The sequence below is a fragment of the Heloderma suspectum genome, chromosome 6 (assembly GCF_057233095.1).
Source record: "Heloderma suspectum isolate Gila_16-S chromosome 6, 16-S_ref, whole genome shotgun sequence".
NCBI lineage: Eukaryota > Metazoa > Chordata > Lepidosauria > Squamata > Helodermatidae > Heloderma > Heloderma suspectum.
The window spans coordinates 41,474,047-41,586,879 of record NC_139463.1 but is presented as its reverse complement, the minus strand read 5'-3'; the positions used below and the strand labels follow the sequence as shown (position 1 = coordinate 41,586,879).

The following is a 112,833-nucleotide window of genomic DNA, read 5'->3' as shown; positions in this document are numbered from 1 at the left end:
TCCCTTTCAACAACAAAGCCCTTTACACATTCTGCCATAGGCCTTCATGTATCTTTTAGGGTACCATCCTATACATGGTTAGACAACAACAGCAAAAGTCCCACAACTCCAGCATGCTGGGAGTTAGAGGGCATTTTTTTCAGTCTATGCATGCATACGATTACACCCTTATGGAGTATGCTGGGAGTTGTAGGACTTTTTCTGTCTAAATTTGCACAGGATTGCATCCTTAAGGATGGAGGATGCTGGGAGTTGTAGGACTCCTAGCATCCTATGCATGTCTAAAAATGTATAGGATTGTGTCATTAGTCACTTAACCCACTGTGCCTGTTAGGGCTGCCCTTTCCTACAAGTTTAAAATGTTTACACAAGAACTCATTCTGAGGTAGGAAAATATGTGAATATTTTATTCTTGCCTCCATTTCCATAGCCTGTTGCTCCTGTCTCCCTGGTGACAACACCTAGATTGTAAGCCTCTTGGGGCAGGCATCTGTCCTCTTTTTTTCTTTTTAGCAAACCGTCATGTACATGGATCAAAAATAACAAGAGGTGGAGCGCTGTAGTAGCTTAGGATGCAATGCTATGAAGGTTTAGACAGAGAAAAAGCCTACAACTCCCAGCATGCCCCAGCCAGCCCCTAGGCTGGGGCATGCTGGGAGTTGTAGGCCTTTGTCTAAACCTGCATAGGATTGCCCCCTAAAGACTTAATACATTTATTTTTGGCATAAGCTTCAGTGGACTAGAGTCCATTTTTGCTATATTAATAATGGTGCCAGTCATGTGTAATTATGTCTGTGTCAATATTGCTGCACGTTGCCTCTTCCTACCAGATGTACACGCAGCAAATTATTTTAAAACTGGGTTTTAAAATAAGGAAATTTGTGAAGCAGCCCTTAGCGACTTCTCTTTGCCAAAAGGTTCTGACCCCAAAGGTGAATTTCACCATATGCTATCGCTGCTGAAACACGTGCACCCTACAGCGAAGCCAATAGATGCCATTATCACCCTGTAACTGCAGAGCCCCCTTCATGGATCACTGCCTCGTTGTGGCGAAGGGGCTTGCGTAACTCAGTGAAGCCATAAGCTATGCCATGCAGGGCCACCCAAGATGGACAGGTCGCGGCAGAGAGTTCTGACAAAATGCAGTCCACTGGAGAAGGAAATGGCAACCCACTCCAGTATTCTTGCCAAGAAAACCCCATGGAACGTATCACAAGGCTAAAAGAGATGACGCCGGAAGATGAGCCCCTCAGGACGGAACTTGAGCACGGTCCGGGAGGCAGCGGAGGACAGGAAGGCCTGGCGTGCTATGGTCCATGGAGTCATGAAGAGTCGGGCACGACTGAACAACAACGAGTCTGCAGAGCTGAAGAGAGGCACACACTGACTCAACTCTGGGAGTTGGACTCAGTCTTCTAGGCCTCTTCCAACCCTACTATCCTATGATTCTATGACCCACACCAGCCTGAAGGTGGACCACTGGGTCCACCTTCCCGCCTCCCAAGAAGAACACTGTGGAAAGGAGAAGGCCAGTTTGGCCCTAGTTTGACATCCATCAGGGAAGCTGCACCCGCTTCAGTGCTCACATTCCTCTTCCTTTCCCATTCCTTTTTGTCCTTTTACACTGCGTCTATTAGACTGTAAGGCTCTTGTCAGGGATGGTCTTATCTTTTCATATCTGCACAACACTTAGAAAGTTTTACGCATTCTGTGTGTAATAGGAATCGTTCCAGTAGAGACTTTTAAGAAGAGCTTTGCCCGTCATACCAGGAAGCTATATGGGTTTTTCCCCTGCACTTTTCTTCGCAGAAAAACATTCACTTCTTAAATTTTTAATCAAGAAACATTTGACCCAGGGTGCTTCCAGACAAGGCTTTTTATTGTGCAGTCACCTTGCCTTGTTCACAGAATTTTACAGGTGGTCCAGACAATGATGTCTTTCATTTGTGACCGTCCTGTGTTTTCTCACTTCTCCGCCTTTTTTCTTACCACACAAAAACATCTGTTAACAACCACGCAAAACCTTTTGTTTGGTAGCGCTGGGAGCCATCTGTCTGGAAGTACCCGAAGAGGTCTTGTGGACTAAAGGCCACTTCTTTACCCTTCTGTGCTTCATGACCCTGGTGCACATTTTGACACACAGATCTCCTTTCCATTTTATACAGAGACAGACACACACGGAGAAACAAGAAGTCTTTCCTGAAATATGTGCCATAGGTATATTAATTGCTGAATGGTCATTTTGTGAAGGGAAGCCACCTGCATCGTCGTGTACTAAGGGAGTCTGTGGTGGTGGAAATAACGAAGCTGCTAGTGGTTGCCACTGTCTCCGGATGTTATTGACAGAAATGCTTTGACCCAAGAGAATGCCAGAGCAGGCAGAAGGGCTAGAAAAGCAAGGTTGGAAGAGGGTGTGTTCCAGAGGAAAAAGGTGAAGAGGAGAACAGGAAGAGTCATGTGAGAGGGGAAGGAAAACTTGGAGAACATGCCATGACAAGTGATGTGCATGGCCAGGAGCTGCAGGGAGTAGAGGGTATTCAAATAACCAACAGTACCCGCTGTAAGTCTGGAAACCAAAATAAAAAAGGAACAGCTACACCAATTGAATTCCCAACATGTTTCAACATGGGTCTTTTATCAAGGGAATTACAAACTCTTTGGGTGCAATCCTATGCATGTTTAGACAGAGAAAAGGCCTACAACTCCCAGCATGCCTCAGCCAGCATGGCTGGCTGGGGCATGCTGGGAATTGTAGGCCTTTTCCTCTGTCTAAACATTCACAGGATTGTATCCTTAGAGACTCTTTTGAAGGATTCCCTCTCCATTACTTCTTCCAAAGTCGTCTTTGGTTATTATTCAGATAACCAACCAAATCATTGGCTGTATGACTCTGGTTGGATTTGCAATAGACATAATCCACGTTACTGTTTTTCAAATATCTGGAAGACTACAATAATTCAAGTATTTTATTACTGCAAATGCAGACATATATTTATATATGAATATATACAAACACTGTTAAAGACTTCCTTATTTTTGGCAGGAATTATGGAAAAATTTACCAAACAAGTGAACAGCTACTGCCATGGGGGAATATGTCTTAGCATAATTTAATAATTGTTTCATTCTCCGAAGCTAGTATAGCAGACATGTCTTTATAACAGTTGTTACCCATTATGAATTAACAATATACTATCTAAGCATAGCACACCGGGATATCCCGCCACCTTGTCTAATACCAATCAATGACCCCAAGTCTAATAGAATCTTTTTTAGCAGATATAACTTTTAAAAATCTGGCTTAATCAGTGGTGCAAAGATTGATGCAATTCAATCCAACAAGATTTAGCCAATGTAAACATCCTGACTGACATGAAAAGCAACATTTTAAAGTGATGAAAGATATGTGTAGTGGATTCTTCAGCAGGCTGCTAGGATTTAAAGTGCTCATAACATTTTCAATGGGCGTTAAATAAAAGAATGGATTTTGCACCAAGACTGGTGCTATCACACTAAAGATGTTATGGCAAGTATGTAGAGTTGGAGAATGTGCATGCTGGCCATGACATTAATATGCACAATCAGCAGTTGTTGGAGTGACATTCCCAACATCACACACTTACCATTACTCTCTCCCAATCTATTTCTATATATATTTATAAAACTTCAGCAGCACTGATTAGCTCGGCGTGGGTGTCTGAAGGCCACGTGGCAGAGCTGCCACTAACTTCCATGGCATTAGCACTATTTGCATAGCATCTTTGTGACCCTTACAAATGCCAAATGGTAGTTTGGGGTTGGGGTACGACGACAAGTGACACCTCTGCAATATTCCCATCTGGATAATGATCCTCAAATATGAGAAGTCTCACTCAGCCCACAAACAAATCTTGATAGACAGACACCAGAGTTACAGGAATCAACATACAGTGAATTTGTGCTTTTAAAAAACGTTTTTCTTCATTTCCAGTCCTTGAGCACTGGTTGTCATCACATTTTCAAGCATCCCTCCGATTCTAACTTTTTTTTTAACACTGAAAGCTAAAATGCTTAGGACTCTAGCCAATCCAGGGCAGCTGAAGATACGTGTGGCTTATCTACAATTAGCAGCCAATTCCCCAGCCTTGACCAAAAATGTGACTTTCACATACCTTTATTTTGAATAACCATTAATGGTAAATTAGAAGAATTTGCTGTACTGCTATTCATTAACTAACATTTGTTAAGTTAAACTTACCTAACATCCTTTATTAACTACAGTTTAGTGTCAGCCAGCACACAGTTAAAATTGCCTTTGTTTTAACATGTGTTAATAATCATACAGACACACACTATTTCACACACCATTAAAACTTATGCACAACAACACATTTCATCTTCTTTTGAGAAGTAGGGTGCTTCCAGATGAAGCTTTTATTGTGCAATGGCCCTGCCTCATTCACAGAACCCTCCCATGATTTCCTATCACACAGAAAATCCGTTGACAGAAAGACAGAATAGCTGCACAATGTCTTTTGATTGGTAGTGCTAGGAGCCTCCTGTCTGGAAGCATCCATAGACTAAAACACCAATCCTATACCCACTTACCTGGAGGTAAGTATCATTGAATTCACGAGCAGACATGTACAGATTGCTTACTGTAATTTTAGAATGCTTACTTATGAGCAGACATGTATAGAATTGCACTGTAATTTTTCTTAGCCATGTGACTTTTAGCTGCGTGCATGCAAATAACCAACACCAGTCCACGCAAGACAATTTGAAGTTTTTGTTCTTGTTAATGTGTTGATCCAAACTGAATTGCAATTCTTAACGCTTGGCTTTATGTAACTATGCATGAAGACAGATTAAATATTAAAGACGAGAACTCAAAGCAGAGCCCTCGGCCACTGTCTCCTGGCTTTGCAATTGGAATGACTTATATACATACCAGCAAAGCAAAAGCCAGTTCCGCTGTCAGTTTTGACCCTCCTGCCATGTTTCAGGTGGTCCTTTTTATTTTATAAGTACCACTTATGCACGTATACGTGGCCACTGCTTGCCTCATTAATTTTTTTAAAGTTAATTTTAAAAAGTGTAAAATTGCTCCCAAAATTGCAAGGGACGGGGGAGACATGTCTTGGTGACATAAAGGACACCAGCCAATCGGTGCTATCCGTACCTCTCTACTGCAAACTTGCAGAACTGTATTTTTAAAAAATAATTACAGAGCATGACCCTTTTCAATAAGTTTGATTTGGATTAAACACAGTGAAGATTCCTAATCAGCCCCACTGCTTTCTCACAATGTTATGCCTGTCTTCACTCAATGTTCGATTCTCTATAAAAACAGGAGGGTAAGGGAGAAACCCATGTACTAAGTATTTTATGCTTAAAACTAATCATAAAAAGAGGGAAGACACAGTAACACTGAAAAAGTTGTTACATTTCAGACTGATCCACTTTTCCAGCAGTTCAGCCCAACTGCAGTTTGCACAGACAGTTTTCACAGGCTCGGTGGTTTCGGTTCCTGGAGCTTTGGTAGAGGTATTTGCTTGATAAGTTTACATTCCTTGGTTTTGCATTTCATTTCATTTTTGTTTTGTTTGTTTTTCCTTATTCAGTGCTGAGAGGAAAAGGAAGGGTTGCAAGGGCCACTTGACACAAGATCGATGCAGCTATGTCTCAGCAAATAGGGCAGATCGAGAAAGACAAACTGAAAGTTATATGGGAGGCAAAGGTGCCGGTCGAGAAGGGAAGAACTGTTCCTGAGTTTTTGTCATCTTCAGCGCTGGGGGAGGAGGTCTGCAACAAAGATGTGAGAGTCAACCCATTAGTCAACAAATCATTTGCCTTCTCACTTATTCATAAATTATTTTAAAATAAATGTGCCCAATACATTACTACTACTACTATGACTACTACTACTACTTATATAGTGGATGTAAGGGTGGAAACTGAGCCAATAGAGCCCCAGAGCAGTTCTGATTCTGAGGAGGAACAGCAATCCGTGGGAGAGGAGCTCGCTCATCTCTCACAACCACAGCAGCTGGCAGAGATTCCTCCTGCTGGCATTCCTGGGATAGATAGCGACCCTGGCAGTGAGAGAGCGCTGGAGGGGGGCTTGCTGGATGCTCGGCGCAGATTCAGGGAGCGACAACAGATGGAGGGCGCGGAAAGGAGGCGTAGCGCTCGTTTGGCGCACAAACAACGGTTGCATCTCGAGGACCCAAGGGAAAGAGGGAGGATCTCTCCCTAGCCCATAAGTTCAGGGTCTTCCCGTGATTCTCCTTCAAACGGGGACCAACTGCCTTACCTGGAGCTTAGGCTACTCTGCTATCTTTCCCCAGTGCTGTTCCTTGCTTTGGCGCTAGTGATTAGTATCTGAAAGTGTCATAAAGGAATAACGGAATAAAGTCTCGGAAAGAATCCTCGTTGTCTGTGTCCTGAGTTGGCTATTGGTGGGGACTGCAAGAGGCAGCTAGGGTGCTCCTGACAGTATCATCTGTGTACATGGCACTTTACCAAAAACAGGAATGACAGTGTCCCTACCCCAAGGGGGTTACAATCTAAAATAGGCAGAGGGAAAGAACAGAGGAAGGGGGAAAAGGAGGTATGGCTAAGCAGGGGGAAAATTACTTCAGGGACATGTACTTAAGGCAGGGGTCTCTGGTGGGGTGCCCATGGGCGCCAGCCAGTGTGCCCGCAGACAGGTGCTCTTGGCACCTGCCAGGCTCCCTGTCCCTCTGGATTTTTTAATATATCTTTTTTTTTTTTTTTTGCAAACATTGGGAGGCTGGCATGTTGCAAAGCCCTTGAACACCATCTTTATTTCCACATGGACTCCAGAGGCACTCTTGGAAAATAAAAATGGTGGCTGGCTGCAGCCCAGCACTTTGTTGTGTGTGGCGTCACTGGCGTGTGTCTTTCTCTACGCATCCTCAGTTTGCCTTCTTTGAAATGGGTTGTGCTTTGTGAGGGCAAGTATGTGATTTGGCATTTGAGGCACAGACCCCACCACTGCCTTGGGTTCCATTTCTTGGTCAAGTTATTTCTATAGGGGCCTCTTTAATTTGTCTTCTGTGAAATGGCTGTTGGAGCAGAAAACCGTGGGTCCAGAAGTGTGGTTTTATGTTTTGGAGCTCAGACCCCTTCTGTATCTTGTATGACTTTCTTGTCTAAGTTACTTTGCTTATACACTCACCTGTGACCCGACCATGCCCACCATGTTAGCCATTTTATGAATGGGCAACCACAATGTGGCAGCCATTTTGTGAGAGCACCCACAACACTCACATTCCAAATATGCCTGCTGACCCCTGCTATAAGGTATAGGGACTAGGGGAATGATCCAAAGGCTTCCCAGAAAATGTGAGTTTTGGGAAAGGACTTAAAGGAAATAAGGGAGGTGGTCACACAGGGGCATTCTAAGAGGCAGTTCCAGGCAAAAGGGGCAACAAGAGTTGGGCAGAGTTGTTTCAGGGAACAGGAGACCTTTGGAGGTTGAGAGTAGTGGAGCTGATGAAGCAAGGTCACAGGAAGGGATTTGTTGGAATATAAGCACAGAGAAATAAGGAGAGGCTTTGACTGTAAGGACAAGAAGTGCCAAGTATACCTATTTACCAAGAACAGTCCATATTTCCTGGTACCTCGAATCACAGAATAGTAGGGTTGGAAGGGGCCTACAAGGCCATTGAGTCCAACCCCCTGCTCAATGCAGGAATCCAAGTCAGAGCATCCCTGACAGATGGCTGTCCAGCCTTGTCTTGAATGCCTCCAGTGTAGGAGAGCCCACCACCTCCCTAGGTAAGGGGTACCTACCCCTTCTGTTCCTATACTGCCTTTGCAGGAGATAGTGGGTGCCTTTAAACGTTTTTCTCAGTCTGCATGCACGAGCACTACAATTCTGATTCTGTCCGCCTGAGTCCCAGCCTTTTCAGATGTCTGGCAGCTCCGATTCTGAGTCAGAGTTAGAACCGCTAGATCAAGGCCCGGGGGAGGGACCTTGCCTAGAGCGCCTAGGTGATGGGAGAGATTCCTCCAAAGGCCTTGACAAACAGATGGCCCAGCTGAGTCTCTGCCCCCTCCCTCCACTGTCAGAACTCAAGTTTCCGAGGAGGAAGAAGAGGAGGAAGAGGGGCGTGACTTGAGAGATGCTAGGGCACGTCGCAAAGCAAAGCAGGAAAAGTTAGGGGTGGGGCTCAGATCCTCAGCCAGGATAGCCACTCTTGGAAGCTAATGTAGGAGAGAGCCACCCTAAGGGAGAGGCATCACTGCGAAGCTAGCTGGGCCATGAGGTTTATACCCAAACTGTCGGCAACTTCTCTACCCTCTGGTTCATCTCCTCTGATTAGAGATTATTGATTAATTGTTGGAGCCTGGAGCATTCTCAGAGTTCCCTTGAATCTGCATTTGTAGAGAGGCTGATCACTAGCAAAACAAAGTTGTATTAGCCTGAAGCTGTGTCTATTGTGGTGTTGATGGGGAAGGGGAAGGGCAGTCCATTTCTGACAGATTCTTGGGATATCAGCCCCCTCCCCCAAGTTTCTAGGAGTTAAAATCTCTGAGTAGGATGCAAAGGGATCTTGAGCAGTGCACAAATTTTTAGATACATGTGCATGAGCACTAGCATGCTACTGAGTACACAGTCATTTCAGCCACTGCAACTGGGGAGACCCCTTTTGAATAGTAACATCTTATGTTCCGGTTCCGATTCAATTCTCCAAGCACTGTCACTTAGCCAAAACTGCAACAGCCATGCACAAGAGGGAGGTATCAGAAATCTCAGGGTGCAGAAGTGTGAAACATCTTTAGGGTTAAAAAAAAAAAACACCCCAAAGGGTGGGGAGTCCCTTCAAAACAGCCCAAAGAGGACTGAGCATGTTCAGTGGCCACAGTGGTCTTACTAGAACGAGATCATTACATCTAAACCAGCCCAGTGTCAATGTGTGAATATACATTATTATGACCTTTTTTTCTTTTTTGCATTGCATCCCTTCTCCAAGGAGCTATAGGCAGCATATATGGAATTGTCTCATTTTATCCTAATGACTCTGCAAGGTAGGTTGGGCTGAGAATTAACGGGCTGGCCCAGGGTCATACCATGAGCTTTGAAACTGATCTCTGGCTGGGGTCCAGCACTCAAACTGCTACTAGGTCTCCTGCACGGAAAACTACAAAAGCAGTAACAACAGGGAGTTCACACTAGAGCCACAGCTCACATCTTTCTCCATTGTGCCATTACCAACCTTGCTGGGACATATTGCTGTTCAATGGACGGCACCATCAATGTCGGAGAAGGAAGAGGAGACGTGTGATATGGTTCACCATACTGATTGACTCTGTATGACGGCACGGGGTTCCTATTTGTTGGCACACTCTGCAAGGAAACCATTCACCAAAGGTTATCATTAAAGTATAATGTCACAAAAGGAGGTTGCATTTGTGTCGTGGGTTGGTGGCATCCAGGAAGGGTATCACTAAGGGCACAATCTTATGCATGTTTAGACAGAAAAACGTCCTACAACTCCCAGCATGCCCCAGCCAGCCATGCTGGCTGGCAAATACTGGGGGCTGTAGGACTCTTTTTTGTCTAAACATACATAGGATTGCGCCCTAGGCCTCTCTCACACCCACCCACATCATTTCAGAGCCCATCAATGAAAAGTAGGAAGGACTTTTGCATGCCGAAGGTCCCAGGTTCGATCCCAGGCATCTCCAGGTAGCGCTAGGAAAGAATCTTGTCTGAAACTCGAGAGAGCTGGTACCAGTACTGGGCTAGATGGACCAAAGGTCTGACTCGGTATACGGCAGCTTCCTATGCGCCTAAATATTTTCCTGGTCAATCCCCCTGCCCCCTGTGCATTCTCACTCCCCAAGGCTATGTGCTGATCCTCTGCAGCGGTTTTCAAAAACTCTCTCCTTCCACAGCAAGCTCATCACAATCCTCTTCCCCTGCCTTAGGGTAAAACTATTTGCTTCCCCAGATACATGGCAGATGAGTGAAAAGTTGCTTCATACGTTTTGCCTGTATGACAGGGACAGGCAACCTGGTCCCCACCAGGCATTTTAGACTGCAACCTCCATAATCCCTGACCACTGGCCATGCTGGTTGGGGCTGATGGGAGTTGTAGTCCAAAGGTTCTAGAGGGTACCTGCTGGGTAAGGCTGTGATAAGGAGTGTTTTCTCCCATACCATCCTGCCCGTACTCTCAGATCATCCGCTGAGGCCCTCCCCTCCGTTCTCTCTGTTAGAGGGGAAGTCAATGACGACCAGGGAGGGGGCCATTTCAGCCATGATGCCCTGTTTACAGAACCGGCTCCCCAGGGAGGCTCACTTGGTGCCAGACTAAAACCTTTTTATTCTCCCAGGTCTTAAAAGTACTATAGGCATTTTAAAATCTGCCAATATCACTGTTTTTATCTGCCGGTTGTTTTAGTTTTGTAAACTGCCCAGGAACCAATTCTGCTAAAGGTTTATTATATAAATATTTTAAATAAATAAAAAAATATTTTAAGCAGTCATAAGTGGGTGGAAGGAACAGGCGCATGGTCATGTGTGGAAATCACACAAATGTTTAAATTTGTCACATGCACACGTTGGGAAGTCCCTGCATGGTATAACTTCAAAGTATACATACCGAACAAAATTAGATACTTGCAGGTATGTGCAAGTTCTCCACCCTCCGCCCTACACACTCCAACACCATTATAGGAAGAATGTCACATGTGAAGCTTCTCTTTCAGCTTCATCTCAGCCTAGAAAGTTCTTGCAGCCTAGAAAGTTCTTTTGTTTGACATACACAAATCTCTCTGCCCACAAAGAATTCCCCATTCATTGCAATGGAAGGAGAATGGGACAGCTCCATTTTTTTTTTTTTAAAGGATTAACACAGAACAGTTTCTTTCAATAAAGTGAATGGGGAATTGTATGTGCAAAGTTCTTTATGCATATCTGAAATGAAGATACATAGACCTCTACATTGTCTGTCAGTGTGAAAATAAATATAACTCCAACATAAAAAGCAACAGATTTTTCTATTGGCTATTCTACAACACAGACTTAAAACAATGTTAATTGTCATTCCCTCTTGTAGGGGATCCTGGGAACTGTGGGTCTGGGTGGGCAGGTGGGATTTCACAACAGAGGATTCTTAAAACCTTCACCAAACTACAGTTCCCAAAATTCGGGGCGGGGGGGGAGACTCCCCAGTTACTGATGTACATTTGTAGTGTTTCTGCTACTCCCATTCATTCTAACTGGGCTTCCACGTGTTCTCCCCCTTACTCTTAAAAACAGCACAACCCACAAAGATCAGATAATAATGGAAAAGCCCTTCTTTCCTACCAGCTGCGCTGAAGTATCCCTTGGATAATATGGAACACTCGGTGGGTACTCTGTGCGTACGGGCACTTCCATCCTTCTAGCTGGTGTGTTCCAACATCTAAACAAACAAACAAACAAACAGATGGATAAAATAATGAGCATGCCTGTCATCCCCTTTCACAGTTGAAAGCTCCTAGAATAAAATATTACAACCAAAGCTGTTTGCCATCTGCAGTTCTGCCTCTGGCAGAAATTCTATGCAGAATGTGGTATCTACAGTTTTCTGGAACATCACAGATTTTGATCCTTACGTAGGTTTCTAGCCCTCATGATTAGCAAGATAGGATTAACAAGAATCATCTGCCAAAGGCTTCCTTGTTTGAAAGGGTTAAGGGGGTGCATTCAGCCATGCATTTTAGATCTTCAGCAATGCTTTTCTATCACTTGCTTACATCTTTCTTCATCTCTCTATAAAAAAAAACTCTGCAAAAATTAGAATATCAGCTTTAGAGTCAAGCATGCAAATCAAGCAAATTTACACAAAACAAGCATAACTGCATCAAATTATTTCTGTGCATACCTGGGGTTGCCTAGAGGTACAAAGTGGTCCTGCTTATAAAAACAGTCTGTAAAACCCCCAAAATCTAAATTTCTACATTCAGAATAAATAATGCAAATTATATGCATTTCCACATATCTGCTTACTGTGCAGACATTTTATTCTGCTTCCAAATCAAGGGCTTTCTAAAATGTAACTTGCTGTTGTATTTTATTTTGGCACTAGCTAGCCAAACTCTGGTTACTAAGCCTTTGCCATGCAAACATCCTGATTGAGTGAAGGTGACTGCACAGGGGCAGACTTCCCCATGCATTTCCTTTCTGGATCATTCCATCTGGGCATAGGTCTGCCCAGGAAACAGGACAGCACACAGTTGTTGGAGATGGGAACAAAAACTCAGTTATACAGGCCAATGCATATTATTGTATTCATTTAAAATTACACAAGCCTTACACAATAAACCAATTAAGTCATAGACATAGAATCATAGGGTTGGAAGGGGCCTACAAGACCATCAAGTCCAACCCCCTGCTCAATGCAGGAAGCCTGATTCCCAGGCGGTCCCCTACCCAAGTACTAACCAGGGCTGACCCTGCTTAGCTTCCGAGATCAGACAAGATCAGGCACATCCAGCCCGGATTGACATAAGCTAAACAGAGTGACATTATTCTGCCCATGTCCGGAAACTATAAGAAATGGCAGGTGAAATTAGTGATTTTCCTATGCTAGCCTCAACAAAGGCAGCGGGGCTAGCCCTACCATTAAGCAAAGTGAGATGGTGTCATGAAAAAGCAGTAAATAGTTATTAATTTAGGGAGCAATCCTATAGCCACTGGACAGTGGCTAGATGGCCATAGGATATCTGGTTTTCCGGGAACTGACCTCAGAGCCCGCGTTCCAAAGTCGGTTCCCGGAGAACTGACCTCCCCACACTTCTGCGCTGCCTTGGAGGCAGCACGGAACTGCCCCGTCCCCCATGCTCGCAGGAGGAGTGTGGAGTGGCTGTAAAGGGGCGTTCCAGCCGGCGTTCTGGGGCGGGAAGGGCGGAAATGCCTATACGACACATCCAATGTGTTGTACAGCAGCCTCCTCCCCTGCTCAGCCCTTCCATGGCTAGACAGCTGCAATTGGCTGTCTAGCCGAAAATGTAGAGCGGGGGGAGCGCAGAGGGAACAACCCCCTCCGTGCTTCTCCTCCCCTGCATTGGATAGGCGGTCACCTCCGAGTTCGGAGGCGGATGCCTATCTGAATAGGATTGCGCCCTTAATTTATTATCATTGTATTTTTACTTCAAGGGATGGGGAGTGCTTGTGGGAGTTTCTGCCTCAGGTTCAAACTAATTTGACTGGTTTTGAGTGCTATGCACCTTCACTTGGGGAGGGGAATTGGGGGAGGCACCATTTGCTTCTCTGCCTTAGGCAGCAACATGTCTTGGGGCAGTCTCGTTATCATCAAATTCCTCGGACCTGCGTACGCTGACATTACAGGGAACACTTCATTGGCTCAGGCATGTCGAAACATTCCTTGGTCTTGCAATTGCCCTCTAAGGGGATGGAATGGAATGGATTTAAGAGGCCCGGATTTTATGCACAGCCCTTTCCAAAGATTCTGGGATTCAACCCAAAATTCCTTTATGGAAAGGCCGATGCATGCTTTGTATGCAAAAGGTCCCAGGTTCAATCCCCAGCGTGCCATCTCCAGGTACAACTGGGAAAGATCCCTGTCTGGAGCCCTGGGGAGCCACTGCCAGTCAATGCAGACAGCGGTGGTGCGTCTAGGTAATTTTAGACCCTGGACGTGATGGTCTTCTGCATGCGCACACGCATACACGTACACACACCCTTTAGAGAGCCATGCGTGCTACTTCATTTGTGAAGTACATAGACTCTTCCCCCCTCCAACTGCCATTCCATTGTTTAAAACTGCTTCTATATTCCTGGTTTGTTAGAACAACAACAACAAAACAGTTTGCCAACCCTGATTTTTAAAAACAAAACTCTTGAGCATGTGCAGTTTTGCATTTTCGACTCACTTAAAACATGACATCATTGTGACTACAAGAATAAAAGAGAGTTTGCTTCTGCTGCCCTGATGTCCCCTTCACCTGTTGCTCTCTTCGTGGTCATGGGGTGGGGGCAGACCTTTGCCCCAAGGTGCAGCTTTCGCCGTACCTCTGGTAGACAGTACTGAGCTAAATGGGCCAACGGTGCGGCTCAGTATCAGACAGCTTCCTATGATCTCCCAAAATGTCCAGAGCCCAAAACAAGGCCTGTCAAAGTGGTGGGGGGCTTTGTTAGCATTCTGCTGACATTTTTCAGACAACAATATCCTCCAGATTCTTCACAGTACAAAATGCTGATTACGAACAGTACAAAATGTATTGAATAAATTTTACAAAATGTTTACAAAAATGTTTTTAAAAAAATACAAAATGTACTGTGAATACAATTCAATACAAAATGCACTGAAAATGCTGAATACGAACAGTACAAAATGCTGAACACGAATGGTGCTGCAGACAGAGCATGCAATTTCTTTTAATGCCTTGTTTTTCTGCAAAGTTGTTTTTGGAACAAGAGGCAGATGCTGGATAGGAAATACTCACCGACCACAACAACTATCTGTCAGTGGCAATAAGGATGCGACCAGCTGATTTCTCAAAAGATAACAGAAGGTCACAAGCAAACAAAGGGGAAGAATCAGGCAGAAAAATGCCAGCAACCAATTTTTCGTTGTGTTATCTTCATCTGAAAGAACGAAAGAGAGACAGAGAGAGAATTAGCTTCAATAACAACTTTGGTTGCATTTCTTCCTTCCATAGGATTGAAAATACAAATTTCCCAACCCCTTATTTATTTATTTATTTAAAATATTTCTTGGCTGCCTTTCAGGGAAGCCCTCCTAAAGCGGCTTACAACAACCAGACATATTAGGGGGGAAAGAAATGGAGTAAGTTTGTTTAATCAATCAGTTTCTGATCAGTTTAATCAATCACTTGTCCATAAAAATTAACATCCAAAGCAGCTTACAAATGTATAATGCACATACTAAGATAAATGTCAATCAATATTAAATATCTTAAGGAGTGCGTCCAGCAACACCAGACAGGCCGTTTAACAAGATCAGCCTCGGATGGCCTTCTCTCTGTCCCATCAGCCAGGACAGCTAGACTGGTGGGGACAAGGGAGAGGGCCTTTTCTGTGGTGGCCCCCACTCTGTGGAACTCCCTCCCTAGGGAACTCTGCCATGCCCCCTCTTTAATGAGCTTCCGTCGTGCATTAAAAACGTGGTTGTTCAGGCAGGCATTTGGGGTGGGTTAGGGTATTTTAGAAAACGTTTTTATTGTAGAATTTTATTGTTTTAAACTATTTTATTATACGCTGTACATCGTCCAGAGTGGCTGGGTGACCAGCCAGATGGGCGATTAATAAATTTAATAATAAATAAATAAAATAAAATCACTGAAACAGTTAAAAACATTGGGTTGGATCCACTCTGAGGCTGCAAATTATACCCACTTACCCCAGAGTAAGCCTCACCAAACTCAATGGGACCCCTTTCCGAGTAGCCATGTATAGGATTGCACTGTAAATTAGGTGCATTTAGATCCCATTGAAATCCATGCAAAAAATGAGTCGTGACTTAAGTCCCATTGATTTCAATGGGAAGTAAATACAGCTAAGTTAACCTGGAACCAACTAATTATGAATACACACTTCAAACAAATATATTAGGAAATTACAGCAGCAGCACAGTAAAGACAGGTTGTAGTCTACGGAAAAAGCAAACCACTAAACATTACAAGCCTTCTTGAAGTAGTGAGTTTTTAGCACCTGTCTAAAACATGGGAAGACAGGGAGCCCAATGACTGCCCTGGAGAAGGGCACCGCCAACAAAAAGGCCCCATCTCTCATCCTCCACCCACTATATCTCTAATGATGGCGGGATACAAGCAGGGCTTCTGAAGCCAGGTTTAGGGCACAGGCAAATTCATAGAATAGTAGGGTTGGAAGGGGCCTATAAGACCATCGAGTCTAGCCCCCTGCTCAGTGCAGGAATTAAGTCAAAGCATTAAAGATTCATGAAGGAAGCAGCCATTCTCAAGGTGTCCTGGGCCTGGGCCATTAAGAGCCTTAAAGGATAATGAACTGAACTCACTAATGAACTCACTTTGAACTGAGCCTGGAAACAAAAAGTTTCCAGTGGAGAGATGGTAGAGAATTGGGGTTATGCGGCCCAGTCACCAGGCTCCAGTCAAATATCTGCCTACCACCTGCTGCACCCATTGCAGTCAAAGGCAGCCCCAAGTAGAGAGCATGAATGCAATCCAGGGGTGGATAACATGTACCCCGTGGACTGCGTGTGGCCCACTAGACTTTTTTGCAGTGACCACTCACCACTGCAACAGCAGCAGCAGCAAAAAGTTGTGATTTTGCTTGAAAACAAAGTGCACAGGAGGTGGGGGCGGGGTGCCGCCGCCATGCTAAATTTTGATGGCAAGTTCGACATCACGATGGTGGGCAGAGGCGCAGTCCCTGGGGAGGGAGCAGTGCAGCGCCCTGACTCCCAAACATTGCCTGCCCCTGCAGTCATCCCTCTTGGATGTAGCTCAGACATGAGTGACTGAGGCCAGGTCCGGCATCTTGGAGAGGAAATCTCCTGCTATGGATCAGCACCAGTTTAACATGAAGCAGCCATTGCCAGGAACCCCCGGATGCCAACGCTGGAACATGGCAGAGCACCTGTTTTGCATGCAGAAGAACCCAAGTTCGATCCCCGGCATGTGCAGGTAGGCTGGGAAAATTCCTAAAAAGGTGAGAAACGTCTCAGGATGCAAATATTTAATTTATGGAAAGCCCATAAATTTCCATAAATTCAGTCTTTGCGTCCCGAGACGTTTGTCTCCTTTTTCGGTCTCCTTTGGATGCTTACCTGTCTTTGCACCCTGGGAAAATTCCTGCCCGGAATCCCAGAGAGCCGCTGCCAGTCAGTGTCGACAATACTGGGCTAGATGGATAGCTGGTCTGACCCAGTATGAGGCAGCTTCCTGTGTTCCGAACTACGGTGGTAGCAGCTCAAGGACAGCTGCAATCATGGCCATGGCATGTGGGTGCCCCCGTTGACACAATGGTGCCTCCCAGGTGAGCAGGCTCACGCCAAAAGCCTTGTGGTGGCGCTGCAGGTACCAAAGCACATCCGGGGGGTTGGGCAGGGCTGCCAGCAAGTGTGAACCAACTCTGCAGCCACTGACAGCACACTCAAGCAAGCCACTGAGCTGAAGTAGCAGCCAGTGGGATCTGGTATAAGAGGCCTAGTACTGACACTAAGGGATGTTTCCCTTTGTGCTGATGCTTGGAACCAACCCCTGTTCAGCAGGTTTTCTCTACCCCCTCCCTCACCACCATAGCAGATTTTCTCTAACAACGTACTTTGCATGGTAGGGGGAAGGGGCGACGTCAGGGATGAGTCCCAGCCTTTTCAGATATCTGGTAGCTCAAAAAAAGGGCAAGCAAGAAAAAGACGCAACAGAACAAAGCAAAGCAAAGCAAAACAAAAACGGAACAAGAACCTCTCTCAGCACAACAGCACATACATGTTGTTAATGAACAAGCAAACAATTTTTTTAAAAACCATAAATCTGATCTCCATTGATTTAGGGCAGCACAACATTTTCTGGAAAAATTTTCCAAGTCAAACATTTTCCAGAAAACCAACATCACTGGTCAGGCCTACTATTCTGGAAGCCTTACACACAAATCCCAAATAGGCTGAGTTTACTCAGTGACAAAGGAGTCACTCTGCATGAACTCAAAGCTACTCTATGATTGTTTCTCATATTCCAGGACAGCTGGAGTTGAAGTTGAACTCTTGCAAAGCTTATGCTGTTCATGTTTTAAAAAAGCGTTTTTTTTGCACAGCCCCTTAATATAGTGGTTTAGTAGTGAAAAGTTAGTGAAAACATATCCCCTGTCACAACAGCTGTACAAATTTTGCAACTGTGCATCTATTCTGTTCAGAATGTAACGCAACATTGCTGGAAAAGCATCAGGCTTCGTAACCTGGAACATCTTGCAAGCTTTTGTACAATTAAGGGGGAAGGGCTGATAACCCCAGGGGGGAAGGGGAGACCCCAGTCCTCCACAGGCAGCATCCTCCCATAAGAATGTCCATGAATCGCAAGTTACCTGCTTCTGCTTTATTCTTAACTACCTTTTCAACTTTGCATTTGAGGCTGCAATCCTATACACACTTATCTGGGAGTAGACATATAGTACATAGGATTGCACTGTGAATTGGCCAAAACGTTGCTGCACCAGTAGGGCTCTCCATCTTCTTGTTAATAATATTCACAATCTCCCAAGACAATAAAAAAACCCACCAAACAGTTCAGTAGCACATCAATCTCATGTCTTCTCTAAGAGAGACTTAGCTTGCATAGCGTGACTAAACTTTAAAAAAAATACTAAAAATTGTCACCAACCTCTGTGTACATACAGGTCTTTCTGCAGTGTCTGTTGTGACTTGGATGATCTTCTGTAGCGTAAGTTCTTTGGGGGAGGACTTGCCTTTTTGTCTGAATTTAATGCAACATGCAGTGCCATGTCTGTGCTCAAATAATACATAAGTTAAATGGCAATGTTGCAACATTACCATAGGCCCTCCTTCACCGGTACTAAGTCACACCGCGGAGATATTACAGGTGCGTACAACAGGTAAGAGGCCCCTTGTTGTACATGCAATTTGTGGCTTTGGGCTTTGTTTTGTTTTTAAAAGATCCCATTTGCCAGTTGCCTTCATGTAAAAGAGCAGCAGCCAAAGAAGTAGCATGTAAAATCAAGATATAGAAGAGAGGTGTAAAGAAATATGGGACACTTTGTGGAAACATATGCTACATAAAAAGGCCTTACTGTGAATCATCTGACGTTTTCCCTTCTTTTTTCCCTCTCCATCTTTCCTTCTCTCTCTCTCTCATTTGAACTTCCTTGCTTATTTGATTGTCTCTGAGTCACGTGTATGAATGGCATCTGAATGTGTAAACAGCTCATTAAAAACGCGCGCGCGCGCGCACACACACATTTTTTTAAACACCGGAAGAAAGCTTTATGGAGGATCTGCAATTGCAAGGACTGTTTTGAAGGAAACGGGGAATAAGGAGGTTGGGGAATGAAAGGGGATAACAAAAACATTCTGTGTTAAGTTATTTTAGACTAATATTATTGGCTGGTACATCTATACCAACTTTAATGCGCGGAGCAATGCTGTGAAGGTCTGGGGGAAGAATCCATCCATGGGGGAGGAGCCCCCATCTCCCCAGGCTCACACTGGGCGGGGCAGAAGTTGGGATGGTGCAGGCTTTCCTACCTTTTCCCCTCTCTCTTCTACTGGCTGAAGCAGTATCTCAGATCTTTCGGAAATGATCCAAGACATTCAGCAAGGCATTTTGCACAGGGTTGTAAGTAGCTAATGTTAATAATGTTAAGGAGTAAGAATCTAAGCAACCAGACAGAGGAAGCCTTTTCTTCAGTGGAGGCTGGTGGCTCCAATGTCAGTGGGACTGGGCATTTGCTCAGGACCAGTCAGAACACTAAAGGAGCTATCCAAGGTGCTGAGCCGATTTGGGGGATTGGGTTCAGCACCTTGGACAGCTCCTTTAGAGTTCTGACTGAAACCCAGAGCAGATGCTGAGCCCCACTGACATCAGAACTGCCACCCTCCACTGCTTTTCTTCCCCCTTCCAAGACCTGACAGCCCTGCTTTTAATGCTCTAATGACATGGGGCTGCAGACTGGCACCGGCAATGCCGCTTCACAACTGTCCCAGCTGTGTAAACATCTAGATGGAATGCCACAACTGCAAACTCTGTCATAAAGAATAACCATAAGTATCTGTAACCGCAAGCAGGTGGGCTAATAAAAATGTTGCTTGGGGCTAGTCATCTTGTGAACTTGACTTGCAAGGCTGATTTTAGCAGCTGGCCTTAAATGCATTACTGTAGCTGTTTCTTCATATTTCTATGCATATGCATATGTTCTATATATATATATGGATATATTTAAAGCTTTTTGAAGTTTGTATAAGCCAGGCATAGGCAGACATCAAGCCTGCAGGACCTATGTTGGTTTTCTACTAGAACCCCATGATCCACCAGCTGAAACCTGGTACAAAAGACTTACACTTAAAATTAAAGAATTCTGAGCCCAAGTATTTGTTCCAGAACTCAAGAGACCTCACAGTCCTTCCATAGAACAATCCACTCGTGGTTACCCCAAGCTTTCTTCATTGCACCAAAATAATTTAGGACCAGGGGTGGGGGTTGTTAACTATCATCAAAAACTTGGGAGTCAGAAATCCTTGCCAATCACCCAGAGATCTACCTTCTCCCCCACTCTGGTACAAGTCAGTCAGAGCCTCAGGGAGAAAGTGGAATGCGCACATTTAAAAAAAACACAGGTGTAGATTTGCAGACCTTATGAATGGAAATACAACTGATAAAGGAACCCCAGCTTCACATGGCATCCTATGGAATGACCTATTGGGATAAATCAGTCCTCCCCCCCCCTTTTCCCTTTTGCTGTAATTGCAAGATGGGGGGGGATGTAACAGATGGAGTCCCATAAGTTTGAAATGTAATAGAGTAATATAAGCAGGAAAAGAAAGACAGAGGGGAGGGCATGACGAGAATTAATTTGTATATTCCTAGTTTTAAGTGTTTGTTTATAAAAGTATAAAGAAAAATGTACAAGGTTATACTATGCGGTGTTATGGTCTGCAAAGAGTTAATACAGGTTAATTGGGAGTTAATGTGGGTGTGCTCATCCTGCCCAGGTGTGCATTTAAGCAAAAGCTCTGAGGCAGAGAGCCGAAGTGTGGAGGAAGGCATTACTGCTGCTGCCAATTCTTGTTCAGAGGAGTTTTGAAAGAGGAAGAGCTTCATGGACAGAGCGTGGGAGGCTTTGATAAGGAAACTAGGAGTCCGTAGTATATTTTCTCTTTCTTCTCTAAGACGAAAGACACTGCTGTGCTGATCCTGCTGGGGCAAGAAGCTGCTTTGCAACAAGGAGCTGAGAGGGCGTTTTCCCTCAAGGAGTGAGAATTCAATCTTGCACACTGGAACTTGGTGGCTGCTACAGAGCTGGAGTCCAGCTGCCTCCTGAGCCAAGGCTGAGAGTGACTATATACTGTAACCTTTTGAAGCTGCTATGAAACTTTGGGTTTGTGATGTTTGGGAGTAACCCACCCATGGAGATATTAGTTGAGTTATGCCTCTCAGGTGTGATTGGTTATTCTGCCAAGGACTTATCAGGTTGGGCCTTGAGGTGTTGTTGGGGGATGTGGTATTTGTTTAATGTGTAATCATAAATCCTTTCTTATTTGACTTGCCCTGGTCCAGATGTGTGAGTACGGTGGACTGCCTAGTTTTAAGTAGTAAGATTCGGGTTACATATATTTCCTCTGTTTTATAATGTTCATTAGTATTTTATATAAACGTTACCATTTTAGACCTTTACTGGTATTTTGTCTATGCAGAAGAGCCATCTGTTGACCTGTTTATGTGTTTTTTTTTGTTGACTGTTAACGGGGAAAATTTTAAATACATGGTTAAAAAAAAAACAAGAAATGTACAAATTTGGAAGTTAATTCAATTTAGTTTGGATATGGCTGCTGTTGCAGAAATTTGACCCGGGGCAAACAGAAGCTCTTGAAGTTGCAAGATTCCCCCCACCAATCCAGAGGCCAGAAGTCTCCAAAGGCCGATGAACCAAAAGCCAAGTTCTTCCGGTTGCAAGCGAAACCTGATGGACAGCATCAGCCACCACCACGTCAGCCAACTGGGATGTAGCTGCTTGAGAGGAGATAGACCCTGCACCTCCTCCTCCTCCACTGACACCGCTGAGTAAAGGGAGGCAGGAGGCCCCACAACAGTTTATGCACCGGGTACTTGCCATTGTACGGAGGGCCACTGTCCACACTGCCGCCATATCCTTTGGAGTCACAGTAGGGAGGATCCCACCCTGGGTGACAGTGGCAGTTCTTATTGCTGTTGCACACCTGTTTAATAAAAAAATTTTTAAGAATATTTAGGGAGGGGCCACAGTTCAGTGGTAGAGCAAATGCTTTACAACCAAAAGGTCCCAGGTTCAAGCCCCAGTACCGCCAGTTAAAAAGGATCTGGTGATGGGAGAGACACCTGCCTAAGGCAATGTAGAGCCCCTGCAAGTCAGAGTTCGCAAATAGTCTGACTTAGGGTGCTTCCACATGAAGCGTTTATTGTGCAATTGCCCTGCTCCATTCACATAATTTTATTGGGGGGGGGGGGCTGTTTCCAAACGACAAGGTCTTCCATTGGAAGACAAGGTCTTCCAAGGTCCTCCTGTGTTTTCCCACTGCTTCTTCCATCTTTGTTCTTACCATAGAAAATCCATTAAAGTGGGAAAGACGGAATAGCTGCACACTGTCTTTTGAATGGTCAAGCTAGGAGCCGTCTGTCTGGAAGTGCCCCCAGTATACGGCTGCTTCCTACATCTCTAATATTGGTTGTGTTATTATTCTAATTCTACAAAGATTCTCATGGCACCTTAAAGAATAACAAACTATTATTTAGCCCACTTCATCAGATGCATTATGGAGAGTTTCAGGCTTAGATACAGTGTGTATGGGGGTGGGTGGGGAGAATTGTAAACAGTGAGGTCAGAAGGAAATCAAAAGCAGAAAGTGACAATCATGGTCATTCACTGTTAATAACATGAGTGTGACTGCTTGGAATCTGACCTTTGACCAAGGCCTGACATTCCTAGAACCTGAGAGGTTCTAGTCCTGGCCAAACTGACCTCTCTTTTCTTCAAAGAAATTTCCTGCGAACACTATGTTGCCAGTTTCATTCTTCTAGCACTTGGAAAGTTGGTGAACATTCCAAGATAGAACGAAATGTCACTCCCTGCCCCTCAAAAGTGAGGGAAGGAAGGGAAAGGGGGTTAGGGAAAAGAGAAGGGTTCTTCTGGCCTGTGAACTAGCTGATAGTTACTGGACAAAGTAAAATAAATGCCAATAAAGCAATTAGTACTAAAAGTCCCACTTAGAAATCATACATGGTTTTGTGTAACTCACCCCTCGCCCGTTGCATTTACTCTTTATGTCACAGTCATAACCCAGAACAGACACATCAACACATTGGTAGTGTTTACATATCTGAAACAAGAACACACACAGAACAAAACAATTAAGAACATAAGAAGAGCCATGCTGGATCAGACCAAGGGTCCATCCAGTCCAGCATTCTGTTCACACAATGGCCAACCAGCTGCCCATGGGAAACCCACAAACAGGACATGAGTGCAACAGCACCCTCCTGCCCATGTTCCCCAGCAACTGGTGTACATAGGCATACTGCCTCTGATAGTGGGGGTAGCATATAGCCAGCAGGACTAGTAGCCATTGATAGCCTTCTCCCCCAGGAATGTATCCTATTCCCTTTTAAAGCCATCCAAATGGGTGGCCATTACTACATCTTGTGGTAGCGAATTTCATACTTTCACTATGCGCTGTGTGAAGTCCGTCCTTTTATCTGTTCTGACTCTCCCACAAATCAGCTTTATGGGATGAGCCCAGGTTCCAGTATTACAAGAGAGGAAGAAAAATGTCTCCCTGTCCACTTTCTCCACACAATGCAGACTTCTGTACACCTCTATCATGTCCCTTACTCACCTTTTTTCTAAGCTAAATGATCCCAGATGTTGTAACCTTCCATCGTAGGGGAGATGCTCCAGCCTGTTGATCATTTCGGTTGCCCTTTTCTGCCCATTTTCCAGCTCTACAATATCCTTTTTTAGATGCAGTGACCAGAACTGGAAACAGTATTCTAAGTGTGGTCACACTATAGATTTGTAAAGGGGCAATTTGATACTGGCAGTCTTATTCTCAATTCCTTTCCTAATTATGCCAAACATGGAGTTTGCCTTTTCACATGCATTACGATTAGGGCTGCAAACCTTGACATGTGATTACTTGGTGTGTCTGCCCAACGAAACTTTAATTTCTAAGGGCGCAATCCTATGGGCTGCTCCCTCGATTATCATAAGCTCCTGACTCAGAGGCTTAGGATCATCCTTTGCACGATGGGAAGAGGAGCAGAGGTGATCTTCACCTTGTCCTCCCACCCTGCATTTTTTTGCTAAACAGGCTTTTTTGCTCGTCTAGCTGAGGCGCATCGGAGGGGGAGGAAAAGAGGCCGGGAAGGCCTCAGGATAACTCATATCCTGGCCTCTCCAGTCCTCACCCTTCTCCGAAGTTCAGTTCCTGACCTCAGAGAGCAGCTGGGGCGATTCTTTCCGAGCCGGCTGTGAGGGGGAGGGGGAGGGGCTCTGATTCCCCCCTCCAAAGTTGAAGCGCCGTCTCTGACCTCAGATTGGGTAATCCAAAATATCCTATGGCCACTCAGACGCTGTCTAGGGGCATACGATTACTCCCTAAAGATCTGTTGCTTATTAGAATTTGTCCCCCAATTAGCTGGTGGAAATTATGACAAGCAGAACACTGGGATTCTCAAACAGTCCGCACAGTGGTCTGTGCGAGGAGACCTCTTCAGATTTACCTTTCCAGGTGCACATTTGGTGCCTTCATTCACCATCCCTGGATCTGGTACGTCTGAGCCTAGCTGGAAGTCCACGCCCCAACAAGTGTTGCCTTTGATGAAAGACTGGATAATGGCAGGCTTGATGCCAAAGACGGGCAGGGTTTCCACATTCTCGCACTGCAGTTTTCCACACATGGAGTTCCTGCGGCATGACCATTTAAATCACCATTATAATTTCTGATATTATCCAGAGATTAATATCCACCTAGATTTTGGAGGGCTTGATATTCTAATGGGGATTAAAGTCAATTATACACTCCCACGAAGTAATTCTAGGCTAACGCATCACAGAAACAAGCAGTGTAATCATCTAATTGAGAGAGTGGATTTATCATCGCCACTAGCTATTACTATGATCTTCAAACAAAAGTGTGTGCGTGTGTGTGATGCATAGCCCTTATCCACTGAATGAAAATCCCTCAATAGAGAACCACTCTTTAATGTATCCCAAGCAGGCTGTTTTTTTCCTAGATGGACTGGTACACTGAAAAATAATTAAGACTAGCAAAGGAGAACATGGAAGATAAACCCAAGCAGTCTTGCTGGACCACACCAATGGACTACCAACCCATTGTGGCCACTAATTCTGCAGAAAAAGCCCAGAATATGACACTGGGTGCACAATTCAGCACAGAATCACAGCCACTTTTTTAAATCTCAAGTTTCTAGCCCTTATGGCTGCAGAGATATGCCTCAAATTATGTGGTCAACGCTTACTGAAGTATCAAAGGCCATGTTGTTGTTGTTCAGTCGTGTCCGACTCTTCGTGACCCCATGGACCATAGCATGCCAGGCCTTCCTGTCCTTCGCTCTCTCCCGGAGTGTGCTCAAGTTCATATTCATTGCATTGGTGATGCTATCTAGGCATCTCATCCTCTGCCGTCCCCTTCTCCTTTTGCCTTCAGTCTTTCCCAGCATCAGGGTCTTTTCCAGGGAGTTTTCTCTTCGTATTAGGTGGCCAAAATATTGGAGCTTCAGCTTCAGTATCTGTCCTTCCAATGAGCACTCAGGGTTGATTTCCTTTAGCATGGACTGATTTGACCTCCTTGCAGTCCAGGGGACTCGTAAGAGTCTTCTCCAGCACCACAGTTCGAAAGCATCAATTCTTCGGCGCTCAGCCTTCCTTATAGTCCAGCTCTCACAGCCATACCTTACTACTGGGAAAACCATAGCTTTGATTAGACGGACCTTTGTCGGCAAGGTGATGTCTCTGCTTCTTACTATGCTGTCTAGGTTGGCCATAGCTTTCCTCCCCAGGAGCAAGCGTCTTTTAATTTCATGGCTACAGTCACCGTCTGTGGTGATCTTGGAGCCCAAGAAAGTAAAATCTGTCACTGCTTCCATTTCTTCCCCTTCTATATGCCAGGAAGTGATGGGGCCAGATGCCATGATCTTAGTTTTTTTAATGTTGAGTTTCAAACCAGCTTTTGCACTCTCCTCTTTCACCCTCAACAAGAGGCTCTTTAGATCCTCTTCGCTTTCTGCCATTAGGGTGGTATCGTCTGCATATCGGAGGTTGTTGATCATTCTCCCGGCAATCTTAATTCCGACCTGTGATTCATCCAACCCAGCCTTTCTCATGATGTACTCTGCATATAAGTTAAATAAACAGGATGACAATATGCAGCCTTGTCGTACTCCTTTCCCAATTTTGAACCAATCGGTTGTTCCATGTCTGGTTCTTACTCTTGCTTCTTGACCCTCGTACAGGTTTCTCAGGAGACAGGTAAGGTGGTCTGGTACTCCCATCACTTTAAGAATTTGCCACAGTTTGTTGTGATCCACACAATCAAAGGCTTTAGCGTAGTCAATGAAGCAGAAATAGACGTTTTTCTGGAATTCTTTTGCTTTCTCCAGTGAATGTTGGCGATTTGATCTCTAGTTCCTCTGCCTCTTCGAAACCCAGCTTGTACTTCCGGTAGTTCTCGGTTCGCATACTGCTGAAGCCTAGCTTGTAGGATTTTAAGCATCACCTTGCTGGCATGTGAAATGAGCGCAATTGTGCGGTAGTTTGAACACTCTTTGGCGTTGCCCTTCTTTGGAATTGGAATGTAAACTGACCTTTTCCAGTCTTGCGGCCATTGTTGAGTGTTCCAAATTTGTTGGCATATTGAATGCAGCACTTTAACAGCATCATCTTTTAGGATTTTAAATAGCTCAGCTGGTATACTGTCATCTCCGCTAGCTTTGTTGTTACTAAAGCTTCCTAAGGCCCACTTGACTGCACTCTCGAGGATGTCCGGCTCAAGTTCAGTGACCGCACTATCATGGCTATCAGGGACATTCAGATCTTTCCTGTATAGTTCTTCTGTGTATTCTTTCCACCTCTTCTTAATCTCATATGCTTCTGGTAGGTCCCTGCCTTCTTTGTCCTTTATCATGCCCGTCTTTGCACAAAACGTTCCCTTGAGATCTCCGAGTTTCTTGAAGAGATCTCTAGTCTTTCCCATTCTGTTGTTTTCCTCGATTTCTTTGCATTGTTCATTTAAAGAGGCCTTCTTGTCTCTCCTTGCTATTCTCTGGAACTCTGCATTCAGTTGGATATATCTTCCCCTTTCTCTCTTGCTTTTTGCTTCCCTGCTTTCGTCAGCTACTTGTAAAGCCTCATCAGAAAGCCACTTGGCTTTCTTGCATTTCTTTTTCTTTGGGATGGATTTCGTTGCTGCCTCCTGAACAATGTTACAGACCTCCGTCCATAGTTCCTCAGGCGCTCTGTCTATCAGGTCTAATCCCTTAAATCTATTCCTCACCTCCACTGTATATTCATAAGGGATATGATTTAGGTCATACCTGAATGGTTAGTGGTTTTCCCTACGTTCTTCAATTTAAGCCGAAATTTTGCAAGAAGCAGCTCATGATCTGAGCCACAGTCAGCTCCAGGTCTTGTTTTTACTGACTGTATAGAGCTTCTCCATCTTTGGCTGCAAAGGACATAATCAATCTGATTTCGATATTGACCATCTGGTGATGTCCATGTGTAGAGTCGCCTCTTGTGCTGTTGGAAAAGAGTGTTTCCTATGATCAGCGTATTCTCTTGGCAAAACTCTATTAGCTTTTGTCCTGCTTCATTTTGTACACCAAGGCCATGCCTGCCTGTTATCCCGGTGATTTCTTGACTTCCTACTTTAGCATTCCAATCCCCTATGATGAAGAGGACATCTTTTTTTTGGTGTTAGTTCTAGAAGGTGTTGTAGGTCTTCATAGAACCGATCGACCTCAGCTTCTTCAGCATCAGTGGTTGGGGCATAGACTTGAATTACTGTGATGTTGAATGGTTTGCCTTGGATTTGTACGGAGATCATTCTATCGTTTTTAAGATTGTACCCCAGTACTGCTTTTCCCACCCTTTTGTTGACTATGAGTGCTACTCCATTTCTTCTGAGGGTTTCTTGCCCACAGTAGTAGATATGATGGTCACCTGAATTAAATTCGCCCATGCCTGTCCATTTTAGTTCGCTGATTCCCAAGATGTCGATGTTCAATCTTGCCATCTCAGGTCTGACCACCTCCAGCTACCTTGATTCATTGATCTGACATTCCAGGTTCCTAAACAATATTGTTCTTTACAGCATCGGACTTTCTTTTCACCACCAGACACATCCACAGCTGAGTGTCCTTTCGGCTTTGGCCCAGCCGCTTCACTCTTTCTGGTGCTACTTGGAAATACCCTCTGCTCTTCCCCAGTAGTATATTGGACACCTTCCGACCTGAGGGGTTCATCTTCCGGCATCATATCTTTTAGCTTTGTGATACGTTCCATGGGGTTTTCTTGGCAAGAATACTGGAGTGGGTTGCCATTTCCTTCTCCAGTGGACCACATTTTGTCAGAACTCTCTGCCATGACCTGTCCGTCTTGGGTGGCCCTGCATGGCATAGCTTATGGCTTCACTGAGTTACGCAAGCCCCTTCGCCACAACAAGGCAGTGATCCATGATGGGGATCAAAGGCCATAGAGGTGGCTAAATAAATTGTCCTTTGCTGGGTGTGTGTGTGTGTGTGTGTGTGTGTGAGATAATACCCCATGTTACCTCTCCCCACCGACTCACCCTGGCAACATCTGGCCATGTAGCCCTTTGGGGAAACACTCCCAACTGGTGTATAGAGAGTTTCCTTGTCACACCAACCTACCAGCTTGAGCACTTCTTGTAGTCATGACCATGATAACCGCAGTTTCCAAACCTGTCACCTTTGGAATTCACTTCAGAAAAGCAAATTTCGGGGGCAGCCTTTGCCTCTGCAAAACACAGATTTGGGAAACAGGGTCAGCACCCACTCACTTGTTTTGCTCACATCATCCAACTCCTTTACAACCTCACAGTGAGGACAGCAGCGTAAAGGAAGGGAAAGCAGTCTGTGACCCAAAGACCCCTTTATGGATGGAGAACGGGCTGAGGATGTAGCAGGGTTTGTGTGGGGTTTTTTGGCAGTATTTTTCATACCACTAGGTAACGGTGCCCAATGTGACTGCTACTGCCTTTTTAAAATCTCCAGCTTTAGAATTAATCTCCAGCTTTGCTAATATCAAAGCTGCCGTGTTTCTCTTTACTGCCTTTACCCTAATAAGAAACCTGCATGTTTCACTTAAGACTGATGACAGATCCAGGTAACTGCTGGATTTTTATTGTAAAAAATGAGGGATCAGCCACTGCATGTTTCTTTGTCCCAGCAGTCCCAGGTGTTACCTAAAACCAACACAGCACCTACCTAGCAAAGACTAATCCAGTTAAGTCTATCTGATCCTACACTCCATCTTACGTCTCTGACTAAATCAGTGCAGGCTTTGTGACTTCCACATCAAGCCACCTGTCTTCTTTCTTCCCACCCTCTGCTTGGCTTAGCATCCAGCTGGATGAAGAGTTCAGGAGAACTCAAAAGCTTGTTCACTATTTTGTGACATTTCAGCAGGTTCTATTGAAGGGTATTGCTAGATGGTGGTTTTTGGATTGTTTAAGTCAGGTGCGGACAGACGTCAGCCTTGCAGGATGTACTTTCTTTTTGACTAGAAGCCCGACATCCACAAACCAGAGTCAGGTGTAAAATAGTGGTTCAGAATAGGGCTGTGCACTGCTTCAGCCTGAAGCCCAAACTCCAAGCTGAAGCAGGGGCAGGGTGGAGGGGGCACAAAGTGGCACGAGTCGGGTCGGGTCACTCCAAAGTGCTTTGGCGTACTATTAATGTAGTGTACTTGATGGCTACCATTTGTGCGGGACCGATTTCTGGAAATACAGGGAGTCCCTGGAACAAGAAGACGGCTGCTGGCTCATGTCCTCAGGGCATCAGGTAAGAAGCTGGCAATGGCAACTTCCTGGAAGAAGATGGCTGCCAGTATGCATCCCAAGGGCCCAGGAAAAGAGCTGGGGGCTTCCGCAGCGGGGAGGGGGGAGTGGGATTCGGACATCCGAACCCGGCTTCAGCTCCAGAGGCTGAAGCAGGTCGCGGGGGGGGGCATTGGCCCGAAGTGGATCGGGCCCGCCTCAAAAGCCCCGAAGGTGTATCAGGGGGTCCTCGCACAGCCCTAGTTCAGAATAGGGGAACCATAATTGGATGTCAGGGTTGGATCTGAGCCACCCATAGAGTACCAAAGCGGCTCTGATTCTGAGGAGGAGAGACAACTCGTGAGAGAGGAACGCTCTCAGACTTCAGAGGTGCAGCTGGAGGGGAAGCCTCCCCCTTCTCACATCCCTGGGAGTGACAGTGAAGCAGGCGTGGAAAGGGAGATACAACCTGAACTTTTAGATGTGAGGCGCAGACGCAGGCACAAGCGGGAGATCGCAGGAGCCAAGCTTCAGCACTCAGCCCGACTGGCTCGACGTCAACAGCTGCGCCCAGAAGCATCACAGGAGAGGGGGAGATCTTCCCCTCCCACCCTTTAAGTTCAGAGAGTTGCCGCGTTTTTCCCAAACGGAGATCAACTGACGTCCTAACCCTTAGAAACCCCCAGATGGCTGTTCCTTTGTAGTTTCTCTGAGTCTCAAGCAATTAGCATCTGTGTCCCTCATTAGGATAAATGGAATCCTTGGAAAGCAGCCCTTTTGTCTGAGTGTTGATTTTGGCTATTGGAGAATTCAGTAGGCAACAGGGGCATCCTGACAGTGTAACAATAAAAAACAAGCATACAAAAATGCCTCTGAGTCCAGGAATTGGTTTTCACTACCAGAACTGAGCTCACAGTCCTGGAACACAAAAATCCACTCCTGGTTTCCACCCTAAGCTTTCTCCCATTCAGCAGCCTAATTTAAAAGGAAGGGGACAGACTTTTCTGTTGTTGCTGTTGTTAAACAATAGGGAATCAGGAACCTTTGCTCATGTGCTGCAAATCACCCAGTAAATCCTGATCTGTCTTCTGCCCACCCCTGGTTTAAACCACAGTTTGTCTTCATATTCAAACCATGTTTAATCCCTGCTTATAAACAAGCATACAAAACTAGGATCAGACTGGAATCATGGCTCATCTTCAGGCAGATAAACTGTGGTTTTTCAGCCTGAGATGATTAAGTTTGAACCGAGCTGGAAATCGGGATTCTGAGAAGCAAAGGAACTATAATTCTGGAAAGCAGTTGAGGGATGCCCTACAGCTGGTTTGCAGACCCTCTTTCAGGCCAAATTCCATTTCGAAGAAGCTCCCGGGGGCCACATTCCAAAGGCAAAAGGGGGCGGAGCCAAAAATACCAGCATATTTTAGCTTAAAGGCCTTACTGCCAGTAACTAAGCCTTAGGAGAGGCATTTTAACCTTTTAGAATGGGGAAAAACTGCACCAAAGCTGGGAACTCACCCAACGAACAGTGGTTGGGGGAAGGGGTAGAGCCAGGGAAAGGGAGCGTGGCCTTCTGCAGAACCACTGAGGGCCAGAATGGGACCCTCAGAGGACCAGATTTGGCCCCGAGCCTGAAGTTCTGCACTCCTCCCTTATGCTGAATATCAGCAGCCTCACCAAACTAGAATTCCCAGGACTCTTTCTTGGAACCTATGACAGTTAAAGTGATATAAAGCCAACAGAAATGTGTCATCCAAAGACAGTTGCTGATTCCTTGGTAAGGTCTGTCAGGCTTTCCTTGTGGAGAAACAACTAAAAGCCAGACTAAGGGCCTCCGTAAGCAACATTGTTTTCAAAAGGGCGTCCTCCGCTGATCTTCGTAACCCCCCGACAGCCAGGCCCTAAGCTGTTTAGAGCTTTAAGAGGTTAACACTCACACCTTGAATTGAGCCCAGAAAGCCATTGGCAACCACTGCAAGCCTTTCAAAACAAGTGTAACACGGTCCCAATACTGTGCACTGGTGAGCAGTCTAGCGGCTAGATTTTGGACCAACTGAAGCTTCAGATGCTCTTCAAGGGTAGCCCCACATAGAGCACATTACAGTAGTCTAACCATGATGTAACTAAGACATGGATAACTGTTGCCAGATCAGACTGACGAACGAACAGCCACAGCTCACACACTAGATGTTAACTACTAAAAGCCAAAACCAGTAGAACACAATAGGCGATTGTTCTTCTTACTTAAACCAAAGATGGCCTGACACTGTGCCTGGTAGTACTGGCAGAGTCCACTATAGCAATAGGCTTCGTCTTTGTGGCAAGGGTGCCCATTCTGAAGGGTGACATCTTGCGGGCAAAATGGTGAGGTCCCGTTGCAGTACTCTGGGAGGTCACACTCGCTGGCACTCTCTCGGCACTCGGTGCCTTTGGAAAGGTACTAAAAAGGGAAGAGACAAATGGGCCATTGCCAACTTTTTCTTGTCCATTTTGGGAATAAACCAGAAGGTATCTAGCAAAATAGACTCAAAATAGGGGGTTGGATTCGATGGCCTTGTAGGCCCCTTCCAACCCTACTATTCTATGATCCTTCCACTAACATCCCCCCAGAATAATGCAATAGTAACAATATTTAGCATTTAGACAGTACATTTCAAGTTCCCAAAACATTTCATCCTTTCTTGGGAATCCTTACATAGCCCTGTAAGGTAGGGCAGTATTATCATCATCATCAATTATTATTACTATAAACAATTATTATTATTATTATATTATATTATATTATTTTAAACAATTAATAGCAAGCATGGGGGAGCTGGACTTCTGTCAGGACTGCAACATGTGGGGAGATGAGTTTCCTCCCCCACTGCAGTCCTGACAAACACCCCCCCATATCAGCCCCAGAAGAAAAACTCCCGTTGATGCCAACTGATGTCATTGATGCCAATGGGTACAACTGATGCCATTGATACTAATGGGGCTAAGAGCAGCTGGGTGGGGGGATTTTGTTGGGACCATGACAGGGGAAGAGAAAGGATTTTTAAAAAAAAAACTCCTTATACACCATACTCCTGACAAAAATCAGCCACCCCAGCACACACCAGTAATTGTTAAACAAACAAAAGATGTAATAGCAAGTGACACATTTAGCATCACATGTAGCCTTGTAGGCCACCAGACTGTAACTTATAGGCATAATATTTTTCTAATATAATATTATTATTACTTGTTTACTATTGTTAATAATTGTTATTATATATTTCTACTCTATTACTTTTATTCTTATTATAAGGAAGTCCCATTTATTTCAACTCAACTTGCTCTAAGATAAAAATGCTTAGGGTTGCAGACTAAGATCGCTCTTCACCCCATGGCAATTTAAGATCGCTCTTCACCCCATGGCAATTTAAGATCGCTTTTCACCCCATGGCAATTTAAGATCGCTTCACCCCATGACAATTTAAGATCGCTTCACCCCATGGCAATTTAAGATCGCTTCACCCCATGGCAATTTAAGATCGCTTCACCCCATGGCAATTTAAGATCGCTTCACCCCATGGCAATTTCCTGTGTCCTGTCATTGACTTGAGGTGGGGAGGTCTTACACGACACTTGTGACAGCAGTCTCCATAGCCACAATCAGCCCCTGGGCGGAGTCTACAAGTTCCTGCCTCACAGCAAGGATCAGATTTACATTCCTGAAAAGTTAGGGAAGAAAAGAAAAAGCAGGTGAAAAAGAAAGGCATTCTCAGTTATTTCCAACACTACCTTGAATATAAAAACTAAAACTGAAATTGGCCTCTTGCAGACGTGAGTGATATGACGCATGTGTCCTGCTTGTGGGCTTCCCATTGGGGCGTCTGATTAGTCACTGTGTGAACAGAATGCTGGACTAGAAAGGCCTTTGGTCTGACCCAGCATGGCTCTTTTTATGCACAGTTCCCATTTGTTTAACCATCTGGCAGACTGAAAACCACCTGGCGGATTGAATGCAGCACATTTCCCCTAGAAAGGCTGTATTGCGTGCCAGACCTCGAACCCATCAAAAGCTCAATTCAGCACCGATAACAACCTTCCCTCAATCTGCACCAGTTACGCACCTCCAGGGATCCACAGTCACATTCCTCTCCAGCATCCACTAGCTTGTTGCCACAGTACGGGATGCTATAAGTTTCGTCGGGCCTGGGGATGTTGAGCAGGCAGCTTCCACCTTTGTTCAGTGTGAGCTTTTCAAAGTCTTCCTCGCTGCAGCTGCTGAAGTTTCTGGCTCCTCTACAAACACGGAAAGTTAAAATAGTCCTTACACTGGGCCCACTCATAGTCTAGGGCAAGGTTTTTCAGCCAGGGTTCTTCATGGAGCCCCTGGGTTTCATGAGCATCCCCCAGGGGTCCTGCAAAACCTTCAACTTCTTTTTCTCCTCTTGTACCCATTGATCTCGAATAATTATTCCAAAGAATTAATTAGTACAAATAGTTCGCCTTTGAACGTTGTAATGGCTAAATCAGCCTTGTAAATGAGCCAACAGCAGTTACAAGCCTGCAAGACTTGATCCTAGCCTGCGATGGGACATGTAGGCGGTGTTTCCATCCTGGCCACAGAAGAGAAGCCCCCATCCTCTACAGCCTGCAAGGAAATGCAGGTTTCTTGCCTCTTGGCAGTCTAGTAAAAAGAAAAGGTGGACTGGAAGAGGAGGGATGGAACAATCCATTCCTTCTCTATCAGCCCTTTGCATTTCCGTACTGGTCACAGAGAAATGGTCTTAGCTTCCTCCGTGGTTAGCACAGAAACCAAGTGGGCTGTCAGAGAAGGGATGGAGCAATCCATTCCTCCTCCACACACCCACTCATTTGTCTGCATGGAATTCCAGATCGCCTACAGTGTGACCAGGCAAGTTGTTAACTACAAGGCTGTGTTAAACTACTTATTACCAGTTGTTTTGTTTTTTATTTGGGGGGCGGGGGGGGAGGCTGGGGTTTCACAGGATATCACACCATGTTACAGGGATTCCTCAACAAAAAATGTTTGAAAACCACTACTCTAGGGTATAGCTACGCTACAAGCTTATATATGTTTTACACCAGTTTAACCAACATGGTTCCTGCCTCACCCCAAAGAATCTTGGGAAGTGTAGTTTGATGAGGGTGCTGAAAATTCTGAAAGAGAATCCTATATTCCCATTGCAGAACTGCAATTCCCAGAGTTCCTGAGGGAGACAGAATGGCTATTAAGCCAGTTTAAATATGCCTTTATTGTGATAACATTTTGGGAAAACATGCAAAGAACCACCACAGAAAAAGAACAATGGAGAATGAAGTGGCAGGGCCATTCCATCAGCTCTGCTGAAAGACCAGTTACATTTAGTGCCTCCTTTCCCTGAACTATTTTCATTCCCGCTGGCGATTATAAGAACTAGCTTAACTTTAAGAATTAGTCCCTGAGTTTGCTTCCCCACCCCTTCTCTACTCATCTCTTTTTCATTATGTTGTGTCTTTTAGATTGTAAGCCTGTAAGCCTGCAGGCGGGGACTTTTTTACCAGTCATATGTAAGCCTCTCTGTGAGCCTTTTTGGCTGAAGAGCAGGGTACAAACACTATAATTAAATAAGTACATTAATAACGAGCATGGATTGTGCTATGCAATTCCTATGTGTAAGAACTGGCATTAGACACACCTGGGAAAAAAACCAACTTTTGTTTTAAAGGATAAGATTCTAGCTCTCATGGCCGTGTTTGGAAAACATGCAAGCAGTATTTGCAAAAGGCTTCCATGCTCAGGAGTTGGCATTCCTGGGTCCCCGCATGGCTTCCTCTTATTATTATTATATTTATTTATACCCTGCCTTTTTCCCAGTACTGGGACACAAGGTGGCTTATGAAAATTAAAACATATACAATTAAAACATATGAAAATATACAAAAGTTAAAATATAAATTAAACAATGACACAATTAAAATTATATTAAAACATTAAAACAACATTTTAAAACAGCATCTTAGCAGCTTCCTCTCCCTCTCCTGTTGCCAGCAGTTATTATGTTCCTACCCAAAGCCCTTCTGAAAACAGATACATTACTTACGATGCTCCGGAGTTCATAATGCAGTTTGCTGTTCCACAGGGACAGTTCCTTTCATCGTCATGGTTCATTCCTAGGTTATGGCCGAGTTCGTGAGCAACAATGGATGCAAACATCTGCACACTGATTTCTCCATACTACAACATTATGTATAAAAAAGGAGCAAGCAAGAGAGTGAAAAGGTAAGCTACTTGAGGATGGATGTCTTTGTTAGCGTCACTTCCAGAGACTCTCAAAGATACGATAGATACATGCACATATATTATTGTATTAAAATGGCTTGCCTTACATGCACATGTATTATTTTTAAAAATGGACATTATTTGTCCATGTGTCCATTACAAATTTGCCCATTTGTCCATTAAAATGGACAAATTTTAACAAATTATTGACATATATTATGCACATATATTATTTTTTAATATATGTGTTCACATGCACTTATATTGTTTTTTTAAATGGCTTGGCTTATAACATAAGCCATTATTGTCCAATCGTTGATTCTTGTAAGCTGCTCTGGGAGTTTTTTAACTGACGGGCAGGATATAAATGCTTGGAATAAATAAAACAGACAACATATGCACCATGGAGCCCTCCCTTCCCCAGTTTCTGTGAATGAGCACAGAAACTGGGGGAAGGAGGGGTGTTTGCCCTCGAACTGCTCCTGCTTGCAACTGCCTTCTATAACAGACCGATGGGAAGGGGAGGAAGCCATCCCTCTGCTTTGAGCTCCCTAGAATGAGCTCCCTAGAGAGGTTTGCCTAGCGCTTATGTTGTACTCCTTTCGGTGCCCAGTGAAAACCTTTTTATTTCCCCAGCATTTTAGCATTCTAGTCTTTTAGCTTTGCCATTTTAAATCTGCATTTTAAATCTCTGCATTGCTACTAGGTTTTATTCTGGTTGTACTTTTATATTGTAGTTTTCAGCTTTCCTTTTATATTGTTTTATGCTGCACCTTGCGGTTTTAATTTCTGTGAACCACCCAGAGAGCTTTGGCTATTGGGCAGTACAGAAATGAAATAAATTAATTAATTTTTAAAAAATCTCTCTGCTTTTTCTTCCCTAAGTTCTCCAGAGAAGAAAGGAAGGCGGGGGGAATGTTTTTTCTTGTGAGCTGGGATTCTGCATCTATGACCAACATCACCTACAAGGCAAATATGGCAGAGGAAAGGAAGAATGGTTTCTCACCCTTTATTTCCTGCACAATCCAATGCACAGAAGAGAAATTGCTCGATTTCACTTGGGGGCTTTTACAGAGGAAGTTGCCTTATGCCAGCTGAAACTACTGGCCCATCTTCTACCAGTACTGTTTAACCTAACTGGCAATGGCTGGGTTCACACAACACAATAACCCACACTCAAGGTTGGGTTGTCGTTGAACCCTGGGTTGTTGTGGAATTGTTGGGTGTTGTGTTGTCTGAACCCAGCTGTGCTAACCACAAACAACCCATGAAGAGAATCCATGGTTTGTTGTAAGGCTGTGAACTGTTCATGATTAACAAACCATGGTTTCTTAGCACAGCTTGGTTCAGACAACACAACAACCCACAGCTCAACTATAACCCACGGTTCAACAACAACCCACACTCAACCTTGAGTATGGGTTATTCTGTTGTGTGAACCAGCCAGTGGCTCTCCAGAGTCTCAGTCAGGGGTCTTTCCCAGCACCTGCTCCTTACAACTGGAGATGTCAAAGCCTGGACCTGGTGCCTTCTGCATCCCAAGCAAAGCATGTGCTATACTACTGAGTGATGGTTCTGCCTCATGTGGCTTTTGCAGAGTACCAGGCTGCCTAGCTGCTGCTTCCCACAAAAGCCCAACAGGGAGACAGGAAATCAATTCCCACAAGTTCTTGATAGAGGAAAAGGATCAGCAAGCAGGGCTTTCGCCAGACAGGGGCAGGGCACTCCCCACTAGCAAGCAGGCAAGTGTGTTTGTGGAACTGTGTATGTCATTTGATTGGGGAAAAATAGAGTATTTAAAGAAAAAAAAATGAATGGAAACATAGTAAATTGTCCCAACTCCCAGCTTTCAGTCAGGGGGATGAGGGTGTGCAGGTAGGAGCAGGCTTGATTCTCAGTAGCTGGAGACACCAGAAGCAGGTTTAGCCCCCGCCCCACAATAGTGTCCCTGAGAGCACCCCTTTCAATGAATTTCTCCCCCTTGAGTGAATTGTTGCAGTTAAATGTTGATATCTGCACTTTTTCTGAAGTTTGCGATCAAAGCATGTGCATCAAAAAAATGTGTACAAAAATGCATATGTTACAGAGAAGTATGCACAATAATACTTTCTCCTAGGGGAAACTGCCTGCAAAAAATGAGTACAAAATACATACATTTTTAAAAATGCGCACAACAATACATATTAATTTTCATATGGGCTTTTAAAAAAAACATTTGCAAACCGATGTGGAAACAGGACAGAGCAAACACAACTTTTGGAAAATAGGAATTGAGCAAAATCGAACTTCACATATTCATCTGTCCATAATTTGAGCAACTCAGAGGTCCGCTCTTGCTAACCACAGCCACAAACGCACAGAGCCTTCATGTTCCTTGTACATGTGGGCAGTTTCATGTTCCTTGTACACATGCTAAAACAGACAGACATATACTGGAATAGTTTATTTATTTATTTCATTTCTATACCGCCCAATCGCCCAAGCTCTCTGGGCAGTTAACAAAAATAGTTGGAGAGAATTGGGGGGGGACACCCCAAAAAAGGGTAGAGTGAAGAAAGAGGCAGGTCTCTCTGATGGAATGTGCCAACACTGCTTTGTTTTGGGGGCTTTCTTGAATGCCCAGCCACAGTTTTATTGGTAGAACTTGATTTTAAATATTTTTATTCTGTTGTATTTTGATTTTTTTTCTTTGCTGTTCACCACTTAAAACCTTTTTAAGATTTAGAGCAGTTTATACGTTTTGTACATAATCACTTAAATAAAACCATCATGAGCCTTTGCTGTCTTTGATAGGCATGGAGCCATTCAAGTAGCAGCACCCATGATTACCACAGCCCACCATGGCTTATTTAAATGAGTACAACATTTATTTCAACCCCGGTGGGTTGCAGCACATGCTGGAATATTCAAGCAGAGACCGCAGCATGTTGTATCATCCAAACCTGGGGAGGGTGGGTTGTTGTCACGGTTAACACACCACACAGAACCCATGGGCTGTTTTAGGGTTGCCTAAATGTGCTGCAGCCCACCACTGTTTATTTAAGCTATGGTGGGCTGCTTGATCGTGTGAACAGGCCCAGTAATGACCTGCTTTAATACTGCCACACACACAGATAAACCCAGCTTAAAATGAAGCAGTTGAATTGCAAGCAGTCCATGCCAAATGCTTTCTGCTACAGACATAAACCCTTTAATTTTGATCTTGGTTTAATGAAAGAGCAATTAAAAATATCTTACCACATTAATCCCTCCAGCATGGCTCTTGGAACATACTGTTCCCACATAGGCCATCCCTGCTGTTCCACCAAATCCTTTCTTCCTAAAATATACCAAAAAAAAAAAGCCACCAAAACAGACAGGTGGGGGACTAATTAAGTTATTGCTGGAAGCAAATTAGATTCACCCATTTCAAATCACAAACATTACCACAAGCAAACAGTGGTTGTTACATCACTTTTAGTGTTTGGGTACTAGTCATATTCTTCTTTTAAGAACTAACAGGTGTTTTTGTTTGCTAATTTGTTTGTTCATTTTAAAATGAAAATACCAAAGTGGGAGAAAACCCACGAAGTTAGGGTCAGCAAACAAGTTTAAAAGGTTCAGGAAGTGAGGATAAGTTTAAAAACAACGACAACATAGCAATACAAGATTTTGAGCAGGAGCAAATCTTCAAAACAATCCTATGATTGAACAAGTAATACTGAAGGGCTGCTTGCACACTAGGACCTTTTAGCACTGCTAAGAACATAAGAAGAGCTGCTGGATCAGACCAAGGCTCCATCTGATCCAGCATTCTGTTCATGTGATGGCCAACTAGCTGTCGACCAGGAACCCACAAGCAGGACACGAGTGCAACCGCCCCCCGCCCCCTGCCCATGTTCCCCAGCAAACGGCATACATAGGCATACTGTCTCTGATACTGGAGGTAGCTTATAGCCATCATGACTAGTAGCTATAGCCTTATCCTTCATGAATTTGTCTAATCCCCTTTTAGAGCCTTACAAGTTGGTGTCCATCACAACATCTTGTGGAAGTGAATTGCTTTTCTGCCATCAGGTGGAATTGAAATTAATTAATTATGTGGTTCCACATAGCTCTTAATATAGTGCTATATTCCCCATTTTAAAAATCTGGCACTGTCTGTCCCCATAGGCAAGTTATTCCTTACTCTGAAGTAAATCGCATTCTGCAAAAGGTCTTGCTTCTACCAGCCCCTCTTTCCGCTTCTCAATTTCTGCTGTTTTAATTACTCGCCTCCTTTTCATTTGCAAGACAATGGCATAACTGAATTGTCCCCTAATTAGTCAGTTCCTACTTCCTGGCTGGGTGGAGAGGGAAGGCTTTCATTACTGGTTTCTCTTCGTGGCCAGGATCAATTGCTCATTCATATTTTTCCTTTCAAAGATAGGGAGAAAAACACAGATCTTACAGAACAAACTGTGCGCTGTCATGCCTTCGGCGAGGGACAAGATCCTGCTCTCGCCACTGAACGAAGTTAGCAAGGACATCTCCTGCACCTCCTTCTATTTTAATCTTGTTTTCCCACGTCCAGATCTCCAAACCAACCAACAAGATGCGGATGTTCAGCATAACGTACATCTGGAAACGCAGAGAGAAGAATGGAATGCAGGGCAGAATTTGGAACAAATACAGTATTCACCGAGGTCTGTTTAATTATCCCAGTGATTCATCCACAGCGTGCCATAGGGGCTGCAGTGTCCCTTGCACAACCAAAGCCACCATGTTGGATGCAGCTTCCACTCCCTCTAGAGAAGCAGCATTATACTAGGTCAGATTATTTGCTTACCCAGCCTGATACTGTCTACACCAGCCTTCCCCAACCCAAAGCCCTCCAGATGGGTTGGACCACAATTCCCATCATGCCTGGCCAGTTGAGCCCGCTGGGCATGACAGCTGGGCATGATGGGAGTTACATTCTCTTCTGCCAGAATCGCAGTGGTGCTCCGGGTTCTTAAGAACTTTCCCCGCCACCACTCTCATTTCAGGAGCTGTTGGTTGCTATGTATGTTTTTCTGTGTTGCATGATGTAAAGCTGCCTTGAATAATAAAACACCTACTACCGATTGATGGGACCTGACTCACAGGCCCAGTCTGGCTCTCCAAGGTTCCCCAGGTGGCCACACTCCTTTCCCCTAACTCCCCATCATTTGGTGGTCTTCCAGCTTCAGCACATTTTCCCCCATTCTAAAAGGCTGAACTGCCTCTCCTAAGGCTCAGTTATCGGGAGCGAGAGCTTTAAGCTAAACTCTGCTGGCATCTGTTGTATTTTAGCCCCGCCCCTTTTGTCTTTGGCCCCACCCACCACTTAATGCAACCCCTGAGAGTGTCTCCAAAACTGAACAAAAAAACTGGGGGCTGAAAGTGGTTCTGCACCCCTGTGCTACCCAATCCTTTCAACTGGAGATGATGGGGATAGAAGCCAGGAAGCTACGTGCAAAACGAGGGCTCTTCCACCGAGCTGTGGTCCATCCCCAATGTGCCTCGGAGCACAGAGGCTCTGTGCATCGCCGGCTCCCCCTTTCCTCTGCCAATATATGGGCAGTGACATCATCTTGAAGGATTCCTTGATACAGCCTGCACTACAGCTGCCAAGTGTGGAGGAAACTCAAAAGCATTGCCACTACCCAGAAAGAACAGTCCTACCCCCCAGCTGTGACGGACTGAGAATAGGGGAAAACAGGATGCTGTAAGCCACACTGGCTGGGCAAGGAGTTGCATACCTGACAAAGCGCCTCTCCCAATGTGAACCTGCCTGGATGCTACAGTTAACATCTGAGGCCTTCCTCTGAGTGCTTCCTCCGAGGGTGCCTTGGAAGGTGGCAGCAACAGAGAGGGCCTTCTCACTGGTGGCCCCTCAATTATAGAATGATCTTCCCACCCAGGCCCACCTGGCACCAACCCCATCATCTTTTCAGTGGTATTTATGTCAAGTGTCTTTATCAGGGCTAATATTTTATTGAGATTACTTTAGCTGTTTAAATTGTTTTCAACTGTATATGTCAAGATGTTATACTATATTTTATTACCTTGTATTTTACAGTTTGTAGTTTCTGCGAACCGCCCAGAGAGCTTCAGCTATTGTGCGGTATAGAAATGAAATGAATAAATAAATGGAAGATGTCTCTTTGTTCTTCTTGGAGCCGGTCTAGCAAATAGGTATTTTCTTAGTGTAAGAGTGAAGTGTGCCTCTAGTTTTAATCCAGAAAAAAGGCTGCACTCCCCATAATTATTTTAAAGATTTTAAGGTCACCTTTCAGTAAAAGAATCAAGGCGGTGTTCAACAAAATAGCAAAAAGAAAACATCAGTATAAAATGTATCCCTGGTTCACACAGCACATAGTTAAACTATGGAATTTGCTACCACAGGTTATGGCAGTGGCCACCAACTTGGGTGGTTGTGATATGGGATTAGACAAATTCATGGAGGATAAGACCATCAATGGCTACTAGTCACGATGGCTATATGCCACCTCCAATAAAAGAATACCAGTTGCTGGGGAACATGAGTGGGAGGATTCTATTGCACTCATGTCCTACTTGTAGGCTTCTCACAGGCATCTCGTTGGCCACCAGAATCTAGTCCAACAGAATGCTGGACCAGATAGGCCTTTGTTCTGATCCAGCAGACAAGTGCCTTCCTATGCTCTTTTATAAGGCGCTATTTAAAATAAACACAGTAGAACATCATAGAAAATTCAGCAGACTGGATAAGGCCCATTCAGTCATTCACTTCGCATTTCATGCTGAACCACCTGGTCAAATAAAGATATCTTCTCAAGGCACCAAAAAGGCAACACAGTTGGCGCCAGACAGGGCTTCCCAGGGAGGGCATTTTATAAATATAGGAACTACAGAATTCAGTTTTCCTTCTTGTGGAACACAGGTTACCTCAGCACAGAACTTTTCTTTATTGTTCTCTTAAATACAGAATACACACAGCCTTGAATAACAAGGGCAGGGGGGGAAAAGTGAGCATACTGCAGCACATTTCATCATCTCTTCATATACCATACAGCTTTCACTTACACTATCCAGGTAGTTGGCCAGCTGCACCATCTCTTCTCTTACAGCAGTTTTATTCTGGCCTAACAGCTGGTACTGCAAGAGAAGGAAAAGTTTACGCATGGAAAGAAAATGGGATCATCATCTTCTTCTTCCTTTTAAAAGCAGAACATTGCCAGCAATCTCAAGAGTCTTGAGCTTAAAAGCTGCCTAAAACCAAAGTGTGCTTAACATAGGAGGCTGCCTTATACTGAGTTAGACCATTGGTGCATCTAGCTCAGCATTGTTGACACTGACTGGCAGCAGCTCTCCAGGGTTTCAGGCAGGAGTTTTTCCAGCCCTACCTGGAGATGCCGGGGATCAAACCTGGGATCTCCTGCATGCAAAGCAGGTGCTCTACCATTGAGCTATGGCCCCTCCCTGTAACAGGTTTCCAAATGATGCTATTCTCCAGAATAGAATCATAAGACTCGGAGGGCTAGACTACCTTGTAGTCTATCTAGTCCAACCCCTGTGCAGTGCAGCAGTTCCAGAGCCGGAGCGTGCCCAACAGAAGGTTGCCCAACCTTTGCTTGAGGATCTCCAGTGAAAGAAGAACCCACTACCCACTTGGATAATTCGTCTTCATATGCCACCAATGTGTTTCAAAAAGAAGAAAGCAGGAAAGAATATTCAAGTTTCTTTTCTATTTTAAACAGCCCCCACTCCCTGCAATCACAGCTGATCCATACACAGTAGTAGGGAAAGCTCTTCTATCCAATCCACAACTGATCAGAGATAAGCGTTTTTCAGCAGTTAAAAGCTCTTGTCTCCAATAAGACTGCTTGGACAAAAAAGCATGCAGTGGTTGATTTTTACCTCATGCTAATGTTTTGTGCCAACTATTACCAGAGAAGGCAGTACAGGAGCAGAGCCTAGCTCCTAGCGTGGCTGGGGAACCCTGGGCAAAATCTAGCATGCGCTAGATAGAGTCTCTCTGTGTTCCAGTTCTGCTGTTGACCCAACCAGAGAAGTTTGCTGGAAAAAGGACTGTCCTAGGCACACGTTCCTATTCTCTCTGGAGCAGCACCTGCAGTTGCAGAATGTAAGAGACGGGGCTGCCTTCTCTCTCTGCTTATCTAGATTGAGATTACCCCCTCTCACGATGTTGATGGGGAAGTGGACTGGGAAAAGGCACAGGTGGGTTGCGGGGGGGGGGGGCAGAGAGAGGTGGAGCAAAGTGAAGAGATGCTGAAGCTAACTGGGCCCAAAGAGGCCTGTGCTTTTCAGCACTCAGAAACAGTGGTTCAAGGGCTGAGGCGCTGGAAAAGTCGATGGTTCGGTCCCATCTGCTCTAGCACTGATGAACGGACATATTCTGCCAACGGATGAATACCATGTTTCAGACAAAGAAGTATGAGAAAACTGGAAAGCATCCAAAATAGATCCAAAAAGAGAGAACTGGTCTCAAGATGCTGGGAAAATAAGTTTATTCTTTAAGAAGCCATCTCAATCCGTTTCAGCTAGGGATGCTGGAGAAATTCGAGACGGAGTAAAATGAGCTCAGATTTCTAAGAATCTGGCCTGCGGAATCTGCTGCAGAGTGACCTGCAGAGTCAACACTGACACGCAGAGTCCGTGGACTTTCTAACTTTTTTTTTACTTTCCCGAAATTTACACATATTTATTCGTCGGAAAATATGCACGTTTCTGCTGAGGAAAAGTTGAATGGAATGGGGGACAGTACACTAAATGTTGCATACTAAGGTAAAGTATTCAAATTGTCACAAAACCTCTTATGTAATTATTCGCACATTTTTCTGCATGACGGGAAAAAATTCGCATCCACCTGTGAGCGGACAAGGGAACAAAAGGCACCTGACAATCCGCGAAATACAAACGGAGCAGATTTTACACAGTCCATACATCTCTAGTTTCAGCCTAATGTATAAACTATTTTTCCAGCATTTTGACACTAGTTCTGTCTTTTTGGATCATGTTTTAGATCAGCCTTCCCCAACCTGGCAGCCTCCAGATGCGTTGGACTACAGCTCCCATCATCCCCGTTCACCATGTCCATTGGCTGTTTGAGATAGTTGTACAGACACCAAAAGCAGTCATACCCTTTCTTTGTCCACAACTATGAACAGCTCCACATATCTGGTCTGTAGAAGGACGCCTCTTTTTCTCTGCAAGGAAGAAGGGGGGGGGGAGTTATAATAAACTAAATCTTCTCCCTTGATTCCTAAGTTCAAAACAGAGTGATGTCACTGCAATCCACATTCCCATTTTTCTTCTCATGACACAGCTGGACTATAGGGATACACACCCAGGATGAAGAGAGCCAAGACATTCCAAACAAAAGGCAACAATTTTTTTCTTCTTTTTCATGTGTGCGAGATCAGAATTTAGCCATAACACACTCAGTCTGGCCAAACAAAACAACAACCCAGTGAAAGAACTAAACTGGATGACATGAAAAATAGTTAGAGATCATTACTTTCAGTTTATTATTTAGTTAACATCTTTCTATTCTGCCTTTCAACTTATATAGACAATGCCCAAGGCAGAATTAAGCAAGTGGTATCCATATCCAGATGAACTGAAGATTTCATAGTACATAAATGAAATTAAGTTTCTAGTTCTCATGGACAGGATATCTAGAGGTTTTAAACCACCACTTCATTACCTGTACAACCTCCCATCCCATTCCTGTGACTCCTATTCCATTCCTCAATGTTACCCAACCAACCTCTCACTATTTATCCAAACCCTTCAAATGCTTTGAACAATGACTCTCAGGCGCACAGTTTTGTAAAATGTGTTGTTTTCACCCCATTTTATAAACTTATGCATGACATGGAAAAAGTGGCTAGAGAAAAGTCCTTCTCTCACAATAGTAGAGATTACGGTCACTCAATTAAATTGATGGGCTGTAGATTCAGGACAAACAAAAATATGTACAAATTCACACAATGCTATTAAATAATGGAATTCACTGCCACAAGATGTGGAGATCACCAAAGGGGGCATTATTTTTTCCTCTTCCCTTCCCATCCTTTTTTTCCTTGTGTGTCATGTCTTTTTAGATTGTAAGCCTGTGGCCAGGGACTAGTTTTTCTTTTGTTTTCTTTACTGAATGCATGTAAGCCACTCAAGGAGCCTTTCTGGCTGAGAAAAAGGATAAAATACTTTAAATAAATAAATAATGAATAAATAAAAAGAGATTGGAAGAAAGGCTATTCAAAAGTCCCTTGCAAATTTCTTGGAGAGCCACAGGCATGTAAGGACAGAGCTCTGCCAAAGCCTCTTGCTATTCATGCCAGTGAGGAGGGAGTTAGAATCATAGAATCATAGAATAGTAGGGTTGGAAGGGGCCTACAAGGCCATCGAGTCCAACCCCCTGCTCAAGTCAGAGCATCCCTGACAAATGGCTGTCCAGCCTCGCCTTGAAAGTTAAACAGCCCTCTGCCTATGTGTCTTCAGGTATGATGGGAATGGCCGGGTGGGTGGAGGCCTTGCTCTGTCTTGCTCTGTTTCAGGCCTTGCTCTGTTTCAAACTACGGTTCCCATTAGACCGGGACTGCACAGCCTCTTTTGGCCCAAGGGCCAAATTCCATTTCAGAGAAGCTCTCGGGGGCCGCATTGCACAAATGGGAGGAGCCAAAGGCAAGGGGTGGGGCCAAAATACAAAAAATAGCAGCATATTTTACCTTAAATCTCTTACTGCCAGTAACTCAGCCTTCAGAGAGGCATTTCAACCTTTTGGAATGGGGAAAAAACTGCACAAAAGTCAAGATACCACCAAATGATCGGTGGTTGGGGAAACGGGGTGGGGTTAAGAGAAGGGGGCTTGGCTTTCTGGGGAACCCCAGAGGGCCAGACTGGGACCTCCGGACGGCTGGATGTGGCTCCAGGCCTGAGGTTCTGCACCCCTGATCAGACTCAGCTTAGCTGATAACCAGAGTTTGACACTGAGGGGCTGTTCACACAACACGCTCACCCACGCTCATTGGTTGAGTGTGGGTTATTGAAATGTGGGTTGTTTGTTGAACTGTGAGTTAGCGTATTGTCTGAATCCAGGATATTTTCCGCAGGGTGGCTTATTAATCATGCAGTGTGGCTTCTTAACCACCCTGAACAACCCAACAACAAACCACGATTTCTCAAGGTGGCTTGTTCAAGAAAAATGAGCCACACTGCATGGTTAACAAGCCACTCTGCAGAAAATGTCCTGGGTTCAGACAACACATTAACCCATGGTTCAACAGCAACCCACACTCAACCACTAAGTGTGGATTAGTGTGTTGTGCGAACCCAGTCTGTATGTACTCCAAACAAATTAAGTACATTTGGCCGCACCTCCTCATTTATCCACAGGCATAATTCCCCCTATTTCTGATGTTCGGTTTGTGAGTGCCATTGCTTTTGTAGCCAAAACAACAATAGCCATGCACTATCAGCTGGATCAGGGAAGCCCAAGGTTTGCAGAAGTGCCAAACAACATTTATGGAAAAAGAAACTCTAAAAAGGGGGTGGGGTCCCAAAAACAGACACGGGCAGACTGAGCATGCTCAGTGCGCACGGAATGCTGGCTGGCTGCTGCAGGGACCAGACGGAATGGAGTGAGTGGAATCCTGAACAGGGAGCACTCCACACTTCTAAAACTTTGTTGCAGACCCCACTTGTAAAATTGTAACCCCAACTTGCAAAAATAGAGAAAAAAGGTAAAAGGTAAAGGTGTCCCCAGCCAGTCGTGTCCGACTCTAGGGTGCGGTGCTCATCCCCGTTTCTAAGCCGAAGAGCCAGCGCTGTCCGAAGACGCTTCCGTGGTCATGTGGCCGGCATGACTGAACACCGAGGCGCACGGAACGCTGTTAGCTTTCCCTCCGAGGCGGTACCTATTTATCTACTTGCAATTTCTTGCTTTCGAACTGCTAGGTTGGCAGGAGCTGGGACTGAAGACGGGAGCTCACTCCGTCACGCGGCACTCGGGTCTCGAACTGCTGACCTGCCGACCTTCCAGTCTGCAGTTCAGCGTCTTAACCACTAAGCCACCGCGGCCCCTATATAAAAATAGAGAACCCCCACAGAAAACTTACTCTCAGCAGCTGAGTCATGCTGGGGGGGTGTTGATGCTCTGTGCTTTCCCATTTTCGGTCTGGGTCGGCAACCCCACAGGCCATGGGCTCTTTCTTCACGTTCTCCATTCGGTAGATGAGGTGCTGGGAGCCAGAGGACGAGTCCATGGGTTCGATTCCATAGGTGACGTTCTCGATTTGCAGTAATCCCCTAGCAACGACATGACCCCAGGCACTAAAATCATTATTCTGTCATGGTGGGAAGGTCTAAACAAGGCCACGGAACACCAGCCTTGCGTGAAGGGAACTAAGGTTCTGACAGTGGAGGCGGGTGCCTTCGATGTCAGTGGGCGATGAATCCGCTCTGGGTTTCAGTCAGAACTCTAAAGCAGCTATCCAAGGTACGAAGCATCAAAGCAAAGCACCTTGGAGAGCTCCTTTAGAGTTCTGACCAGAACCTGGAGCGGATCCACCGCCCCACTGACATCTGAGGCACCAGCCTTCATTGGGTCCAATCATGCACAAATAACATGTAGCACAGACCTTCTCGGACTGTACCACATCAAACTGCAGGGGGAGGATCCCTGTATGAACGCCATGCCATGTTATACCACACCCAGAGGACAGGGGAGACCCCAGTTCAAATCCCTACTCAACTATCAAGTGACTTAGGGCCAGTCGCTATCTCTCAGCCTTACCAACCACACAAGGTTGTTGCGTGAGAATAAAATGGGAGAGGGGGGAGAATTGTGTATACCACCTTGAGCTCCATAGGAAAAAAAACAAAACAGGATATAAGCCTGGCCTCCACTGAGAAGCATGACACAGATTCACAGGCTTCATGGAGACATTCTCTCCAATGCATGCCGGGGAGGCTTCCCCTGTGTGTGTAGAACATGGATGTCCAGATGGTAGGTCTGGATCCTGGTAGATACCTGGATGACTTACAATAAACTCTACCTCTCATTTAAATCCTCACCAAGGGTGGCTGTAGAAACCCTGTCCAAGTGTCCGGAGTCAGTGAGTGGCTGGAGGGGAAGGAATAAGCTGAAACTGAACCCTGACAAAACCAAAGTACTTTTGGTGGGAGACAAGGGGAGGTTGGGGGATGTTGACCTGGTGTTGAATCGGGTGCGGCTGCCCCTGAAGGACCAGGTCCGCAGCCTGGGGGTCATTTTAGACTCCCAGCTGTCCATGGAGGCTCCATCTGCTCCCATCAGTAGTTCAAGCCCTGGTCTCCTCTTGCCTAGACTACTGTAATGCGCTCTATGTGGGGTTACCCTTGAAGACGGTTCAGAAGATGCAGCTGGTGCAGAACACCGCGGCCTGCCTGATTAAAGGCAGCCGTCGGCGAGACCACGTCACTCCAATGCTGAAGGAGTTGCACTGGTTACCAGTTGTTTTCCGGGCCAAATTCAAAGTGTTGGCATTGACCCTATATGGTTCCGGTCCACTCTATCTTAAGGAGTGCCTCCATCAACACCAGGGATGCTGCTCAACGAGATCAGCCTTGGAAGGCATTCTGTCTGTCTCATCAGCCAGGACAGCTAGGCTGGTGAGGACTAGGGAGAGGGCCTTCTCTGTGGTGGCCCCCACTTTGTGGAATTCCCTCTCTAGTGACCTCCACCATGACCCCTCTTTGATGAGCTTCCACTGGGCTTTAAAAACCTGGCTGTTCAGGTGCGCATTTGGGGTGGGTTAGGGTTTTTTTTAGAGCAATGTTATTTTGTTGATTATGTTGTATTTTGTGTTATTTGTATTGTACGCTGCCTAGAGTGGCCAGGTACCCAGCCAGAGGGGTGGCTAATAAATCTAATTAATACATAAAATAAATAAAAAACCTTCAAGGATTTCTGACTCCCAATTGTTTAACAACTGCAGCAACTATATGACTCCCCTCATGCCCAAACATTTGTTGCTAAGATAAAGAAAGCTTGGGGGTGGCGGTGGGGAGGTAACCAGGAGTGGATTCTTGCGTGGAAGGACTGAGCTTCATTCAGTTCTGAAACTCAAAATACATTCTTTAATTCTAAGTATATGTCTGCATTTGCACATAATGTTAAACTGTAGCTTATGTCAGAGCCGGGCAACATGTAGTCCATGCTGCCCCCCCCCCCGCCCGAAATCAGGGAAAGAAAAAAAAGGAGTCCATACCAGCTACGAAGTGCCCAAAGGGTCAACATTAGCTTGCTTTCAAGCAAAATTTAACCCTTTTAACGCTCCCCTTTGGACGCTCTGTGGCCACTATGGACACTATTTTAAATGTTTACTTATTTGTTTAATTCTTTTTGGCACCCACAGGGGGAGAGGCCCCTGGACTTCTTGCATTTGCTCACGCCTGGTTTATGTTAACCATGGGTTGTTGCTTTGGCCACAAACTGTCTTGCTGACGACGAAACAAATGAGAGCCAGTGTAGTGTAGTGGTGAGAGTGACGGACTGGGAGCCGGGAGATCCGGGTTCTAGTCCCCACTTGGCCATGGAAGCTCACTGGGTGACTTTGGGCCAGTCACAGACTCTCAGCCCAACCTACCTCACAGGGTTGTTGTTGTGAGGATACAACGGTGAGGAGGAGGATAATGTAAGCCGCCTTGAGTTCCTTGCGAGAGGGAGAAAGGCGGGGTATAAATGCAATAAATAAATAAATAAATAAATAATGCCTTTTAAAATCTATTTCTAGTTTGTTTCTCTCCTGCCTGTTGTGCCAGCCTTTAGAAAGGTTTCATTTACAGGCTGTTCTTGCCAGCTGCCTTTGTTTCAGGGCAGACAGCAACATAATCAAGCCAAGTACATACCATAGTTCTGGGTTCAGATATCACAATGAGCCATGGTTTAAATAAACCAGACTTCATAGGCCAACAGCAAACCATAGTTTCTTTGCAAGGATGAGTTCAGACACAACAGTAAGCCAGATTGAACCAGGCTTATGTCTTTTGCACCAGTCTCCGGTTGGTAAATCTCTGGGTTCTAGTAAAAATCAAAGCAGATCACACAAACCTGAAGTATGCCCTCGCCTAGTCTAGAATTCCAAAGTGCAAAGAGGAAAGAGAAAGAGAAGCCACCATTGCTGCCCTATATCAATCCATCTTCTGCAACATGTGCGGGTAAATGACCAAGATTCTTTTACAAGCCAGCAAAGGAAAGCAGGTCGCTATGGTGGAGGTCAGACAGCTTCTCCACCTCCTCCTTCCCCTCTGAAGAACCCACAAGAACACGTCAGTTACCTGAGTCCAGAACAAGTGCTGACAGCAACCAAGGAATCCACTGTTCCTTCTACATAACCCTGATAGTGGCAGTGATCCTAAGGTGGTAAGAGGAAAAAGAAAACTGAGAAAAGATTTCACTCAACAATTTCTGTTGCTAAAGGTCAGGGTGTTGGTATCACACAGGTCTCCCAAATCAAGAAACTCGGCTGCATCTACACAGCACACATGCAACGCAATCCTATGCAGGTTTTACTTCAAAGTAAATCTACTGTGTTCAATGGGGCTTACTCCCAGGAAATTGAGCTTGGGACTGCAGCCTTAATGGATGTTAAACTGGTTTACCTGTCATGACTTCCCCCAAGGATATAACTCTTGATTCTGATGAAGTGGGCTCAGGCCCATAAAAGCTTCTGCCATAAGGATTCCTGAACGCGCTTGGGGATTCTCTGGAGCACGCCAACGGCCACTCGGTTGAGACCTTGGTGGGTGGCTGGAATGCCGCAACCACTGGGACATTAGATCGGGTGGCTCCGAAACGCCCTCTCCCCTTGAACAGGGCTCGGACTGCACCATGGTTCAATCCGCAGTTAGGAGCTCTGAAACAGGAGGTGAGACGGCTATTGCGCCGGTGGCGGAAGTCTCGCTCCAAAGACGATCAGACACAGGCTAGAGCTGTATCTTCAGTCTATCACGTGGCGGTGAAGGCAGCAAAAAAGGAATATTATGCTGCCTCTATCATGTCCGCAGAGTGCTGTCCCAGGAGGCTGTTCCAAGTGGTCCGGAGCCTGGTCGGTCCAGTGGCTCCGGAACTAGTGGAGCATTCTAAGGCCTCCTGTGAGGCCTTGGCAAAGCACTTTGTGGATAAAATTGATCGGATTAGAAGTGTTATTCCGTGCGCTGTGGATACAGTTAGTGAGCAAGAGGCAGTCTGTGGCAAACCGGTTTTGTGGGATCAGTTCCAGCTTCTTCCTTCTGATGAAGTGGACAAGGTGCTTTCATCTGTAAGGCCAACCACCTGCTTACTTGATCCTTGCCCATCTTGGCTCATTATGGGCTGCAGAGAGAGACTGGGTGAGGGGTTCAGGGCGATGGTGAATGCCTCCCTTGAGGAGGAAGTCATGCCATCAGCCCTCAAGGAGACAGTGATAAGACCACTCTTAAAGAAGCCCTCCTTGGGTCCCCAAGTTCTGAACAACTTTTGCCCAGTCTCAAATTAGCCATTTTTGGGCAAGGTGATTGAGCGGGTGGTGGCGATGCAGTTGAGGGCACACTTGGAAGAAGCCGATTATCTAGATCCATTTCAGTTGGGCTTCAGGCCTGGGCATGGGACAGAAATGGCCTTGGTCGCCTTGGTGGATGATATGAGGAGGGCTCTGGATAGGGGTGAATGCTCCTTCCTTGTTCTCCTCGACCTCTCAGCGGCTTTTGATACCGTTAACCACGGTATCCTCCTGGACTGCCTGGAGGGGTTGGGCATTGGAGACACCGTATTGCGGTGGTTCCGGTCCTTCCTCTCTGGCAGGTACCAGAGGGTAGCACTGGGAGAGGAGGTTTTGGACCTGTGGCCGCTCACTTGTGGGGTGCCACAGGGTTCCATCCTCTCCCCGATGCTATTTAACATCTATGTGAAGCCTCTGGGGGCTATCATCAGGAGCTTTGGGGTGCAGTGTCATCAATATGCAGATGACACGCAGCTCTACCTCTCGTTCAAATCTTCACCAAGGTTGGCCGTAGAATCCCTGTCCAAACGTCTGGAGATGGTGAGTGGCTGGATGGGGAGGAATAAGCTGAAGCTGAACCCTGACAAGACCAAGGTACTTTTGGTGGGAGACAAGAGGAGGCTGGGGGATGTTGACCTGGTGTTGAATGGGGTATGGCTACCCTTGAAAGACCAGGTCCGCAGCCGGGGGTCATTTTAGACTCCCAGCTGTCCATGGAGGCTCAGGTGTCAGCTGTGAGCCGGACAGCGCTGTACCAACTCCATCTGGTACGGCAGCTGCGCCCCTACCTTCCCGACCATCTGCTCCCATCGGTAGTACATGCTCTGGTCTCCTCTTGTTTAGACTACTGCAATGCGCTCTACATGGGGTTACCCTTGAAGACGGTTCAGAAGCTGCAGCTTGTACAGAACACGGCAGCTCGCCTGATTACAGGCAGCCGCCAGCGAGATCACATCACTCCAGTGCTGAAGGAGTTGCACTGGTTACCAGTTGTTTCCAGGGCCAAATTCAAGGTGTTGGTTTTGACCTTTAAAACCCTATATGGTTCCGGCCCAGCCTATCTTAAGGAGTGCCTCCAGCAACACCAGACAGGCCGCTTAACAAGATCAGCCTCGGATGGCCTTCTGTCTGTCCCATCAGCCAGGACAGCTAGGCTGGTGGGGACAAGGGAGAGGGCCTTCTCTGTGGTGGCCCCCACTCTGTGGAACTCCCTCCCTAGGGAACTCCGCCATGCCCCCTCTTTAATGAGCTTCCGCCGCGCTTTAAAAACGTGGTTGTTCAGGCAGGCATTTGGGGTGGGTTAGGGTCTTTTAGAAAATGTTTTTATTGTAGAATTTTATTGTTTTAACTGTTTTGTTGTTGTACATCGCCCAGAGTGGCTGGGTGACCAGCCATATGGGCGAGTAGTAAATAGTAGTAAATAGTAGTAAATAAATAAATAAATAAATAAATAAAACATTTACCGGCCTTTATAGTTCATAGGAAGCTGCTTTCTACTGGGTCAGACCCTTGGTCCATCTAGCCAGTATTGTCGACACTGACTGGCAGCAGCTCTCCAGGGTTTCAGGCAGGATTCTTTCCTCGCCCTAGCTGGGAAAGCCAGGGATCGAACCTGGGACCTTCTCCATGCAAAGCAGGGGCTCTACCACTGAGCTATGGCCCTCTACCAACCATTAACAACATAGGAACCTGCCTTATACTGAGTCAGGCTATTGGTCCATCTAGCCCAGAACTGTCAACACTGACTGGCAGCAACTGCTCTCCAGGGTTTCAGGCAGGTGATTCTCCAGCCCTACCTGGAGATACTGGTGATCAAACCTGGGACCTTCTACATGCAAACCATGTGCAAATCACTGAGCTTTGGCCCCAAGGTTCTTCGTTGTTTGTGCTACATTGAGCTTAAGGCTGAAATCTTATTATGCATTTACCATTTAATTTAGTGGGGCTTAGTTTTGAGTAGACATATACCAGATTGCACTATAAAACCCCTACCTCTCTGGAATTTGTTACCAGTATCTTAGCTGCTGTAGTTTTGCCTCTGCTGCTCTGAATTTTTACTTTGTAATGGTTTTTCAACTGCATTTCTTAATTATGTTTCATGGAAAGTGTTTTACTTATGGCTGCTTTATATATTGATGTATACTGTTAACTTTTAAAAATCTCTTGGGTTGATGATTCTTTAAGACAGTCAGACAGACAACTGCCCTATGCCGAGATCTAGGCGGCATACATGAGGGCTAAAAGTGTGGTGAGGATAAGAGCATGCATGCAAGCAAGCCCTGCCCTCAACATCCCTGGCAGTAAGAGAACTTCTAAAGACCTTCGCACGTTTAGCACTACGGTCTGCAAGGGGCTTGTACATGCTTACAACATGCTTAAAAACCTCCCCATGACCCAGAAACCTGCCCTATCAAGGTTCGCAATTGCAGGGAAGTTGATAAGCTCATTCAGCTGAACACTCTTACAACCGAGGTGAGATCTGCATGCATGCCCTTGGCTTCCCACACTGTTAACCCTCGCATGTGCAGGCTGAATGCCTCCATAGGGCAAATAAATCAGATATTTCGCAACCTGCACATCACGGCACTCTCCTAGTGCATACATTTCTATCAGCAATGACTGCTGCCACGGGACATTTGTAGGTCACCTGGAGGGGGTGGAGGGGAAAGGACAGCCACCAACAGTGTATTGGGGGGGGGAACTATGGAGTACTGGGAGTTGGGGGATTACTCGCTAAGAATGAAGCCCTGTGCACACGGAAATTAGTTGTGCCAAATTCAGGGGGAATTACTCAGAAGTAAATGTACACAGGATTGTTTCATATGTCACTAAGATATATATACAGCCTTTGTAAGAGCCATAGCGAGACATCCCTCTCTCTGGCCAAACTGCCGCGTAGCTTTTGCCTCTGCAGGACTGTTTCCAGAGTTATTTCCAGGAAGGCATGCATGTAGAAACAGCTCCGTTAGGTACAAAGGGGAACAAAGACACACAAGCAGATGATTCGTGCCAGCTCCTGAAATACCAGCACACATAACCAAAACCAACTTACTGCTTTCCAGCTCATTAATTAATTTGTGGTATTCGCTCCCAGAAGATGTAGCACTAGCCACTGTCTTAAATAGTTTTCAAAAGGTGATCATGCAACTTCATGTAGAAGAGGGGTGGGGAACCTGAGCACCTCCAGATTATTATTTTTACTGGACTACAATTCCCATAAACCCTGACCATTGGTCATGCTGACTGGAGCTTATGGGAGTTGGAGTTCAGCAACATCTGGAGGGCCACAGGTTCCACACCCCTGATGTAGAAGGAGAGGCTGATCAGAGGATATTTGGCAACAATCATCAAAGAGATAAATAGTGTGGTGTAGTGGTTACAGCAGGCAGCTGGGGCATGCTGGGAGTTGTAGTCCAACACTTCTGGAGGGCACTAAGTTGGGGAAGGCTATGTTAGAGTGTTGAATTGGGACTTGGGAGACCCAGTTTCAAGTCCCTCACTCGGCCATGAAGCTCACTGGGTGGCCACTCACTGACTCTCAGCCTAAACTACTTCACAAGGTTGTTGTGAGGATAAAATGGAGAGCAGGAGGATCGTGTACACTGCCATGGGCTCCTTGGAGGAAAAGGAGGGATATAAATTTAATAATAAATAAATAAATAAATATTTATTTATTTATGTCAGTAAATGCCAGTTGCTGAGAAACAATAACATGCCGGGGGGGAGGGGGGCTCCAGCCTTAATTCTCTGCTTGTGGGCTTCTTGGATGCCTCTGGTTGGCCACTGTAGGAATATGGATCCTGGACTTGCTGGACCTTTAGCCTGATCTTGCGGGGTTCTCCGTATGCCTTCATGAGTTACAGTGCCACACAGAACAGAGCAAAAGGCTGCCCACAAAGCAGCCATCTGTTTTCCCTGCCGGCAGAAAGGGAAAAGCACTTTGGCACTGCGGAAGTTTTTGTTTGCATCTGCTTGTTCACCTGCAGAGCTGAGCAAGAGTCTACTGATGGAGGTGGGGGTGGGAACCATAATGAAAGTTGACTTCTCTCTCTACAACCACAACAATGTCAAGCAGCAGCCACAAATATATGGGAAGAACCTGCTGGGAAAGACACCAGAAAGCATTGAGAGTGCTTCTCTTCCCCACCCTAATGAATGTCTTACAGCAAGGCATGTTTGCAAGCCAGCAGGATGACGGAGTCCTTTGAAAATACAAAGAGGGTAGGAGTAGGAACTGCTTTACACAGAGCCTTCCCCAACCAGGAGCCTTCCAGGTGTGCTGGATTACAGCCCCCATCATCCCCAGCCAGGTGACTGGGGATGACGGAGATTGTAGTCCAACACATCTAGAGGGCTCCGGGTTGGTGGAAGGATGATGCATAGAATGGGAAGTGCTTTCACAACAAGGGGCCCGAGCTCAGTGACAGAGCACATATTTAGCCAATAGAAAGCCAATCCTTGGCATCCCCAGTTAAAAGGATCTCAGGCAGGAGGCCAGGGAAAGATCCCTGCCTGAGATGTTGGGGAGCATTATTTATTTAAGGGGCTTATAACCTGCCCTTCAAACAAACTTTCCCAGGGCATCTTTACAATGAAAATAGAAAAAAGGTAACAGAACAAAATAATATAAACCTATACAGTAAAACAGCAAGCAATACAAACTAAAGCACCAGAGGGTAAAGGAACATTGTGCCCCACCGTCTTATCCCCTCTCTGCCACCCAGAAGGGTGCCCACTGTTAGGCTCCACTGGGACTATGGGCAGCCACTGCTCAATCCAGACCTCCATCCTGTGAACCTTGAGACGTGCAGTTGCCCAGGCAATGCCAGGCTCCCAGTATTTATAGCAGGCCTAGCCAATCCACAGGCTTCATGCTGTCTGCCAATCGCAGGAGCTGGTGTTGCACTATTACCTGCCACACCAAGTTCACAGTTTTGTTGCTGACATTCAAAGCCATAAACAACTTGGGACCAGGATACCTAGCAAATAGTTTTCCCCTATACGTACTGAATGGACCTCCGAGATATTCCGAGGAGGATTTCTTGGTCATCCCAGGATCAACAACATGTTGTCAAATCATGGCATGTAAGCAGGCCTTCTCAGTAATGGCACCCACCCTCTGGAATGCTCTCCCACGTGTTGTGCGAAAGTCAGAAACGGCAGTGAACTTTAGACTCCTCTTGAAGATGCACCTGTTTACTCAGAATTTCCTTGACATGTCGTTACACTGCTCTGTTGTGTTGTTTCTGCAATGTTTTAATGTATTTTTTATTTTATATTGGTTTTTATATTGTATTATATGCATTTATTATGTGAACTGCTTAGAGATCTTATGGTATCAAACAGTGAATAAGTAGTTCAAATAAATAACATAATAATAAATAATAATGTTAATGCTTCCTCTGTCTAAAGAGGACACTGAGGCCTGACCACACCACAATCCCAGGTAGCCTACTAGACTAGGCCCCAATCGAAGGGTTAAATCCACAATACACTAAATATGTAGCTGACCCCCTCTTTATTTTCACAAATAAGTGAGTAGGGCCACAATCCGGATCGGAACCAGCACACACATGGTATCAGAGCTGCTGCTGATTATCTGCATACAGAATTCTACAAAGGGTTTGGAAACTTGGACACATCAGGGCCAAAGTGCACGTGATATTATTCACGCTTTTAAAAGCATCTTTAAGCTGGCTACTTTTATTTTGAAGGAAAAGCAGCCATGCAGGGCTCCAGTCCGAAAACACCCACCCACTCTGGATGGGGTAGGGGGGCTGCATTGTTTCCCCGCAAAAAAAAAATCCCCCATGGCTGCTTTTTGCTCCCGAAGGCACTGTTTGAAGTAAACAAATGGCCAGCTCTACCATTAGGCAGAGTGAGGCAGATACCTCGGGCAAATGATGTTGTGTTTAGAAAAGGGGAAAATCTGTTATTTAGTTTGTTTACTATATTTTTACTCTCAGGGAGAGGCACTTATCTGATTTTTTTGTTTTGCCTCAGGTGCCAAAATAAAATAACTTGGCCCACCTTATGTGGGCCAAGTTATATACCTTGACATGGAGGGATGCCAGTTGCTCTTCTAATCTAGTAAAATGTCTTGGCCCAGCCCTGTGTAAAAACAGCACCTTTGAGAGCAGCTAGCAGTCCAGAGCTGGGGTTCAGTAGGGAACTGGCAGAGGGCCTGATCCACATCAGGAGCATGGTGACATGGTATTTTTCTATATTCAGGGAGGGGTTCATGGGAGACCACCCACACATGCAAGTCCTAACCCCGCTTCCACAGCCTGGCATGTTACAACAATCCAGGAATGGATGTTTGAATGGGCCCTCAGGACACTTCTCAGCAACAGAGAGAGGGAGGCTTCCCAGAAACCATTTTTCTATATCAGAGACAGGGGTAAGTGAAACATACCTGAAGATCTGGAATTTCAGAATGCAGCATTCCATCTTCATTATATGTATAAACTGTGAAGTCTTTGGGCAAAAGTTCTCTGAAAGGATTCGGGGGGTCAGAGAGAGGGATGAAATACAACATAAGAAAATATCTACTTTTAAAATCAAGTAAAAATAGAACTAATCCAAAGAAAGGAGAACCAGAAGAGCTGAGTGACAATGTGAGGTGGAAAAACGGCAGACAAAGCCACAGACTAGTAAAGTGCCCAACCCCCAGTCAGGACTGAAATCAGGAGTCCGCATGGTCAGACACCTGTTAAGGGCCCACTGACAAAAGCCCCCTCAATCTGCTCCTTCTCTTTAGCATTGCAAGCTGCTTGTTCACCCACCTCTTGCTCTGTCCCAGAGGAAGTGAGCAAAAAAGCAAACAGGCAAACAGCAGCAGTGGTGAGAAGGAGTCGTGGTAGCGGCTACTGACTGCTTGCTCACTGGCTCTCTGCTTGGCAAGCGAGCAGAAATGATGAGGAACAGGGACAGGGGCAGCTGGTGATGGTGGCAGTGACAGAGTAGGCTGAGTGAGGGGTGCCTTCCCAAGACCCCCAACATCTGGGGCCAACCCTGGCTTACTTTCCCCCCCAAGCCAGAACATAAACAGTCCTGAAGAAGGAAGATTAGGGGAAAAGTAAAGCTTTGGAAACTGGGGATGAAAAGGTGGGATGGGAGGATGAGAGAAGCTGCTACTGGAGGAGTATCAATATATTTCATATAAGTATATATGCATTTTTCCATTTTTCATAAAGTATGTTAAAACAAAATGGCCCAACACAAACTGCATGCATTAGAGAGCAGTTAATGAAGATTAACAGCCTTCCGGGAAAGTTGCTTCCTTTACCAGAGGAAAGGCAGCTTGTTATTAAAACAGCCAAATCAAAAATGCTTTGGAAGCGCTGGGGAGGGAAGCAGAGAAGATGGGCAGAGAAAACGTTGCTTGGTTATTTTCTTGGATGGGTCTCATGCAACCTGTACATTAACCACTTTGAAGGTTGCTTTCTGGATCAGAGAAAGGGCCAACGGAGCCAATTTCACAAAGCCCAGAATAAGCAGGAAGAAGGAAATCAGCACACTGCTGCAGAAAAAGGAGGCACTTACTTGTTTTTTTCTAGATGAAGCGTATGCTCCCTTCCTTCCACTTCAATGACATACGATATGTTGTCCTCAAGAGAAGAAGGAGAAAACATTACCAGCAACTTCTCCAGGTATCGTGAACAAATTGTCTGTGTTTTATCAATGATCAACTGATCTCCAATCAGTCAAAGTGGCTTTCCCCCCAATCCTATCCAATACTCCTCTAGGACTCAGGAGTACATCTTAGGATTTGAATCTACATCTTCAAGGCCCAAGCATACATCTCCCTAAGTGTGAAGACAAACATCTGAGTTGTGGTGGATGAGAAAGCAGTGCAGGGCCATCTTGATAGTGGCATCCAGGCTGTGTAACTCAGTGACCTGGAAAATCCATCTGATCTCTCTCCCTGCTTTCCAACACCAGATAAAAACAGTGCTTTTTAGATGTCTTTGTGTAAAGCTATCCAGACATTTGCCACTTCTGATATTTTTGTTCTGCTAATTGCTCCTGTGTGATTGTATATGTGTGTGTGTGTTTATTCATGTTGTTAGATTGTTTTGAACTGTTATTTTGTACTCCAAGGCACCTTAAATGGTGTGGAAAGGTAGGGTATAAATATTTAGATGAACAAATGCTGACAGAAGATACAACAGGTTCTTCACCTGGAGTAAAAGCCCAACTTTGCCATTTGGATTTTAAAAGATGCATATTCTATCAAGGCAAAACTATTTGTCTTGACCCTCATCCTAAGTGCAAGTATTATTATTTTAAAACATTTATGAAAGGGCAGTAAATTACTGGATAGTTAATTTATTGTTGTTGTATTTTTACTGCCAGGGAGGGGGATTCTCTGCCTCAGGTGCCAAAATAACTTGACCTGACTTGCATACTATGTACCATGGCTTGTGGAGAAGGGGTGCCATTTGCTGTACTTCTTGGTTGTACTTCTTGGATGCTGGCCCAAGCATCTTGGGCCAGCACTGTGTCTCGCTGATTTCACAGACACTAGCCTACTGGTGCTACCCACAACCAGCTTTTGCTACAAACTTGCAGAACTACCCACACATACACAGCTCTGGAAGGGAACAGGTATGTTTACACAGAACACAGCGAGGCTGCTCCGTACACAAAGCATGAAGCAACATATCACAGAAGAACGGCCAGCTGAAATACCTGTGCTGACTTGGAATTGAACACGGCTCGGCGGTCTCGTGTTATCCTCTTGGGGATAGTGATTTCATAGGAAGACAGATGAGATAATGGCTGAAAACCTAGAGAGTTAAAATAAAATATTAAAGGATTAAGGCACAGTTGAGTTGACTAAGGGGCCACGTGCCAGGAGTGGAGTGGCCACGGCCAGTGCTGGCATGCAGCCCCTGATATGCTTGCTGGGAGCCAATTTGGTCCTCGGGTCAAAAAATGTTCCCTGCCCCTGATGTAAAGGCCCGTGCACTAACATGAAGGCACCACATCCACTGTACAGCCTGTCAGTTCACACCCTCCAGCTGCTGAGGTATACTGTGAATGATTAATAATGTCTTATAGGATGATGATGATTTATTACATTTCTATACCGCCCAATAGCCAAAGCTCTCTGGGTACCTTAAAATAGTACCTTAAAAATACTATATAAAACATAGTATTAAAAAAAAAACCATTTACATACAAAACAATTTAAAACATTCAACAATAAACATCCTGCAACTGGTTACAATTTTATCATATGCTGTCAAATGCCTGGGAGTGGGGTTGTCCAGATTTTGCGAAATCTGTCCTGTGTGTGTTTCGTGGATTGTGTGGTGTCATTCGTTCCAGCGTCCATTCAGAGATGGATTAGGAGGTTTTTTTCCGTTATACGGAAAAATATGCAAATTATTCCGTAGGAGGGTTCGCAACAATTTACATATTTTATACTAGTACATAACATTTAGCATATTGTCCCCCATTCCATTCCACTTTTCCCTGTGTATATTTTCCAGAGACTCACAAGCAGGGAGCCACCACCAAAAAGGCCCTCTCCCTTGTTGCCATCCTCTGAACCTCCCTTGGAGAATGTTTTTCTAGTAGATCTTTAACCAAAAGAACAACTGCCCTCTTGGCTCTTAAATCACCAGCAGACAGCCTTGCTGCAGAATAAATTAGTATACCGTACGGTGGCCTTCCCCAACCTGGTGCCCTCCAGATGTGTTGGACCACAACTTCCCCCAGCCAGCCATGTTTCGGGAAGGCTGCCATACAGCAAGCAGCAAAGAGCTTTCAATAATGTGCGACATTATCACAGCTCAGGCAGTGATCCTTGGTGTGAAAACCCCGATGTTCCAAGTATATCCTGTTCTCATTTGCAAAATGTTCCTGGGTCTGTGCCTTAGGTGCCTTCTGCAACATGAGCACAGGAGCGGGTTTTCAGAAGACTTAGAGCAGCAGCAAATGCCCAACCATGCTACCCTCTGGCACTGGCACTAGCAATCCAGTTGCTGAAAAAGATATATAAAAGATAGGATTAAACAGAGCAGCACAGTGAGGTCTAATTTCTTATGAGACCGTTCCCTGGAAGGGATGCACATTAGTTGTGGTGATAGGAGACTGGGAAAGGGGTCTGAGCACAACAGATTTGGACAGCTCAGGGCAACGGAATGCATAAGCTCACCAAGTGAGTGCTAGCCTTAAATCCTGGCCTGGACAGGAACTAGGATGCGGATGGAGCAGGAATGGTTTAGTCGTACTAATTCCTGGAAGAGTGGCGTTCCACATTTCCTTGCAGCTTACAAGCCTTTCCAAATCACACAACAGATTCTCAGGCTGGCTTGTTTGCAATGAAGGGGAAACAATAAGAAGAGGAAGAAAACCAAAGTGTTGCTCATTGCAACAGAGAGCACAGGAAGAGCCCTGACAAATGCTCAGTGATGCTTTCCCCGGACATGATGAAATGATATTTGAGGAGCAGCAGGTATTTGAGGAAATATTCTTAACGATATTGTGCTACTGTCAAAACTATGGATGGTCAATGGAAAATATCTGACAGAGTCACTATACCCTGTCCACCCAACCACCCATCTGGCTTGTAGAAAGCCAGTGACTGTGTAGTGGTTAGAGTGTTGGACTAGGGTTGGAGAGACTCAGGTTCAAATCACTACTCAGCCACAACACTCACTTTGGCCAGTCAACAGCACTCAACCTATCCTACTTCACAGGGTTCTCGTGAGGATTAAATGGGGGGGGGGGCAGGACCATTGCTTGAGCTCTCTGGAAGGAAGGAGGGAAATAAAAATAAATCATCACAAACTAGAAATTTCAGTATGTTTTCTATCATCCTGCCTTCCACTCCCTTCTCTCACCTTAGTTCTGGAACCTGGAACTTGGCAGCAACATTATGCAAAATCAGCACATGTCTAGCAATTCCTCAGTTCTTGGATGCAAAAGCGCGGGAGCTTTGATTTGGCTTTTTAAAAAGAAACAACTCTCTTGCATTTGCCACACTCCTTAGAATTATTCCATCCTGAGTGTTTTTAAAACTTTGAAATCTCAACTGTGTCATGCCACCAAGGAAGCTGAAAGCTGAAATGTTTATTTAACAGTGTTAGATTCGTGTTCTGTCATTCATTTATTTTTCATACATTATTACTTAGTGTCTGACAGTATCCTTCTCGGATTCAGAGCCTACTTGTCCGCAGCGAAGTTTGGGTGCTTTAAACGCACAATACAAAATAGAACTAGCCACAAGCATATTCTTTAATTTATCTTGAAATCTTTATTTATCTTGTAATTTCAAGGATTGCAACATCTGATGAACACTGCTTCAATTATGCAGTTCCACTGCATTGCAGGCTATGCCAACTTCAACAGGTATTGGAGGACGAAGGAACAATAGAACAAGGGGCCACCTTGTAGAGGTCCTCAAGGTTTCTCTATAATCCCAAATCAACCGATGGACTGTAAAAAAAGAGGCTCTGGGAGTCACAGAAATACTTAAATACACCCAACATCTTCATTATGCAGCAGCCCCCACCCACAGGTAACACCTCCAGCTTGGTCCTAATACTGCTCGCCCCCACCCCTACCCTCCACCAGCTATTTACATTACAAAAATGTACATGTTAATTGAATTTCAGAAAGAAGATTTTAATCCCCTTGACATTCTGCAGGTGTAAACGTTGCCATACTTCAGCAAAAAGGGAGTACCCCACAAGAAGCTGCAGAAGTGGAATTCAAATACAGATTTGATGCTATTAGACTTGGCCTCAACAGAGACTGTGAGTGGCTTACTTAGAGATGTGAAGGCCTGGGGGGAAAAATGGAAAATTCGGAAGGGGGGGGGGATGGATTTTTTTGTTTTTTCCCCAAGGACCGTTTTTATTATTTTTTCTGAAAGAACTGAACAGCTTTGTGTTACGAAATATTTTTATAACTTAAAACAAGGTGCTTATATATCGTTACCCAACCTTTACTCCCACCAAAATGATTTCTAAAAACTATGTTGATAAGAACACTTTTATAGAAAGACCACAGATGTAAAATGTCTAGAAATAATGAAGCAATGGGGATAAATGTGGTTTTCTTAAATCTTCTCTGTAAGAGTTCCAGCATAGTTATTACTTTCAATTCCTTATTAAAATTATTGATCTAAAGTAACTTTTACTGATAGACATTTATGCTCAGTTTTCCAACATGTGAGTAGAGTCACTATATCATAATGATGGAAATAAATGTGCATTTTCGACAGCTTGGGTTTTGTGCTATAGAGTCCTGTGTTTGTGGGCTCGTTCTTGCTAGATGTTGCAGCAGTCAGTTAATGTAGTTCTAATCTAATGTAGTTCTAATCTAAAACCCGCATGTGAAAAAAAACACTGTAGGTCATCCAGCTACCAGATGTGACGGAACAGCATGCAGGTTATCCCATCTATGTTTCTTTCTTTTACATTAACTTTGAGGCTTCGGTCTATAGAACTCACAGCCACGGTTTTTAATAAACTTCTCAATTAGACCTCACCACTAGGGAATGCTGCCTCAGCTATAAAACCTTTTAACTGCTGCCACTAGAATAAAACCTTTCTACCTAAAAGAAACTCAATAGCCTGGTTCCTATGGCATATGCATGGGATTGACACTACCAGTAGAGACAACTTTTCAAAATGAACCAAAAATAGGTATTGCTTATTTTCCCCAAAATTTCCATTTTTTCCCGACCCCCCCTCCCCTGAAAAAAACAGTTTTTTCCCATGGCCACAAAATTTCCAGAAATTTTACATCTCTAGGCTCACTCACTACAAATAGTAGTAATTGTCTCTCATTAGATGCTTATTGTCTTTGTGAGCCAATTTATTACCAAATGGGACTGGTCCACACCCAATCCAATTGGATGTTTTTCTCTTTTAAATGGGTCTCGTCTGCATTTGTGATCTGCTCAGTAATGACACACACTCTAATCTGTTGCACTGCCGGATTTTCCAGCTTCTCTTTCTAATAACATTCCCCTGGGCCCACTGAGGATAATGCTTCACGTATCTGACCAAGTGGACTCTGGCTCATGAAAGCTTATGCCACAATAACTGGGTTCTAAAGTCTTACCCATTTACTTTGGCCTGTAAATGAATTAGACATTATTGGGGGCCATGGTGTATATGGTACTACTTAGTTTATATTGTTAATTTGGAATTTATTATCGCTTTTATCTTTGTTTATTGTCCCACAATTTTAAATTATCTTGTACGCTGCTTTGGGACAGTTTACTATAAAAGGTGGCTTATAAATCTTTTAAATAAAGAAAAATAAATAATAAATAACTTTCCAACTCTTATGATTCTATAATTGTATCATTATGGGCATGTATCTTGGGTTTGTGCACTACCTTCTGCTCACCAACGGACCCTAACCCTGTGGTTCAGCACATACAGAAGGTCCAAAGTTCAATCCCTGGCATCTCCAGTTAGAAAGATCAGGTGATGGGAACGACCTTTCTCTGAGACGATGGAGAGCTCCTACCAGAATAGGCAATTTGGGCTAAATAGACAAATAGTCTGACCTGGTATAAAGCAGCCGTCTGTGACAGATAGGGGTGTACGAAACCCCGCTTACCTGGCTCCGCCAGGTTCCGCTGGAGGAGGGAGGCGCTCCGTCTCTCCCCCCGGAATCCTGGCTGGCGGGGAGGCACTCTGTGCCTTCCCCCGGAATCCTGGCTGGCTGGCTCTGCTCCGCGGTCAAGCCGCAGAGCCGCCGGCCAGCTCCGGCCAGCCACCCGCAGCCAGACATCCAGCTGCTGGGCAGCCCTGCAGGGACGCAAATGGTGGCTGTCGTAGCCGCCATCATTTTCGTCCCTTTCTTTCGCCTTGATAGGCTACGTAAAAATTTACATAGCCTATCATGGCAGGGGGAAAACCCCAGCGTACGCAAATGGCGGTAGCAAATGGCCATTTGCGTACGCTGGGGTTCCCCCCCCCCCGTTGTGATAGGCTACATAAATACTTACATAGCCTATCACGGCCTCCGCAGGGATGCAAGTGGCGTCCCTAGGTTAGCCATGATAGGCTACGTAAGTATTTACGTAACCTATCACGGATGAAGAGGTAGACGCGAATGGCGGCCGCAGGACAGCCGCCATTCGCACAGCAGCGCAGACGGGAGCAGGTAAGTGCTCCATTTCGTGCGCCTTTCGTGGGGTGGGGGCAGCAGGCACTTCGTCCCACGTGCCTTTCGTGGGTTGGGGGCGGGGGCTTCGTTCTGCGACGGTTTTCAGGGGGCCGAATGCACTGGCATTTGGCCTCACCGAGATCCGTCGCGGAATTCTCTGACATCCCTAGCGACAGAAAGCTTCCCATCACAGTTAGGGGCAAACCACAGTATGCCATTTCATCCAAATCCACCCCACTACGGTTTCCCGGGTTCTGCCAAAAAAGCAAACTATGGTTTGCTGCAAATCAGCCACAGAAGCTTTTGCTCTCCACACAACAACGGATGAGGGTGCACACAAGCCTAAGGCTCCAGAAAGCTCATGCTCAGAATGCTAAATCAGGGCTAGCTTTGCATCTGAGTGCTGCCCAATCATTAGCAGGGATATATGTGAAGTTTGTTTTAGTTTGTTTTTGATCAGGATTTACCGAGTTCGCACCTTCCAGACTGAACACAGACTCGGACATAATCTGCGGCCAAAGTCCGTACATTTCCAAGCTTGCAGTGTGATTTGTGGACCAAAATAAATGTGCATGAAAAAATGTGTACATCTGAAAAATGTGCACTTCTGAAAAATGTGCACAATTACACTTTAATGAACGGGAGAAGAATGTGTACATTTCAAAAATGCGCACAACTGATGCATACATTTGGGAAAATATGCACCAAAATACGTATGGATTTTCATGCGAAAAGACAAAACAAAGCTTGCAATCTGGTACAGATTTGAGTCATAACAAGCAGCTCGAGTTTTATCCCTCATCGGTAGCAGCAAAACCAACAAACTTGGCTCCCCCTCTGAGTTGTCTTCTTGTGTGTGGTGGCGGTGGCAATAGGGCTCCTGTGCCTGTAAGAGCTGTTTGGCAGACAGAAAATGAAGAGGAGAAATTTCCCCATCGTTTCATCCCTATGCCAGGAAAACCTTCCTTCACCTGCTAAATTTCTTCCTGTCTTTATTGTTTATACAAATGCAGAGAAAGGATGGAGCGTTCCCACTACAAAACTCTGTGGCTATCACAGAACACAAGAAGGTACTATGCATGATTAAAATAACAAATAAGAAGGTACAGTATATGTATTAAGAAATTGTAATGCATGCTGTCAAACAAACAATCGCAGCGAAAGTTGGGTTTAGGTTAGATATTTGTTCTTAAGAATAAAATATGTACACCTTGTCATTGTTAATAGCGTGGATAACTTGTAAATTGTTGTACAATTTATTATGCATTTGTTGAACAAAGCTGTACAGACATATAATGTACATGTGTTATAATGAAAACAAAATAAAGAACAGTTAAAATCTAAAAACAAAGAAATAAATTTCTTCCTGTCAGGCATTTCTAAGCGGGCACAGGAGCCCTGCCAGAAAGAAAAAGGGGAGGAAATGGCAATTTTAGGTTAGAGAACATCCTACCCAAATTTGGAATTGTGGTTTTGAGCAAAATAGTACTGTCTGGGGAGATCGCTTCCCTTGATGAGGTCAATGCCACTAGGGTTTACCAACTTCTGTTTTCAATAACTCTGGGACCTTGGATTAAGTGCCTCTAGGCATGTGCAGACCAACACTTCTTTAAAAATGACAGTGTTCCTGAGCATGTGCAGAGTGTTGTTCCTTTATGAAGGACATATTTGCTGGAGGCCAGGTTACCTTCACTGGATAAACCCAGCAAAACAGGTTGTGCCTCTTGTTAAGGAGCAAGACTCCCAACATGGAGGCAGTGTTCATGCATTTATATTCACCGCATACACATTTCACAGCACACACATGTACACTGATATACACTGTGTGCTGCCTTATTGTCTATGTGTGCACTATGAGTGATTATGCATGCACAGCAATGGCAAAGACAACTGAGCTGTATTTTTTAATCTTTTTTCTGATTTTCTGTTCTCCGATTCCTGCAAAGTTCTGGCCAGGTGGCAATGCAAGGCAGCCATCCCCATGCCCCTGGTCTGACTGTATGGGCCCTCCTTCCCAGACCCCCCCCCCAATGCTTCCTTTTCTCAATAAACATCTGTTCAGAGAGCATTTCAGGGAAGCAAAATGTAGCAACACGCAGTGCTACAAATACTTGGAAAAGAAAGCTTAGATCATTCAAAGCACTGCCAAAAATAAAAAAAGGAAACAAATCCGCTCTAACTTTTTTGACTGAAGAATATGTTGGATGCATGCTGAACAATTATTGCAAAATAGCACTCACTCACAAAAATGACAGAGTCCCAGATGGGCAGATCCTAAAGCCTCCAGCTGCCTGAAATGCCCTTTCTCCCTTTCTGTTCCCTATGCCTGGAACTTCCTCCCAGAATACCTGGCTGACTCCACATCATTCGTTCGTTCGTTCGTTCTTTCTTTCCTCCTTCCTTCCTCCCTTCCTTCAAATCCCTCCTCAAAACCCAACAGTCCATAAAGAGTTTGGCTCCATGAAATGCCATGAATGAGGCAGGGTGATTGCACAATAAAAGCCTCATCTGGAAGCACCCTAAGCTTAAAGCTGCAGTTACTGTATATACACCAGTCTATAATGTTGCGTGAGTGGGCAGGCACTAGACTTCCCTGATCTACTTTATTTTTTTATTAGCACCCCCAGGTGCACCAACTTGAGCCAGATGCAAACGACATGCACTTAGAACGAAAGACTAGGCTGCCTCTGGGCACGTTCTCAGCCTTGCAATTTGTTTTCAGGACGAGAACTAAACTGAGCTCAGAGTCCTTTCATGCACAAGTCTGCTCCAAGCTCCCTTAATTTTTGCAGTCTAATTTAAATGGAAAAGATCCCACTGTTGCTCTTGTTAAACAACTGGGAGTCAGAAACCTTCCACAATCTACTACAAATCACCCAGATATCTGCTAGGAGATCCTGATCTACCTTCTGCCCACCCCTGTCCAATTGAACACAATGAGGCTTATTTCTGAGTAATGTATAGTGCTGCACTGTAAGTATGATTGCTGAATATGTTCACACTCAAGCCTTGCCCTCTCCTATCCCAAACCTCTCCTCCCCACTGTCCAGATGCCTGCTTCACTGTTGATTTTAAAATTGCAAGCACCTCAGGGCAGGGACCTATTGTTTCTTCTTTTGTACTGATGTCATTGTTCCAGGTTGGGGGTTGGCTTGAATGACCTTTCCGGAGTCCCTTACAGCCTGTGATCATAAAGAGATTCCAGGTACTTTCCAACTATGTCACCTTTCACTCTATGATTTTGGTAAATAAAGCTATCAGTGTGGGTGCATATTTTGAATATGCAGTCCCCAAACAGTTTAATCCTCGAATAACCCACGATGGCCAGGTTTGCACAGCCACAACCCCCAATCACTCCGATCAGGGGTTGCATATTCAAAATGGTGCCCAACATGCACCACAAGTCATCATGGGTTAAATAACCCACAATGGGATAAATAACCCACAACAACTGGGCCGCATCGTGCAAACCAAGTCAATGGCCCTGTTCAAACTTATCACGAAGCCATGATGGCTAGGGAATTTCTGCTAAGCACGGCAGCTTCGCATATTGTATGGGAGGAGAAAACCACATTCCCCATGGTTACTAAGCCACCTCCGCTAACCACCCCCCTGCAAAAGGCGTGCTGGGGTGGCTTTACTGTGTCATCTGACAGGCTCCCTGGTGGTTAAAACAGGCTCTGGAAGACTTCCAGGCCATGACCACGGAGTCTCTGGCTAGGGCATCTATCACTGCAGGCAATGCTCTAGCCACCATAGACTTTCTGTATGGTCACGTGACCATTTGGGATGCCCATTCGTGCCGCGGAGGACAACAGGATGCTCAGTAACCATGCTGGGAAGCCTGCCAGGTAACTATGGAGGGGCAGTGGTTAGCGGAACCATATGGCACCACATGGTTCCTGGTCATGTGACAGGCACGCGCATCATTCTTTCCCTACCCCCCTACCTCCGTAGTTACCATAACCACCATCTTCCCCTGCACATCTGAACAGGTCCAATACTTCTTAAAGGACAATGGACAACCAGTAACATTCTGGTGACACATTTCAATGGGATCTAGGATGGCCCAAAAAGGCATAAGTGATGGATGGAGATGACTCATCTTTTTTCTCTCACTAGAAAAGGGGAAGGGGTCTGAGTGTGTTCTGAGTGTGTTGTAGCTGGAACTGAAAAGGAAGCCTAGATATCCGATGGGAACAGGAATTTGTAGGAGTGCTAATCCTGTGAACTCTCATCTTATGCTCAGCCTGTATAAATAAACCTTATATCACAGAAATGCCATGAATCTCCAGTAACCTCCTTTTAAAGAAATCAAATCCCGGTAAGTGCTGGACCCCTACAACGTCTCACTGCTTGGGACTGGGGCTGAACGCATGTAGCATTATTCTGAAGACCAGATAGATTGATGGCACTAACCATCATCTTTATTATCACTACCCTTAAACAACCTGAAAGGGAGAGGACGCTGCCTTTCCTAAGAGGGGCCATCAGAAATAAAAGTTTGTGTTGTCACCCCAATTTTGATTTTGGGCAGGGCGGAAGGAAAAAACCCATTGTGGAGCTGACTCAAACTAACCCCTCTGTACCCAGACTCAGAGCAAGGGTGCAAAAGCAGTTGCATGCATTTATGTATTTAGAAAGCCCTTCAACGCCCCCTTTTGAAGCACCAAAGTAGTTCCCAAACTTATAAAATCTCAGCATCAGTGTTTTAGACCAGGAGTGGGCAGAAGGTAGTTCTGGATCTACTGGAAGTTCTCTGGGTGATCTGAAGTAAATCAACAGGATTTCTGACTCTTAGGGCACAATCCTATGCGGATACCCAGCGGCCTCCGAACTTGGAGGCTGCCAAGTATCCAATGCAGGACAAGAGGACAGCAGAGGCGCTCCGTTTTCCAAGCAGAGAGAGGAAGCCAGCACGGTTCTCTCCGTGCCAGCTCAGAGGGGGGGGGGGGCAGTTTCCTGGCTCTGAGGTCGGGACCTAGATGCTGTCTGGGGGGTGTAGGATTGCTCTCTTATATGTGTAATAATTGCAACAGCAAAATTACTCCCCACAACCATAAATTATAGTCCTGAAATGGATTGGGTAATCAGAAGGGCCATTTCCAGTACTCAAAACAAATTCTTGGGCTGAGAGTTCTTTAATTCTAGGTGTATGTCTTCTGCACTAGGTTCCTGTTGATGGATCACAGCGTTCTAGTAAAAAAAAAACCTAAGGAGATCCCACAAGCTTGAATTCTGCCCACCCCTGGTTTAGCATTTCACATATATTATCCTAGGAATCCTTACAATAACACTATAGGGTTGATCAGTATTATTATGCCCATATTGCAGGTGGAAGACTGAGGCTGAAAAATGGTGTCTTGCCAAAAGCCAACTACTGAGTTAAAGGCCAAAATGAGAATTGGAAGAGGGACTTCCAGATTTATAGCTCAACCCCTGAGCCACTAGGTTATACTAGGTCCTTCCTTACCCCCGAGAAAGGAGGGGTGGAGAAACAGAGAGGGCTATAAATCTAAATCAACACATACTACTATCTAAACACATCTGCAATACACATTTCAGGGAAGGGCAGTTTGGATTTTTCCCATGAACTTTGGAGTCTTGTAGTAGACTTTTCCTGTCTCTCGCCCACCCCACATTCATTAAGGACTCCAAGGTTCTTCTTCTTCTTCTTAAAGATTAAATCCGGAAATAAGTTGAAACAGGCCAATCCCACACAACAATGTGGGACAAAGTATAACAAAAATATACTTACTGCACAGCTCTCAGCAGGGAGCTGCAATTCTACCGAGTACTTCTTCACAATTAATTCATCAACCAAGCAATCTACTCCTCTCCTCCACAGCCAATGTTAGGCATGGCTAAATCTCATCGGTTTTTGGTAGGAGACAGTTTTAAAGCCCCTGTTCCAATCTTTCCCACTGATACTAATGGGACTCAACAGTGCTTACACCAACGGCATCATCCCATGCAAACTTGCTCAGAAATTAACCCTACTAAGTTCAACGGGACTTGCTCTCTAATCAGTGGGCATAGGGTTGTAGCCTTTGAATGGATCCTTCACAGTTTCAGGCTAGTTGTTTGCTATAACTGGGATCCTTCCTCTAGATCAAGAGTGTAGAGTCGTGGGCTCACGGGCCAAATGTAACCGGCTTGTGGTCCCAATTCAGCCCTCCAGGGTTCCCCACATGACTATGCCCCCTTTCACGCCAGGGTGAGATGTACTGTATTTCTACTTCAATTATAATAATGATTTCCAAATTTGCATCTCGACATATCAGTTAGCATATGCACCGTTTATGCAAATTGCTACCCTCTTTTTGCCTTCTTCTTTGGTGACGCATTTCCTCTTTTTTGGCAATCCCTAACTGCCCACCCTCCATGGGGAAGGAGTGGAGTTTCCCCCTTCGTGTTGGCCAACCAGGGACATGAGGTCACCAGAAATAGAGTTATGGCCGTTGCTTGCTACCTGTTGATTGCATTTGTTGACCTCTGCTGTTAGGCTTCCCTGTTCCCCCCCTCCATGTGAATTGAGTGTGCATCCTAGAACCCCTTCTCTGTCTTATTTAATTGCGATTAAATTCCTTATTTCACATAAACTTCTTTGAGAAGGCACCCACCCTCAGTTGACCCCTCTAACACGTATTTCAAGAGCAAGGGACATTTTTCTAACTATTTTCCTGAAATGGAGAGAAGTGGTGGGGGAAAGCCTCACTTGCTAAATCACTGACCTAGTGCACACATAACACTAACCTGTGGTTAACCCGTGCTTTGTTATTCTGCCCAGAGTTTGTCTGGCAGACAATTGAACAAACCATGGTTTGTTTTCTCAATCCCTGGGTTGTTCATCCAAGCCTTTCAGATTTCTCCCTCCCCACTACCCCAGCTTTCATGCATGTTTTAATTGGACATTTAATTTACTGTTTCTTCCCCCACAGCTCTTCTTTAAATAGACAAATACATTTTAAAAACATGTTAGCTGCCTTTCTAAGGCTCAAGGCAGACTACATGCATATAAACAGATTTTAAAGGACAGAACCACAACCTAATGCCATACCAACTAAATAAAACTACCTACCCACAGCAAAAGCTAAATGGGAGAGGTGAGTTTTCCCCACATACACCTCAGAAAAGCCCAGACCAAGAGAGAACTGTGCACCTGAGAGAAGAGATTCTTCTACAAATAAAAAGGCCCATTTGACTATTGTTTTATTATTTTAATTTGTATCGGCCATTCCGAAGGGCCTTTCGCCTGAAGAGTGAGATATACATTTTCCAAACAAAATAAACCAATATTTAGGGAACAGGAGGGGGAAATCCACTAGCCCAGTCTGATAAATTGGCCAAGGCTGCATTGACCACACCCTGAGGGCTTCTATGGCCCCTCTTATAAGAAAGGCCATTTCAGGGATCAGAATGGGCAGTGGAGGCTGGTGGCTCCGATGTCAGTAGGGCAGTAAATCCACTCTGGGTTTCAGTCAGGACCAGTCTGAACTCAAAAGGAGCTATCACCTTCGATAGCTCCTTTTGAGTTCTGGCTGGTTCTGGCTGAAACCCGGAGCAGATTTACCGCCCTACTGACATCGGAGCCACCAGCCTCCAATATGTTCCTCAGAGGCCAAGTCAGCACAGAACAGTAAGCCAGGATTCTGGTAAATCCTGGCTTATTATGAACAAGCTGTGTGCCAATACCTACAGCCCATTTGCTCCCATTTACTTCCTCCCACTAGCTTCAGGCCTAGAACAAGACTGCAAAACATTAGGCATAGGGGCCAAATTTGGTTCTCCAGAGGTCCTCAGAAGGCCACAACCCCTTCCCCTGGCCCGCCAGACTAAACACTGATCTTTGGGTGGTTTCTCAGCTTTTGTGCGGGTTCCCCCCCCCCTTCTAAAAGGTTGAAATGTTTCTCCTAACACTTAGGAGTTAAGGTAGGCACAAGAACCTCAAACCCAACCCAAGAGTTTCTCCGAAATTTCTCACCACTGAATTTCTTTTAATAGAATCATAGAATAGTAGGGTTGGAAAGGGCCTATAAGACCATCGAGTCCAACCCCCTACTCAGTGCAGGAATCCAAGTCAGAGCATCCCCGACAGATGGCTGTCCAGCCTCGTCTTGAATGCCTCCAGTGTGGGAGAGCCCACCACCTCCCTAGGTCATTGGCTCCATTGTCATATTGCTCTAACAGTCAGGAAGTTTCTCCTGATGTTCAGACGGAATCTGGCTTCCTGTAACTGGAGCCCATTATTCCATGTCCTGCACTCTGGGATGATCGAGAAGAGATCCTGGCCTTCCTCTCTGGGACAACCTTTCATGTACTTGAAGAGTGCTATCCTATCTCCCTTCAGTCTTCTCTTCTCAAGGCTAAACATGCCCAGTTCTTTCAGTCTCTCTTCATAGGGCTTTGTTTCCAGTCCTCTGATCACCTTCGTTGCCCTCCTCTGAACCTTTTCCAGTTTGTCTGCATCCTTCTTAAAGTGTGGTGCCCAGAACCGGACACAGTACTCCAGATGAGGCCTAACCAGTGCTGAGTAGAGGGGAACTAGTACTTCATGGGATTTGGAAGCTATACTAATATTAATGCAGCCCAAAAGAGCATTTGCCTTCTTTGCAGCCACATCACATTGTTGGCTCATGTTCAGCTTATGATCTACAACAATTCCAAGATCCTTCTCACTTGTAGTATTGCTGAGCCAAGTATCGCCCATCTTGTAAGTGTGCATTTGGTTTCTTTTTCCTGGAGGCAGAACTTGGCATTTATCCCTATTAAATTTCATTCTGTTGTTTTCCGCCCAGTGCTCCAGCCTATCAAGATCACTTTGAATTTTGTTTCTGTCTTCCAGGGTATTAGCTATCCCACTCAATTTTGTGTCATCTGCAGAAATTCGAAAGCAATTTCTTTTTTATCAAATGGAATGACAATGGCCGAAAGTGGGATTAAATTTTCGGCACAGCACTAGTTCAAATGTAAAGGTGGGCGAAGAGACCTGAGAGACAGGGCCAGCCCCACCATTGGGTAAAATGAGGCAACCGACTCAGGCAGAAGATACTGGGGGCACAGCAGTGGCAGCCACCCAAAGCCATTCCTCTTGAGCACACACATTCCAGGGCTTTCCCTTCTCCTAGAGGGCAGATTTGTGTGTGCCCCACAGCCTGCCCTGCACCCCCTAAACTAGCCTGCTGCTCTCAAGTGTGGTGGTAGATGCTATTCTTCTTCCAGTGCTAAAGTAAGTTTCAACTGCCGGTCCTGTTGGCTTCCGTACGTGGAGCGGAGTGGGGTGCCATCTTGTCCTTTGCCTCATGCAGCAAAATATCCTGGGCTGGCCCTGCAGGGAGAAGACCTCTGGCAGAAGAAACAGTATTGCTTCTGAGAAGAGGGAGGTGTGTGCCCTTTTAAGCAAGGATGCAGGATACATGCATTCCATTGAAAAATACTGAAGCCCCTCGGAGTCCTGCTCAGTCCCTTCCTGCACATAGTTGGTTCTTCTGAGATTTCACCAGACTTTGCAAACATAAAATTGAAAACATGCAAGCAGGCGATCATAAGGGCTAGAAACATGGGATAAAAACAATAACTGGGATAAAAACAATAACTGGTATAAAAAGTACATTTTTCACAGTTCTGTGCCCTGTAGCATGCTCCATACTTGCACCTTGCAACTGCAGAAACACAGAATGTGCTTACAGAGGTGTCCATAAACTTGTCCATAGAACATTTCTAGCAGTTCTCCCCTGCCACCTTGTAGGTGGTGCAGTTTGCCCTCAGCTCTGCACTCATAAGAACAGTGCGGAGCGGCCGAAAAAGGGACGTTCCTGTGGGAGGTCTGAACTGCCATTACGACACTTCCTATGCACCGTCCAGCCTCCCCACCACCCCTCTCTGAAGCACCCTGCTAAACAGCCGAAATCAGCTGTCTAGCCACAAATGCAGGGTGGTGGGAACGCAGAAGAGAAGATCCCCTCCATGTTCCGCCCGCCCTGCATTGGATAGTCGGTCGCCTCCAAGCTTGGAGGCAGCCACTATCCCCGTAGGGTTTTGCCCTTAAGGGTGCAATCTTATGCATGTTCAGATAGAAAAAAGTTTATGCTGGCTGGGGAACGTTGGGAGTTTTTTCTGTCTAAACATGCATAGGATGGCGGCGTAAATCATCATTATGAACTCACACTAAGAAAGAAAGAAAGAAAGAAAGAAAGAAAGAAAGAAAGAAAGAAAGAGCTTAAACAGCAACAAAACAGTAACCTCAACATTAATTAAAAGCCCAGATGAATAAAGCATTACTGGCAAGAAGAACTACGACTGCTGGGTAGTTATTTGTGCTGTTATAATAAGTTGCCAACTGCCCTGGAGATCATTTGGTTGAAAGGTGGAATATTAATCTTTAAATACCAAAAATAAATGCAACTCAGAAAAATAGATGCAATTTTTTTTAGAGAGGGTGTTCCACACAACCACGGTGCCACTACAAAAAAGTCCCTCTCATCAGTTGCCACCTGACTCATCTCTGAAGGGTGGTGGGCACCCACAGAAGGATGCCTGAAGGTGATGTCAGCGATTGAGCTGGTTCAAATGGGTGCAGGTTGTCCTCACGTGCAGCTGGGTAAAGCAACCTGATTCATGCAACCCCATGATTTGAGGGCGGGGATAGATAAAGGTGTTCCGTGCACCTCGGTGTTCAGTCATGCCGGCCACATGACCACAGAAGCGTCTTCGGACAGCGCTGGCTCTTCGGCTTAGAAACAGGGATGAGCACCGCACCCTAGAGTCGGACACGACTGGTTGGGGACACCTTTACCTTTACCTTTTTATAGATAAAGGCAGGAACTGGTGTCTAGATGATATAATAAGACCTGTTAAAATAAGTGTTGTCCCTAGCTGGGGGGCAGAGCAGCGCTATCTGGGCTCTGTTTAAAGCAAGGAAACAGAAGGAGGTGAGCATCCAAAGGAGATCACAAAGAAGAGAAACGGGGCTCTCAAGATGCTAGATAGAATTTATTATAAGAATCCCAACACGTTTCAGTCTTTCTTCTTATTTTAGGCCTCCTTCAGGGGGTAAAGAAAAAAGTCTGCAGAATTTTTTCAGCAAAAGATTGTCTCCTGAGTCAATCTTTTGCTGAAAAAAATCTGCAGACTTTTGTCTTTGCCCCCTGAAAGAGGCCTAAAATAAGAAAAAAGGCCAAGATGCATTGGTTGGGCTTCTTATAATAAATTCTATCTAGCATCCTGAGAACCCGTTTCTCTTCTTTGTGTAGTGTAAACCAGTGTAGTGTAGTGGTGAGAGTGACAGACTGGGAGCCGGGAGATCCGGGTTCTAGTCCCCACTTGGCCATGGAAGCTCACTGGGTGACTTTGGGCCAGTCACAGACTCTCAGCCCAACCTACCTCACAGGGTTGTTGTTGTGAGGATACAACGGTGAGGAGGAGGATAATGTAAGCCGCCTTGAGTTCCTTACGAGAGGGAGAAAGGCAGGGTATAAATGCAATAAATAAATAAATAAATAAATAAATAAATAAAACTCTGTTTAAAGCAGCAAGATGTCTTATGGCAGCACTGTCTGTATCCTTTTCATAACCTGTTCCCAAGATACAGAGAGCTTCATAGGTCAAACTAAGCACTTTGCACTGTGCCCGGACATACACACAAATCCAGTAAATATGCTTTATAACGGGTGAGATATGTTCCATATGGGTAGTCTCGATGAACATAATGATTTGTATTTAGTAAACACATCTTTTTTTTAAAAAAAGGACCCCTTGTTAATATATCACAAGTATTTGACCTGAAATATTTGCAGAGGGGGGAATTAAAGCATACTTAGAGCACAATCCTATTCACGTTTAGACAGAAAAAAGTCCTACAACTCCCAGCATTCCCCAGCCAGCATGGTCAGATTGCACTTTTAACGTAATTTCAATGTTATATTATGTAGACATTTTATTGGAATACATTTTATTTTTTTTTAATTGAAATAAGGGAAAAAGACACAAGGAACTAAAAACCGTTGACACACTAAGAAATTTTAGCAACCCAAAGAACTGCACGTGATTGGCTGAGAACCACTCATCTATTTCAACAGAGTTCAACCCTCTTCCACTGAGGTTGCTGGGACACCTTGACTACTTATTGGCTCCATTTCACACTGAGACATATATGTATTTCAATTACATATATGTAATTTCTCACATACTTGCTACTAGGGATAACCACCTGAAAAATATTAATTATAATTATAACTTTGAAACTGCCAGACTTGCATAATGTTGAACCGGTTCACACGATCAACACAGCCCACCATGGCTTATTTAAGCTAGGAAGCACTACGGTGCATGCCATGCAGCATCTGAACAGTCAACGCCTGGCAAAGCTTGTCATGTCATGCGATCCTGGGTGGTGGAGGCTGTGCGTAACCCTCGCATAACCCAGCAACAGATAATGGGTCATATGAGGGTTGTTTAACCCTCACACAACCCCCACTGCCAGGGTATGCACAATGCTACAAGCCACGGCCAGGTGTTGAACATTCAAACTGGCCACCTGCACGTGCCAGCAGCCACCATGGCTTAAATAAGCCACAGTGGACTGTTTGATCGTGGGAACCGGCTGATTGTATTTGCAGTTGGTATCCATTCCTTGTTTCTAGTCAACTTATGAAATGGAAAAGTTTCCATGGAAAAATAAAGCAGTGGAAAATGTCCCATAGAAAAATACCCTCCCCGCATCATTGTTTAACACCAGCCTAAGCTGGCAAGAGGCACTTCACGACCGGGTATGGAGATTCTTACTGTTCCCACGATATTGCGTTTAGAAATAGAAACACATACACTTTCATTAAACCGCCTCCTCTCTATGCTGTTCTGCCACTGGCTGCTGGCTTCCTGGTCCTGGTTTGCCATGTCTCGTTGTGACAATGGTTTATCTGCACATAAGCATTGAATCACGAGGAGGCAACTGGGCCAACAGCAGCCACTAGGAACATCAAAGGTGCAGCACGCATAATGAACATGGGACGTATGACCCATGCATGGGGTTATTCCCCACCCAACACTTTAATTGCCAAATGTTGGTGGACACAGTGGGTAGAGAGGCTTTTTGTGCCTCTCTTATACTATTAGAACCCTGGGTCATCTGATGAAACTGAACAGTGAGAGATTCAGCACAGCCAGGACAGTATGCCTATGTACACCAGTTGCTGGGGAACATGAGTGGGATGGTGCTATCACACCCATGTCCTACTTGTGGGTTTCCCACAGGCAGTTGGTTGGCCACTGTGTGAACAGATTTCTGGACTAGATGGACCCTTGGTCTGATCCAGCAGGGCTCTTCTTATGTTCTGGTCTAGTGGCTGTCAGCCATGCAAAAATATTGCTGAATAACCTCTTGGGCTGTCAGATCTTGAAATCCCCTTTACATTATGCTGCGTGTAAACTGCGACAACACCTGCCAGAGTAACATGGGAACTGAGCCCACAAGAATTTGGGTTTGTTTGCTTCCGAACTTCCAAAGGACCACACTGACATTTCAGCCCTATTCTCCTGGGATAGGCGGCCTGCATAAAAGGCAGATATGCTACACAGACCTGCTACTGCCCGCACCTCGGGCTATATCTTCCACTTAGAATTAATTAGCTAATCCAAAGGCAGAAATGCACAATTAAAATTTACAACTCAGCCAGCCCAGCAATTGTTGGTAATGGGGAGTGCTGCTCTTGCTGTAATTATGGAAAATGTTTAGAGTGCAACACTAAACTCTTAAAGTATATATAACTCAAAGGTTCTCTCTTATCACACCCCATTCCATTTACAAATAAAATGCACAGTTTACCTTGCCTGGTTTTTCCCCATACGGTAGCCTTTTTACATTTAAGAAAAATGGGAGAAAAATGAAACGTGTTTTTAGTCTTCTAGTACGTAGGGTACATTCCAACCATCCCTCTTTACCAGGGATAATCATAAGGACAGAAGAATCCTGCTCTTTGAGACCAAAGTTTAGTCTTGTTCAGCCTTCCCCAACCTGAAGCGCTCCAGATATGTTGGACTGCAACTTCCATCATCCCCAGGCAGCATGCCCAATGGCCATGCTGGCTGGGAATGATGGGAGTTGCAGTCCAACATTATCTGGAGGGCACCAGGTTGGGGAAAGTTAATCTAGTCCAACATCCTGTTTCTGGGAGTGGCCACCCGGATGTTTCCGAGAAGTCCACAGGCAGAGAGTGAAGGGAATACTTTCAGTGTTTCCCACCCCGCCCAACAAGTGGTATTCCAAGGTAAACTGCTCCTGAATCTGGGGGCTCTATTTAGCTTTCATGGCTGATCATCATTGACAGACCTATCTTCCCCATGTATCTGTTTTGAAAGCCATTTAGGGCACAATCCTATGCATGTTTAGACAGTAAAGTTCTACAACTCCCAGTATTCTCCAGCCAACCATGCAGCGTAAGGAATGCTGGGAGTTATAGGACTTTTTTCTGTCTGAACATTTAGACAGAACACTTACCTAGAAGTAAGCTCCCTTGGCTTTATGGGGCTTACTTTTGAGTATACATGCACAAGCTTGCACTGTTAAGCTAACGGCTGTCGCCACATTCTGCAGGAGCAAGTTCCACAGGTTAAATAGCTGCACCGACTAGCACAGACACATGCAAATGCACATCCATGGGCACAAAATATCAGTGTGCAGCTTCTCCTCCATTCCTCTTCTTCCCACCCCTGAACTGCTAGTCAATGTTGCAGGCTATGTGTGAGCAGCAGCTGTTCTATAAAAAGCACACTGCCAGACTAAAATGCTTTATACAGATAACGAACTCCTCCTCCGAGTGGGGATCCTTTTGTAGACAAAACAGCATCACCCGCAACAGATGGGATGGGGAGGTAGCCTCTAAAGGAGGGTGGGGGTGAACTAAAAAAAACCAGCACAATGAATACTGATCATGCTCCGTGAACTGACAAGAGGGGAAAACAAACTACCCAGACACTACGATCAGCGTCTGAGTCCCTCCTCCAAGTGTCTCCTCAAGGGAAGCTTGGAAGATGGCAACAAGGGAGAGGGCCATCTCGGTGGTGGCCCCTGATTTTTAACACTCTCCCCATTAACGTCTGCCTAGCACCAACACAGCCACCTTTTCAGCACCAGGTTAAGACTTACCTCTACTCCCAGGCATATGATGGCATATGATGGGGTTTTTAATGCCATTTGTTTTATCAGGCTGTAGTATCTTATTGTAAATGCTTTTTAGCTGTTTTCAATGGTTTTTAAATTTTGTATGTTAAAGATTTGATATTATGTTTTTATTATGTTGTATTTTGGGGTTGTAATTTTTGTGGCTCATCTCCTGAATGACTTCACAAGTTCTTTCTGCTTTAGTTCTAAAATGACCAAATTCTCATCCCATTTTTGATTAAAATTAATCTGAAAACAATTCAGATTAATTGCTTAGTGTGTACCTACCTTCTAATGAAACCTACATCTCTCAATATGTATTAAGGTTATATTAAACAATAATGTATGTCTACTAAAAATGATGATTAAATAGAATCTTCCTCACTAGTGATTTAAACTGTGATTAAAATAATTAAAGTGACTCCTTCAGAGAAGCAAATTAAATCATGATTTAGATCAATTTTGATTTAAATCAAATCAACCCTGCCTTAAGGAAGTGTCCCCCCCCCCAAAAAAAAGGTTATGGACCTTTTTCAAAAAGGTGATAGTTTACTACACAGACCCATTTCTGATGACAGTGCAGACTACAACATAAAGCAGATAGAAAACAGCCTTCAAAAATGAGTAAAAGGGTGGGAGGCTCCAGCAATTTTCAGTGCCCCAGTTTCCATCTGTACAGTGTACTAATTAGATTTTCCCACTGGATATACAGGATGATGGTGCAGCCCTAACTCTGATCCCAGTGTTGGAGTTCACCTGCCAGTGGCACCTCTGTTTTTTTGGCTGGGTACTGTAACGCCCTTCCTTAAGAAGCAAATCTCAGGGCTTCTTCACAGTAATAGAAAATCCCGCTGCCTTACCAGGGCTTTCTGCTCCCGGATTCTTTGCGGGATCACAATCAGCTCCATTACACTGGGAACCACGTGTTTTGAATTGAAACCTTTTATTTCTAGACTTTTCCTATGTTTTTCTTTAGACATCTCCATCTAGTGGCTGAAATATAGTGCTACAGCAGCATTACGTGCTACTGATTCTGCACTTTTTTTAAAAAAAGACCTGATTTATTCCGGTGTTTTTTACCATGGGGAAAACCTGAAAAAGTGAGGGAGGGGGCCTGGATGTCGATGATGTTGTATAACAGACCTGCAAACTTCTGTGAGTGGCCAATCATGAGCGTGCAATAAATTGCTGGTGTAGAGAAGCCCTCAGTTTTAAAACTGTGGCTGCAATCCTCACACACGCTTACTGAGGAATAAGTATGATTTGACTGAGTGGGACTTGCTTCCAAGGAGATATGCTTAGGAATGCCCTGTTAGCAACTTTTGCAATTGCAAACATCTTCCTCTCGATGTGGGATCCAAAGGCTGTGACTACTGCAATGCAGTGGCGGCCTTACCACAAGGCCTCCAGGCACCTCCAGAAATATTTCCAAAGCTCACCTCAACACCTTTTAAATGCTTTAATTACATCCTGCCTAGACTTTTGTTACAAGTTTCCTATTTGTGATTTCCATCAGTCTGTGCAGATGCCATACTGGGCATCTGGGATGGCAGAAGATAACCTGTACCACTGGGTAAGGAGCCCCAACCCTTGACAAAAAGTAGTATGGAGACAAACCAACCTCACTTCCTCCCACTCCGAAAAATAAAATAAAAATCAGTCTTTAACAATTCATAACTAACGTATGTGCTAACCAAAAGCTGGCTGTGAAGGGAGTCGCCCGCTCATCGGGGTTTGGCATGCAGTGTGTTTAGGCATTTGTTGAGGAGTGCAGGTTGGTTGGTTGGAGAAGGAATAGGTCTTGGAAGTCAGGAGTGTCTCCGTTTCATTGGGGTCTCTCTGGAAGTGGCTACAGTGCCTCAAGAAGCCCCAAATCCAGTGATTTCAGCCACTGTGATATGGGCAGTTGCTGTCAGAGAGGTATATTGCTGCCCCCAGGGCCCAAAACATCATGGGGTCAATAGTGGCGTTGGCTGGATTGCCGTGTGTACCACTCACGGAAACAGCATGCAGGGGTGACTCAGTGGAGGGGACAGAGAGAGGCAAATGGAGTGGAGAAGGAATTCCATCCATTGTCCCTTCTCTTCATGACTCTGCAATCTGTATAGGCCCCACTTGTTCCCATAATGCAGGGGGTGTCAAACCTTAGGCCCGCATGCCAAATTTGGCCTGCCTTGTGTTCTAGTCCAGCCTTCTGGGATTGCACAGATGGCCACGCCCTGCTTCCCCTGGCCTCACCCCCTTTCCCCCCCAACTGCTGATGTTTTGGTGGCTTCCTAGCTGTTGCATGTTTTCTTCCCATCCAAAAAGGCTAAGATGCCAAAAGCATTGAAATGCAATAATGAGTCATTTTATTTAAAGCAGGGTGGGCAGAAGGTAGAACAAGCCATAGGTTAGCTTGGATTTGTTTAACCCACAAACAACCCCAAATGCCCAGGTTCAGCTATCACAGAAACAACCTATGAATGCCGCACTTCTAGGCTGTTGCTGGAAACCAGAAGTGGCTTGTTCGCAGTGCGCATCCCCACAATTTATGGGTTAATACCCAGGCGGCAGACAAACATTTCTAGCATAGCTCCCAAGTCCAGAATCCAGAACCCAGCACTAACAGCCGAGCACTGTGGCACTCAACCAAGGCGACAGCCCAATTCAGATGTTAATTTCCCCTCACAAGATTAGGATCATGTGAGGGGGAACAGGGACAAGCATGCTAATTCCACCCCACTCCATCGCCAACTTTGTGTGACAAGCATAATAGCTCTGCCCAACTCAGTCACCATCCTTGTTGTCTTCCACGAGTTGGAAGGCGACTGTCTACAGTGGTGCCTCCACTACGCATTTGGGCTCCTCACACGATATAGAACCCTGATTTTCCAGAGTTCTAAATCACGCAGGTGCCTACACAAGGACAGCAGTCAGTCAGTCAGTCAGTCACACCCCGATTTGTGGAGGGCGACGGGGATGACAATGGCAGATGGAGCCAGCGTGCTCAGCCCCACTTTCCCTTCTCATGTCAGGGACATAGGATGCAATCCTATGCATGTTTAGACAGAAAAAAGTCCTACAACTCCCAGCATGCCCCAGCCAGCCATGCTGCCTGGAGTATGTTGGGTGTTGTAGGACTTTTTCTATCTAAACATGCAAAGGATTGTGCCCTTAGAATGCCTGAATAGGGTTTCTAAGATACTGGACAAAAACTAGTTTTTCTGGATGGAGACGGGGGGGGGGTTAAGGGTTTGGTGGCTCAAGGCCCACATTTCCGTTCCCTCACACAAGCCCTAAATGCCAAGCCTTGTTGCTGCCTATGCCATTCCTCCACACTTCCTTAAATGTCTTGTTCAGCATGTGTGGCTGCATCAAAGCACCCCCAAGGAGGCCAGATTAGATCCAGGGGGCTCCAAGTTGCTGAGCTCTATTTTCAGAAGTGCCCCAGAGAATTGCAGAAACCACCCTACATTCCTGCACACACCTATGACCAACATAGCCCACTCCCTCCCATTTAACAGCATGAAAGCTATGGGTGTCAACTATCCTCTTTTAGGAAGGAGGACGCAAGGCAATTCTCCAGTTTGTCACTTGCACAGACAGGGAGACGCCTTAGTCCCATAGAGCACCTGCTTTGCATGTAGAAGGTCCCAGGTTCGCTTCCCGGCATCTCCAAGTAGGGCTGGAAAAAACCCTGCCTGAAACCCTGGAGAGCCATTCCTGCCAGTCAGTGTCAGCAATCCTGGGCAAGAGGGAACGATGGTCTGATGCAGTATAAGGATATAAAGAGAAGGGGAGGCACATATGCAGGAAAAAAAATGGAAAAAAACAAATGGAGAAATCCCAGGTGCCTATAGAAAAAGGTTTATTATAATTCTTTTTTTATATTGGCCTGACGCGTTTTGGAAATATTGATTTCCTTCTTCAGGGGCTACAATAAAAATATATACATACATCATCTTAATTGTTTCATGTTACTCCAGGACATATAAAAACATCTCAAACAAATTATTTGTTTTATTCTAAATTCTAAAACAAGTAATTACTATAAAATTATATAAATTTCACAACCCATTTTAACCTATACACAATTAATACTTGTGTTAAACATTCGTGTAAAAATTTTTTTAAAACCCGTTACTTTTACACGTATTAGGTCTTTTTATTTTTACACAAATGTTAGAAGTATTAATTGTGTATCGGTTAAAATGGGTCGTGAAATTTATATAATTTTACAGTAATTATTTGTTTTAGAAGTGTTTGAGATGTTTTATATGTCCTGGAGTAACATGAAATAATTAAGATGATGTATGTATATATTTTTATTGTAGCCCTTGAAGAAGGAAATCAATATTTCCAAAACGCGTCAGGCCAATATAAGAAAAGAACTATAATAAACCCTTTTCTATAGGTACCTGGGATTTCTCCATTTGCTTTTCTCCATTGTTTTTTCTGACGCAGTAGAAGGCAGCTTCCTATGTTCCTCTGCGCTCTTTCACTAGACTGTAGTTACCGCTGAACGGCCAGATCTAGCCAGAGTCAGCCTGAGACTGCAGAGGTGAGGGCAGCAGACTCTGTGCAGGGCCCTTGGTAGACCGCTTGTCCTCTCACTTGGGAAAAACATCAAGGCAAAGGAGAGACTAATCTGGCTTCATCCATGAGCCAGAGAAGGAGCAAGCTGAAGGGAGAATGCTTCCCTCCTCCCTGCCAGAAAGAAAACTTATAAAAACTTTGTAACTAAAAGCTAGTCCCTGAGTTTGCTTTTTTTCCTCTCCTCCCTCCCAATTGCTTTCCCTTTTGTCTTGTGACTGAGAGTATAAGCCTGAGGGACTGTCTTATTACTAATCTTCTTAAGCTGCTGAGTCGAGTATTTTTCAGCTGAACAGCAGGGTAGTAGTAGTAGTAGTAGTAGTAGTAAAGAACCAGCGAGACATCTCTCCACTCTAGGAGCAACAGTCATGCTAAGGGCATGTTTGTGAGAATTTAAGGCACAGTGTTGAGCAACAGCCCTATAGCCTGAACTAAGAAGCATAGGAAAATCCCGTTAGGGCGCAATCCTATGCATGTATGTTTAGACAGAAAAAAGTCCTGCAACTCCCAGCATTCCCCAGCCAGCATAGCTGCCTGGAGAATACTGGGAGCTGTAGGACTTTTTTCTGTCTAAACATGCATAGGATTGCGCCCTTAAAGAAGGAGCATCTCCTGCTAGCCAATTGTCTCTTACCACATCATCCCTACTCTGTTATTAGTCCCTTAACTTCTTCTGCCTCCCCAGCCTCCAGCCCACTTCACACCCACTTGAAGCAGCGTGGGGAACTTCTTCTACAGGGTGCCGTCCTACCCTACTCCAGCAGCACATGAATCACGGGGCAATACTTGTGTGGTGAAAAAAACACATCACTGGCTCCATGACGGGGCGTCCTAATAGACCATTTCCTGGAGTAACGCCCCACTCGGAAGTGGCACCCATCCAGCTGCGATTAAGTACAAATTGGCCCTTAAGCCCAGAGGCAGACCTGCAACTAATCAATATATCTGTGCTTTGTACAACACTAGCCACACAGATGGGGCTGTAGGACCACTTTTTTAAATGTTAATTGTTTATTTATTACATTTATAGCCTGCCTTTCCTCCAACGAGCCCAAGGTGGCATACATGATCTCCTCCTTCTCCATTTTATCTTCACAGCAACCCTGTGAGGTAGGTTAGAGAGCCAGTGACTGGCCCCGAATCCCCCAGTGAGCTTCATAGTTGAGCGGGGACTAGAACCCGGGTCTCCCAAGCTCCAGTCCAAAACTCTAACCACTATACCACAGTGACTCTCATGTTGTATATTAATCTTGCAAATCTCGTATATTATTTGGACCTTACCAGATCCATCTGTCTAGCTCTCCATCTAGATTAGTTGTGACACCATTTGTGTGATCCACCTCAGATCACGTCACAATCCAGTTGCTGTCGGTCACAACCCACCCTTTGAAGACCAGTGCTGTACATTTCAACAACCAACACCCTGTTGGCATGCTATAAATGGCTCATAGTAGCAGTAACAAGAGCAGCATTTCAAACATACAGAATCCGATTGACAACCCCCCTTAAGGGAACAGAAACACAGATCTGCTAGGGCTTCCCTTTTTCTGTCTTGAGCATGGTTTCTTACGTCATGTTGAAGAACGTCCTTGAGTTTTAGGAGTTGCTGGTCAGGCACCACAGAAAGGTAGGCCCCATTGGAGGCTGGTGGCTCTGACGTCAGTGGGGGTTGAATCTGCTCCAGAATTCAGTCAGAACTCTAAAGGAACTATTCAAGAGTGCTCCATACTTTGGATAGCTCCTTTAGAGCTCTGACTGAAACCCAGAGTGGATTCACTGCCGAACTGACATCACAGCCACCAGTGGTAGGCCTATTGCCACATGCGAGGAGGGGCTCATGTGTCTTCTATGGAGAAGGTGGATAGGGGAGATAAACTTCTCCCTCTCTTATTATATACTGAAACATGGAGTCATCCCATGAAGCTGAATGTTGGGAGATTCAGACAGATAACAGGGAGTCCTTCTTCACACAGCACATAGTTAAACTACGGAATTCTCTACCACAAAATGTAGTTAGTGATGGCCACAAATCTGGATGGCTTTAAAAGAAGATCAGACAAATTCGTGGAGGAGAAGGTTATCAATGGCTACTGGTCCTGACGGCTATATATTACCTCCAGTATCAGAGGCAGAATGCCTTTGAATACCAGGTACCTGGGAACACGAACGGGAGGATGCTATTGTGCTCATGTCCTGCTTGCAGGCTTCTCATAGGTATCTGGTTGGCCGCAGTGGGAACAATCCCTCAGATCTTTGGTTAAAAGGATCAGGTAATAGAAAAGGCCTGTGGGAGAATTGCTGGCAGTCAGAATAAATAATATTGGGCTGTTTTAGTTGGCGATAGAGAGAGTACAAAACTATTAAAGGTCAAATAGCATGACATGATACAAGGCATGTTTCTATGTAAATACCCAATTACCACTGACTTTTCTGGGCCGGAAATTATCACATCATTTAAAAAATGCGGGTAGCCATATTGGCCCATTTAAAAAACAAAACTTTAAAAACAAACAGTAGGCCACCTGGCACCAGCAGTTAATCTTATCAGTCCCAGGTTAAGATTTGCCTCTGTTCCCAGGCATTTGATGGCATATGACGGGCTGTTTAATGCATCAGTTGAATTGTTTATTATTCTCACTGGTGTTTTACTTGTTTTATGAGGTGGTTATATTTTAGTGGATAATTGTGTTAGCTATTTTAAATTCTGTTCATTTTCATTTGGTTGTAAGTCACCTTGAGTATTTTGTTGTTGTTGAGGAAGGCATCTAAGAAATCTAAATAACAACATATCTTTATGTTGAGAGACAGTGTGGTGTAGCAGTTAGAGTGTTGGACTGGGACCCAGGAAATATGGGTTCTAGTCCCCATTTGACCATGAAGCTCACTGGCTGACTTTTGGCCAGTCGCTGACTCTCAGCCTAACCTACCTCACAGGGTTGTTGTGAGGATAAAATGTAGAGGAGGAGAAGCCACCTTGAGTTCCAATAAAAAAAAGGAGAGATATAAATGGAATAATAAAATAATAAATACCTTTATGTGGACTAACTGAAAGTCACAAACTAGTAACCAAGCTTTCAAGTACCACAGACATTAAAGAAAAAAAGTGCTAGATATTAAACAAAAAAAGTGAAGGTAGGGGAAGATATTGTTGGTTGCTGACAAAGGGCATGTGACAGTCCCAAGATGGTTATTCAGGAAGCTCTTCGCAGGTTAATTAATGTCGTTTATGCCAAGTGTTGCTGATCTTAAGTGGCACCAAAGCATCCTGTGACAAAGAAACAATGGCCAATCTCCTTCTGAAACTATAACAAGTGAGCACTTTAGAACTTTGGAGAGTAATGCCATTCACCCAATATGGCTGATATGCATTACATTAGTACTACACTGTGTTGAAGTGTCTATTAATTTGATTGGGGATATATGGCAGATAATTTTAATACAGATCCTTTTTTGAGCTGGTCTTTGACTGTAATAAAGTTTTATTCTATTCTATTCCAAACTGCCTCTGGTGCTGAATGGAACACACCAGTCCCATGTAAGACTGAGAGAAGTCAGGAAAAACACAACTGTCAGGTTGCTCATAAAGTTCTCACTACTATTCTCATTTGAATAATTACTGTAAATAACTCTCATTCTTTTATCTCCACAAAAATGCCTTGAACACACCAATCTTAATATTATTTGGACTACATCCTGCAAATTTCAAAAGACATATAATTGCATGCAATGTGTTTAAGAATCCATTTAGGAAGTGCCTACACAGGGGAATTAAATACACTGAACAGATTAATTATGCTCAGGGTTTGTTTTGGTTCCAGTCGTGCTCTTTGTTTTTGAGGTGCACTTCCTCTACCCTTGCAATATATAATTTGTTCAAACAATTAAAAGTCTCCCTAGACGGTTGGAATTTTTCCTGCTTCCAGTTCTGTACTACAAACTACACTTCTGTGTACATGGTGAGTGTCTTCAGACATTCTCCCAGCCAAAAGGGAGCTGTTTGTCTATGAGCAACCCCTTCACAGCTTGGGGAACATTTAAATGACCCAACCGTGTGAGCAGGACCCAATCATGTGAGTCTGTCCCACAGAATCAGCATCTCATTGGGAGGAGAGATGCTAATTCCACAGAATGACCCACACAATTGGGCCCTGTCCATGAGTCAATGAAACATTATCCATGAGTAACTCCCATGTGATTGGGATAAGTGGCTCCAGTGTGGCCAGATAACTTCTGAAGGTTACTTGAATATGCACACAGATCTCAGGGTTGGTAACAGTGAGCACCTACCGAGGCCCACACCCCAGCAGAGGGCCCAACAACAGGAGCCCCCTTCCATTCCAGTCTGCTTGTTCACCCTCCTCTCACTCTGGCCTAGACAGCAGAGGTGGCATGGAAGAGGAGCAGTAGATGCCATGGCCTACATGCTCAAGCAAGCAGGTTGTAGCAATGATGAGCAAGAGCAGCGGCAGGTGGCGAGAAGGTAGACGGGGCGGGGGGGAGAGGAGCCCATTGCGGGAGTAAGCCCCACTGAATTCAATGCAGCTTACTTCTGAGTAGACATGCATGGGATTGGGCTGACAGTTCCTGATCAGTGCAGAAACACAAACTGCATTGTTCCTGGCGCTTTGATGTTTAAGATATTATCTACGGTGGCAAACATTTAGTTACAGAAAGGCTGCAATTTACCACATAGCCAAAAGAAATGCAAATAAAGTTCTAGTGACTGCATATCCCTTCCTCTCTAACAAGCACTGGGTTGGAGGGAAGGTGTCATGGCTACTGTTGTTTTAATTAAAACTGACTTATTTTTAGCGGTGTGAGGTGTCACTAACACAGAACATTTTGAAAGGACTCGTTTACGCGATAGTAATCTGCAAACATCTCAAGGGCTGCTATATAGAAGGGGCAAAGGGTTGTCCTCTGCTGCCCCAGGGGGCAAGACTAGCTCTAATGGATAGATTTTGGTAGAACATTAGAAGAAACTTCTGGATGAGCAGTTCAAGAACAGAACCAATTATTTAGAAAAGTACATAATTTTCTTTCCCTCACTGAAGGTCTTAGAGAACCATGAGTCCCCTCCCACAGTGAGGTCTGCTTTCACACCGCCATTGCCACCAGCTGCTATTTCTTCTCCTCTCCTTTCCCATCCCTGCTACCCCTTGCTTGCCTGACAGGCAGAGAGGCAGTGAACAAGCAGGCAGTAGCATCTGCTGCTCTTCCTTCTCACCAGCACTTTTTTTGGGGCCAGAGCAGGAGGCAGGCAAACAAGTAGGTTGCCGTGATGAAGAGAAGGAGCAACTCCAGGGGGGCTCTTGCCTGTGGGCCCCTGCTAGGGTGTAGGCCGTCGACAAGTGCCCAACCATACCTACCCTTGATGCTGGCCCTGGTTGGCTATGCCCTAGCTCTGAATTTCCGGCATCAAACAAGGGATTCAGCTAGTTGACCTACGAGGCCCCCTCCAGCTCTGTGATTCTACATTTACACATGACAAAAGTTTACACATTACAGATCCCAGGACCAGGTTGCAATGATATGTGTATACCTAAGACCACCAAACATTACACATGTTTTCCCATTCTTCTTCTCCAAGCAATTCCTGTGCTCCCCAAGGCGTAATGTAAGCAGGTTTGCCTCTAATGCTGTAATCCTCTGCATATTTATTTGGGATTATGATTGCACTTACAGGTGGCCTTAGGCAAGCTTCACTCTCTCAGCTTCCCATCTTACAGTTACTTTTAAGGATTGTCGAGATTACATATATGAAGTGCCCTGAACATTCTGAAGTATGAAATAAATACTTAATATGGGAGAAAATCTACCATGCCCATTTCAGTGTGGCTTCCCAGTGGTTTGCAGCCCATAGGTTAGACCTGCCCATCTCCCACTCTGACTCTATCCTTAATGGCATTCAACATCCATTGCCCCAAGATGGCGACTTTTCTTTCCACCACTTCCAAATCTCAATCCAAAAATCCAGGCAGCAACTCCAAGATGGTTCGACAAAATCACCTTTCCAGTCATGCATACATCAGCAAGGGTACACGGTATTATCACCATCATAATACTTGAACCACTGCATGCCAAATGTTGATATTCCCTCAATAAAGCCTTCCGCACCAGGCCACCTTCTCTCAAGCAAGAATGTGTATTGTCCATGAGCCCAACTATCTGTATTATTGAAATATGTTAACCTTTCCACACCAAACCATCTTCACTCTCCCAAGTAGAGCATACTGTTGTGCAAGAACAATAATGTGCACCCAAAAAGGAGCCATTCCTGCTGCTTTCTAGAGCCAAGAGTTTTATCCGGGGGTCCTTCCCAATCATCAGCTTGGATGACTATTTGGAAGCACAAAGAATACCCAACCCCACATCTGACTGAGGATAAGAGACTAGCATGAGGATAGTCTATGATCAGGGAATGGTTTGGAGTGCAGCTGAGCTTGTAGTGATTTGGCCAAGGGACATTCACAAATTTTGCCTTCCCTATCCATCCCCAGTTTGGGTGGTGAGGGGAAGAGCTGTATTTATACACCATGCCCCTAGAAACTGAAGCCTTTGCATGCTTCAGGCTGGAGAGCTCCCATCACAGAAGTAGGCTTTACTTAACCCAGGGAGCCAGTTCACACATTACACCGTAGCAAACCCAGGTTTGCCACCAAGTGTAGACGCTGTCTCAAAAGAGAGCCATAGCCAATCCCCAGATCCCAGAAAAGTATCCCTGCATGACACCTGACTTTATTGCACTCACACCTTACATTCTGAAGTGCAAACCCAAAAAAATGAAAATGTTAGATCATTAAACAAAACTTAACAAAACCTTAGATCAGCCTTTCCCAATCTGATGCCTTCCAGATGTGTTAGAGCGCAGCTCCCATGATTAGCGGATGGCCATGCTGGCTGAGAATTATGAGCTGCAGTCCAACACCTCCAGAACACACCAGCTTGGAGAAGGCTGTCTTAGATCGACACCTAAACAATATGTGAGAATATGTGCAATTGCTGGAGGGAAGCAACCCCAGCAATTGCACAGAAGGGATGGAGGCTTCAGCAGGTCTTCTCACAGTAAGGTGACGTCCAAAGACAGCCTGCCTTTGAATCCCAGTTGCTGAAGAGCAGCAGGAAAATGGAAGGTCAACTCCTCCATGCCCTCCTTGTATGATATACATGTTTACCACATTCACACCTGTACGATACACAAGAGGCATCTCGTTGGCCATGGTAGGAAACAGAGGTGCAGAACTCAATGGACTTTGGGGAGCTGAACCAGCAGAGCCCTTCCAACTTGGACAATTTTAGCACATCCTACACCATCAAGGGCTTGGGGAGTGCAGGCAGTCCTGCCCTGAGTCTTGCCTCCTTGATCGTGGTTTCTTCGCGTGTGTTTACTACACAGATATCCCACCCTTTCTGTCAAGGCAGACTGAATGGAGTTCCCATAGACAGGCTCTAATGATGCATGGACCAGAAGCAGCCCTGCTCAGCTACAGCAGCCACCGTGGCTGCTTCCACTGGGATCAGCTGGGCGTGCACAGTGGGTGCGTGGGTGGGTGGGTGTTCCCAGAGTGCTCCCCCAGCCCCCCCCCCACGATTCACAGTCCCTCAGGCAAAGGAGCGGCGGGGGGGGAGGCCTCTCTTCTCCCCCCTCCCCCTGACCACGAAATCGATCGTTCCTCTTAGTTTTCTCAGCTGCCCCAAAGTTGCAGCAGCGTTTGATGGGCTGGAGGGGGATCTCGCTGCTTCCCTTCCTCCCCCATCTCCCTTAACGGAAGACGGCGGCGAGGGTGGCGCTTAACAGCAGGTTTCTCCCCCCCTTCCAAAGCTTCCCCGTCATCCCCCCGCCCCCCCCCCCGGTCCAAGGGAGTCGGGAAGCAGCGGAGCCCCTACCCCGGGGCGGGCGGGGAATCACACTACTCCGATTGCGCTCCGAGGAGATCCTTGGCTGGTACGCATGGAGAGAACGGGCGGCGGGGGGGCGGTCTCTCTTGCAAAAGTGGAAAGGAGCTAAACGAGGGCAGGGGGCGATGATCCAAAGCTGTCCTTGCCCGGGGAGGGGGCTGCCGTATACACGAGAGCTCGCCGCCCCCGGCTGGGACTCACCTGGTCGGTCGGCCTGCACGCTCAGCACCCCGAGGAGCAAGAGGAGAGCGCCGCTACGCGCGGCCCGGCGAGCCGTCCCCATCTCCGCGCCCGGATCGGGGCTCAGAGCAGCGGCGGCTCCGGTTATGGAGGCTGCGCGGCGCGGCCTCCCCCGTCCCGGGACCACCCCCGGGGGAGGAGCCGGCTCCTCCTCCCCGCCCGCCGGCGCCACGGACTGGGCTTGTGGGGCGGCGAGGCTGAGGGCGGACGAGGGCGCCGCGCGTAAAGCGGGCCCAGGCGCCTCCCTTGCGCAGCTGGGCAGGACGGAGAAGCCGGAGGAGCCCCGCGGGAGGGCGGGCGGCGACGGGCGCTGCAGGCAGGCAGAGCGCTCCTGGCCAGGCTCGGGTCACCTCGCCAAGGTCAGTTTGGCAAGCGGCGTGGGCGCATTTTGAGGTATGGAGGTGTGCGTCTCCCCCAGAAGAGGACCCACAGGACCGAGAGAGGGCTTTGGGGGACTTTGGAAAGACATGCGCTGGGTCACGGGGGGGTTCGGGATAATATCACCTCGACGTCCTAGAGCCGTCAGATGAAAATCGTTCCTTTGAAATGACTTCTGCTCAGGGGTGCTGAGTTTCCGGTTTGTGTTTTTTTTTAAAGAAATGTGTGTGTTTGTGTGTATCGATATAGATCTGAAGGCAAGTTAGATTTGGCCAAAGCTTAGACAGGCCGTTATTGGGTACTTCCAGATGAGGCTCTTGGCATGTGATCACGATCAGCTGGCCTCATACACAGAATTTTTACAGGGAGTCCAGATGTTCCATTTGTGTTTTTTAAAATATATATATATTTCATTGTGTTATACAGAATACAAAACTATACAGAATACAAAACTATACATCAGTTCCCTCCCTCCCATCCCTAGATCAGGTTACAAAATAAAGAGTCCCCCAGGATGCATATTTAACTTTAAAACTAAAATAATATGTAGTAATATCCAAGCCTGGAAAAATAGGATCATTTACAACAACCATAATGAACTTCCAACCTGACTGTGGAATGAGCTTCCCAGAGAGGCTTGCCTGGCTTTGTACTCTTTCCCACGCCAGGGGAAGATCTTTTTATTTTACCAGGTATTTTAGTCTTTTAGTTCTGTTGTGTTAAATCTGTCACTGTATTTTAAATCTTTGCATTGCAGCTAGGTTTTATCATGGTTTTTACTCTTATTTTATACTGTAGTTTTAAAAGTTTCAACTTTTATCATGTATCTTAGGTAGTATTTTATGGTTTTCATTGTTGTGAACTGCCCAGAGAACTTTGGCGATTGGGCGGTATAGAAATGTAATAAATAAATGTAATAAATAAAGATTTATACCTTGCTGGTATCACCAGCCATGTTCCAATACATTGGTTACCGTTTATTGAATACACTAAACAGCCACATTGAATCATATTTTCGTTGGCCTTTAATGACCTGTAATTTATATGACAATGTTTCCATTATTGCCGTCTCCACGCTACTGTATACAACTCATTCAAATGTGTAAATTTAAAGTCCTTCCAATGCAACACTATTACTTTTCTGGCAGCAAATAAAAGATGTGAAATTAGCTCCTTCTGCTTCAAATTCCGATTCACTTCAACAAATATATTCCATAGAGCCAATTCCAAGTCCATATATACTTCTACTTTTATAATCTGGGTGATCTCATTAAAAACTGCCGTCCAAAATGTTTACGTCTCAGCACATTCCCACCACACGTGCTGGTCACCCCCTCCAGCACATGGGGGAGGAACCAAACTTAATGTATGCCACTTTTCTAGGAGTCAAACACCAGCCATGTAGTAACTTCAAAGATGCTTTCCTAGTGTTGGCTGGTACAGATTTAAATGATGGTCTCACCCACATGTTGGCCCAAGCATCATTATCAGTTGAGATGGCTAGATTCTACTCCCGCTACCTCTTCAGACCATTACTCTTGCTGTCATCAGAGAACAAAAGTATCTTCTACATTGTGGACACCATCCCCCTAACACTACCTGTATCCATTACTTTCTCAAAACTAGTTAGGTGCCGAACAGCCTGGACTTTTACACCCTTGTTGGATAGGAAAGAATGCAGTTGGTGCCCCAGGAACCATGTACCTTCAGAGTTAGCTACTTGTTGTAAGCGAAGCGGGGATCTTATTTGGATAAAATGGTCCCTTCTGCAATTTCCCACCGCTTCTTCAATCTTTTTACAGGGAGTCCAGATGTTCCATTTGTAACCCTTCTGCAATTTTTCACTGCTGCTTCCATCTTTTTTCTTCCCCCCCCCCCCGCCCAATCCATTAAGGAGGGAATGACATTGGGGACTGTCCTGATGATCCCCTGCTTTTCAAGATTTATCACTACGTCACTCATAGAAAAGCAGGATGTAAATATATACTGAATAAATAAATCAGTGTAATGCCTTTCTGTCAATATATGGTACAGCTACAGGTGGGACACTGTGTACGGTTCTGGTCCCTTAATCTCAAAAAGGTTATTTTAGACCTGGAAAGGATGCAGAAAAGGATAACCCATATGATCAATGGTCTGGATACACATTCTCTCCAAGGAAGGGCTACTGTAACATTAAGGGCTTGGGGGCGGGGGGGTTGAATTTTTAAAATTCTGCATGATGTGGAGGAAATGATATTTCCCTACCCCCTTCTCCTATAATGCTATAATCCAAGGTCATCTAATTAACTTGATTGGCTGTAGATTCAGGATGGACAAAAGCAAGAACTTAAGAAGTGTCCTGCAATGTTGTCTACTTTCCCATCTCAGCCTGAAGGCTTATTAACATAGAACCACCTATGCATTCATTGCATACCTCTTCCAAATTCTTTTGTGTGAATAATTTTTCCTGTGCCTGTTTGGTCTCTTAATCTCGAGAACCTGAAATATTTATGCTCTTACCACTTAAGGATGAGATGTTTAGAACCAGGTCCCCCCCCTCCCCCTGCTCCTGTGGGCTTTTCCCCAGAGATTAGTTTCAAAGCTGCTCTGTGACCTTTTTTATGTTAAGCTCCAACAGTCTGGTTTGATTTCGGTTCAGAATAATCTGTCTATTTTGTACAGCCGTGGCTTGACCCAAAATGTTTCCCAGTGCCAACCTCTGCCTGTCTAGCTGGCCCTATGCATGCAACAAGTTGCATTTCTGAAAATGCTATCTTGGAGGTCTTGAATGTCAACATCTTAAGTAGCTATCTAAATTTGTCTTCCATGACTAGACAACTGTTTACTTATCTATGTTAATTAAAACAATACAGTGTCACTGATATCGATGTGCAGGGCTGCTGACAAGGGTAGGCATGGTTGGCCACTTGGTAATAGACCCACATCCCAGCAGGGGACCACTGCCAAGAAGCACCCTGTAGTTGCTCCTCCTCATCACCATTGCAACCTGACCAATTGAGCACCTATTATTGGAAATATTTGACTTCGACAAATTCCCCACAAACCCAAGAGTGTCATCGCGTAGGTAGCGTCCTCCCTTTTTAATTGCATCGCTGTTCCCTCTGATTGCAAAGGTGGCAGTGGATGATTGCTTCTTGCTTCCCTGGCCTGCAGCAATCTGAAAACACACACTTCGCTTAAGAACAACAAACACAAACTCCATTTAAGAACAGACATCTCTTTGCCCTGCAGCATGTTTACCACCGCATTTTAAAAATGGAATTTTGCTTTGTTAACAGTGGCTTACAATGTTGCTCTTTGTCTGTGACACCTGTGGTTGACCACTGTGGAGACAGGATGCAGTTATAGATGCATCTTTGGTCAGCTGGGTTTCTTCTTAAATGTTAAACAACATTTGAAGCTGTTGGAGCTGCCTCTGAAATTCCATCTTTTAAAGCAAGGGTTCAGAACGTCCTACCTGCTAACCTAATCTGACCCCCGGAGCCTCGTGGGGTTATTTCATTTATATTTCTATATCGCCCCATAGCCAAAGCTCTCTGGGCGGCTCACAATTTAAAAACAAAACCCCATACGCTTTTCCCTAAGATGAGAAAAGCCGCTGAGGAGGCCAGTTTTGAGTGAACAAATGCTAAGGAAGAAACAGTCAAGCAGCACTTTACACAAATACGTACACACACAGACACTGTGGAATGTGTTCCAAAGAGCATTTTAAGTGTGGTAGAGTGATTCACTTCAGTGTTAGTGAGGATTGTCTCTTTGGCTGGTTTGGTGGCACAATCCCCATTGAAAATCTTTCTTGCACCTAAGCCACATCAAACTGGATGGGGTCTTTCATGCACTTCCCATAGATCTTGATGGTCTTTATGTGGGAGAATTTCTTGGGGGCTTCTCGCTGCACTTGGAATTGTTGTGAGATTCAAAGATTCAATAACTCCAGACCAATTTGTAGTAGGTAGCATTTCAGAAGGGATCTGGAATCTATGTAGGCATCCCTACGCTCAGGGCACTGGGGCCGCAGTAGTTGCCTGAGGAGGCCAGCCCTCCCCCCACTCCACTTTTGTGAGGGTTCCAGTGCATGTTCATTACAACAGCACAATGAAATGGCTTCCTCTCTGCTAGCGGATACATGAGACAACCAAGAGAGCATGTAACAGCTGTAATTAGCACATAATAATTATCAAGTAATGTAAGCTAAGTTTGCTTTAAGCTGCACAGCCCCATCCTAGGTTCATTTCTTGGACATGCAAGACTGTAGCCAAGAGACTAGAACCCAGGAACTGACCTTTGTGGACATGACTGGAGCCAATCATTTGCCCTGTCTTGGAAGCTCCTGCAGGGCGGCAGCATATTATTTAAGGACAAAATGAAATATGGAAAAATCAAGATATTTATTTAGCCTCTTCATGCCTCCCTGCTTCATAGACATCTTATTGTACAAGCCAAAGGGCATGACAAAAAGCGGATCACATCAGAGATACATACATACATATATATACATATGAATGATAGTGTGGATCCTCAGCCCCACATTACTCCAACATACCAACAGAGTTTGCTCTGTTTTCTTGTCTGATAAGGCAAGCATCAGTACTCTGTGGTCAGTCAGAGGCAGGCAACGTCACCAGCGCACCCTCGGACACCTTTCTTGGCACCCACCGAAGGGCCTTATCCCTCCTGATTTTTTTTAAAATAAATATTCTTACTGGTAGCTGGGTTTGCTTCAAAGCAAAGTGGGGGCCTCTAGCCACTGCTGTCTTCATTTCTCATGAATTTCTTTGGGCCACACATGGAGCCCACAGACATTCTCTGGAAATCAAGATGGCGGATGGCTGCAGGCCGATGCTTTCCTCTGCAGTGCGTCCAGCCACCAAGAAAAAGAAGGGGGAAAGTGACTTCTGTCACTTTTGTCTGGTAAGCTGGGATGGGGGGTGAAAGAGAACCATGTGGGGCTAGGGAGAGCAGTGGAGAGGGGCTAGGAGGAGAAGCAGTAAGCCAATTGGGGGACTAGGGAAGCCAGCAGATGCTGAGGGAACCAGCTGGGAGCTACACTTGTCTACTGTATTGGGGCTCAGATGCCACCTTTGCCTTGTACTCCATCCCTTGAGCAGGGTATTTGTCCTTTGTGACCAGCCATGCCTCCCATGGCAGCCATTTTGTGGTGGTGGCCAGAACAATTTCTCAAATTGCCAGATGTAGCCACCAGCCCCAAAGTTTCCCTGCTTCTCTATAGGTAGCTGTTGCATCCAGGTGTGACAGCAAACAACAGATTATTTCTACATCTGAAGCAAACGCATAACATCCAAGGATACAAGCTATACGTTTAACTCCAATACCACTGAACAAGGGACACTTCAAGAGGTGAATGCTAGGCTGGTGAATGGGAAAACACCAGCCATCCAGGACTTGATCCTGGATGAGCATGCCAACTTGCCCTGTACCACAGACACCTGGTTGGATGAGACTAGGGGAGTAAATCTCACCCAGCTGTGCCCACCTAGATTCTGTGTTTCAGCCCATCCTGCAGTCTTCCAGTTTTGTGTGTGTGTATCTGAAGGTGTGTGTTCTGGACAGAATAGAGATTCTTTTATTATTTATTTATTTATTATTAAATTTATTAATCGCCCATCTGGCTGGTCCCCCAGCCACTCTGGGCGATGTACAACATACAATAAAACAGTTTAAAACAATAAAATTCTACAATAAAAACATTTTCTAAAATACACTAACCCACCCCAAATGCCTGCCTGAACAACCACGTTTTTAATGCACGACGGAAGCTCATTAAAGAGGGAGCATGACGGAGTTCCCTAGGGAGGGAGTTCCACAGAGTGGGGGCCACCACAGAAAAGGCCCTCTCCCTCGTCCCCACCAGTCTAGCTGTCCTGGCTGATGGGACAGAGAGAAGGCCATCCGAGGCTGATCTTGTTAAGCGGCCTGTCTGGTGCTGCTGGAGGCGCTCCTTAAGATAGGCTGGACCGGAACCATATAGGGTTGTAAAGGTTCTGTTGGTATACGGTCCGCCCCGCTGCATAACAGGCTCCCTTCCTGAGCTAGCCAGGGTAGTCTTGGTGTTGGTGTTTGACTCTCCTTGGCTTGTTGCACTGGCGGTTTTCAACATATATGGTGAGGCCACCTTATCAGGAATGGCTCAGGACTTTATGGCCTCCATGGTTACCATGGGTCTTTCCCAAGGGCACAGGATCCTGATGTCAAGATATGGAGATAGGATGGGTATCAGGGTTCCACTGTTGACCTGGACCCCCTGAGCAACTCCTTAAGGACCTCTTGCCTCCTTAAGAGTCCCACCTTCCTTCTTTCACCTTCCCCTTTCCAGTACCATGGGGTTTAGGCTGTAGATGTGGGGTGACTGACACCCATCACACTTGGGCTTTAACGACAACACTTTACTGGTAAATTTAAAACAAGCTAATTACAACTGCAAGTATTTACACAATAGAGCTGAGTGGTACATAAGGCCTTAAAAGAAAATTAAGTTGCAAAACGCAAGTTCCTTTACCCTAGCTGTACGTAGTCATCTCTAAGCTGCTTCTTCCTGCTCTCTCTTCAGGTTCTGGTCTCCCCAACTCTGCTCTTACGGGCTCTCTTTTCATACCCTCCTTCCTCAGAACCAAAAGTACTGTTTCAGACCTGAAGAAATGAAACTTAGCTGGGGAAATTAAACTAACACCTAGCCGGGGCAATCCTCCTCTCAGGGATACCCCCTCCCAACAAAAACTCCAGGCCTCTAGGCCTGACCTTTTTCTTTTCCTTTCCTGTCATCTCAGCTGACCTCGATTCTGCTGAAGCCCTGGTTGATCTGTGGAACGGAGAAATGGCCCAGGTGGTAGACAAGATCGCTCCTAAGCATTCTTTCCTACGGAGTGGAGCCAAATGAGCACCATGGTTTTCCTGTGTAAGCATGCATAGGATTGTGCCTTTAGCCTGTTATCTGCCACGACCGATGCTCATTTGTATCTCTATTGAGCTGACATTCCTGATATAAAGCAATACTCCCCTGCACCCTGGCTCCATCAGTCAGCACAGTTCCTTCCAGATACATGGGTCCCACATTTTTCAGGCCAGTCATGGTCCATGGACTAAGAGGTATGCTGGATCCAACCTGTTTAGTGCTTTGTAGGTCAATCAAAACAACCCTATAAAGGATGACTCAGTCTTCAAAGCCAGCCAGTATTAATTAGACGTCTGCATGTGATGGTTATAATTTTTATTACTATGGTTGTTGTTGTTACTGTTCTTATTTACTCTCAAACAACTGCTGTAAAGCACTGTGGTGTATTGAGAAATATATGCAAAAGATGTTGCTTGTGAGATAAGTTCCCTGAATGGTTTGGAATCTGAATGTAGGCACACTTGGGGAGCAGACAGAGCTAAGGACGGAGTGTGTGTGTGTGTGTGTGTGACTGAGTGAGAAAGAGAGAGAGAAACTAAATGTGAGAAAATGTATGATGCATAAACATGGGCTTTGTTTCAGCTGGGGCCAAAGACTAAGGGAGCAAATCCTGTCTAGACAGGCAGCCACCTCTGAACTCAGAAGCGACAGCCTATCCAAAGCAGGGCAGGAGAGCTCGGAGGGGATTGTTCCCTCCGTGTTTCTCCTGCCCTGCTTTTTCGGCTAGACAGCCAATTGCAGAGGACGGAGCAGGGAAGGAGGTTGCTGTACGACACATAGGATGTGTCGTGCAGGCAGGTACGATCTCCCCTCCCCAGAACTCCCCCAGCCATGCCCCTTTTCGGCCGCTTCGCACTCTTCTTGCGAGCGTGGAGGACGGGGCTGTTCCGCGCTGTCTCTGAGGCAGCGTGAAATTGGGGGAAGGTCGGTTCTCCGGGAACTGACCTTGGAGCACGGGCTCCGAGGTCGGTTCCCGGAAAACAGTATAGCCTATGGCCATCTGGCCGCTGTCTAGCGGCCATAGGATTGCTCCCTCCAAGACTGAGCCCAACATTTTTGGAAATATTTCTCCTGCTGGCTATTTTGGAAGAGAACTGAAAGTCATGAAAGGCCAACTCTGGCCTGCTTGCATTGGCTGCCTATATGTTTCCGAGCCCGATTTAAGGTGCTGGTCTTGACTTATAAAGCCTTACACAGCTCGAGACCACAGTACCTGATGAAGTGCCTCTCCCAGCATGAACATATCTGTATACTACGCTCAACATCTAAGGTCCCCCTGCAGCTGCTTACTCCGACAGAGGATCGGAAGGCAGCAACGAGAGGGCCTTTTTGGTGGTGGCCCCCCAATTATGGCATGATCTCCCTGATGAGGCCCACCTAGCACCAACTGTTGCTATCGTTTTGGCACCAGGTCAAAACTTTTCTCTTTTCCCAGGCATTTGGCAGCACGTGACGAGTTCAAATTGATACTGGATTTGTTTTATGATTTGGCTGATTACTCAAATTTATTTTTAGATCTATGTTGTCTCTGTGTATATTGTCTTTTTGTGTGTGTTTTTGTTTTTAAATTGTATATATTGTGTTTTTAATGTTTTTAACCTTTGTAAACTGCCCAGAGAGCTTCAGCTATGGGGCAGTACAGAAATGTTGATGATGATGTTGATGATGTATCATTTCTTTCTGGCCACTTATAGCCTGGTCTATCAGCTAAAAACAATATGCAAAATAAAACAGTGGTGCTGTGGTATAGCAGAATTGTGCAACTACGCTAGCATTTCATTCTGTCATTCCCCCAGATACCGGACTTCCCCTGATCAAAACCGCCCCGCAAAAATGCTTGGACAGCATGGGAACCCTGAAGGATGACAACGTTGTCTAAAGTACCCATAAACTACCATGAGCAAGGAATCATGAGCTCACAAGAAATGCCTCATGGAGAAAAGCTCTCAGTCTCTCTTGAGGATCATATTTCACCACAATAGGTACAGATACAGGAAAATAAGTTTCCATAATCTTCTCAAGTCTACAATTTAGTCTCAGTTTTGTCCTCATGGCAATGAGGCTCCAGCCTGGGTCAAGGCCCTTTATATCTCCGAGACCTGGGGACGTGTGTCCCCAACCCCCACCCCACCTATGCTAGGGCTCTGATTGGCCACAGGTGTTGGAACAACACAAGGCACAATTTGGGATGGACAGGCACCCCCCATCCAGGTCCTCCGGGTGCCTGCCCAGCCCCTGCCCCCCTTTGCTAAGTACTGCCATTTTGACATTGTCGCCAGTATTCTTCAAGAGGATCATCCAGAAACATTTTGGAGGTTATAATAATCTAGGCCGCTTATAAAATGTTTTAATGAGCTTTGTTTTTATCTAATCACATCTATCTACCCAGGTTCCAGAACCCCTCCCATGGCCAAAAAGTACAAACAACTGGATGGTTTAATTAACTTTGTTTTTATCTAATCACATCTATCTACCCAGGTTCCAGAACCCCTCCCATGGCCAAAAAGTGCAAACATCTGGATTGTTTAATTAACTTTGTACCCAGGTTCCAGAACCCCTCCCATGGTTAAAAAGTGCAAACATCTGGATTGTGCGCCCAATTATGAACCATGATCACCCCAGTTAAATTTTCATTTAATTTCATTTAATACTTTATTTATTTATTTATTTATTTATTTATTTATTTATTGCATTTATATCCTGCCTTTTTTCATTTCTTCACCACCCAATAGCCAAAAGCCCTCTGGGCGGTTTATAAAGATTAAAAACCTTAAAAAAACGATATTGTACATAATATAACAATCGTTTAGATACAAAAATATAAACAAACAACACATGCTGAACATCTTCCAAGGGATCTCCTTTCTTTCCCCAGATCCCCAGATGGAGGGTGCACATCATCCAGATACGCACACTTTGTCTCATGCCACAGTGGAACACAAGTCCCTGGAACACAAGAGGAACTGAAGGCAATCAGGTGGGTCCCTCTTTATAAGCATTTTTGTAAGATTTATACAGAAAGTATACTGCATAGAAGAGTTCAAAATGGTCTGTTACCTGGTAAATGCCATGGCTCGCATAATGGATAAGGAGTGTTAAATGTAGCATGGCTGTCCTAGCTGTAAGTAAATAAATAAAATAATAACTGTAAAGAGCAACACAAATGATACAGGGGCAATATACTGTTGTTGAAAGTGTTTTAATGCTGTGTTTTAATGTTGTGTTTTTAATATTGTATTTTAATATTCTGAACCGCTGAGAGATTTTATTATATTCAGCAGTATATTAATGTCACAAATAAATAAATAAATAAATAAATAAATACAATTTTAGCAATCAACAATCCCAGGACCCGATTAAAAAGCTGTGGTACCAAGAATCTCAGTTAAAATTAGGAATCTAGTGTGGACATGGGACAAACCACAAACGCAGGAAAAGAAACCAAATGCACAGTTACAAGATGGGGGATATTTGGCTCAACAACACTACAAGCGAGAAGGATCTTAGAATTGTTGTCGATCACAAGCTGAATATGAGCCAACAATGTGATGTGGCTGCAAAAAAAGCAAATGCTATTTGGGGCTGCATTAATAGAAGTATAGCTTCCAAATCCCGTGAAGTACTAGTTCCCCTCTACTCAGCGCTAGTTAGGCCTTATCTTGAATACTGTGTCCAGTTCTGGGCACCACACTTTAAGAAGGATGCAGACAAACTGGAGAGAGTTCAGAGGAGGGCAACGAAGATAATCAGGGGACTGGAAACAAAGCCGTATGAAGAGAGACTGAAAGAACTGGGCATGTTTTGCCTTGAGAAGAGAAGACTGAAGGGAGATAGGATAACACTCTTCAAGTACCTGAAAGGCTGTCACAGAGAGGAAGGCCAGGATCTCTTCTCGATCATCCCAGAGTGCAGGACACAGAATCCTCCTGGACCACCTGCAGGGTTGGGCATTGGAGGCACTGTATTGTGATGGTTCCCGTCCTTCCTCTCCGGCAGGTACCAGAGGGTAGCACTGGGAGAGGAGGTTTCGGACCCATGGCCACTCATTTGTGGGGTGCTACAGGGTTCCATCCTCTCCCCGATGCTATTTAACATCTATGTGAAGCCGCTGGGGGCTATCATCAGGAGGTTTGGGGTGCAGTGTCATCAATATGCGGATGACACGCAGCTCTACCTCTCGTTCAAATCTTCACCAAGGTTGGCCGTAGAATCCCTGTCCAAATGTCTGGAGATGGTGAGCGGCTGGATGGGGAGGAATAAGCTGAAGCTGAACCCTGACAAGACCGAGATACTTTTGGTGGGAGACAAGAGGAGGCTGGGGGATGTTGACCTGGTGTTGAATGGGGTACTGTCAGGAGCGCCTTGGCGGCCTCTGTCAGTAGATTCCAATAGCCAACTCAAGACACAGACGAAAGGATTTCTTTTCAAAGCTTTAATCCTTTTACAACTTAATGACTCTTTCAGATGCTAATCACCAGCAACTAAAGCAAGGAACAGCAGAGTGGCCTAAGCTTCACGTAGGCAGTTGATCCCCGTTTGAAAGAGAGTCACTTGAAGCCCCAGAACTTATAGGCTAGGGAGAGACCCTCCCTCTTTCCCTTGGGTCCATGGGAGGCGGCTGTTGCTTGCACGCCAAACAGGTGCTACACCTCCTTTCCGCGCCCCCCATCGCTCATCGCTCTTTGCGTCTGCGTCAAGCATCTAAGAAGCCCCCCTCCCGCACTCCCTCACTACCAGGGCCACTATCTATCTCAGGAATGCCGGCAGGAGGAATCTCTGCCAGGTGCTGAGCCTGTGAGGGATGAGCTGGCTCCTCTCCGATGGATTGCTGTTCCTCCTCAGAATCAGAACTGCTCTGGGGCTCTCTGGGCTCACCACCCTGACAGGTACGGCTACCCTTGAAAGACCAGGTCCACAGCCTGGGGGTCATTTTAGACTCCCAGCTGTCCATGGAGGCTCAGGTGTCAGCTGTGAGCTGGACAGTGCTGTATCAACTCCATCTGGTCATGCCCTGGTCTCCTCTCGTTTAGACTACTGTAACGCGCTCTACGTGGGGTTACCCTTGAAGATGGTTCAGAAGCTGCAGCTGGTACAGAACGCGGCGGCTCACCTGATTACAGGCAGCCGCCAGCGAAATCACATCACTCCAGTGCTGAAGGAGTTGCACTGGTTACCAGTTGTTTTCAGGGCCAAATTCAAGGTGTTAGTTTTGACCTTTAAAACCCTATATGGTTCTGGCCCAGCCTATCTTAAGGAGCGCCTCCAGCAACATCAGACAGGCCGCTTAACAAGATCAGCCTCGGATGGCCTTCTCTCTGTCCCATCAGCCAGGACAGCTAGACTGGTGGGGACGAGGGTGAGGGCCTTTTCTGTGGTGGCCCCCACTCTGTGGAACTCCCTCCCTAGGGAACTCCGCCATGCCCCCTCTTTAATGAGCTTCCGCCATGCATTAAAAACGTGGTTGTTCAGGCAGGCAATTGGGGTGGGTTAGGGTATTTTAGAAAATGTTTTTATTGTAGAATTTTATTGTTTAAACTGTTTTATTATATGCTTGTACATTGCCCAGAGTGGCTGGGTGACCAGCTAGATGGGCGATTAATAAATTTAATTAATAAATAAATATTGGGCTCAGGTGACAGGAAGCCAGATTCTGGCTGAACATCAGGAAAAGCCTCCTGACTGTTAGAGCAATACGACAATGGAACCCATTGCCTAGGGAGATGGTGGGCTCTCCCACACTGTAGGCATTCAAGACAAGGCTGGACAGCCACCTGCCAGGGATGCTTTGACTTGGATTCCTGCGTTGAGCCAGGGGTTGGACTCGATGGTCTTATAGGCCCCTTCCAACCCTATGATTCTATGATTCTTCAAGCCTACCTGATTTAAAAACAACTTAGGACTAGAGCTCATAGAGTGCCTTCAATTTGATATCAGTTAGGATGTTAGTTTAATTACAGAGTGATCCTACCTTGCATTATGCCCACTGGGCAAGATAGGAGTACTCCTAAATCCCCTTATGCAAATCGAGCATAACACTACAATTTTGCTGTCTCAGCCTATTCCAGTAGTGAGTGGGGCCAAACGTAACAGGACCAAAATACCAAAAAAGCAGCATTTCTTCTTTATGGTCTCTGTGCATCACACATATGGGCTCTGCACCTGTGCGGAGCCCCAATTCTGGAACATTCTATAGCTGAGGAATTTTTGGCAGGAACCCTCCCCAACCGTCCCACTGCACATGTCCCCAGCGGGTTCCTGCCCGTTCCCTCAGTTCTTCTTTGACCGCCATTGTGTGTGCCTTGTTGGGAACACTGTCTTGATAGACTGTGTTTTTTTCAAACAAATTGCTGAGGCTTACTTTTCTTTTTATTCCTTCTGTTCTTTCTCCTGTCATTTTTTCCTGCTTTATCATTGTTTTGATTTATTTCATTTAGCGATCTCTTTGTAATCGTGGGTTGCCCTTGAGGCCCTTTCATAAATGTGTGAGGTGAGGGAGTAAGCTCCCTCGGGCAGACAGACATTCTCTGTGCTTATTGTGCTTGGGAGAAGGGCACATGGTAGAAACTTGCCCACACTGCCAGTCTTTCTCCAAACAAGCATGGCGTAATTGAGCAGACAGACTCCAGGCAGAACTTTGGAAGAGAGCCTTACAAGCTGTGAGCTCGCCAAAAACCAAAATGCCCCAGACTCAACACCCAGGTCCACCTGATAAATGTTCCCCCACAACTGATTATGGTTCCCCACCTTGATCTTCGCATGAAGCACGTACTGATCCACCAACTGATCCTTTACAGTGGCTAAGAAAGCCAGGACACCAAAATCATCTTCGGAAGTACAGAAAAAGAGAAAACATGACTCCCAGGGGACAAAAGACAAAAGAGAAATCTTTGCTGTCTCTACTGGCTCCTCTACCTTTCCAAAACCCGCCCATTTCAGTCGCCTCGACACCGTCAGTATCAACGCTACAGGAGATTCAAGAGCGGATCCCACTACTATCGACACTGGAGGGTGAAATTAGAGATTTATTTATTTATTTATTAAATTTATTAATTGCCCATCTGGCTGGTCACCCAGCTACTCTGGGCAATGTACAACAATAAAACAGTTAAAACAATAAAATTCTACATTAGAATGTAGATTTCACTCCCACTCGATACCATCCAGGACTGGATGATGATTTCAGATGCTGTCTGATGAATACCCAATCCCAAGAGGACTCACGATACCGAGACAGTTCTCTGGATTCAGTCCTCTTGGATCCATATGGGAGAGACTGAAGGGAGATGCACTGTTACCCCCACCTTGTCGGGAGTGGTCTTGGTCCCCAGTGTTTGACTGGAATAGACACTCATGCTGGTCTCCCCGTCCAAGACAATACTTACTGGGATGAGTGGAGAGATAGACAGGAGAGAGAGTCCTACTATAATCGTATGCCCTACCTTGGAGCAGTCTCACCATGGGATCAACAGGCTCTGTTGGCTTGTCTTTCCAAGCCTCCAGATAGCAGCATATTTGTCCCACCATCAGTACCAGCTACCTGGCAAACACTAGATTTGCCCCAGAATTCAGTAGTTCCACCTGCGCAAGTGAACAGGGCACCTTCACCAAACCCTCCCACTGCCATTTCTATGCAGACTAGCTTTCAGAGACAAAGACGTTCCTCTTCGCCTCAGTCAGAAAGAGAGGATTATCATTCTGACACTACTTCCCTCTCTTCTGTAGTACCAGCCATCTCATCTCCAGATGTGGCAGTAGGATCCAAGTAGGGTGCAGCACCATCTGAAGATAAGGGACATTTTTCAGATCAAATCCTCAGGATGGCACAGTCCCTCAGCCTAGACACTCAACAGCCAACACAAAACATTAAAGATCCTGTATTTGATGCCGTTTATGCAGAGACTTCCACACCGGTCGTTATTCCATTCCTACCTACCTTGTAAAAGTGGTACAGCAGTCTTGGAAAACATTGTCTTCAATGGCCCCCACCTCAAGGAGATTAGAAAGTATGTACAAAGTGCAAAATATGAACTTGAGCACTCTCCGGGAGAGAGCGGAGGACAGGAAGGCCTGGCGTGCTATGGTCCATGGGGTCACAAAGAGTTGGACACGACTGAACGACTGAACAACAACAACAACAAAGTGCAAGAAAGGGATGCTAGCTTTCTTTTCTCTCATCCAAGACCTAATTCTGTAATGCTGTTGTTTAGCAGCTCAGAACTGCTGGGCCGGGGGGGGGGGGGAGGATTTGAAGAGGAGCATCCAATGTTAGTTCTAAGCAGAGTAGACCCATTGAAATGAATGGGACTAACTTTAGTCCCATTCATTTTAAGGGTCTGGCCTACAATAAACTAACATTGGATACTGCTCAAATTTTGTGTGACAGGTTACAGATCAAGTTTCATGGCAAAATCCAATTGGCTCAATAGAGGTCTGAAAATATTTCAGTCTTATTAGTAATACTTCACATTTGTATCACACATCTGAGTGCACAAAGCCTATTGTGTAAATTATCACAGCAGTCCATACAACCCTGCAAGGTAGGCTACCTTTTTATCCCCATAAAGCAGATGTGAGGAAGGGAGGCTTGTCAAAGATGAGCGATTCAAATCACTGCAGCGCAATTTGAATTTGGGACTTTTCCGTTCACCCATTCTCATGTCTTCACAGGCGGGATTCGGTCTTCTTTCCATAATGAGAGCTGGATGTATACTTACAAAATATGTGCACCCTTCTTAGGCACATCCTTTTAATTGTGAAATCTTACTGTATTTTGAAACAAGCTTAACAAAATAAAGGCAACAAAAAGGAGAAGAAGGTGCATAATAATAAATAACAATCACTGAAGAAACGAAGGAATTCACTAATTATAAATCTAAGTAGGAGATCAATTTCCCATGAAAGTAAAAATGCAAGTTTTACAACATATGAAAGGAGCATGTGCAGGTGTATGCCATTTTGTGTGCTTGTGCATCGTAACCAGAAAAAATATAGGCAACTGTATTTTGTTGGAACTTTATCAAAACTTTGAAGTGCCTCAGTATAGGAAATGAATGGAAACCATGGTGTCATAATCGCATTCTTCACATGAGGATTCCTCGTTCACTGCACTTGCTGAGTAAGTTTATACATACTCATAGTCTCCCAAATCATATTAATCTACTGCTCTTTAGTTGGTTGCTTTGGAGACTTCCAGTTCTAAGCTATACATAACTTTGCAGCTGTATACAATTGCCTAAGAAATTACCTACAATTGCCTTATTTGCAAAGAATGATGGAAGCATTCTGGAAGAACCAGATTAATTTAATGGAGATGAAGCACAGAGGCCTATCTAAGGGTACGTATAATTAATGCAGTTACATCTGGAAGATTAAGGGAACGATAACAGAACAAATGATTGCGGCTAATTAAGAGGGCTATATTGCAGAAGCTACACACTCAGTGGCACTATTCACGAGGATGGTCTTTCAGGATGTTTGTTGTTTTTTCGTTCAGTCGCTTCCAACTTCATGACTTCATGGACCAGCCCACGCCAGAGCTTCCTGTCGGCCGTCGCCACCCCCAGCTCCCCCTTTCAGGATGTACAGCCAAGTATATGTCATGTGGTTCCTGACCCAATATAGGAGCAGTGGTGCAGCTAGAACTAGACCCTGAGGCAAACCTTACATTCTTATCGGAACATTATTATAGTTCAAAAGCATGCTGATTCGAAGATCACTATTTTTCTGGAAATGGTTTTTGATCTGCAACTTTGTATGTTCACGTTACAAGATTACTATAAAGTGGTGTATTTCATATTTAGAGGTTGCATGTGAATATTGAATTATATTTCTATAGAAGTTTTCAGATTCTTGTGGTTTTCCACTCATTTGTATTTTCCTATTGGTGAGAAGACACGGGGCAGGCGAAGCCAACACTCCCCCAGTCCTCTTGTTATCTCCAAGCTGTAGTTGGAGATAACAAGGGAATTCTCCTGTGCGCTGCTCATACACCATTTGTTATGCATTGGAGATAAGAAAGGGATTCCTCTCCCCATCTCCTCACCAAGCCTCCAATATTCTCCAGGCCAGAGGGGTGGAGATGGAGGAGGAGGACAGAGAGCGGCTTTGGGTTCATGGAGGGAGTCCCAGCCTCTACATGCTGGATGGGCAACTTTCACAGGGCCAAGAATTTTCCCTCCCCTGCAGGAAATGGAAGAATGTCAAAACCCAAAGTGAGTGTCACATGCCTTCTTCTTCTCCCTTCACAATCAACACACTCCAGGAAACAAGGCTTCAGGCCAACACCACTTTATTAGTAAACAACTAGCTTCTTTACAAATGCAGATTCTAGGAAACTCTCAGACTGCATGGAACCAGCTAATCTGCACGTCTAGGAATATCAGTAAAGGATACGAAGCAGAAGTTAGAGAAGTTGCCAGCAGTGTGGGCATGAACTTCACTGCCAGACTTGCTCAGCAGGGATGTCCCTCCCTTAGGGTGGCTCCCTCCTACATTGGCTTCCAGGAGTGGCCAACCTGGCAGAGCATATGACCCCTGCCCCTAACTTTTCCCGCTTCGCTCTGCGACGGACCCTAGCATCTCTCAAGTCATGCCCCTCTCCCTCCTCCTCCTCTCCCTCTGAAACTTGAGTTCTCATGGTGGAGGAATGGGGGAGCCGTTCAGGCTGGGCCTTCTGTGTGTCAAGGTCTTGGGAAGAAAGTCTTGGGCTCACTAGGGAGGGTGCCTCCCTCTGTTCTTGCTGTTCCCATTCTGATTCTGAATCTGCACTGCCAGACATCTCCACACACTCAGACTCATTCCTGACAGTGAGTTAACTCCCTCCAGTGTCAAACTGCGGGTGTCATTAATGATGTCAGAGCAGGAGATGGACAGATCTGAGCAATAGGATACTTGTCAGGATCCCCAATCCCTCAGGCTCACACTCTGACAAACTGGAACAGAACACCCAAATCAGTGAGATTCTTTATTGCAGGGAATCCCACAGCAAAAGCTTAATGGTTACACACTTCAGA

General features: G+C 45.3%; 1 protein-coding gene and 1 long non-coding RNA gene across 3 annotated transcripts; one reads left to right on the top strand and one right to left on the bottom strand.

Annotated features, from left to right (window-relative positions):
• Window positions 1-2,949: 2,949 nt before the first annotated feature.
• On the bottom strand, window positions 2,950-94,780 carry ADAM9 (ADAM metallopeptidase domain 9). The gene is made up of 22 exons (XM_084804059.1): window positions 94,492-94,780; window positions 61,209-61,306; window positions 60,060-60,124; window positions 58,930-59,008; window positions 51,313-51,389; window positions 48,111-48,300; window positions 45,132-45,197; window positions 43,054-43,125; window positions 40,436-40,605; window positions 39,244-39,325; window positions 35,828-35,961; window positions 33,851-34,022; window positions 33,356-33,448; window positions 31,995-32,190; window positions 28,624-28,729; window positions 24,454-24,637; window positions 22,971-23,051; window positions 21,809-21,914; window positions 14,470-14,611; window positions 11,327-11,423; window positions 9,228-9,358; window positions 2,950-5,784 (listed from the first exon to the last, which is right to left on the bottom strand). Exons 1-22 carry the CDS (start codon window positions 94,571-94,573, stop codon window positions 5,703-5,705), a joined length of 2,505 nt encoding a protein of 834 aa, XP_084660185.1. The 5' UTR covers window positions 94,574-94,780; the 3' UTR covers window positions 2,950-5,702.
• Window positions 94,698-111,664, top strand: LOC146340690 (uncharacterized). 2 transcript variants are annotated; one of them, XR_014783744.1, is made up of 5 exons: window positions 94,698-94,889; window positions 103,618-103,803; window positions 104,697-104,798; window positions 108,616-108,829; window positions 109,544-111,664. It is a non-coding gene; the product is annotated as an uncharacterized LOC146340690 (long non-coding RNA). The 2 variants fall into 2 exon arrangements; XR_014783743.1 differs by lacking the exon at window positions 108,616-108,829.
• Window positions 111,665-112,833: the final 1,169 nt, after the last annotated feature.

Excerpts from the sequence above, each read along its gene's own strand:
- ADAM9 (XM_084804059.1), bottom strand. The coding sequence starts at position 94,573 with ATGGGGACGGCTCGCCGGGCCGCGCGTAGCGGCGCTCTCCTCTTGCTC. Across the intron at positions 39,326-40,435 it reads GACAGCGCACAGTTTGTTCT|GAAGAAAGGATTTGGTGGAA; the intron begins GTAAGATCTGTG and ends GGTATATTTTAG. Across the intron at positions 11,424-14,469 it reads ACAGATAGTTGTTGTGGTCG|ATGTTGGAACACACCAGCTA; the intron begins GTGAGTATTTCC and ends TTGTTTGTTTAG.